The sequence below is a fragment of the Mytilus trossulus genome, chromosome 7 (genome assembly GCF_036588685.1).
Source record: "Mytilus trossulus isolate FHL-02 chromosome 7, PNRI_Mtr1.1.1.hap1, whole genome shotgun sequence".
Lineage (NCBI taxonomy): Eukaryota > Metazoa > Mollusca > Bivalvia > Mytilida > Mytilidae > Mytilus > Mytilus trossulus.
Genome location: NC_086379.1, coordinates 54,544,600 through 54,688,778, shown reverse-complemented (window position 1 = coordinate 54,688,778; position 144,179 = coordinate 54,544,600). Strand labels below are relative to the sequence as shown.

The 144,179-nt window shown below is 31.6% G+C and overlaps 1 protein-coding gene and 3 long non-coding RNA genes across 12 annotated transcripts; all 4 read right to left on the bottom strand.

Annotated features, from left to right (window-relative positions):
• Positions 1-25,920: 25,920 nt before the first annotated feature.
• Positions 25,921-31,490, bottom strand: LOC134725320 (uncharacterized). Its single transcript, XR_010108545.1, has 6 exons — positions 31,420-31,490; positions 30,524-30,588; positions 28,677-29,897; positions 27,895-27,964; positions 27,506-27,564; positions 25,921-26,397 (listed from the first exon to the last, which is right to left on the bottom strand). It is a non-coding gene; the product is annotated as an uncharacterized LOC134725320 (long non-coding RNA).
• Positions 31,491-32,403: 913 nt separating this feature from the next.
• On the bottom strand, positions 32,404-34,882 carry LOC134725321 (uncharacterized). The gene is made up of 3 exons (XR_010108546.1): positions 34,813-34,882; positions 34,446-34,507; positions 32,404-33,538 (listed from the first exon to the last, which is right to left on the bottom strand). It is a non-coding gene; the product is annotated as an uncharacterized LOC134725321 (long non-coding RNA).
• An 8,330-nt stretch (positions 34,883-43,212) lies between these two features.
• On the bottom strand, positions 43,213-51,280 carry LOC134725319 (uncharacterized). Of its 6 annotated transcripts, none has more exons than XR_010108541.1 (5): positions 51,113-51,280; positions 48,995-49,284; positions 48,652-48,767; positions 45,382-45,819; positions 43,213-44,899 (listed from the first exon to the last, which is right to left on the bottom strand). It is a non-coding gene; the product is annotated as an uncharacterized LOC134725319 (long non-coding RNA). The 6 variants fall into 6 exon arrangements; XR_010108544.1 differs by having other exon boundaries at positions 43,430-44,493; XR_010108543.1 differs by having other exon boundaries at positions 43,435-44,493; positions 45,382-45,402; positions 51,113-51,271.
• A 30,105-nt stretch (positions 51,281-81,385) lies between these two features.
• LOC134725317 (myosin heavy chain, non-muscle-like) lies at positions 81,386-139,600 on the bottom strand. Of its 4 annotated transcripts, XM_063589037.1 has the most exons (39): positions 139,024-139,600; positions 137,482-137,638; positions 133,290-133,317; positions 126,270-126,393; positions 124,435-124,470; positions 121,581-121,673; positions 120,831-120,894; positions 120,332-120,430; positions 119,780-119,923; positions 119,051-119,146; positions 118,350-118,468; positions 116,830-116,982; positions 113,796-113,966; positions 112,945-113,109; positions 112,411-112,525; positions 109,153-109,334; positions 108,550-108,741; positions 107,926-108,086; positions 107,436-107,544; positions 105,689-105,892; positions 105,216-105,364; positions 103,990-104,260; positions 103,273-103,421; positions 102,321-102,465; positions 101,647-101,859; positions 99,347-99,553; positions 98,694-98,798; positions 93,798-93,950; positions 92,685-92,852; positions 91,020-91,132; positions 90,392-90,572; positions 89,531-89,743; positions 89,011-89,390; positions 88,556-88,679; positions 87,207-87,415; positions 86,765-86,873; positions 86,144-86,313; positions 83,695-83,709; positions 81,386-82,587 (listed from the first exon to the last, which is right to left on the bottom strand). In XM_063589037.1, coding segments are annotated over exons 1-39 (5,841 nt in total). In that variant the 5' UTR covers positions 139,378-139,600; the 3' UTR covers positions 81,386-82,586. The 4 variants fall into 4 exon arrangements, with proteins under 4 accessions (XP_063445107.1, XP_063445105.1, XP_063445104.1 ...); XM_063589035.1 differs by lacking the exons at positions 83,695-83,709; positions 124,435-124,470 and adding an exon at positions 123,797-123,814; XM_063589034.1 differs by lacking the exon at positions 83,695-83,709 and having other exon boundaries at positions 139,024-139,599.
• Between the last annotated feature and the right edge of the window lie 4,579 nt (positions 139,601-144,179).

Sequence of the window (144,179 nt, the reverse complement as noted above, 5' to 3'; positions counted from 1 at the left end):
ATTTTTAACAGTAATTTCATTAAATATAATAAACAAAATGCTTTATAGATTTCCGTATAAAAAAATGAGTGTCTAAAAAGATATGTACCTTCTTTAATCAAATCAAACGAAACAGTTTTCTTATCACTGGATTGTGTCTTGCAAGTTTTCAAGTAAAAAGGTTATTATCAGAATGAAAGATTAGAGAAAAAGATGAAACAACAACCGTATAAGAATGTATATCTTTCAAAATTTTTCGTGCATGAATTAAAATATAATTGTTTTGAACAGTCATAAAAATAACTTTTATTGCCTTTTTCCTGTTATTATGGTTATGTCAACATTTATTGGGGGGAGTTGTTATAGAAACTTAACGTCAGTCATATATCACAAGTAAACCTTTGATAATTTGGTCACCTGAAATTACATAATCATTTACCTGTTAAAATCACACATTTTTGTTCCGGCAAGATTTAGAAACAGAACGAATAGCTACTATAGCCGTGGTTTTCTCTTCTTTCTCAGCGAGTACACATACATTTAGTATTTCCGACAATGTACATCTATTGTTTATATTCTACAATTTACAACTGGGGCTTTAAAGTTTATTTTTTAAATCCAAGTCTCTGATTCTTAACATTTTCAAAGAAATCTACATAGTTTAAACGCAGACAGCGGAAGTGGTCACGGCAGAAACAAAAATATTCTCATTACCGTTTGCTGATTTTTGCTCAATATGGACTTGGAGTAACAAGAGACTTTATTTGTACATGTAAGAAAAAACAAAACTCTATTTTTCAACTTGTTATTTTTACAATAATTGGCTGATTGTCGGAAAAAAGCAGGTGTTTCGTAGATGTTTTTGTTATTCACATTTTCCATCGATCTAGTTCAGCTACATGCTTGCAGTAAGGTATGATCATCGTAAATAAAAGCGCTCAAACAACTCTTATATGTAGGTGGCGTATTTATTAATATTAGAAAATGATTTTTTAATATTAAAAAATCAACCTGAATATTTAATATTAAATATTCATTTTTTAATATTAAAAAATAAGACCATTTATTAATATTAGAAAATGATTTTTTAATATTAAAAAATGATTTATAAATATTAAAAAATGAATATTTAATATTAATAAATAGGATCTATTTTTTAATATTAAATATTATTTTTTAATATTAATAAATCGAATATTTAATATTAAAAAATGATTTTTTAATATTAGAAAATAAAACCTATTTATTAATATTAAAAAATGACTATTTTTTAATATTAAAAAATATTTATTAATATTAAATATTCGATTTATTAATATTAAAAAATAATATTTAATATTAATAAATGATTTTTTAATATTAATAAATAGGGAATAAATTCCACAACGGCTTGCCATATCTGGCTCTTTAAGGTTTATTAAGGTATTTAAACTCGACTGACTTATGTATTTAATTATTATGTATTTAATTATTTTGAAAGTAAAATGAAAAGTATGTCTTATCAATAACCATGATGAAATAATTAATTTTCCATAATTGAATCGTGCATTATTTGTGTATTGGATTACTTGATTTTCATCTCTATTTTGTTTACTGACACATGACAAAATAGTTAAATTTAAATATTTTACAAAACCGTTGTCATTATCAAAAGATTAAAATCGACTGATTAAATGAATATGAGGGTTTTATTATTATCGGCGATGTCGAAATTAGCCGTCAGTAAAACCTAATACACAGTCAGTTAGCGTCAACACAGCTAACAAATGTGTTTATTAAGAATGTTTAAAGTATATGATGTATATTGTATCTTATCAGCCCTTCTGTATTTCACTGGGTTTTTTTTAATTTATTCAACAAATTTCGCTTGTCCAGGTGTCAATAACGGTGATGTCCATGCACACCATGAGTAGTTTGTTAATTGCGTGCCGTGTTCAGAATGTCACCCCACCTCTAAAAAAGAACGTTATAATAAAAACTATTTTTCATATAAAATCTTGCAAACGATTGTCGTCCAATTATAACACTCTTTACATTGTTCTTTGGTATATTTAGAATCCGTAATAAACCTTAATTATCTGGAAAATGAGATAATGAGTTATCTGACGGTATTTTTAAAATATAATCTGGCAAACGATTCTCGTCCAATCAGAACCATCGTTACATTGTTCTTTGGTATATTTAAAACTAAATTATCTGGAAAATGAGATAATGAATTATCTGAAATTCAGATAATCAATTATCTGGAGATAAATTAGGATTATCTGAAAATCTTTCAGATAAACCTAGCTTTTCTTAATATTTTCAAATAAACCGGGATTTTCTCCAGATAATAATTTTTCTGTATTATCTGAGATAAACTAGGATTTTTTCGAATTTGAATTAAGCTGAGATAATCTTAGTTTATCTGAGATAAACCGGGATTATCTCAGATAAACCTAATTTATCTGAGATAATCTAAGATTAATTAATAAAAGTGGTTCAGGCGTGATACGGTGCTTTTTGTCCGCAATTCGCTTTTTGTCCGCTTTTGCTTTTTGTCCGATTATTTTGCTTTTTGTCCGAAACTTTTGCTTTTTGTCCGTTGCTTTTTGTCCGTTTTGCCTTTTGTCCGATTATTTTGCTTTTTGTCTGAAACTTTTGCTTTTTGTCCGTTGCTTTTTGTCCGTTTTGCCTTTTGTCCGATTATTTTGCTTTTTGTCCGAAACTTTTGCTTTTTGTCCGTTGCTTTTTGTCCGTTTTGCTTATTGTCCGATAATTTTGCTTTATGTCCGATATAAAATGTGTATATTTTTGGCAGGTTTCATTTTGAACTTCAAAATACCATGTCCTTTTAGGAGTTAAATACAGACCATACTCACATTATAAATGATTTGTACATGAAATTTCATGTCTTTTACAATATATCGCATTATCTCTAAAATGGCTCGAAGCACTAATATCCTAGACCCGTAGGTGTTGGTCAACAGAGGCAAGGGGAATACTCTTGTATATTTCTAAGTCTAAAAAACAACTATTGAAAGCTGGCTAAACTAAGACATACTCCAGGTAGGCCATTATACCAGAAGGAGAGGTAGTCAAACCCTAAAAATGGCTTATAGCACTTATGTCCTGGATCTACACGAGTTTATCAGCAACGAATTAAAAGGGGCATGAGTTTCGCCGGTATATCACGAAGTAAAAATAAACCTCATTATTGCAAGCTCTTCAAACAAAGAGATTCTCCACGTTGGCCATTATTTGTTATTTTCGCGACGTCAAACTGTGACATATCGGGAAAAGATGCATTTTTCGACTGATTTTTATCATTCAAACTGATTTAATTTGAAAACGAGTTCATGGACCTTTATTTTTCAAAACGGCAATTTGTTTCATTTTGCATGGAGATTATGTGACCAAAATTTTATAAAACTGTAAATAGAGGATTTGTTTTAATTTTGATAAACATGCAGTAAAAAATGACGTTTTTTCCTCAGTTCATGAACATTTGATAAATATGAGTTATTTCTGAATAAAAACATGCTTTGTTTTTTATGATATTTATAAAATACAGAAATTACCGATTATTTAACAAAAAACAATTTGTGTTTATCTTTTATAACAAAAAAACAATTTGTGTTTATCTTTTATAACAAAAAACAATTTGTGTTTATCTTTTATAACAAAAAAGTTATGTCTTTCTTTCGAAAAAGAAATTACGGCCACAAATCTGAATTTTGAGCAAATATACAAAATTTCGACCTCATTTTACTCAAAAAGTAGCACATGAAGGTATATTTTTTTATTACATATTTGATTTTATCAGGTAAAAAATAGCCTATATGCGAATTTTCATGAACTTGTAAATACAGGATCAAAACTGTATCGTATGCCCTTAAATGGTCCATGGGCCGTGGCACTTATGTCCTCGATCCGTACGAGTTGGTCAAAAGAGGGTAAGGGGAATACTCTAGTATATCACACAGTCCACCGAAAATAGTGACGGCTGCCCAAACTAAGACATTTTTAGGTGCGCCCTTATACTAGATGTTAGAGTAGTCATTCTCTTAAAAATGGCTCATAGGCACTTATTCTATAGACCCGAACGAGTTTGTCAACAATGAGTTAAAAGGGGAATGAATTACCCCGGTATATAACGAAGTTGAAATAAACTGTTGCCCGCTGGCTAACCTAAGAAATTATCCTCGCGGGCCATAATATGAGAGGTAGAGGAAGGGATTGCCTCTATAAAATGACCATGAGCACGTATGACCTAGACCCGTACGAGTTAGTCAGCAAAGTGTAAGGTTGGTACACTAGTATATAATAAAGTCGAACTAAAGTATTGCTGGATGGCTAAGAGATTCTCCGCGTGGGCCATGATACCAGAGGTAGAGGTTGTCATTGCCTCTAAAATGGCCTAAATCACTTATTCCCTAGAGAAGTACGTGGTATCCTCAAAGGGTTTAAAAGGGAGTTGGAACCTCTGTTTACAAAGAAGTCGAAATAAATTATTGCCGACTTGCTTAAGTACGAGATTCTCCAAGTTGGCCATTAATCCTAGGTTAAATGTGTGCATTGCCTTTTAAATGGCTGATAAAACTAACGCCCTAGACCTGTACGAGTTTGTCAGCAAAAGGTTAAAGGGGGGATGCGATGCCTCTTTTTACAACGAAAATATAAATTAGGCCGACTGGCCTAACTAAGAGATTCTATACGCGGGGTATTATATCAGAGGATGAGGTAGGCATTACCTCTAACATAGCCATAACACGTATGTACCAGACCCGTGTAAGTTAATCATCAAAGGGTAAGGGGGGTACCTAAGTATATCATAAAGTCGAAATAAACTATTGCTGGCTGGCTAAACGAAGAGATTCTCCACATGGGCCATGATACCAGAGGTAGAAGTGGCCATAGCCTCAAAAATGGCCGCTTATGCCGTAGACCCGTACCAGTGCTTCAGCAAAGTGTTAAAAGGGGGAGGTGGTATCTATGTTTACAACGAAGTCGAAATGAATTATTGCCGGCTGGCCAAACAAAGAAATTCTCCACATAGGCCATTATAGCAAAGGTAGTGGTGGACATTGCATCTAAAATGGTCCATACTTCTTATTCCATTGATCTGTACGAGTTTGTCAGCAAAGGGTAAGGAGGGTACCCTGGTATATAACAAAGTCGAAATAAACTATTGCCGGATGGCCAAAAATAAAAGATGATCCACGTTTATCATGATACCAGAGGTAGAGGTGGGCCTTGCCTTTAAAATAGTTTATAGCACTTATGCCAGCAAAAGGAAAGGAGGGTATTCTAGTATATCGCAAAGCCGTTATGAAATATTGCCGGCTGTTCAAACTACGAGATTCACCACATGGGCCATGCTACCAGAGGTATAGGTGGTCATTGCCTTTAAAAAAGCCTATAGCACTAATATGGCATATACCCGTACGAGTTTGTCAGTAAAGAGCTAAAATGAGGAGGTGGTACCTCTGTTCACATTAAAGTCAAAATAACTGTAGCCGGTAGGCCAAACTCCGGGATTCTCTACGTGGATCATTATACCAGAGGTAGAGGTTTATTTCGACTTCGTTGTAAACAAAGGTAACACTTTTTATTTTTAACCCCTTGCAGGCAAAATCATACAGGTCTTTGGAATTAGTGTTATATGCCATTTTAAAGGCAATTACCATATCTATCTCTGGTAAAATGGCCTACGTGGAGAACTTCTTAGTTTGGCCAGCCGGCAATACTTATTTCGACTTTGTTGTAAACAGAGGTACCATCTCCCCCTTTTGATTCATTATTGTCAAACTCGTACGGGTCTAGGGCATAAGTGTTATAAGAAATTTGTATGGCAATGCCCTCCTCTATCTCTGGTAAAATGGCCTACGTGGAGAATCTTTTAGTTTGGCCAGCCGGCAATTATTAAAGTGTATTTCGACTTCGTTGCAAAAAGAGGTACCATCTTACCCTTTTAATTCATTGTTGTCAAACTCGTACGGGTCTTGGGCCTAAGTGATCTGTGCCTTTTTTAAGGCAATGTCTACTTCTACCTCTGGCATCATACCCCACGTGGAGAATCTCTTGGCCTGCCGGCAATTGTTTATTTCGACTTTTTTATATATCAAGGTACTTCCCTAACCCTTTGCTGACTTACTCGCTGGCTTATCCCTTATTGTAAGTAAGTAAGTTCAATAAATATAAGACTATATGCCAGGTCTTTCTGACAACCAATTACAAACAAATTGGGGTTTATCTAATGAGGCTTTTCCCAGGATGCAATTGCTCGTAGACTGTATACAGTTGACCAAATAATCCACATATTCCGCAAAAGGATCTTTTAATTAAAGGCCATGTCCATTTAGACATTAAGCAACAAAAGCCCAGAATGACCGATGCATTTGTCTTTAACATCTCCGATATTGATTCCGCGTGGCCTTCCAATTGACATGAGTGTCCATTGGTGTTCATTGTTAAACCTTTGGAGCTATATCAGTTTGTGTGGAAATTAAGAGCACGATGACCTTCCATTGGTGATAACAACATGGCCAACAACCATATCGTGTGTTACCAAAAGCCGTCAGCGATAGTCACACCGACAATTTGCTACCTTCGTGGACAAAAGCCTGGCTTTTCGCTGGATCCTAATTAACATCTAGTGTTGTCACTACCATTTGCTGTAGAGATTTAGTTGCACAACATAACAGAAACATTCTTTGTAAATACTCTATGTTGATATTTTGACATTTGGATGGTTCATATACCAATTGTAGCCGAAAAATGATAATGAATCATTTCTGTTTAATATCGATCTATTGTTGGAATTGTAAATTTTCATATTCAATTTTTGTTTGTTTAAAGATTACCATTTTAAATAAAGATTATAATTTTTTTAAAAGCAAGTGTTAGACTTGTGCTTTTATTGCCACTCAGTTCATATAACCTGTCATTTTAGTCGAGCCTGTAACTTTTGTTGCAGAAAACTCGACATATGAATAGTGATCCGGCGGCGGCGGCGGCGGCGTAAGTTAACTTCTGAAAAGCTTAATATTTTAGAAGGTGGAAGAATTGGATGCTTCATACTCTGTATATAGATGCCTCATTTCTGTCAGTCACATGTCCAATGTCCTTGACCTCATTTAATGGTTCAGTGATCACTTGAAAAAAAAGTTCAGAATTTTTGTAATGTTGAATTCTCTCTTATTATAAGTAATAGGATAACTATATTTGGTATGTGCGTACCTTGCAAGGTACTCATGCCCGTCAGACAGTTTTCACTTGACCTCGACTTCATTTCGTGGATCAGTGAACAAAGGTTAGAATAAGTTTTGGTGGTCAAATCCACATCTCAGATACTATAAGCAACAGGGCTAGTATATTCGGTGTATGGAAGGACTGTAAGGTGTACATGTCCAACTGGCAGGTGTCATCTGACCTTGACCTCATTTTCACGGTTCAGTGGTTATAGTTAATTTTTTTTGTCTTGGTCTGTTTTTCTCATACTTTATCCAATGAGTCTACAATATTTGTTGTATGGAATGATTGTAAGGTGTACATGTCTAGCGGGAAGATATCATCTGACCTTGACCTCATTTTCATGGTTCAGTGGTCAAAGTTCAGTTTTTGAGTTTTGGTCTTTATATCTAATATTATATGCCAAAGGTCACTATATTTGGTGCATGAAAATATCTTATGATTTATATGTAAGTCTCCCAGGTTTTATTTGACCATGACCTCAATTTCACGGTTCATTGCACAGTGTTAAGTTTTTGTGTTTTGGTCTGTTTTTCTTAAACTATAAGCAATAGGTCAAGTATATTTGTTATATCGAAGAATTGTTAGCCATTCATGTCTGCCTGGTATGGTTCGTCTTAGGGCTATCAAAATAATATTAATGATGAGTAAAGTAGGCGAGACATTTCAGTGTGTGCACTCTTGTTTAAATGTGCTTATTTATCCGAGTCCTGGACTGCATTCCAGTGGCTTTCATTCGTTTACTTTTGTGTAAATTTTATACAGATCAGTATTTTTTCAAATGTTTTACCAATATTTTAGCTGCATGTAACATCTTGAACACTCAGAACAGCAAAACAAAATTTAGATTTCAGAAATAAATAGCCTTTAGTCATCGACGAATAGCCGATGATTTCAAGAGTTGTTTCCGTTAAAGGATGATTCCTTTTTTTGTGTGCAATACTTGCTCTTTCGGAGGCTCGAGGGTAATTTCAGTAAAAAATTTATCATTTTTGTTTTCATTACAAATTTTATTTATTACACTATTAGTTATAACTTTATGAATTGGCTCAAAAATCAATCCAAAAAATCGAATGATTTTGGCCTCAGATTTATTTTTCAAATGTTTATATCACTGTAAAAGCTCCAAATTGTCTCCCTTTAGTGCAAAAATGGCATTTTGTTTTGGCATTAGAATTAAAATGTCTTTTTGAACTCATTGGTGACCTATAGATATTTTTCAAATATGCTTTACGTAAACTAAACAGTTGTAAAATTAAATCGATTTTAGTTCTTTTTTTATTTCGATATATATATCTCTCTATTTCTCCTATTAGTTCAACTTAAAAAAAGTACCTTAACAAAAATGGTTGCTTCTTTCGAGGGCAGATTGTGAGCTTAAGTGAACGATAACCCCATGTTTTTATTTGATTTTTCTATTTAGTATATGATAAAAGTTCATCTATAGAAAAACAAGCAAAATCCTACATGTATATTAAAAAAAATAATGGATTAATACCCTCCAGTCCCCTTAACGACAAAAATAATAAATAGAACATTACGTTTAAGTATCACCTACAGTATTTTACAACCTCCATTGGTGATACAATATATGTATTTCTGCTGTTGTTTTATATAAGTTATTGTCCTGAATAAACATCTTTATGCCTTTTTGCGTTTTTGCGTTTCAGTTTTTATTGTGAAATTTCTTCAATCAGCCAAGACAAACTTTAAATTTCGCCTTAACGATGTTTTCGCGAGAAATCCATGTATTATTATCGAATTACTACAAATTTAATCATTGTCTAGTGCCCTAAAATGAGATTTTCAGAGACGTTGGGTTTGAAATGGGATACCCTATTTAATTTAAACAATATTTGCAATCTTTTCAAAAAGATGCAGATGGGAATTTTCGTTCCTTATGAAAGTGTTTGCAAGGAGTTAAATTATAAACTCCGTATAGGATTATCAAAAAGCAACTATTAAGGACCCCCTTGGAATAAAGATCTTCCAAGACAACGTGTTCGAGAGTTTGAGTTTAATACATGATGGACGGAGCAGGATTATCTTACTCTTCCAGTTAACCATACATCATTACAGTTGCATTGGTTCTTGTTGCTCAGATTTTATATTTCAAGGATTTCGTCCGAGACCACAATTGTCGTCCCTTGATTTTCGTTATTAGTCCCTAGTGATAACAGTGGGTTACTTGCCAATAATTTTTATACCCCTTCCAAATTTATTTCTCCTTGTTTAATGCCTCAAATTGTAAGTAGGGGCGGGGGGGGGGGGGGTGAAATTACACTGTAAAAAAATTTGGGTCCAGAATTGTACAGGAAAGAAGTGATTTGGTCCAGCTGAAAAAGGTTAAAAATTAGCACTTCGGAAGCTGTCAAAAGATTTCAAGACACCCTAAACACAAAATTGTCCATATTTTGAGTTAGACGCGATGAAGTTTTCTATAATTTTGATATAATTTGTCCCAAAATTAGTACAACACACTGTAAAAGTTTCATTGAGAAAGCGCAGGTGGGATTTTTTCAATTTTCATTTATGTTCTAAAAGAAATGCACTACGAATTAATTGTGTTCTCTGACCATTTGTTATGTGGACTGTTGTGTATCTTGTTGTTTTTCATTCAGCTGCGGCTTTGTTGGTTTGTTTTAACCCTTTTTAGTGTGATTATCCTTTGCCTCTCTCTTATATATGATATCGCAATAATTATATATATGTAAGCGTTCATATACATTTATATGGATACAATATTGAATTAAAGTAGACATAATAATTAGATGAGTGAAAACTGAAAATGAAGTTATAATTGTACGTGTGAGGAGTTGGCATTCTTTTAAAAAAGAAGATGTGGTATTATTGCAAATGAGACAACTATCCACAAAAGACCAAAATGACACAGACATTAACAGCATTAGGTCACCGTACGGCCTTCAACAACGAGGAAAGCCCATACAGCATAGACAGCTATAAAAGGCCCCGATAAGACAATGTAAAACAATTCAAACGAGAAAACTAACGGCCTTATTTATGTCAAAACAATAAATGAAAAAACAAATATGTAACACATAAACAAACGACAACCACTGAATATACAGGCTCCTGACTTGGTACAGGCACATACATAAGTAATGTGGCGAGGTTAAAGTCTTTTACACTAGAAATATTTTAGATCTTGTTATATAGACTAATTCTTATTCATTCTGGTCGTAAGTTAGTCTGTCATCCTCAAACGTGTGAGCAATGGTGTACGTACACCAATTTGTAGAATACATGGGATATTCAAAGACTTAAACGAACGTTAAGTCTCAGAGGCATGACTTTTTATTAGTTGTTAGTGGCTTTGAAATAGCTGTCAGATAACTGCGAGTACTCTCAGATCTGTTCATTGTGTCTTTTTGTGTCGGGGATGTATAAGTACCCGGCCACGTCCACTTGTATTTTCTATCTGATGAGTTAAGCCTTTTTCAACTGATTTTTATAGTTCGTTCTTATGTTGTACTGTTATAGCACTGTCCCAGCTAGGTTAGGGGGAGGGTTGGGATCCCGCTAATATGTTTAACTCCGGCACATTATTTAAATCTGTGCCTGTCCCAAGTCAGGAGCTTGTAATTCAGTGGTTGTCGTTTGTTTATGTGTTACATATTTGTTTTTCGTTCATTTTTTTACTTAAATAAGGCCGTTAGTTTTCTCGTTTGAGTTGTTTTACATTGTCTTATCGGGACCTTTTATAGCTGACTATGCGGTATGGGCTTTGCTCATTGTTGAAGGTCGTACGGTGACCTATAGTTGTTAGTGTTTGTGTCATTTTGGTCTTTTGTGGATAGTTGTCTCATTGGCAATCATACCACATCTTCTTTTTTATATGCTCGAAACATTAGAATAGTTTAGAAATTTATCAAATCAAATAATCCTTTAGTGATGGTTGAAATTCTAAATTGATGTTTAACCGCGCTAAATATATTTTATGATAATCCTACGAATAAGTCAGGAACGGAGTTTCAAATTTGTAATTCAATAGTTGTTGTTTGTTTCTGTATTTGTTTGTCGTATAGTGTTTTGTAAATCAATGGTTTTCTCGTTTGAATAGTTTTATCATTATGTTAAATGGTATCGGCGTTTGCTACATGTGGAAGTGCACACATTTACGACATGTTATTGCTTAAACACACAGTTTCTTCTTCCCGCTAATAATATATAGTCACCATTTGCACTTATATGCGAATGGCCGATTGACAGTCGCTCCAAAATATTTTGAAACATTTCAGTTAAAAAAAAACTTTTTTAAGTCTGGTTTTTGGAACATTATCACAAAGTTTACGTAATACATGTGTAGCTTTTTATTTAGATAAACTGTATTAATCCATACATTTCGGAATTATTTAGCAACTATATCCAAATGACGAGGAAGTTCGAGGTTATTCAAGTAATAAGATTAAGGAAACTTTGGTTAACACAACAGCATTTTCAACAAAGTAGTTTATTTTTGTTTGACAAACTCGAAAAGAGGGGGAAAAGTAATAAAATGGTTACTTAAGCATTTACTTAATTTCTATCACAAAATAAATGCGTTTAATATTTTAGATACAGATACAATATAGTGCATTCGTAAATGTAAAACACTTTTTAATAGAAAATTTAAAAGAGATACAACAACAGTGTTTATTTTAAAATTGCTCAAGTCTGTAGGGCTTATTCCCGATTGTCCAACTGTTTTTGAAATTAAGAGCTCATATTGTCCCACATGAAAAGTTTTGACTGGTCCACATTATTTTATGAGGCGAAATGTTCTTATCCCTTGTTAGATTGTCTCTATGGTTTTGTTTCAGATATATAAGCCAAAATCTACATTTTATGCGATGTTCTATTTTTAGACATGGCGGCCATGTTAACTATTGGGCGGGGTCATCGGATACTTTTTTGAAACTAAATACCCCAAGGATGATTTTGGTCATGTTTGCTTTAATTTTGCCAGTAGTTTCAGAAAAGAAGATTTTTGAAAAAATTAATGACGACGACGAATAATGAGAAAATGAGAAAAGCTCACTTAGTCCTATGGTCCAGGTGAGCTAAAAAGCAAAACGGACAAAAAGCAACGGACAAAAAGCAAAAGTGTCGGACAAAAAGCAAAATTATCGGACAAAAAGCAAAACGGACAAAAAGCAACGGACAAAAAGCAAAATTATCGGACAAAAAGCAAAATTATCGGACAAAAAGCAAAACGGACAAAAAGCAACGGACAAAAAGCAAAATAATCGGACAAAAAGCAAAATAATCGGACAAAAAGCAAAAGCGGACAAAAAGCAAATTGCGGACAAAAAGCACCGTATCACAGGCGTGCCATAGATAAACTAGATTTTTTCGAATTTGAATTAAGCTGAGATAATCTTAGTTTATCTGAGATAAACCGGGATTATCTGAGAAAATCCGGGATTATCTGAAAATTCTGAGAAATTTGATTAACTGAAAAAAAGGAGCCAATAGAAAGTCACGACACATTGGAAGAAAATTTCATGGTCATAAGGGATAAGGTATAGAGACCATGGAGCATCTATACAGACAGAATAATGAAAGATAAGGCTCTTACGGGAAACGTTTTAGAACGTTTATTTTTTTCTAAATTTTATAAAAAATAACAAGTGATATATTCAGGATGTACATGTATTACAAGTATATCGATATTAATGAAGATCAGAGGGAAGTTGTCTTGAAAAGTTTCTTTTAAGAGAATTTGAATGTAATATCCGTTTTTATTTTTCCTTATGAAGATAGTGAAATGTGTTACATAAATCTGACATCCGCACAATACTCTAGTTCAGGGAAACAATGCGCATGTGCAAGATCGATCGTCATTTTGCGTTATCGACTAATTAGATACGAGATTTGATAAACTGGGGGCATTATCAGTTTATTGATTTATCAGATCGGCATCGTTATTACGTCAGATTAATGCAGACTTTATTTTCACATGCTACGGCAAACGAAAATGTATACAACATATGACAAACAAAAGGCAGCAGAGAACAGAAATTACAGATTATACAATAATATTATGACAATATATGTGATCTAATTTTCAAAGCGGTTGCATCTGAATAAATGCATAGTTTTACTGTCAGAGATTTATAATAAATTATCTAACTTGTGCCGATTTGGCCAAGAACAGTAGAATAATATAACATTCTATACGCACAGATCTATACGTTGGACATGATAAAACAAAATGATATTCGTCTTCCAAAACATTTTTATTGCAACATATACGAAATTCTATTTTCTCTTTGAGTATTCAAATAATGTGCCGCTAAGTAATTCTGTTAATATAGATACATTACAACGAAAATCTAAGTATCTTTCAAAACCAAGTAGTACTTTAAATTATATTGTTTATAAATACAAAAGTTGTTACATTCTTATAAAGCTGAAGAGTCCACTGAAATATTAAAACAGACTATTTTGACCGTTATGTTAATTAATCTTAATTACAAAATGAACGGTTTGATATATGTCACCTGACTTTGTTACCTTCACGCAAAATGGACAGATTCATGCTGTGATGTTCACTTAGCAGATCGTCTGTATATTCAAGAAGCTACGGGTGCTATTTCATTACCATATCTGAGGAACTGATCTTAGGTCATACAAATAACAGTCAATCAACACCTAGGCCATATGGTATCATAAAGTTTTACCTTAAACTATAAATCGCACCAGGCGACAGTTAGACACAATTAATATACCCTTAATATTCGTAATTATGTTCTTACAATAAGGTATCATTAAAATATATGTTCAAAATGCTAGCCCTGATTGCATGCGTGTATTTACATAATGCTTTTGTGCTTAATTCAAATGCATCGGATATTGACAATTTTTGAAAGGAGGGGGATCTGGGTCGTTCGGCATTTTATTTTGATATATTGTGAAGCATACATGTATACAGAATATCCAGTTAATTTCAATGAGATTTATATATAAAGATCTTGAACAGAACAAAAATCTTTATATTTTTTGTTGTATCTTAAGATAGTAAATTCATTTTTGTGTCAGAAAATCATGAGTCAAATTAGTAGGTAGAAAAATGATACTAAATGCGATTTTTTTGTTATACTACAACTACTATAGAAAAAATACCCCCCCCCCCCCCCCCCATACAAAAAGAAAATAATTATTGCCGTCTTGTCGAATGCAAGGAGGTCTTTAAGGTTTATGAGTGAAACAGCTGCCTACTTGGTTCTTTTGACATCCATCCTTCTTTTTGACAAGTTTCGCGAAAGCGATACTTATTGATGCTAGGTTCCGTCGTCGGCATTTACGCCGACTAATTCAGCATTTAGGTTCAGTCTGTGGTTAAAGTTTTGTTTTACATCAAAATCGTTGTCAACTATAATGGAATTTCAAGAAATTGGGACAGAAGCTTCTTTATGTCCAAAATACAGTATCCAGGGCAAATTTTTGCAAATATTTATTTTCATTTTTCCGCATTTTACTACTAGATGCATGGACTTCGTTTTTCCTGAACAGTTAATTTCATGTTTTGTCTGAGGTTAAAGATTTTCGCGCAGTCATCAATAACCGTTTTGTTTAATCGTCCAGTTGCAAGTTAAATGCATATCCATGCAGGTCAAGATCACGATAATGATATATGAATGTTGTAACTATTGTGTTCTACATTGCGCTGGACTTTAACTCGTTTGTTCAAAATGCAACAGTCAGAGTAAAGACATTGAATATATCTTATAAGTGGGTGCGGCTTTTTTGCTAAGATTTTAATTCCATATGACGATCTGTAGCTGTTTGATTTTATAGGAACTTATTTTGAACAAGGAACGTATATATACTGTACCAAGGTTTAACGTTCAGATTATTTATACAATATTGAAAACATAACATTTATGAAGCCATGATTTTTTATTTTTTATTGCGAATTCATCGCATAATATCATTCATTACGACTATTTTAAACAAAATGTTCCGAAATTTTTCAAAATATTATTTATTTTACTTTATTACACATAAACAAACAAAAAACAGATGACACTCAACGACTTCACAGGTAAACGGGAAAGCAGCAGGCGTCCTTATAAACGACTATTTAATAAAAACACCGAATATTGATGTGTACCATATATGACTTTGCCCCCAGTTCATCCAAATCTCGCATATTCTCGCATGAATTTTAATTAAACGCTTGACCCACTCAGAATTCTAGGTCGCGAACAAGCTTTCCCTGAACTAGTCTATTAACCAGGACAAATAACTTTAATGTTCAAAATAAGTTTAGCACAGTTGAAATACACTATTTAGAAGTCCTAAACGGCGTTTTGCATTTGCGCCGATCTGCATTTCATTTGCGCCGATTTTTTCTTTCATTTGCGCCGATTTTTTTTTTCATTTGCGCCGATTTTTTTACAGGTAAATTACAGGTGAAATGATATAAGAAGATATGGTATGAGTGCCAATGAGACAACTCTCCATCTCAGTAATGTTATTTTCGTTTATCATTAAAGACCTTTTCCGTTAGCCAGTTGTACATATGTTATGATACACTTTGTCAATCATAACATGTATATAACTGTTGTCTCCTGCTCAAAATCAAGAAGTAAAAACCTAGGATAAAAGCACTTTGTTTATACTAAAATGACGAATTAAAAAATCGGCGCAAATGAAATGCAGATCGGCGCAAATGCAAAACGCCGTTTAGGACTTCTAAAAACGGCGTTTTGCATTTGCGCCGATCTGCATTTCATTTGCGCCGATTTTTTCTTTCATTTGCGCCGATTTTTTTTTTCATTTGCGCCGATTTTTTTACAGGTAAATTACAGGTGAAATGATATAAGAAGATATGGTATGAGTGCCAATGAGACAACTCTCCATCTCAGTAATGTTATTTTCGTTTATCATTAAAGACCTTTTCCGTTAGCCAGTTGTACATATGTTATGATACACTTTGTCAATCATAACATGTATATAACTGTTGTCTCCTGCTCAAAATCAAGAAGTAAAAACCTAGGATAAAAGCACTTTGTTTATACTAAAATGACGAATTAAAATATATGTACAGCATTCAAATCCATAAAAACGGAGTACATTCAAATCATAAATCTGTTCTTTCCGAGTATGTATAGGCAACACATCTAATATATTCCTTTCTTATGACTTCGTCTCTTCTATATTTGGCGTAATTGTCGATAACGAAGGCCACCTTTTCTTTGTCTGGCATACGTACTGGTTGGGGCATTTCTAGAGATCGCATTTTCTCACAAGGAAGCTATTAAACCAAGAGTTCCAAATGGTGAAGTTGAATTCATCCCTTTGTTAATTTTATGGACGCCATCACGAATTGGTTGTCCGTTATGGAATGTGTACTTGTACGTTGTCTAAGAATGTATGACATTTGTCATCAGCAGGAGCGGAGCGTCAGACTATGTCAAACGTGAAGCAGTCATCGATTTCATTTTAGGGAAAGTAATGGTAACCCGAAACATTGGGATAGCAATTTACCAATTGCAATGTCACTTGATTTGTCTTTATACTCTCTGCTCAGCCAATGTAAAAGTATGAACTTACCTGTAACTTACCTGTAAATCCAATTAGGGAAAAATATAAAATCGGCGCAAATGAAAAAATGAAATCGGCGCAATTGAAAGAATGAAAAATTTCAAAATCGGCGCAAATGTCATACGCCCGTCCTAAAGAGTTTCCTATTAGAAAGTTATAATCTTAATTAAAAAAGATACCACGCTCCATTATCTTTCCGTAATTTTCTCTATTAAAACAGTGAAATATGGTATCATACATTTTATTGCTTAAATATACATTTTAGTACTTACATTTTGTGTTTAGTAAATTGAAATTTAAAATTTTAAGTGTTTTTTTGTCAATTAGATAATCTAATCATGATGATGGCAACTGCCCAATACCTGAAATATTTATTACCTTACAACTTCATTATATTGTTTATTGGTTTGTTATTTAACGACACGTGCGACTGCCCAGTGCAATGTTAACCATTAAACAAACGCTGTTGGGTGTTTGATCGGTTCATTTTTATTTATCCAACTTTTTAAAAACTATATGTAGTATAGGTAAAAAAAGTTTGATAGATGAGATCAAAGGTAATCAAGAACAAAGGTTTTTATTTTAAATTAGAGTTTGGGTTGAAAAATAAGAGTGAAATTATACCCGGATTAAATTTTCTGTAGTATTATTTAGCATAGCATGTTAAAATGTGCAACTGACATTTAATTTTCATCCTCGTTGAACTAGGTGGAATACTGCATCAGTGTAGTGATATACGTTGATCTGTCCTTGCTGTAGTCTATCCTTAAGTTGGGTCAGTCTGTTGTCTATGGGCGGAACCGTAGCTCATAGGTCCTTATGTTATTTTTGGACTATTTGCGGACAATAGATGGTTCGGCAGCTATTGTCTATGTAGGTTTAGGGGCGTTTCCATGATATTTGAAAGAGGGGGCGGGGAATGAAAAAAAAACGGCAATTATTTTTCTCTGCCGAACTTCCTCCATTAATTGTCTATGGTTTGTTAAAATGGTTGGATTGATCTTAAAAGCAGAAGACCAATAACGAGAAATTCCAAACATACGGTATAAGGCGTTACTAAACATTTCAATAGTCCTAGGCCAGGATTTTATGAATGAAAGACGTAATTATGGTTGTCCTGGTAGAGGGTCCATGAGGAAGCTCAAAAGCTCCTGGGTTTCAACAATTAGCATCAAATTATGAAGAAGCTATACTTATAAATATCTCTCTATTTTAGATAAGATTCTGGTTTCTTTGAACAATTATACATGATACAAGACAAACAAACACTGAAGTATAAAGTTCGTTCGTTTTAAATATTGTCGGATTTGATATGGAATACACGATTGAATATGGAAAATTGACTTTAATGTACAACAGTGCTAAATTAAAGCAATCGTGTCACTGTCTTGTTCCGATAGGTGGTACCAACTAATGGATATTGAAACAATATGATACTACCAAAGGCTATCAAAATTGGGAAGTAAAAATACTGCTTTTCTGTAAGTCGTCGAACCCCTGATTTGTGGGTTTCTTCTGTATAAAAGATGAAATATTTATTTATTATCTAAAATAAAATATACTATAAAACTTACTATCGCCTATTTTATATATTTTTTTAAATAGTATAAAAACATACAGGAACAAATTTACTGTCAAATTTTAGAAAGACACCTTACTATCACTAAACAAACAACCCAATAATTAACAAAAATAAAAAGTTGGCTAAATGAGAATACCTTATTTTAAAAGTTGGACAAATGAGAAGATATCGTTTGATCGCCACATTTTGCATAGAATTAGATCTAAATTTTTTGCAACTTGTATCTTTATTTTTGTTCTAAGAACACATTTCGCACTGAGTGCAATCAGGAGGTCCAGGACGGTTTTGAGACTTTCTGGAAAATTATTACTTAAAATATTTGTCTGACTGTTAAATAAAATACATGTAAATTCATGGAGTGTCAGTGAGTTTTAATTTTTTATACAAATGAGACCCCAACTTTGGTAGTCCAGATTGAACACATTGGACAATCGTATATATGCAATAAGAAACAGATGTATCCACAGGCACTTGTCTCAGAAAAAAAAAATTACCTATATACCTTAATATAATTAAGGTATATAGGTAATTTTTTTTCTGAGACAATATAATTAAGGTATATAGGTAAAAAAAAAATTCTGAGACAAGTGCCTGTGGATGTATCCACAAAATTATAATAACATTTTATGAACTTTCCTGCTTTAATAAATCATTTTTAATACACTTTTAATGTAATACTATTTATAAATCAGTGTTTAAAAGTCACCAATATATGCTAATAAAGATTAAAACTTCATATAACATTGTTATACTTAATCTTGTAAAAAAATCATTAATAAATACTGTTTAAACTAAGATTAAAATTGCATGTGTCATTGGGTCATTTCATGTGTTATTCAATCATTCGTGTTACGTATCTCTAGTACTTATCTATGGATAAGAGCTAACACTACCAAAAACAAATTCACTAGAATCATGGAAGTATGCTAGAATTAATCGAAAAATTCTAGAAAAAAACTACCTCTAGGCTTATACTTTCATCAACAACTTATGTAGCAGATGTAACAATCATCATCCTATAAACGGAATACTTCCAATAGAAGCCCAACTTCATATTAGACTATTGAACAACACCTTTTGCGCAAGAAATCGAGTGGCGCTATGTTAAAAAACCTGAAACTATAAGGCTAAAAATTTGAAGAAAAAAACGGAAAAAAGTGGGATTGGCCTATTTGATGGCTTCTAAGAAAAAATAATGAGGGGAGTCACCGGGTATAACTATATAGGTCTTGTAGAGGAGAAACAGGTGCATCTTTTGCGCAAGGTATCGAGTGACACTATGTTAAAAAAAAAATTGAAAAAGGGGGATTGTTTTCATAGCCTCTATAGAAAAATAATTAGGGGTGTCACGGGGTATAGCGTGGTGATAGATACAGTATACAGAGTGATTGTAGATATACAGAGCTGTGATTAAATTCTTAATTCGACGTCCAATTGTTTGATACTCAAATCCACGCCCAATGACAATGTTCCGTCATGTATTGCCAAAACGACGTCCGATTACCTTTATAGTATCTATAGTAGTCTTCTCTTACCGATGTCCAATATCAATGAATAATAGAATAACAAATTGCTGCACTTACACTTATACATGTAAATGCATATTGATAAATGGCATGCGAGTATACTTAAATCAGAACCCAACGACAAAGAAAACTAAACGAAATATATATATAGGGCAACACTCAGTCTTCAACAGTAGACGAAATAAAGAAGTATAAATGCCAACTGTTAGAGTATTATAATTTGGACTAGCTCTGTAAGAAGTTTGTCAACAATTTATTGTTTTACACCTGGAGTGAAAAATATACAAAATAAATTGGCATTATGTTTTTATGTTGTGCTGTTACACCACTGTCTCAGATTATAGGAAGATTAAGCGCTCACAAACATATTAAACCCAGTCATCCAAGTCTCAGTTTATAAAAGAAACCCACTATAGGTCAAAATACGGTCTTTAATACGGATCCGTGGCTCACACCGAACAACAAGCTGTAAAAGGTAAAGGACTATATAATTGCTTACATCCACCTTATTTGAATTCTGGTGTATAGTTGTCTGATTAGCAATCTCTACACGTTTCATTGTTTTAATATGTATAATTTCAAATGACAGGCGGGATCAGATACCGTGGGAGGTTATTGATGATAATGGCGAAGTTACTACGGACAAAGAACGTGTATTACAAAAGTGGAAAACGGACTATCAAACATTGTTCAACGATCAAACTGACAGCATGCTATATGATGAATGTCACCTAGACAGAATAAAGAAGGGGGAAATTTCATCAGACCCGGAACACGTTGATACATCTTGTTTAAACGAACCTATCACTCGTTGCGAAGTTGAGAAAGCGGTGAGCAGATTAAAATTAAGAAAGGCAGCTGGCATAGACAATATCCCAGCAGAAGTTCTAAAAAACAAAACCTGTATCGATATGTTACAAAATATTATAAATTTTTGTTTTGAAAACGGTGTTTCGCCACTTGAGTGGAAACAAGGAATTATAAATCCAATAGTGAAACCAAATAGTACAGACGTTCTGCTTCCTTTGTCATATCGTGGGATAACACTTTTGTCGGTGCCATGTAAAGTTTACTGTGACATTCTTAATTCTAGATTTGGAGATTGGATTGAAGATTCGGGTGTATTGGTTGATGAACAATGTGGATTTCGTAGAAAGCGAAGCTGCCTAGATCAAATATATAGTCTGTACTCTATCATCAATGACCGTAAATTGTCACGTCTGTCAACTTTTGCCTGCTTTATTGACCTGAAGAAGGCGTTCGACTATGTGAATCGGGACTGCTCAAGCATCCACATCATTTTGACCAAAAAAATAAAATAGCAGACTTCAACTCAGAAGTATCCAAATGTATCAAGGCTGAGGTTAATATCCAGTCATTTTCGAAGCAGTATGCCTGCATGGTCTTTCATTCAGGATAAATTAGAATATGTAAACAAGATAGTCCAATCGCAGAATAGTGTTTCAAGTTACTTTTTGTTCGTCAAAAAAATCTACGTGATCGGCTAATTAAGGTAAGCGGAGAGGATGATGAAACGCAGACCCTTGGACATGTTTCCTCTGAAATTGAACCTAGTGAAGTGATGTCTTCTCATCTGACTATAGCAACTAACAACTAAAACACCATATCCTGACTCCTGATATCGTTTTTGTGACATGGTAAACGACGTGATAAAAAAAATCAATTTGTAATATACCGTGAAATATTCCTAGGCTTATGAATTCCCGTTTCTATCTAGGTTCAAATACTGGTTTTATTTTCAATTAAAGAAAAGGTCCAATGTTCCCCGCCATGCACATCACAAATGTTCATGTCATGTTTTATCTATCAAAGGGCAAGGAACAAGGGAATAACTAAAAAAGCACTTGTTTTCTTTTTCTTTTCTCTTTTCAATATCTTCAGAGAAATTAAAGCTTACAGCAAATGAAATGGGATTTCCATTACCATTTATATTTCAAAGGGTCATAACTGGTTAAAAATATTTGAATATTACTTATTTTTGAAAGTGTCAAAGACATTGCTGATGATATGAGTTTCACTTAATCGGACAAAAATTGTACACATGAGAGTGCTAACACGACCGGTTGTTCGGAGGCCCGGTATTTTTATGTCTCCCGCAACGCGTTTAGCTAAATACTAGTAATCAAAAATCAAAAACCTACGGTTGTAGACGCAAATTCCTGGAAAGAAGAGTCACTTCAGTTCCTATATTCCGAAGTTCCTTAATTATACAAAAGTGCCGCTGTAATGGGGTCCGTTTTTGATATGTCAAATATAAAATTAGGTGGGAAACTTTTAAATGCAATATTCATGAATTAAATGAAGGTACTTTCGAGGAAACAATAAAATTCAGTTGAAAATATAAATATATGAAAAGGTGGGTATTTTGAATTTAAACAAAAATGTAACTAGTGTCGGATTCTGGGGGAGTACATGTGCTTAAATAAAAAATAATTTTCTGCATAAAAAGGTCCAAAATTTTTTAGCCTCGCTCCGCTCGGCGAAACATCCACATCATTTCAACCCTGGCTACGCCATTGTCAATGATGATTGTGGCCAAGTTTAGTTTAATTTAGCCCAGTAGTTTCAGGGGAGAAGATTTTTGTAAAAGCTATAAGCTTCTGTCAAAGTTTGGTACAAATCCAGGATAGTTTAAGAAAGTTATTAAAATTTCAAAAACTTTAACCACAGAGTGAATATTTGTGGGGGCGACGACGGAATGTAGGATTGCTATGTTTCACTATTTCGAAAAATGTTGAAGGCTAGCAAAATTAAGACCACTTGTAAGTAATATACAAAAAAACAGGAAATATTTTTTACAAAATTTCCATCTGAATATTAGCTTGATTGTAAACAAACTTCTGTTCATGTTTAGTACAGAGTTATTAAAATTTCAAAAACTGAGTGAATATTTGTAGAAGACTACAAAAGAAATGTAGGATGGCTTAGATAGTCTTGCTTTTGCCACTAAAGTTGCAGGCGCTATAAAAACATGAAAATAAGTTCATGGTCAGATGTACCTCATCAGACAAACATGTTTACCTTTATATAATCATTCTGTATACCAAATATAGTTGACCCTTTTTTTAATATCTCTTATAACTTTTACTTATAGTATCCAAGAAATAATCCTTATCACAAAATTTAAATATGAACAAATATCCATGAAAATAAGGTCAAGGTCAGAAGAACCTTGTTAGACAGACATGTGCACCATACAATCATTCCATCCATTAAAACATAAATAAACATGAAGAATTACCTTGTTTCAGAGAAACAAATACATAATCACAAAACTGAACATTAATCACTGAACCATGACTTGTTTAGGCTAGGCATTCCCTCAGGATGGTAATAATGAATTGCTGTTTAAAGTCCTGTGGCAATTAAATGCATATTCAGGACAGGTTCGTGAATATTAAGCCTACTTTGTGCAATCCACAAATAGAGCAGCAGCAAATGCCATTTTTTAAATCATTGGTTTTACCAACTTGAGACCAACGCAATAACACAAGACCACTGATGTAATCTTTGTATGAAGGACATGTATACCTTTTTTATAATTTTATAATATACCAAATATATAGTCAGCCATATTACACATTAGGTTGCAACCATTTGATTTTCTGGGGGGGGGGGGGGGGGGGGGGTGTGCTATGGGTTTTTTTTCCTGTGCAAACTTTTTTTTTCGCCTTTGGTGAAGAACAATATATTTTTTTAGCGACAAACCAAAAACATTTTTTTTCTTTCAATTTTAGCATAAAATAGTGGCAGCTGAGGGTGAAACCAAAATTTTTTTATTCTCATGGTCCAAAACAAATTATTTTTTCACCAAAACCTGGAAACAAACTTTTTTTTCAAAAAAAAACCCATAGACCCAGCCCCCCCCCCCGAAAATCAAATGGTTGCTGCCTAAAAAATGTCAAATTCATGTCATAACAAGAATGTGTTCAAAGTACCCAACATGGATGCCCCCACTCGCATTATCATTTTACATGTTCAATGGAACATGAAATTGGGTAAAAAGTCTTCTTTGGCATTAAAATTAGAAAGATCATACCATAGGGAATGTGTGTACTAAGTTTCAAGTTGATTGGACTTCAACTTCATCAAAAACTACCTCGACTAAAAACTTGAACCTGAAACTTGCACTTTCCTTTTCTATTTTAATTGGACCGTGAAATTGGGGTCAAAAGTCTAATTTGGCTGTAAAATTAGAAAGATCATATCATAAGGAACATACATACTAAATTTCATGTTGATTGCACTTCAGCTTAAAAAAAACCTACCTTGACCAAAAACTTTAACCTGAAGCGGGACAGACGGACGAACGGTACGACAAACGGACGAACAGACCAGAAAACATAATGCCCCTCTACTATCATAGATGGGGCATAAAAACACCCTGGTTATTGAACCTAAAATATAGGGTAAAATGTATAATGAAACACCATGAGGCATCTGCATACAGATATGGAGCTATCGAGCCTCTTCTACAGTTTGCATAATTATGATTTTACATAAATCCTTTTAGCATTATAGTCACCTATTAACAGCATTGGTAGCTATATGATGGTAATCAGCAAACACAATGATCAATTCTGTAAGGTAGTGCTTAAAGCAATGTTTATTTTGGGTCTTATTCAAACCAGCAAAGAAATTACACAAAAAATTCTTAAAAAATTTGAATGATGATGATCGACACCTAATGGAAATATAAATCATCTGCATGTGTGTCATACCGTGGACCACAGAAATTTCTTCCCCCTTTACTTATCCAAATTCAAATGAAATGAGGCTGGTTTTTCAAATATATTTTATTTACCAATTATAATTATTATGATATATCACAATGATACAAAATATCCAAATGAAACCAAACACAATCTGCTTTTGTTAGGTGTGTATGAATATCAAAAAACAAATTGATTCTAGGGATATGATTTTGGACACGTCTGTAAATTATCTCTACAATAAAAAGGAGGAAAAGGATCTGCATCATGGGTTTTGTATCATTAGCATAATATTACATTTATAAAAAATAAATGTTGACATTACTGAGGATTCTATTTATTTTCCGGGTTGTTTTTATAATATTGTTTTGAATACTAATTAGGGGGAGATAATCCTAATGTAATTTCCAATTAAATAAGCATTATGAATTAAATTAAATCATGTCTAATTTTTGATACATGTATTAAATTCTGTAAACAGAGTAATTATTCTTTGTTTAATAAAAAAAACCTTTTTATTGCTAACCAAACTTATAAAAGAATTCCATAAACAACAGAATCCTCAATTAGTGCCAACTTTTAAAAATGACATTAAAAAAACATTACAATTCTTAAACAAAGGAAATTAAAGCTGTTTATGCTACAATAAAAAATACATGAATCAAATTATTTTTTGAGAAAAAACTCAACTTATTTACTGGGTTATAAAAAAACAAAATAGCAGAGACGTGGATTAAGAGGATTTTTCAGAGGGCCCCCTTCAGTGGGAAAAATTTGGTTTAATATTTAGGGAATTACTAAAACATGACTGGAGCAGGGCCCCGCTGAAGCAGTCAGTGCCCCCCATATTCCTGGAAAATTTCTGGATCCACCACTGACTAAATATCTTGATCTATGCAAAAAATTATTAGATCACCAAGGATATGTTTAACAATTCATTTCATATTTTTAATCACATGCTGTTTTAAAATAAAAAGTAAAGTTTATTTACTCACACCAAATTTCTAAGCATATTAATCTTTATTAAATATCCCCCCCCCCCCCCCAAACCCCTTTCGGAGGAAAAATTTGGTTGATTGTACAGGAAATGACTGGTGTTGGGCCCCTTTATGTTAAGTTCTGGATTCGCAAATAGGTAAAGTGAGTAAGTGTATGATATGTTTGTTTATCCATCTACAACTTTAACCCACAATTATCAAGATTAAATGGGACTTTCTCTAAACTTTCAAATAATCTTCAGTATCTGCCAACACTGTGTTCTATTGTTTTCACTTCAAAAAGGTTGGGAAAACCCAAAATTTCATTATAATAAATTAAAAAACATACTGCCTTTAGTACAGAAAATCAGCTGAAAGTTTCAATGAAAATCTACCAAGCTGTGGATGAGAGCTGATGATGGACAAACAAACAAACAATACAAATCTTCTTTAACACCCCATTTCAAAGGCATATTTATGGGGATGTCTCCTCTCCCTGTTGCGGGAAAAATTTTGTTTAATCAATTGCGCTGGCCCCTCTAAGAAAGTCCTTTAGGACCCCGCAAAATTTAAGTTTTAATGATTCATCAATTAAAAAACAATAATTGAATGCAAATGGAATACAAATAATATAAATAAAAAAATATCCAATTTGAAACTCATACAGGAATAAAAACAATTTGTTTACAACTCATTCTGCCACAAGATTACTGTCTAAGGATTCTACTAAAAAAAGATAGTAACAGTTCAGCCACGGTTAGCAGGATATTGTCTGAAGATTGTACCACACAAGGCAGCCAAGGGGACACTTTCAACTGAAAAGAAATAAAGTCAAGTTTTAATTATTGTTTGATTTCGAATTAATTATTATTCTGGAATATAATAACATTTAATGTGGAATTTTTCAAATAAAAAAAGAACCTGATATCACTGAATGTGAAATATAAAAAATAGAAGATGTGGTATGATTGCCAATGAGACAACTCTCCACAAGAGACCAAATGATACAGAAATTTAAAACAACTATAGACTGTATGACCGTCGACAATGAGCAATGCCCATAAACCATTATCAAGTCAACTATAAAAGATTCCCAAAATGACATCTGTAAAACAATTCAATCAAGATAACTAATGGCCTCATTTATGTACAAAAAATGAACAAAAAACATCTATGTAACACATCAACATACAACCCCAGAAACAGGCTCCTGAAGAACAAAAATAAACTTTCCAAACTTTTCTGAGACTTAAGGTGGTACCTTACACTACAGGGAGATAACTCTGTAAAATCAGCTAAACGTTTTAATTACGTTGTGTTATTTAGGGAGGATTAAGCTTTTTAATGATCAAAAGTAGTGTTTGTAAAACTGCTATATAATCAGTGTAATTTATCTGATAAAATAGTTCGTTCAACGTTTTTGAAATTTTTATATTTTTGTCAAAGGGTCAAAAGTAATACTTTGTCAAAATTTTATGAAAATATAAACGAGCCAAATTAATTTTAGTGAAAGTGTTGGGTACCACCTTAACATCAATTTTCCATGAGTAATTATTTGAAATATTCAACATGATGAATGCAGAAGCTGCTGATAAATTCACTAAACAAAAAGTTAAAATAATTGAATACGGTATGTTATTTGTTGTTTAGTTGACACTTACTCCACACAAAATTTATGTTAAAAATGTAGGAATAAAATTCTTTTGAAAGTTGAAACGAATGTATGAACCACTGAATGTAAGGCAGTTATTATGCATCTTTTTATAAAAGCTATTTTTTTACTTGATATAAGGTTATATCCCCTTCATATTTCTTGTTCAGGAAAGGGACAAAAAATTAGTAAAAATGGATACATAGATATCTAGGGGCATAGATACATGTATAATTAAAATTTAAATTGTTTGTTGATTAATAAATTCTCACCTTAAACAGCTCTCTTTACTCCTCAAGCAAGTTACCCAAAGGAAACTTGTGATGCTAACCTGTAAAACAAAGTTCAAGGTCAGTTATTTGCAACTTTAAAAAATATATATATATCATAATAATTGATTAAAAGTTCTCGAATAACATACAAAATTCTGAGAGAAAATAATTGGTATTCAAAATCAAACTAATGGTTATGTTTTCTGCTCTTTGTATGTTTTTTTTATCTCTCCAACTCATTCTCGATTGCTATTTTCAATTCTATTAAGTTTGCAATACAAAAATAAACTTGTACTTTATCATATAGTATAGTATTTCAAACCTTTAAAAAAACAATTGATATCAATTACTATTAAATTATGAAAAAAACTAAAAGCTTGTATACCTACCATCATGTTAACAAAATCAGATATTCAAGTCTTACTCCCCACACCATGAAAACATTGTAATTTCAACAACCTGGAAAAAAATGTTTTTAAGATTAAATTGTACATAATATTTTTTTTAAAAGTGTAACAAAACTATGCCTTGTCACATTTCTTATGAATTTGTCTTATACTATCATTTTCTGTATGTTAACTTGATACCTAAGGTACAAAACAATTCAATTGAATACAAGTTGTTGTTCACATCCATTTGCATTTTTGTGCATCTGATGAGTTGAGCCTTTTTCAACTGATTTTTATAGTTCGTTCTTATGTTGTACTGTTATACCACTGTCCCAGGTTAGGGGGAGGGTTGGGATCCTGCTAACATGTTTAACCCCGCCACATTATTTATGTACATGCTTGTCCCAAGTCAGGAGCCTGTAATTCAGTGGTTGTCGTTTGTTTATGTGTTACATATTTGTTTTTCGTTCATTTTTTTTACATAAATAAGGCCGTTAGTTTTCTTGTTTTACATTGTCTTATCAGAACCTTTTATAGTTGACTATGCAGTATGGGCTTTGCTCATTGTTGAAGGCTGTACAGTGACCTATATTTGTTAATATCTGTCATTTTGGTCTATTGTGGATAGTTGTCTCAATGGCAATCATACCACATCTTTTTAATGTGTTATAAAATTGTTCAGCATTGATGAAGATGTCCTCAAAATCAAACCCATTATAAACAAATAATTTAAAATGCCTATAATAATATGATCATTAGTTTTGTGGAATATTTCAACTCACCACATATTTTTCATGGTAAGACCTCAGACTGGGTTGAAGATTTAATTGACCATCTTCCTTAAGAGCTGCTATCCTAACCTGGAAGGTGGTTTATGTCCTCATCTTATTGTCCATTTGCTTTCAGAAATAACATTATGTAAAAATAAATATCAGATGCACTTTTTAAGTCTTTTGAAATTTCACCTAATCAATTGTAGTTACCCACAATTTCTCCCACCCTCCAAATCTATTATCTATAGCTAGAGCTCTGCTTCCATTTTTTTTTTATTTACAGAACTCTAAATAAAAGTAATTTTAGCAAGTATACATCTGATATTTAAAGAAAATGTGTACAAAAGTGAATATTTTAATTAAAAAAGTTATATTCCATATAAACACACAGGAAATTTCAAGTATAATGAGTATAACAAAGGAATTACCTCCCTTTTGTCCTGAAAATTTCACACTGTTGAGACTCCACACCCTTTAAATATTTAACAATACAAAATTTGTATAATTAAAATAAAGAAATAATAATATGTAAAAACTACAACACATTTCAATAAAGGGATGCGCTTTAGCACATGATACGGCCGTTGCTCTTTTAAGTTTCACCAAAACTGCATAAAATCCCCCTTTTTTAAGTATAAAAATTCATTACTTAAGAAAACGTAAAATCTAAAATTAATAAAAAGGGAAAGGGAGCTTATGTCAATAGATATTAACAATTCACCAAAGTTTCATGGACATTGGTGAAAGCCTTTTTGAGTTATTGTCCAGGTGTGAAAAATCCCTCTTTTTTATGAATAAAGCCCCATAAATCCAAAACTTAAAATCTGGAATTTATAAAAATTGAAAGGGAGCAATAACAAAATGTATATAAAAATTCAGGAAACTAAAAAAAAACACTTTACATATTTTTTTTTAGATTCTCCATTCTAAACCAACTGGAGGCCTTTTGACTAGACAGACCATTATTAAGTTGACAAGTAAAATTTGTCTGTTCCATTTCATTTTCAAAGTAAAAATGAAAGAGATACAGGGGGTGGGGGAATAACGAAGAAGATCTAACAATTGTAAATACAAGCTTCCAATCTAATTGAAAATGGAGAATCTTTACACCTTTTTTTTTTTTTTTTTTTTTTTTTTTATAAAAAATTACATTTTTTGAAATATATACAAAAAAAATTTGAATAACATTCTTCAGTTTTATCACATAATCATTGCTGCAGCCACAGCTTCCTGAAATAGAAATAAACATTCTTAAACATATTTGTCAAAACAAGATCAAACGGATATACCGATTTATACAATTATTAGCAAAAAAGGATGATTAAAAATCAATGGTTGATGTGCATCATGTTTATTTTCCTTTATTAGTTGTATGAATTAATGCATTGGTTTTCTAGTTTGAAACTGTTTCACATTTTGTTATGTTCAGGCACGGCCTTTAAAACTGGTACTGTAAAACCAGAAATTATTGCATGCTATTCTTGTGATTTTTCAACAAATGGACAAATATGCAAGATAAATAATCCCAAGATTTCAGAAAAATCTGGCCTCAAAGTTTTGCATTAGAGATTAGATTTATAAATACAAGTTCCTATTGTGATATTCAACCAGTTGCATTATCTACATTCATATAGGTTTTGCTCATTGCTGAAGGTCCTACAGTGATTGTAATTTGCTTCTCTTATTGATAGTTGAGTAGTTGGCAATCTTATAACATCTCTTTATTCTTAAATACCCAATCCAGATTACCAGTATAATTAAAACTATTAATTTGGAAAATATTTCAAAATACATGTGTTCATAAAAAAATACATGGTGAATTTAAAAGTTCATTAATCAATATTTTAGTTTCTTACCATAAAATTCAGCTCCAATGGCCGTTTCCCAGCTTCAATCCTTGCAGACAAGCTGTGGTGCTAACCTGAAATATAAAATACAAAATTGTTTTAAAGGATAACTTCTGAAATACTGTATCTATGATATATAAAATGGGTTATATATGCGATAGGTTTTGAGAACATTGGTTAGACATCAATCCAACAACACAATTCAATCCTAAAAGGAGTAGGCTTAAAAGATTTTTTTTTTTTTTAATCAAGCCCAAATACTACAAATTTAACATATATATTGTTCTGGTATCATTATTGATACAAAATAAACACTTCATTTTGGCACCTGACACTATAAACTATTAAGTTATGACATCTTGATTATGCAATTCTGGTGTATTCGCAAAAGCGCCAATTAAGGTCCAATTTTTCACAATTCAGAACAGTTTTTAGCATATCCAGTAATAGTTTACGTCTTTTTATTTAAATACATGTATTACCCTTGGTTCCTATAAGTTACGAAACATTTTGGATCAAAGGTATTCTTTAAGCTTTTAGGTAAGAAAATTCACAAAATTATAGCATTTTGATAATATCTCCTAATATAGCTAATTATGGAGACTACAATGTATTATAAAGAAGCGATTTATTTTAAGTCACATCAAGTTTCTTGAAATATATCCATTTAAGATCCAAATTGGGGCCCCTTTGATATTCTATGATAAAAGTTGAAATTTAAAATCTATTATAAGGCCATACTTTGCCAAGAGACCACTGTCATATGATACTGATAAAATAAAGAGTATATACTGTTGACCAAACTCTTATAAACTTTTAACCCTAAAAAAGTCAGTATTCATTTTAAAATAATCTTATTTATAGATTATTTTTTTTTAAACAGGATTAACAATACTGGTACCTACCTACATATTAGCTGTATTTGACCACCAAGTCTTATTCCCACACCATGAAAACATGCCACAGAAAGTACCTAAAAAGAAATTAACACATTTATTAATTTTACAAACCAATTTCTATGTCAACCTAAAGATTGATTTACACATTTTTCTGATTTCTTACTTCAAGTACCAATAGTATAAAATCCACATATTTTGTAAAGATTGAAAAACAAACAAAAGTAGTCAAGGTTTATGATTTGAATTCTGCACTCAACTAATTTGAATAATGAAAATGAGTTGTCTCCCATTGAATGAACAAATCTTGCTGTTAATTGTGCTAGTCTCCCCTTGAAAGTTAATTCCTATCTTAGAATTTACTCCTGCAATTGTAATAGAAATTCTTGTTAATGTACAATCAAGGGGTACAATCAAAATTACGTGATGGATATACACACACCGGAAGTTACAGTCGAACTCGCCGCTTGAAAGGTTAGTAGTTGCATTTTCTTGTTTATATCAATTTAATTTTGATTAATAAGTTGGCACACCGAATGTCGGATAGTATGTAGTTTTAAAATACACAATTGTTTTTGCTAGAAAGCGTGCAGTTATTGAAAACACTTCGACACAGTTCCAAATTTTCAACGAATTTTTGTGTCGAAGTGTTAGCATTAACTGCACGATTTCCAGCAATGATAATTGTGTATTTCAAAACTAGATAGTATCCGACATTCCGTGCACTACCTTATTTATTAAATTTCATTGATATAAACAAGTAAATACGACTACTTATCTTTCAAGCGGTCTGCTCGACTGTTACTTCCGGTGTGTGTATATCCATCACATGATTTTGATTGTACCCCTTGACAATGGTATCCCAAAATATTAAACTGGTAAATAAATTATTGAAAGATGTTTTTCATGCAGAAAATAAGGATGAATATGTACATTTAACAAATATTTCTAGAAAATGTATAGAAATTGTTTGACTTCAATAAACTTGCCTTCTCAATTTCATGGTAAAGCCTCAGACTTGGTTGAAAATTTTATTGACCATCTTCCTTAGAGCTGCTCTCCTGGCTGCCAGAGTGGCTGTCATCATTATCTTAATTGCAATCTTTTCTTTTTTGGTCCATTGTTTATAGAAATAAATAAAAAAAATATCAGATGCACTCTCAATTAATCATGTATCTTGAAAATTTCACCAAATCAATTCTACCCATAGTGTCCCATAATTTCTCCCACCCTTAAATCTATTATCTGGAGCTCTGTTTACATTTTTTTTATTTACAAAACTCTGAATAATAGTCATTGTTAGCTAGTATACATTTGATATTAAACAAAAAACTTATACATATGAATATTTAAGTAAAATAATAAATTTAAAAGAATGAGGAGTTAAATAGGGGAATAATTTATTACCTCCCTTTGCCAAAAATTTCACCTGTTTAGACTCCACATCATTGCTATATCTAACAAAAATACAAGATGGTATAGCTATAATAAATAATAAATAATTTGATATAAATTATTTAAATAATTAACAAAAATATTAAGTACATCATTGTTCACCTAGGTGGTTCACTTCCATTACTCTGATTTTCTCAACCAATTGAAAAAATGGACACCAAGATATATAACAAATCTTGCTTATTGTGGCATTTAACACTAAAAATCTGAATTAATCTTTTCTCACCAAGATGTGTTTTTTTTCTATGCTTCTTGTGAAATAATCTTTTTTATAGCTAAAAACACTGCAAAAAATAACAAACTAATGAAGAAAAAAAGAGATACATCCAATAAATCAGAAAACCAAAATGTACATTTTAACAAAATAACATTATTTTTCTTTTTTTTTTTAGATTCTCCATTTTTAACCTTCTGGAAATGTTTGATAACACATTGACCATAATTAAGATATCAAGAGTAGGTCTAAAAGTAAAATCGGAAAATTATGAAGTATCAATTTAGCCAACAACTTCCAGCTTTGTTGAAAATGGAGAATCTTTACAATTTTTAAATTTTTTTTTTGGTAAAAAAATATGAACATTTTTTAAAACATACACAAAAATAGTCTGAATTACATTCTTTTTGGTTTCAGTTGTATTGCACAATAATTTCCTGCAGCCACAGTTGAAGTCACCTGAAAAAGAAATATACATTCTAACATCTTTCAGAACAATATTCAATGCAAAGGAATAAGTAACTAGTTAATAAATGCACTTATGATGCATAGAACAATAGAACATTGCTTTTACTTTGCTTTGAAGTGATTCTGTAGACTGAATTTACAAACAACCAGTCTTCAGTAGCAAACAAGGGATGACAAGTAGTTGGTTGTTGTTCGACGTATTTATAGATTATCGTTGAGATGACCAATGATAATCTGTTTATCGCTATTTTACCTATGACGACCTTGTCAATTTCAATGTCAATTTTGTTAGCAACGCCACGTGGTCTCCTTAGTTTCTAGCGATAATTTTTCCATCTCAAGCGAGAAGCATGATATGAAAATTATCACAAAAAAGATCAAAGGAAAAATGCACAAAATAGCGATAATTGTTATTATTTCATGGTTTCATTATAAATCAAGCTGTTGGTTTTCTTGTTTGAATTGTTTCACATTTTGCCATGTTTCTAACTTTTAAAGTTAACTGTAAGGTATATGTTTGGCTCATTGTTGAAGGCCATAGTGACCATTTGTTGCTTACATATCATTTGGTCTCTGGGAGATAGTTGTTTCAGTGGCAATCATACCACATGATGGTCCACATCCCATTCATTATACAATGTATATACGGGAACAATTTTAGAAAACTTAGATACATTTTTGTAGTAAGATTTTCTAAGTAACTGAATAATTTTTTTATTTCCTTTATTTATCTTGATACCTCCTTTTAGATTATATCACAGTTATAGTTCAAGAAAAATTAAAGTTTACTACGTCTCAAGATCTGCATAATTAAAATATAATACTTCTTTGCATAACATTCTAGGGTATTTACATGTTCTTGGCTAAATGACTCATTAATTTATGTATTGGTTCTTACCATATTAGTCAGCTCCAATGGCCATTCTCAGCCTCAATCCTTACAGACAAGCTGATGCTAATCTGAAATATAAAGTGTTAAGTCTTACCAGAATGGTTTCAAAAGATCACTGTTACCATATGAAATTATAAAGAAATAGGTTATATATGTGTAATAGAGGCTGAGAACATATATTAACTAGATAGCAATCCAACAAACTAAATAATGAGTTCGATATTCAAAATTACGTTATGTTTGTACTGATAAAGAAAAAAATGCGTAAACTAGAAACCAAACTCTTAGAAACTTTCAAGCCTGAACCACATAAAATTTAAAAAGAATATTTATAAAACATTTATTTTATTCGAAACTGTATACTGGCACCTACCTATATACTAGCTGTATTAGACCTCCAAGTCTTATTCCCACACCATGAAAAATTCTCACAAAAAAAACCTGAAATATATGAAAATTTACAATTTATATACTTTATATTTCAATTTCCCTGACATTTACCAAACATTATTCCAATTTCTTACTATAACATAAATAACTGTAAAATCAATATAAAAGATTAAAATCAAAAACAGTAAGTCTCAAGTTTATTGATTGAATTTTCAACTCCACAAAAATAATAATTTAAATATATTCCATTGTTTATAAAGGTAAATTATGAGTTATCTCCCATTGAATGGCAAAACTAACATTTTACATTAGCAACATCAACTCTATCATATGCCCTTAATATACAATTTTTATCAAATTACTGATTGTATAGAAAATGTTTGGCTTAATTAAACTTGCCTTCTTATTTTCTTGGTGAAGCCTCAGACTTGGTTGAAGATTTATGTAACCATCTTCCTTGGAGCGGCTGCCATGGCTACTTTTCATGCTTTTCAACATAATTCTTTGTGATAACCAGTTCACTGAATCCATTTTAATATTCCAATGTCCTTTCCGTTGTATATAATCCAATATACAATTGTCCAAAGAATGTTCCAAAGCATCTCACAATATTTTCTTTTTACATTCATGGCAGCATGGAAGTAATTCTCAATATAAAAAATAATTGTTTAAACTCATACATAAAACAGTAAAAATATCAGATGTGCTTTTATACATGTAACTTGAATTTTGAAAATTGACCAAATGTTTTTTTTTTAAATACCCACAATTTCTCTTTCCATTTTTATTTAGAACTATGTTTACATTTTTTTTATTTACATAGCTCAAATTATTGCTCTTATATTAGTTAGCAGACATCTGATATGTAAATACCTAAAAAAAGAGGTTATAAAAAAAGAACAGAATATTTATTGGCTAACACCTATAAATCACAAACATTTTTTTAATATTTTGGAGCATAGTTTAATAAAATTTCCCTTGTTTTAAGTTTCTCTTCACACACATCATAAGTATGAAAATAATTCTACAAAAATTGATCATAGCCTGAAGTAGCTCAGTTGTGCAAGTTCATATTTTCCATCAACAAAGGAGAATGGTCTTTACTGAAATTTAAATATATGGAAATATAAAAGGTCAAACATTTGTGATGACGATTAACCTTAATCAATTTGCATGCTCATCATGTGAGTTCTAAACAAAAATTGTTACATTCTTACAAAGGTTTAAATAAAAATCTCCTAATTCAAGAATAGAAAAAATTATAACTGCAGGAGTTGATTACACAAACGAGTACTGTCTGTAAATTTTAATAAAGTTTCACAAATTTCGGGAAAATGGGGGGAAATTTCTCAACCAGTTTCATACTAGGAATAACACAACTTCAACGTGAGTGCAATCTTCCTTTGAAGTTTCAATGGTAAAAGAAACGCTGATAATATAAAATACAAATATAATACAAAATAGTGGTATGTTGTAAGAAATCTTTACATTTAGGATAAAATTTAGGATGAAATATTGTAAACTCAAAAAATCCTGTTTCTTTAAATTAAAAAATAATTGTCCAAATTCAAATTCCATGTAATAAAATCATTAAACTAGAATAGTTGAAGGAAACAGTTTCAAAATTTACAATTCAAAAGTAACATTTTTGTTCCCAAATTAAGTTTGATACATGAACCATATTAATCGGTGATGTCAAAATTTGTTTTTCATAAGAATGCTTCCAAAAAGAGAAGAGAAATCACTGATATCTTGACATTAATAGAGATGGACTGACACAAGGTAAACTTTGGGAATGACTGGTTCCTTAAATGGAGGATAACAGTCAGAACTGGCTCCTGTCAATACACAAGACAGGAAACACCTCTTTTCTGCCATTTGGAAACAAATCCCATGTAATAACGTAAATAGTTTTTTCCATCTTCAAATGATAAAAAAGCAATTATTCTCCCCCAGGGGTGGTTCCAGCCATTTTTAAAGAGATGGGGCTCCCACCCAGGATAAAAGGCAGGGTTCAAACTAGGTTCTGTTCTCATTTAATTGCAACCAAAAAATTTGTACAGGTTCTGCAGATCCCAGTGTCTCGCTTACTTTTGCTGTTAATCCCAGGCTCAACAAAAATGAGGGGGGGGGGGGGGGGGGAATATCAATAAAAATATTCCTCTCAGACTATCATTTGATTGTAAGAAGCTTCTGTCCAAGTTTGGTAAAAATTCTTAAGGGTTCCGCGGAACCCAGTGTCTCGCCTACTTATGCTGTTAATTGCAGGCTCAACAAAAGAGGAATAAAATCAATAAAAATATTCCTCTTGATACTATCTTATGATTCTAAGAAGCTTCTGTCCAAGTTTGGTAAAAATACAGTATGTTTTGAAAACTTTAACTGCAGACTGTCTGTAACGTAAACTGGAAGAAAAACTAAGTCCATTTATAAGTAAAATACAGATAGACAGGTACAAAATTTTTTACAAAATTTTCTTATAGATACTAGCTTTTGATCATAAACAAGCTTCTGTCCAAGTTTGGAACAGGTCCAAAATAGTATAAGAAAGTTATTAAAATTTAAAAAACTTTAACCAAAGAGTAAATGCGTTGTTTTCTTGCAGAAAATCTAAGTCCATTTAAAAGTAAAATGCACAAAAAAATGGATTTATTTGTTAACAAAATTTACTTCTGGATACTATGTTATGATCATAAATAAGCTATTGTCTAAGTTTGGTACAAACCCAGGATAGTTTTAAGAAAGTTATTAAAATTTCAAAAACTTTAACCACAGAGTGAATGTTGTTTCCTGGCAGAAAAACTAAGTCCATTTTAAAGTAAAATATGGAAAAAATGGAATTTTATTTTTCCAAAATTTCCTTCTTGATACTATCTTATGATCATAAACAAGCTTCTGTATAAGTTTGGTCCAAATACAGTATAGTTTAAGAAAGTTATTAAAATTTCAAAAACTTTAACCACAGAGTGAATGTAATGTTTCCTGGCAGAAAAACTAAGTCCATTTATAAGTAAAATACGGAAAAAATGGAATTCTATTTTCACAAAATTTACTTCTGCACACTATGCTATGAACATAAACAAGCTTCTGTCCAAGTTTGGTAGAAATCCAGTTTAGTTTAAGAAAGTTATTAAAATTTCAAAAACTTTAACCACAGAGTGAATATTTGTTGACGCCGCCGACGACGCCGACGGAATGTAGGATCGCTATGTCTCGCTTTTTCGACTAAAGTCAAAGGCTCGACAAAAATCCAGAATAGTTAATGAATCTAATAATTGTTTTAAAAACTTTAACTTCAGAATATAAGGTTAACTAAGTCCATTAATAAGCAAAATACGGAAAAACAGGAAATAAGTTTTAACTATTTTTTGTCTAGATACTAGCTTTTGATCATAAACAAGCTTCTGTCTAAGTTTGTTACAAATCCAGAATATTTGAAGAAAGTTATTAAAATTTTAAAAACTTTAGTGAATGTATTGTATCCTGGCATTTATAAGTAGAATATGGAAAAATTAATTTGTTTCATTTACAAAATTTACTTCTGGGTACTATCTTATGATCATATACAAGCTTCGGTGGAAGTTTTAGAAATCCAGAATAGTTTTAGAAAGTTATAAAAATTTCAAAAAACTTAAACTAAAGAGTGAATTTTTGTGATCGCCAATGATGACGCTGCTGACAGAATGTAGGATGGCTAAGTCTCATGTTTTTTTCAATTAAAGTTGAAGGCTTGACAAAAAGTATTAATGGTTAAAAAAGAATGTTAAATAAAATTTGTTGAATAGTGTTTAATCAAATTTTGCAGAGGTACATGCTTCCAATTGGCTTCCCTCAGAGTTACATGCCTCTAATTGGGACCGCGCTGCCAGGGGTACTGCTTCTAATTAGCTTTAGCAGACAGAGGTATATATGTACTGCTTCAAATCAGCTTCGCAACAAGACAGAGGGTATGTGCTCCCAATTAGCTTCACTAAGAGGTACATGCTTCCAATTGGCTTCGCTCAGACAAACGTACTGCTTCCAGTGTCGAAATGGTACGGTATGCAAGTCTGTACTATATCCAGCCTAGTAAATGGTACATAATTGCAAGTCAAATGTCGTCCAAATATACAAAAACATATTTTATTTAACATTCTTGATCTAGTTTATTTTCGCATCTACCTTCACTCTCCTATTTATAATTTATCCTGATGGTGACATTGTGAAATGCAAATTATCATTACAGGATTCTGCAGTTCCCTATAGTTTCAATCCTGATGAAGGTGCCATAGGATCCAAAATATGGCTATCTTATCAGATTCACTTTAGCAATCCCTTAATTTTTTTTATTATCTTTTGATTAAAAGAAGCATGTCCTAGTTCTGTCAAAGTTTGGTAAAAATCCAGAATAGTTTATGAATTTAATAAATATTTTAAAAACTTTAACAGCAGACTGAATGTTATGTTAACTTGAAGAAAAACTAAGTCAGTTATAAGTGAAAAATACAGAAAAATGGAATTTTGTTTTTACAAAATTTACTTCTGGGTACATGTACTATCTTATCTTCATAAACAAGCTTTGGTCCAAGCTTGGTACAAATCCAGGAGAGTTTAACAAAGTTATCAAAGTTTTTAAAACTTTAACCACAGAGTGAATGTAATATTTCCCAGGAGAAAAACTAAGTCCAGTTACAAGTAAAATACAAAGAAATGGAATTTTATTTTTACAATATTTACTTCTGAATACTATCTTATGATCATTTACAAACTTCTGTCCAAGTTTGGTATAAATCCAGGATAGTTTAAGAAAGCTATTAAAATTTTAAAAACGTTAACCACAGAGTGAATATTTGTGGACAATGCCAATGACGGAATGTAGGATCGCTATGTGTCACTTTTTCAACTTAAGTCAAAGGCTCGACAAAAGGAGGATCCAACCTCTCCAGAACTCCCACCCTCTGAATCTACCACTGCCCCTAAAGTATGGTACATGATCTAATTTGAACCTGCTTAGTTATAAAAAAGAAGATGAGGTATGATTGCCAATGAGACAACTATCCACTATCCACTAAAGACCAAAATGACACAAACATTAACAATTATAATATGTTTAAAGTGAATATTGTATGCAATTTTTAAAAGAAATATAAGGGGAATTTCGAAAAGAAATGTCAAAATCTTGTCATGATGAGTAATTGTTAAATGCGACTAAAAAGTTAAAATTAAAAATAGTTGTTAATTATGTACTGATAATTATAAACCAAATAGTTATACCAAACATTTTTAAGAATTACACTGATTTTAGAAAAATATGATGCCGAATGGACAAATGTCATTTTTAGAAATTTCTTAATTAAATTAAATTTGAAACAAGTTATCTCCCTTGCTTAGAGGTAAAAGTTTTCAGCTGTGTAAAGACAAAGCAAAGAAACAAACAACTATTTCGCTTAAATACAACATTCGAGGCTAATTGATGAAACTTGATTACAAATATTTTTCAAGCAAAATGTGAATACTGTGGATTCCTTATTATTGACAGTTTTTTTATTATTATTATTCATGTGAATGACAAATTTGAGGTTTTCACAAAATTATTTTTTGGGGGATTTGTATGGAGAATTTGTAAAATGTCTGAATGAAAGCATATTATTGGGGGTTAGAGTTAAAAATGAACCCAAGAATGATATATTTGAAGCAAAATAATTAGATACTTCTGTTTAATACTAGGGATTTTTATCTAAATAACTCTGGGAAATGATGATAGTTTCAGATAAATAAGAATGAAGGTTTAAGGGGGGTATTTGAAATGATTTAAATACTTGTTCTTCCCACTTGGTCAAAGCATTAAGTGAATTTAATTTAAAAGGTAGATTATAATTTTGAAATGTTACTTTTACTTCACCATTATCTTGTTAGCAATCAGTGCTTTTAAGAAACAGATACCCTGAAATAATTTTGATGACGCTTAAGTATATAACATTTTGGGTAATTTTTCACAATAAGGTATTTGAATTCAATCTAAGATACAAATTTATTTTTAATATTTTGGTTTCCAATACATCATAATATGTCAAATATAATTTAGAATTTGATTAAAGACCTTTGTTTTTGACATTGTTTCGAAAATTATAAAACTTTTTTACAGATTTAAGCTCAAAATTATAATTTTTTTAATACTTAAATTACCAAACAAATATCAAATATTTTCATTTCAGAATTACATATAAAGATTCCCTCAAAAGCAGAACACCATATCCTGAACACTTGAAAACCATGACACCATTCAAAGAACCAATGAAAAAACAAAAGAAACAACCAGACCCTAGCAACTGCAAGCTACTCCAAAGAGAAACTATGTTAGTAATAGATAAGAAACGCAGCGCTCTGAGCTCAATGTATTTCTGAAATGGTCATTTGATATTTGCTTAGTCTTCAAAAAAAAAATCAAGATGAACATTAATGTTCAGCTCTGAAACTTTAAATGCAGATGACAAACTTTAATTTAGTATTGAAAACAGTAAAATATTTAGGGAAGTTGTTAAATTACAAAACTGAAATTTCAGTTTTATCATTTAAACGAGTGTATCACCAAAAACTGCATGAATTGTTTTGAAAATTTCAACCACCCGAAAGCACTAACAATGCAAACAAGACAATGTTTAAAAATGTTTTATAAATATCTGTTGATCATTTGATCCAAGGACCTTAAACTGTTTTACAACCTAATAAACCTCATCCTAAGTTATTTCAACTATCACCCTTTCTGCATTGATCAATTTGATAAAGAAATTAAATAAATGGGCGTTCCACTCTGGGTTAATCTCCAACCTCTTTTTTAGCTTCAAATGTTGTTGCATATATAAGTATGGAGATTTATCGCATTGGCACTCATACCACATCTTCCTATATATATCAATTTAACTATTGAAATTGATGGGCAAACCATTTTGCTGCATTTCAGAAGAAAATCTTGTTCAATGGTTAAATAGTGTTGTAATCAAATTAAATCAATCTTCTTCCACGGTTTTATCATTTAATATCCAGTTTTTAATGTATATTATAATTTGTATGCCTGAATCTTTTTTTGAGTTTTTTTCGGTCAAATTTCTAACTTGGTTGTTCACATGAAATGCTTAATAAAAATCTCTGTCATTTATGTATTCAAGCTGAATATGTTCTCAAAAAAAATACTTTTTGGTAATTTTTAAATATGAAATGAAAATTATTCCAGAATCCACCGACAAGAATCAAATAAGTACCACTTGTATTTATATCGGCATATTTATCTCAATATTTTTAAATTATGAGAAGGTGTCCATGGCTTTAATTAATCAAATTATTATTTGGCTACAGTTATAAATTATTGGATGAAAACTTTTACAACAAAAAAAAATTGCTCGACATAATCTTCCAGAATCGTTGATGGTGAATGTTTGGGATAATCATAAATATTTTTTTTTATTACAATATCAACTAATTTCAGAAATTCAAAATCTTATTCAATTAATCTGAACCAAACCATATTTTCCCCAATTACTAAATACTTTGCAGACATATCTTAATTTTCAAGCAGTTTTTTACCACTTCCCAAGGGTAAAATATACATGAATTTGATCTTGGCATAGTGTACCTGAATTTTACTTCACAAATTTAGAGCAAAATTGCATCATTTGTTGAAATACCATATCGTATTGATACCCTTATTTTATACAACTTGCCTCCCCTTCTAATTTAGTGAATTTTTATTTCGCTACTCAGTGGCAGAATCCAGAACTTTTCATGAGGGGGCCCCCTCTATTCATACTACAGTGATTCCTTATATAATCAACCAAAAGGAGTATGTTCGATAAGGTCCTAAAATGGCCCCCTTTTTAGCGTAAATTTCAAATTCAGATTAATCGACCAATATCACGATAAATTACAGCTAATCCATTGACTAGCTAGGATATACACCATTTTGTTGGAAATTTTATGTTTCTGCGTTTCATTATGACGTCACAAGTTGAACTCATATTGATTTTCACGAAAAAATCAATGAAAATGGGTAAATTTCCATAGATTATTGGACAGGAAATATAGAGCGCATACGTCGACAACAAAGATCTTTTAAAATAATGTTTGTGAAGACATTTCACACGTCTTATTTGAATCTTAAGCTTGTCAACGCCTGCGCTCTATGTTTCCTGGTCCTTCATTTGGTTGCAATCTGGCTTATTTTGACAAATTTCACCAAAATCCCTTATTTTGACCTTTTTGGGATGTAAAAATTAACGTGTTAGAAGTAAACTTTGACAAAAACAGTTCTGTGTAACTTCTTGTTACTATGAACTTTATAATTGGGGCCAAATATGGCTCTTACCGAACTTACTCCTTTACCCACAAAAGGGGGGGGGGGGGGGGGGGGGGGGGGGGCAAGGCTCCCTGGATCCACCTATGCTACTGTCATTCAAGATATCAGTGTTTTCATGTAAACCCAAATCATAATTTGTCATTTTACCTTATATTTTCTGTAAAAAACAATACATTATTATATTCTGGAACAGTTCAATTGTAAAAACTCTTAGAAGCATATCTTAATTTTCTAAAAAAAAAATATAGAAATTTTTTATTTGTAATCTTTTATTTAACACATTTATTAATTTGGTTATGCATGAAAAAGGTTTGAACATTTATTTTCATATTCGTTGATTAAAGTAAATTAACATTTCCAATAAAAAAAAAATTATTCAAGAAATTATTTACTAATTATTTTTGATAGTCCAATGGAATTTTCAAAAAATTTCAATATGTAAAACATTTTGAAGAAAGAGATGAAAAACACATAAAAATTTCATGTTGCATTTTGACAATTTTTGATAGAATAAATGCAGCACAGAATGAAAAAAAAACATTTTACTTACACAAGTAGTAGATAAGTTAACATATCAAATACTTGCTAACATTCTGTGGTGTCTGAGATCACCCTTTTTTTTGTTTTGGTTGGTGCTTGGTGTCAGATCATTCCTGGTCTTTGGTAAGGTTGTTGTGCCTGAAAGCATCCCTGATCTTTGGAAAGGTTGGTGCATGGTGTCTGAGATCATCCCTGGCTATTTAGTTTAGTTGGTTGCATGGTGCCTGAAAACCTCTTAGGTCTTTGGTTGGGTTGGTGCTTTTTGCCCTAGTTCATGTCTGTTCTTTGTTTTGGTTGGTGCTCAGTGCTGGAGATCATCCCTGGTCTTTGGTTGAATTGGTGCTTGAGAATCTCTCAGGTCTTTGAATGGGTTGTTGCTGTATAATATTTTATTGTCAGTGTAGACAATTTTCCGTCACTTTTTTTGGTTATGTGTTGTCTTTTTTCACCACATGGTTTGAGATTGTACCTCTTGTTGATCAAAATATCTGACTGTTTTGTTTGAATTTTGAGGATAGTAGTAAAAATACTATTAGAGATATGCTATTCCCAGATGTTCCAGGACATGGATACCTTCATGATTACACTGTGTGTGCTGCTTCCTTGAAAAAAGGTGAAAACAAGATGTCTCATGTTAAATTTTGTGAGGTAGGATATTTCTTGTGTTCCAGGGTGTTCTCAAATTACACCAGTTAATACTTCTGATTGATTTGTTCTGTGGTTTTACCTCATTGACAAAAATACACAGAGACAAAAATAATAAATACTGCATACCTATACATCTTCGTAAGAACTCTGAAATAGATATGAAGAAGAAAGATTAGTTATTTGCACTTCCATAAAAGAAATCTACATGCCACTCTTCTTCTGTCACAACATAGCCAAACTCTAGGGTGTATGACTGAGGTTGCATCTACAACAAAAACAAATTTGTAAATTATTAGTGTTTGAGAATGTTGGTGTCACTTCCATCAAATGAGTCCATGACTGAAACATCCTCTCGGCTGCATCTGCAAAAACAAATCTGTAGTGTCGTGGAGAACGTTGTTGTCACTTTCATCAAACGGGCCCTTTAACAAGCTCATGGTAGAGTGATCTTGTTACTATTGTATAGTGCTGCGGAAACTCTGCGCTACCCTCCCTGGCCTAGTACAACGGAGTCTATCCAACGTCTATGACTGTAACATCCCACTGCTGCAATCTGCGAAAAACAAAATAATAGAATTAATAATCTGTTGTTGAACTCTGAAATGAAATAAAAATACATATACAACATTACACATATAAGAAAAAAATAAATTAAACTTTATTTTATTTTCTTTGAGGTAAATTTCAAAAATCAAATACATATTTTTTTAATTTAACTTTGGTATCTTCCTTTTTTTTATGTAGCTCTTGTTGACCATTATACCAGACGGTTTTAACTATTAGAGGTATTGTATTTCTAGAAGTTCAAGGACATGCATACATTCTTGACTACACTGTGTGCTGCTTCAATGAAAAAAGGTGAAAATAAGATGTCGTGTTAAATTTTTATGAGGTAGGATATTTTTTGTGTTCCAGAGTGTTCTCTCTCAAATTACACTAGTCAAACTTATTACTTCTGATCGATGTACTGTTCTTTGGGTTTTAACTCATTGACAAAAATACACCAAAAGACAAAAAATAATAAATATTTTATACCTATGCATCTTTGTAAGAACTCTGAAATGGATATAAGAAGAAAGATTAGTAATTTGTCACTTCCATAAAAATGGACATACAGAAGTCTATATGCCACTCTTCTTCTGTCACAACATAGCCAAACTCTAGGGTGTATGACTGAGGTTGCATCTACAACAAAAACAAATTTGTAAATTATTAGTGTTTGAGAATGTTGGTGCCACTTCCATCAAATGAGTCCATGACTGAAACATCCTCTCAGCTGCATCTGCAAAAACAAATCTGTAGTGTCGTGGAGAACGTTGTTGTCACTTTCATCAAACGGGCCCTTTAACAAGCTCATGGTAGAGTGATCTTGCTACTATTGTATAGTTCTGCGGAAACTCTGCGCTACCCTCCCTGGCCTAGTACAACGGAGTCTATCCAACGTCTATGACTGTAACATCCCACTGCTGCAATCTGCAAAAATCAAAATTATAGAATTAATAATCTGTTGTTGAACTCTGAAATGAAATATAAATACATATACAACATTACACATATAAGAATAAAATCAATTAAACTTTATTTTCTTTCCTTTGAAGTAAATTTCAAAATTAAATATTTCTTTTTTAATTTAACTTTTACTTTATTTTCCCACAAAATTTAGCTTTGTAAATGTTGTAAAAATACACAAATTATTAGTCTGTTTCTTTTGTTACCTTTTCTGAAGTTGGACAAAGACTTCTTTTTAATGAGTTTTACGGTGCAAATTGCTGTGTTTGTTTTTTCTACATTGGCTCATAGAGGTATAAGTGTGGGTTGAGATCTCTCAAAACATGTTTAACCCACTGCATTTTTGCACCTGTCCCTTGTTAGAAGCCTCTGGACCTTGTTAGTCTCGTAGGTTTTTTAATTTCAGTTCATTTTAATATATGTTTGAGTTTAGTATGACATCCACTTTCACTGACCTAGTGAACATTTTTGTGTAGGGGTCAGCTGAAGCCTGCCAGATGCTGGATTTTCTTGCTGAGTTGAAGAGTCATTAGTTGATTCGGCTGTTTTTTGCTCTTTGGTTGGGTTGTTGTCTCAGACATAATTCTTTTGTATAAGATTTGTACTTTGCAAATAATTGCACTCAAGTGAGTAAAAAATTGAAGCAAAAACATTTGAGTTTTACCACTGAAATAATATTTTTTGTTGGCAAAACCGTTTTATTTTGACATTCTGTTTCTTTTTATTATCTGACCAAGCTGAGCAACCATCTACTACAATTGTGGTTTTGGAAAAAAATATGAAATCAGCAATGCTTTTCAGATCATTTTTACTAATTTAACTATAAAAATGACTGTTAATAATTACAAGTCATTTCTTCATTATTCCACTTTTATTAATATTTATAAAAAAAACAAAGTGCTGTTATTGTTTATCTAAATCATTGCAAATGCCTCTTTAAGTGATAAATTATCTAAATGTATTTTTTTTTTAAGCAGAAGGTGGCTAAAATACACAAGATAATGATAATTAAGTAATTTTTATAACAATTTGGAGCTCCTACCTAAGCTTAGGAATTTGATGGTTTCTTTAATGTTTTTTGAGTGAAAGTGACAAGCTCCAGGGGAGGATCCAGCCATTTTAAAAAGGGGGGTTCCCAACCCAGAGTAAAGGGGGAGGGGTGGGGGAGTCAAACTATATGCTCCCATTCAAATGCATTGATAGGCCCCAAAAAAGGGGGGTTCCCAACCCAGATTAAAGGGGGGGGGGGGGGGTCCAACTATATGCTCCCATTCAAATGCATTGATGGGCCAAAAAAAAGGGGGGTTCCAAATTCCAGACCCCCACCCCTGGATTCACCACTGAGCTCATTGTGTAAAAGGCATATTCTTTTGTGCAAACCATAAGCCTTGCTATCAACAATAAATTTGGTGAAAACTTTATCAAAAATGAAAGTCAAATCTTCTTATCACTAAAAAAAGGTTATATTGCCTTTTGTTCAAACTCATTTACACTCTGACGAAACTAAAAAAAAAATCAGTCAAAGTCAATCAAATGTTTAGCATTGACAATGCATATAACATTTCAATGGAACTAACGTACATAAGGTTCTTTGTGACTCAAGAGGTGAAAGCCCATAAAACTACTAACAATGACGAAATGCTTTCCATGTCTCCAACAAAGTTGTCACTAGTACCATTCAACTTCAATCAACATTGTGTTTGTCTTAGTCAAAGTCAAAGTGCAGTGCTAGTGAAATTGTCTCAACAGAGTAGAAATGAGTAAAAAATGTTTTTGAAGATACTTGAACATTTATAAAATTATATTTATTTCAAGATGTAGGACACACGTTTGGACATTTTAGTGTGCTGATTAGGGTCTCCATGCTGTGGTATTTTGTTAGAAGAATGGCATCCTACATCTTAGTCTTGGAATTTATTTTGAAAAATGAAGAAAAAAATCTTTTGTTGATTGTAAGCATGGCAAAAGGCAAAACAATTTCTGTATTTCTTTTATCTAGTTATCAATTATATGTGAGGGGGATTGGACCTATATTGGGACTCAAGAATCTGGTATTTTAAAGCACAGGATTTAGGGATTGACCCCTTCAGGATAAAGTTTTTTTTTTTTTAATTTCTTGATGTCAGGATCTAAATTTATTTAAATTTCGGGAGCTCAGGATTTTGTGTTTTTAAGCCCGGGATTTCTGGATCAGGACCCCTCTTTAAGTTTTCAGAATTATTCCATGTGGTCAGAGTTATCTCCCATTGATCAAACAACTCCATATTTACTTACATTGTTAAATTTTGAAAAATGACCAGAGCAACTGAATTAATTCTAAAGACCATTCAGGTAGTGGCCATTTTCCTCAATGATAAGAGTGACATTTTTCACTTGTTGGGGAGTCAAGATTTCCATTATTTTTTTAAACCATAAATTGGCTTATTTAAAATTTAAAACCCCTCAATTTGAAAAGTTTTCTGTATGAAATTTTGTCGTTTAATGGTTAGGCATTGCACAAAACAGGCTCAAGCTTTATTTAATAAAAAAATTTCACCCTGCAACATGCTCATGTGCTTAGGTCAGATATTTGTGTGTATGTAAGTTATTTGTCAGTCTGTTCATTTTATTCACAAATATTTTAGACTTTGGATGATTTACAAGTTCACGTATTGTATAAACATCAGACTATAGTTGAAACCTCTAGATGGTTTTGGTTATTTATTTTCCTTTGGTCACTGTCTTGTTGGTGTATACCCTTGATCCCCCATTTTCCATAATGATGCTTAATATTTAACCAACAATAAGAATACTCACCAAGTATAATTTAAGATGAGGTTCTTACCATACTCTTTGGTAACCCCAAATATACTTAATACATTGCTTACTCTTCAAGGTCATACGGTTCTTCTTTCTGCTCAGTTGTTTGGTCCCTACAAAATATCATTTTATTTTAATATATGAAAGGATTGAAACTCAAAACTGTATTGTTCATCCTTTTTTAATAAAATGTTTATTCAGTCACATGTTTTCCTTGGTACATCTCCTTTAATCAATGCCATATTTCACCTCATTTCTAATATATTTATTTCAAGAAAGATAAAATTAAACACCACTATTATCCTATAAAACAAACCTCAAAATGTTAACCAATACATACCTGAGTAATCATTTCCAATGCTGTACAGCTTCATCATAAACTGATTGATGAAATGCAGCTGGCTGATTTTCTAATCATTGTAATGTTGACTATAGTCTGATTCTCTAATCATTGTAATGTTGACTCTAGCTGATTTTCTAATCATTGTAATGTTCACTGTAGTCTGATTCTCTAATCATTGTTATGTTGACTATACAGTCTAGGTGTCTGTAAGTCTTCACATTTCTCTGGTTCAACAATTCATCAAAATAAGACTGTTGCATTTTGTGGATAATAGTCTTGTAAATTCTCTGAAAAACCAAATGTAATTAACTTTTATATAAAAAATGTATTCAGAAGGTATTGCCAACAAATTCAGTTGGTACACTGTCAGTCTCCTAGACATATACATGAATGTGTCCCCTATTCCTGTTGTTGTAGGTAGATACTATTTGGAAGCAATACCTGGTCAAGTTACATGGATCTTTCAACTTGAAATGCATGATGTATTTGCCACAGGGGATGCACCCACAATCAATCATGAATTTTACCATGGTTACAGAACTTATAGTTACAGTTCGATGATGTTTATACAAGAGTAAAAGCTTGAAAACATAACAACTCTAATAAGTCAATAAACTTAAAGAAATGGGGTAAAGTCATCATATTGTAATTTCACATGCAACATGAAAAATTAGTGAAATCATTCAATTCTCCAAAAGTAATTTTCTGGAACTTTTAAAATCTAAAATCCAACACAGATCACATTGAATCAATTAATTGCCTTAAAATTCTTTCAAACATATTTCATGTCCCCTAATATTCTAATGAAACAAGAATGTGTCCATAGTACAGGATGCCCCACTCACACTATAATTTTCCATGTTCAGTGGACCGTGTAATTGGGGTCAAAACTTTAATTTGAAATTGAAATTAATAAGATCATATCATAGGGAACATGTGTACTAAGTTTCAAGTAGATGTGACTTTAACTTCATCAAAAACTACCTTGACCAAAAACTTTAACCTGAACTTTGCACTTTCATTTTCTATGTTCAGTGGACCATGAAATTGGGATCAAAACTATAATTTGGCATTAAAATTAGAAAGATCTTATCATAGGGAACATGTGTACTAAGTTTCAAGTAGATGTGACTCAGTTTAACTTCATCAAAAACTACCTTGACCAAAAACTTTAACCTGAACTTTGCACTTTCATTTTCTATGTTCAGTGGACCATCGTAGGTAGGGCATAAAAATACCTAGGTCTTTGTCCAAGTAAAAATCAATTTAAACTGATTTGGCTTCTAATTCTAACCTATTGATCACACGACCATATATCGGTTCAAATTCTAACCTTTTGATCACATGACCATATAGGTGTTACACAACAATCTACTCATTTCACACTTTAGTAACTGAACTGGCTGTGCAGAAAAATATCTACTGACAAAGGACATACTGCAAATAAATTATGTAACTGAACTTTACTCAGATCAATAACAAAAACGTGAAAAAAGTGTTAAAACAATTGAGATTAAACCATGTACATAATATTTATTACCACCAAAACGGCTGTAAGTAAATCGAGGATCAAGGACAATATAATGGAGAATCAAGTCTTCTACTTTTTGAATTATGGCTTTATCATCTTTATAAAATACAAATAGACTGCATCTACTATAAACTTGAAAACTGTAAACTTGAAATATAATTCCATGTATCAGTAAAATACGAAAAAGTAAAATAAATATTTTCAAATCTTTGCTATCGATAGTTGAGCAAAAATATGCCATCTGCATTTTCAGTTGGTGCAACCTTTTCAAACATCACGATACTTGCTACAGCATCGACTCAGGCACTTGTTTTGTAGTAACCAGTGCATGCTCTAGTTTATTTATTTTTTTATTTATTCCGATGTCAATGAACACGATTGATTGTTGGTTACTTGGTGTCCAGTGGCAAATATTTCATGCATATTCAGGACGATCAATGAACACGAGCCAACTTATTAAATTTCATCAGATAGTCTTCTATATCATATCTTAATTTTTCGAAAAAGATTTCAAAAGTCGTATTTTGATCCATATTTTTAATAATGAAAATAATCTGGGAAAATACCAAGGGGTTAATATCTACCTTGAGTATGTGTGGTTTCACGAACAGTTCAAATCAAATCTTTTGCTTCTGTAAACTGCATGTGTCCATCTTGTTCGTTTGAAGACAAAGTGCTATTTGAAACACTTCGGCGGGAAGTTTTCCACTGGTCAACAATGAAGGGTCTAAAAACTCCAAACCAATGAAAACTCACAAAATAAGACACACCCTCGGTATTAAAACTGCTCACAAAATTTATTTGACAACAGCTAGCCTTTTTAACAATAAAATTTAGATCTCAAATCGAGCATAAAAAGGTGTGATAATACATTTGATATAAAAATGACTTGTAAAGATCTTTTTTATCCTAAAGACTCATGAAATTAAGAGACCGTGACATTTTATACATAAACAGTTACAAATAATAAATAAGAAACAACACGAACTCCATTAAAAAAGTTACAATTAAATATGTATCATAATCTAGTTGTTCTTTATCACTTAGATCACATTTTTTTTCCAGATCCATCAATAGAACAAACACTACCAGCTTCAATTGGCAACTTGTGACTTCCACATCTAAATTTATTAATAGTATACATCATTTCAGGTGGGGAAACAGAGAGATATTTCTCAAAACCAAATTCAGTCTTACAATTCTATAATTAATACACTTAGGTGAGTTAAATATTTGTGCTTTCCAATTTTCAATAAATTTTTCATGAAGAAACTGTTTAACTTGTCTTGACAGAATAACATTTCTTTCCATAGTTTGGTTATTCCTACAATGATTATAACCACATTCAAGTAAAATTTCGTTGATACATGGTAACCATTTAGAGTGATACACATCATCTTCGTCAAGTCTATATAACATATCATATCGTGCGTGATATTTTCTTTTTTTTACCATTTAAAATAAGTTGCAAAAAGACAACCATTCTGGCTTTAATACAAATAGGCATAGGTTCTCTACCTAGCTCTCCATAAACAATACAATTTTGAGTACATTTTTTAATCTTCAAAATATACTTGCAAAATTCTATTGCAAAGATTAAATAATTTCATTGTTTTCGTAACCCCACACTTGAGCACCATACAACAATAAAGGTGCAACCATTGCATCAAATATTTGTAACAACAATAAAGGTGCAACCATTGCATCAAATATTTGTAACAAAATATCAACTTGTAAACAAAGCCTTCTCGCTTTACACAATGCATAGAGCATGGCCTTCCTAGCCTGTTAGACTAGCCGAGCTTTATTTTTTGAAAGTGTACCTTTTCTTAAAAAAGACTGTTCCCAGATATTGAAAATCTTCTATAACAACTATTTATTCATTATTATATAAAAACTGAGTATTCTTACACTGCCTATTTTTGAAAGTAGAATAACATTGGTCTTAGTTACATTGACTTTAAGTTTCCAGGTCTCACAATATAAAAACATCACATTTAGACTTTAGTGCAGATTGCAATTCAGCTGCCAGATTCTGCAAAAATAACAGTATCATCAGCATATATACTAGTCAACAAAAGAAACGATACACGACTTTAGAATAAAATTTATCAAAGAGTATTAAAATTTTAACAAAATGAGTTACACTATTTCCAAAGGCTTTCATTTGCAATGTATGCAATTGTGATAATGAAAATCAAAACCTTTCGGAGAGTACCTTAATTCCATGTAAACGATCATAGGGTGCAAATTATTTTTGTGGAAAGTTTGACACAAAATCGTCACACAATTTTCTAAGTATCAAATAGAATTATCAAATTCGTTTAAAAAATATTCATAACGCTAATCAAGTTGATATGTTCATGTTGTAACTAATTATATATAATGGGTTGAATTGAAAAAAAATGGGTAAAAAATGTGTTTATGAAATCTCAAAAATGCAAAAATATAAATTGTTTTCGTCTCAAATCAATGTTTTAGATATGAAAACAACACACTGTAACTTTAGAACCTTTCGGATTAGTTTTAAGATTGTTAACGTTCTTTTTAATTTCACTTTACACATACAGTCAATGGTAAATCAATTGATAATGTTTACATTTTAACGATTTCTTGTTGGGCAGAACTTTGCTTTACAAATAAACAAAAAAACTGTACGATTTAAAAAAAAAAAGAATTAATGTCAAACATTGTCTTTATTGTCATTGAAAGGTCGACATCATTAGTTAGAACTTCTGTTTTTAAAATTGTTGTTTTATGTAAATTTTGTCAAAAAACTTGAATTTCGCAAAATGACGAAGCCCCAAAAAATCTTTTTTTTTAAACGGATTTATATTTTCATGGTCATTTAATATCACTACCTTCAATATTGGTCCTATAAACGAGAAACTTCATCTTTAATTTGAAAAAAAGTCTTGTATCGTTTATTGTGTTGACTAGTATAGTAACAAATACAATTTAACCTTCAATATCATCATTATCAAACAGCAAGTGAGAAATAGTACATACATCATTAAGACCATCATAGGCATCTGATAAGAACTATGTCAGATCATTAAGAAAAAATGAAAATATTAAACGAGAGAGGTTTTCTCCTGGTCTGACTCCTACATTTGGAGCAAAATATTCAGAGAAATTATTACCTTCTCTTATACATGATTTTGCATTTTCATACATATTCTGTACAGCAATAAGCATTTTACCATCAATATCATTTCGTAACTTGCCATAGTTAACTATGGCAAAAATTGTTACGAAATGGTATTGATGATAAAATGCTTATTGCTGTACAGAATCTACTAACCAAGTCCGTCCGTCCGTCAGTCCTGTTTCTTGTCATCGCAACTCCTCTCAAACCGCTCAACAGAATTTCACGAAACCTTTTCAGATAATAAGGACATACTATGTAGTTGTACATATCGACGGGAAATTGCGATTCAATTTTTTTTTCTAGGAGTTACGCCCCTTTGAACTTATTTACTTTAGTGAATTACTGCAACAGTTTGTCATCGCAACTCCTCTGAAACTACTCAACAGAATTTCATGAAACCTTTTCAGATAATAAGGACATACTATGTAGATGTGCATATCGACAAGACATTTTTATTCATTTTTTTTTCTAGGAGTTATGCCCCTTTGAACTTATTTGCTTCAATGTACTTCTGCAACAGTTTGTCATCTCAACTCCTCTGAAACCACACAACAGAATTTCATGAAATTTTGTAGATAATAAGGACATACTATGCATGTAGATGTGCATATTGACAGGAAATTATTATTCAACATTTTTTCTTATACAATTTTTTTCCTTACACTTATTTAATTTCTCCAATGACAATGTGGGGACGTGGGGTATGTGAGCGTGCTCACTAAGGTTCTTTTATTGATTTAGGGATATACGGCTGGCGGGCATGTGTGTTCAATTACATGAAAAGCCTTGGAAGAAATATTTTCAAATTTAGATAAGTTGTTTCCTGTGACTAAATGAAGGCCAATTGCAATTTTCATGATTTCAGATATCGTCTTGTTGAGTTAACATCCTTTTTAATATCCAAAAGTGGTACTTGTACTTCTAATGTGCTTCAGTTATTTCTCTATGAACAGAAATTGTTAATTATATACTGGTATAAAAAGTTTGATTACACTAAGTGTGTTTATACGACTGCAAAATATTTTTTGGGATCGTATAATGGTATGATGTCATCGTCTGCGTCGTCATAGGAAGACACATTTAGTTTCCGAACAATTATTTGAGTTTAAGTGAATGGATCTCTATGAATTTTTTAAGAAGGTTTATTACCACAAGAGGAAGGTTGGGATGATTTTGGGGATGATGGTCCCAACCGTTTTGGAATAAGGGGCCCAAAAAAAGCACTTTCTAGTTTCAGGATAATAACTTGTGTATAAGTATATGGTTGTCGCTTTGACGTATTCCCCATTTCCTTTCTCAATTTTATGATAACTCTGAAATTGTACCAAATTTTTTGATACTACAAGAAGAAGGTTGAGATTCATTTTGGGGGGTTATTGTGCCAACAGTTTAGGAAAAAAGGGACAAAAAAACATGCATTTTTGTAGTTTCCAGACAATAAGTTGTGTGTGAGTGTATGGATCTCTCTAAAATAGTAAAACAAGGTTCCATACTACAAAGGAAAGGCTGGGATTGCATTTGGGGGTAATTGCTCCAAGAAGGGATTCAAGAAGTAAGGGGGATTTTTTTTCCAATTATTGAAAAAAAAAGTTTCAAGAAGAAAAATTAAACCTTCAGTTGCACAATAGATTTGTAAGATCTTAAATCACATTTATTTTGTGTCAGAAATTTGATCACAATCCTAATTCAGACAGAATCAAGCTTGAATTTTGACCATATTTGCCCCAACTTTTCAGGTTTCAAACGCTGCGGTCGTATCAGGCTGCCCTTGGTGAAGCATTTCAGTAAATGGCTTATCACACTATTGGAGTGACAGATTTATTTCTAAATTTTCTGTTTCTGAAATGCTGGTGACTATAATCTATATAGGACTGTATAAATATAGTAAGAAATTAAGAGGGAAGAAAGATACCAGAGGGATAGTCAAATTCATAAATCAAAAATAAACTGACAACGCCACGGCTAAAAATGAAAAAGACAAACAATAGTACACATGACACAACATAGACAACTAAAGAATAAGTAACACGAACCCCACCAAAACTAGGGATGATCTCAGGTGCTCTGGAAGGGTAACTGTTATGTTTTAGACATTTTGAAGATAATTACAGATAAGTTTTATAGATTTATAAAAGACATTGTATTAATGATAAATTAAATTTTTGTGTTATTTTTTTCTTTTCTTTGGTTAATTGTTTGTAAATTTTTGTGGTAGGTTGGTTTGTTATTCTGTAAAAAAAAAAAACACTATTTTTTGGAATGCTATATATATTTTTTTTTTAAGTAAGCTCCTTAAAGAACTTATATTGTATATTAATAAACATACAATGTATATTCAGATTTCGAATTTTGGGAACAGTTGGGATCCAAAGGGTCCTAAATTAAACTTTGTTTGATTTCATCCAAAAATTGATTTCTTGGGTTTCTTTGATATGCTGATGATAACAACGTACTTAGATTTTGGATATTGGACCATAATAGGTAAATGTCCAATTTCAGTTCTTTGACCACATTCATTTTGTGTCACAAACCTATGCTGTGTCAAATATTCAATCACAACCCAAATTCAGAGTTGTTTAAATTTTAAACGTATTGTCAAGACTAGCTCAACTGTTCAGGGTTGCACCTCTGCAGAAAAATCCGGTTTGCTGTCACTCTGACAGCCTTGTCGTTGAAATTACATTACAGTCTTTAACAATATGCAAATCCCATATAAGGTATAAAAAGCTAACATTTTTATCTCAACTGGCTAACCTTGACCAAAATTTTTAACCAAACACTTTAACCTGAAGCTGGACAGACTGTCAGACCGACAGATGGACAAACAGACTATATCAATTAGTCAAATTATAATAAAAGCAATGACACATTAAACAGAAAATTGTTTAAATAGAACGTAGGAGTACAATGAAATTTTTGGATAATATCTCCGAAATTTAAGCATTCAGAGTATATCTGACATGGGTAAAAATGTTCATCAGGAATACATTTGTATATTTGTTCTTCAATTTCCAGATAAATCAGACAACAATTTAGAAAAAAAGTAATTTTAAGAATTTTTTGCAGTTTTTGGTTTTTATCTTTATATTAATATAGATGCAGATAAACTGCAAACAGCAAAAAAAATTGAGCAAAGTAAGATCCTTAAATAGGTCCACATGACTAAAACTGTCAATTGACCTGTTAAGGAGTTCTTTATAGTTATTTTTAACATTTTTTTTTGTAATCTTTCACAAAATCTTCTCTGAAACCACTGGATCAATTCTTATGTTGGACTGTTATACCACTGTCCCAGGTTAGGGGGGTCCCTATAACCCCGCCACATTATTTATGTATGTGCCTGTCCCAAGTCAGGAGCCTGTAATTCAGTGGTTGTCGTTTGCTTATGTGTTACATATTTGTTTTCTCGTTTGAATTGTTTTAAATTGTTGTAAATTGTCATATCGTGGCCTATAAAAGCTGACTATGCGGTGTGGGCTTTGCTCATTGTAGAAAGCAGTACGGTGGAGACTTAATGTTTGCACTCTGTCTGTCTGTCCATCTGTCAATTTTCCATACTTTTTTGTCAAGCCTGCGACTTTTGTCACAGAAAGCTCGACATAGGGATAGTGATCCGGCGGCAGCGTTAGCTCACTTCTTAAAAGCTTTATATTGTAGAAGGTGAAAGACCTGGATGCTTCATACTTTGTATATAGATGCTGTATGTTACGAAGTGTCCGTCAGTCACATGTCCAATGTCCTTGACCTCATTTTCATTGTTCAGTGACAACTTGAAAAAAAAGAAGATTTTTTGTAATGTTGAATTCTCTCTTATTATAGGTAATAGGATAACTATATTTGGTATGTGCGTACCTTGCAGGGTCGTCATGACCGTCAGACAGTTTTCTCTTGACATCGACCTCATTTCATGGATCAGTTTAAATTTTGGTGGTCAAGTCCATATCTAAGATACTATAAGCGATAGGTCTAGTATATTTGGTGAATGGAAGGACTGTAAGGTGTACATGTCCAACTGTCAGATGTCATCTGACCTTGACCTCATTTGCATGGTTCATTGGTTATAGTTAAGTTTTTGTGTTTTGGTTTGTTTTTCTTATACTGTATGCAATAGGTCTACTATATTTGTTGTATGGAAGAATTGTTAGCTGTACACATCTGCCTGGCATGGTTCATCTGAACCTGACCTCATTTTCATGCTGCATTGGTCAATGTTTAGTTTTCTTGGTTAATGTTAACTTTGTGTGACAGTTGTAATAAACCTTTATATATTTAGGACTACCAACATAATATCAATGATTAGTAAAGAAGGCGAGACATGTCAGCGTGTGCACTTTTGTTTCTTCATGCTTAAAGATATTGATTTGAAATTCGGTATAATTATAGTTTTATCATGACAAGTTAAAGATCAATTTCGAATTATGCTCCAGTCTAATGATTTTTAGGCAGTTAAGCTGCCTCATGCGAGCTCACTAGATTTGTGTTCTACCTAATACATGCTGAAATACGTGCCATTGTTGTTATCTAGCTGGATATTATGTTATTCATAACTAATTGGACAGTATTTTCATACTTTTAATTCTGGATTACAAAAAATATGACCAAAAAAACCTTAAATGATCGTCGAATCACCCAAAAGTTTTGAAGTTGCACATAGGAAGTACAGCACATTAGGAATCCTTATGTAGTTTATTATCCCCTGAGCTTTTGGCTAAGATGTCAAAAAACAACTGTATGGAATATTTAATCGCCGAAAATCTCTAAAGACAAGTTGTTTAGATTTCCCAAATGGCAATTTTAGAGTTCTGATTGTCCCACATGAAAAATTCTGAATGTCCCACATTATTTTATGCAGTAAAATGTTCTTAGATAAACAATGCAACTGTTGTTTGTTTTGCTAAATAAATAAGAATTAATTATTGCACATTTAATGTTAATCTTATAAAAGTATGAAAATTTTTTTTTAAACCTTGAATATACTCATATCTTTACTTGAAAACGAACCATTTAAACATTAAAGTTTCCATTAACAACATGTGAACATGAAAAACGTTTCAGCATCTCCTTTTCATTATGATATAAGCATTTACCGTAAATTATAACTTGTTAAATATAAAGACTTTATATAGAATCATATTCAAAACAGTGTGGTCCTGGTCATTGATTGACGACATAAATTATCCCATTGACTGGGACAGATTAGGTGAACGTTTGTCGGTAACAACCACTGCTCACTTTGTACTTGTTAAATACACTGAATCTGTGGGGTCACCAAAGGTTCTCAACACCTAAATAAAGCAATTCGAAAAACGAATCCGGAATAATACAATGTGTTGATTTATATCAATTATATAAATCAAAACATAAAGGTTATTCCTGAATAATTTTTCGAATTCTTTTATTATTAGAGGCGTTAAGAACCTTTGGTTGCCCACAGTTTAAATTCTATAATAAGTAAGAAGTGAGCAATGGTCGTTACAGACAAACGTTCACCTAATCTGTCCCAGTCAATGGGATAATTTAGATCGTCAATCAATGGCCAGGACCACACTGTTTTGAATATGATTCTATCTACAAAGCAAAATGTTTATTAGTAAATTATATCCAAACACGATGTATAGTCGCCATCTCCATCAACATATAAAGAAAGTTACGATTATCACTGATAAGTTACTATTATCATGTCCAAGTAACCACCATCGTATAATCCAGTTACGATTATCATACGTTACAAAATTATTGGAATAAAATATCGGTAGTTATTATTTCGGTAATCGTGAAGGCCGCATGATATTAATAACATGCACGCCCAACAATATGGTACATTCTTGAAAACAACGCGTGCACACGGAGAAATTAGAAGAAGTAAAATTTACTTGATTTTGGCTTCGCCAGTTTTTGATAGTGGTAACTGCAAATACCATGACCAGTCCTAACACTCGATATTCCATGCATTTCCTTTGTTTTTGTTTCTTTTGGCTAGGTGGAATTTATGAAAAATTCCTACCAAAAAGTTTTCTAGTAGGTTCCCCCACCCGCCAAATGAGTCTGCTCTTTTGAATATTTCTGCTAGGAATATATAACAGAGGGACGAAATATACCATAGGGACAGTCAAACTCATAAATCGAAAATAAACTGACAACGTCATGGCTAAAAATGAAAAAGACAGGTATAATCGTATAAGTAGACATACAATGGTACACATGACAACTATTTAAGAATAAGCAACACGAATCTTATATGTATGTGTCGTTCACACGGACATTTAATTCGAATTGAATTCGAATCGAATGCGGATCGAATTCGCTAATTGCGTTTACACACTCTTCTTTTTTAATTCGAAATAGACGAATTGATTCGAATTCGCGAATTCGATCCAATTCACATTAGAAATACGGGCGATATCTTTTTGCGCCAAAAAGTAACTCATTTGCGCCACAACTTAATTGCGCCAATACTTCTTTTGCGCCACCTAATTTTCAAAACTATAGGTATCATTTGCGCCAATGAAATACTCCCCTTATTGCGCCAATTTTATTTATTTTTATATAACAACTAAATGATTGACTAGGTACCATCAGCAAAAAATTCCTCTAACATTGTAGACAGAAAATAGTCTCGCATCCTGATGAAATTATCCCGCTTTGTGGATCGTTACACAATACAAAGACATCATCTTTGTTTGTAACAACACCAATATCTTCCAATATTCATTATTTCTAAAATTCTGCTTGATTCCTAGGTTAAGCCAGACGCAGTTTTCTTCTCTCTCTCTATACATAGACTGAGGCACACATTTTAAATCTTTTTTGTAAAAATTTTCTTCTTCAATTTTGAAGATCTCTGAATTTATTATTTTTGAAGGTCGCTCTGGAAACATATTGGTTGCTTTGTTTATGCTCGCAGATCTCAAAACTTGACGTTCTAATTTCTGGAGACTGATAATGAAATAATTATATTTCTTTTTACAAATGAAAATGTGGTATTGCATACTGCCAAAATCTGCAATGAAAAAAACGAAAACATATTTTATACTCGTGATAGTTGACTTGTATTTGTATTATAATTTTAAGAAAAAATATTTTATAGTCTCTTAAAACTCTTTATAGAGTGGCTCTTGTTGTTATCTTGTGTTTAAAAAAGCTGTATATTTTATATTTATCAAGTGGTGAGACTTTCATAAAGTATGTGTCTTGTCTTGTCTTGTATTGATATAGGTAAAACATGTACAGGTATGATATAGGTAAAAAAAAATAACAGGTAAATGTGGCGCAATTTCATTTCATTTATTGGCGCAATTAATACCATCAAAATAAAAGAGAGTGGCGCAATTAATACCTTTTCAAAACCGCAATTGGCGCAAATTGATTCTGCCCAGAAATACGCTTTTGTGAATAATAATAATAATAATAATAATAATAATAATAATAATAATAATAATAATAATAATAATAATAATAATAATAATAATAATAATAATAATAATAATAATAATAATAATAATAATAATAATAATAATAATAATAATAATAATAATAATAATAATAATAATAATAATAATAATAATAATAATAATAATAATAATAATAATAATAATAATAATAATAATAATAATAATACTGATTTGGATTAAACCAATTTTCAATAAGGCTCTCTACATACAATGTTAACAATATGAATAAAAAATAATTAATCTACTATGAGGGTTTGGATGGGGTTAAGTGATTAGAGAATAATGCCCTTAAAAAATGAAGATTAGAGAATAATGGGCAAAAAAAATAAAGATTAGAGAAATGCGTGGTCTAAAAATATAATGAATATTGAATGATTAATAAAAGAAAACGCTAAAAATTAACTGTTAACAGAATTTTCCCTTCTTAAAATTTAAAGAAAATTATCAAAATTATCATTGTAAAAATATGATAAAAGTGAAAACAAACTAGATAAACCTGTGTTGGTTTCGTGATAACAGACTATAGGATTCAGTCAATGTGAACTGGTTTCCGATACTTCTACTCGGACTTTCAATTCAGTAGCGGATCCAGAGGCACAGGCACTTGTCTCAGAATTTTTTTTACCTATATACCTTAATATAACACCTTGTGTTATATTAAGGTATGTAGGTAATTTTTCTCAGAAAAAAAAAATTACCTATATACCTTAATATAACACAAGGTGTTATATTAAGGTATATAGGTAAAAAAAAATTCTGAGTAAAAAAAAAATACCTATATACCTTAATATAACACCTTGTGTTATATTAAGGTATATATATATTAAGGTATATAGGTAATTTTTTTTTCTGAGACAAGTGCCTGTGTCCAGAGAGGGGCGTACAGGGCGTACGCCATTCACCAAACAGAAAGTAATGCTCTATAGACTATTACACTCTCATGAAAAAAAGTTCCACAGCAATAGTATCTAACTACGGAAACATGTTTAACCCCAAACGCCCCAGCCTATTTTAAAATGATATAGCTGAATAATGATCCCCAGTCAGTATCTATCTATAATACTAAAATTACGAGGTCCAATGTGTCAGCCGTCATCACGTAAAAACGATGAATCAAAGAATTCAACCTTATATAATTAATATAATATTCATAGTCTTAGGAAGACACAGATTATCGGAAAAAAACGTTTACTCAGCGTTGTCTCATGTAACAAACTCGAAACATAAAACTCGAACAATTCGCGAAATGTCCACGCAACTCTTCAAAATTTTGCATGAAAATTCTATGACGTGATATATTTCAGTACTGGTTAACATGGCTGTCTCACTTTAAGATTTGCATACTTATTTTCCAAAAAATATGATGCACGGAAATGTCCCATCGGAAAGTTAATTTGAAAACTTGAAACATTTCAGTTCAAAAATAAAATTTTGACAGATAATTCATTAAATTGTAAGCACTATTGTTTTGTACTAAGTGTCAGCTCACAAAGTTTGAATTAAAAAATAAATTGAGCTACATATTCAATTCAAAACAATAGATTTGCAATGTCTTGCGGAAATGTCCGAGTTAAACTTTCATGCCTTCACAAATCTTTTACGGCCAAAAAATAGAGATTTGATTTCGTGAAGATTATTTTTCGGCTTTGATAACTATACCAATAAAAAGTACTTTTGAATTTGTCTTGCAAGTTTGTCCGTTATCATAATTTGACGTCGCCACAAGCGTAATATGCTAGGGACGGCATGAACTGCATTCGCGTGTTCCTTCCTCCACTAAATATAAATGTCCTGCTTTCAACAAAACGAAATGATACACACATTAAAAAAAATGCACATCTATAAGACGATCAAAAAGTAAGAAAACGTCAGTATCATAACTATAACTATAAGCTATTGTATGTCACTGCTTGAAAAAAATCATACTCGGGATGAATATATAATTCAGCAACATTCCTCCAAAAAACACGTAATTACTAGCAGTAAAATTGAATATCCTATGCTAATTATAAAATCATATTGGATTGGATTCTCACGGCATTTATACTTGTTTGTTATACTTTGCATTTACCCAAAAAGGAAAGCAGGAAGAATTAGATAGTGTGGTTTCCAATTTAATGTCATTTTTCTGTTACACTAAATGGTAGCAATATCTGACGTTGCGTCGGTATCAATTTTCTTGCACCAGATGCGCATTTCGACAATACATGTCTCTTCAGTGATGCTCGAGGCCAAAATATTTGAAATCCAAAGCTTATATAACAGATGAAGAGCTATAATTCAAAAGGTCCAAAAAGTATAGCCAAATCCGTGAAAGGAATCAGAGCAACCTGCCTGCTGGGTGTGGCCTTTATGTCTTCATTTGTCGGCCGGCATTCATAAATTCGTTGTCATTTCAGACTCATTCTTAGCCTTTGATTGATTTGGAACCCTTTTCTTCACTTAATGTTGTTGGGTGAAACATATCAATCAAACATTTGGATAAAAATTGTTTTTTTTTCTTTTTTAACTCATGTCGGTCGTATTTCAAATTCAATCGAATAGCCCGGCGTATATCTTGTTAACAACAAGAACTCTGTGAGGTTATTCTTACTTAACTTACAACAAACGCGTGAGAATTTTATATGCCTATGTTTTACTGACAAATCACACATTAAATGTATCAGTACATACATGTAGCTCTTGGATCCAAACTATCATTTAATGATAGAAACTAATAAGGAGATACAGCATCTTAAATGTCCTACCCTTACACCTTACCAGCTACTATAAAATATGAATGCCCCACGCCAGGAACCGTTTAAAAAGTGCATATTTCACTTATTTTATGTTTTTAGTCCTAAAAAGGGGCCAACAAAAAATTATGGTGATTTTTATAATGACGGGTAGACTGCTATTTAAAAGTACGGTCAAATGCTTCAATGTTATTTATAAAATTGAAATTAAGATTTTTATTAATATTTTGTATATAGGTATCCCTCAATAATGTATAGCATGGACAGATAGAGAAGAATTGGTATTCATCCTCAATTGCTTGTCTGTCACAGGATAAGCAAATGCGTTTACTTCTTTCAATCTTTCAATTGCTAGGGAATGGGCACTTAGTCTAAATTTACTGAGAACTGATCGGTCAGTTTTGAATTTACATATATCAATATATGGGGGCCTTTTTCTAATTCTATTAGTATGACAAAAGAAATTTAAATTTTCACATTTATTGATAGAACAATTCATAATTTGATAAGCCTGGTCATAGATTCTTTGTTGGATACTATTTATGTGATATTTTAAATAAAAGGTATCAAAAGTGAGATGACCAAAACCTAATTTATTTATCCAGTCTTTTACAATGTTAACACATTCACTTGTTTTTCTATGTTATTATATATTTTAAATACTTTAAATTTGCGGAAACGTAGTATTGGGACTTAAAACAATTAGCGGAAATGCAATACGCCCTATTTAGCATAGCATGTTAAACTGTGCAACTGAAATTTGATTTTCATCCTCGTTTAAGTAGGGGGAATACTGCATCAGTGTAGACTAGTGATATACGTTGATGGTGATAGGTGTAGACTAGTGATATACGTTGATGGTGATAGGTGTACAGAGTGGTGATAGATATACACAGTGGTGATAGATATACAGAGTGATGATAGATATACAGAGTGGTGATAGATATTCAGAGAGGTGATAGATATTCAGAGGGGTAATAGATATACACAGTGGTGATAGACATACAGAGTGGGGATAGATATACAGAGTGGTGATAGATGTACAGAGTGGTGATAGATATTCAGATTGGTGATAGATACACAGAGTGGTGATAGATATTCAGAGGGTCGATAGATATACAGAGTGGTGATAGGTGTACAGAGAGGTGATAGATGTACAGAATGGTGATATATATTCAGATAGGTGATAGATATATAGAGTGGTGATAGATATACAGAGTGGTGATATGTGTACAGAGTGGGGATATATATACAGAGTGATGATAGATGTACAGAATGGTGATATGTGTACAGAGTGGTGATATATATTCAGAGTGGTGATATATATATATACAGAGTGGTGATAGATATTTAGATGGGTCATAGATATTCAGAGGGGGTGATAGATATACACAGTGGTGATAGACATACATAGTGGTGATAGATATACAGAGTGATGATAGATATTCAGAGTGGTGTTGGATATTCAGAGGGGTGATAGATATTCAGAGGGTCGATAGATACACAGAGTGGTGAAAGGTGTAAAGAGAGGTGATAGATATACAGAGTGGTGATAGATATTTAGATGGGTGATAGATAAACACAGTGGTGATAGACATACATAGTGGTGATAGATATACAGAGTGATGATAGATATTCAGAGTGGTGTTGGATATTCAGAGGGGTGATAGATATTCAGAGAGTAAATAGATATACAGAGTGGTGAAAGGTGTAAAGAGTGATGATAAATGTACAGAGTGGTGATATATATATACAGAGTGGTGATAGATATTCGGAGGGCTGATAGATATTCAGAGTGGTGATAGATATACAGAGTGGTGATAGATTTACAGAGTGGGTATATATATAATCAGATTGGTGATAGATGTACAGAGTGGTGTTAGATATTCAGAGGGGTAATAGATGTACAGAGTGGTGATAGATTTACAGGTTGGTTGATAATAGACAAAGTTGTGATAGCTTTTCAGATCAGAGGTAGATATACAGAGTGTTGGTATTCAGAGGGGTCATAGATATTCAGAGGGATGATAGATATACACATTGGTGATAGACATACAGAGTGGTGATAGGTGTACAGAGTGGTGATAAATATACAGGGTGGTTGATAATTAACAAAGTTGTGATTGATATTCAGATCAGAGGTAGATATACAGAGTGTTGGTATTCAGAGGGGTGATAGATATTCAGAGGGTCGATAGATATACAGAGTAGTGATATGTCTACAGAGTGGTGATAGATATACAAAGTGATGATAGATATACAGAGTGGTGATATATATACAGAGTTGTGATAGATATTCAGAGGAGTGATAGATATTCAGAGGGGTGATAGTTTTTCAGAGGGTTGATAGATATTCAGAGGGGGGATAGATATACACAGTCGTAATAGTCATACAGAGTGGTGATAGATATATAGAGTGGTGATATATGTACAGAGTGGTGATAGATATTCAGATTGGTGATAGATATACAGAGTGGTGATAGATATACAAATAAGTGTTAGATATTCAGAGGGCTGATATATACTCAGGGTGTCGATAGATATACAAAGTGGTGATAGATGTACAGAGTGGTAGTAGATATATACAGAGTGGTGATATATATATATACAGAGTGGTAATAGATATACAGAGTACTGTAAGATATACAGAGGGGTGATAGATATATACATTGGTGATACACATATAGAGTGGTGATAGATATACAGAGTGGTGATAGATTTACAGATTGGTGATAGATATACAGAGTGGTGTTAGATATTCAGAGGGTTAATAGATGTACAGAGTGTTGATAGATTTAAAGGGTGGTTGATAATAGACAAAGTTGTAATAGCTATTCAGATCAGAGGTAGATTTACAGAGTGTTGGTATTCAGAGGGGTGATAGATATTCAGAGGGGTGATGAATATACACAGTGGTGATATGTGTACAGAGTGGTGATAGATATACAGGGTGGTTGATAATAGACAAAGTTGTGATTAATATTCAGATCAGAGGTAGATATACAGAGTGGTGGTTTTCCGAGGGGTGATATATATATTTAGAGGGTCGATAGATATACACAGTGGACTGGTGATGGATGTACATAGTGGTGATAGATATTCAGATTGGTGATAGATATACAAAGTGGTGATAGATATAACGAGTGGTGTTAAATATTCAGAGATGTGATAGATATACAGAGTGGTGATATATATTCAGAGTGGTTTTAGATATTCAGATTGGTGATAGATATACAGAGTGGTGATAGATTTACAGGGTGGTTGATAATAGACAAAGTTGTAATAGCTATTCAGATCAGAGGTAGATATACAGAGTGTTGGTATTCAGAGGGGTGATAGATATACACAGTGGTGATATGTGTACAGAGTGGTTATAGATATACAGGGTGGTTGATAATAGACAAAGTTGTGATTAATATTCAGATCAGAGGTAGATAAACAGAGTGGTGGTTTTCCGAGGGGTGATATATATTTAGAGGGTCGATAGATATACAGAGTGGTGATATGTGTACAGAGCGGTGATAGATATACAAAGTGATGATAGATGCACAGAGTGGTAATATATACACAGTGGTGATATGTGTACATAGTGGTGATAGATATACAGGGTGGTTGATAATAGACAAAGTTGTGATTAATATTCAGATCAGAAGTAGATATACAGAGTGGTGGTTTTCCGAGGGGTGATAGATATTCAGAGGGGTGATAGTTATTCAGAGGGGTGATAGATATTCAGAGGTGTGATAGATATACACAGTGGACTGGTGATGGATGTACATAGTGGTGATAGATATTCAGATTGGTGATAGATATACAAAGTGGTGATTGATATAACGAGTGGTGTTAAATATTCAGAGATGTGATAGATATACAGAGTGGTGATAGATATTCAGAGTGGTAATAGATATTCAGATTGGTGATAGATATACAGAGTGGTGATAGATTTACAGGGTGGTTGATAATAGACAAAGTTGTAATAGCTATTCAGATCAGAGGTAGATATACAGAGTGTTGGTATTCAGAGGGGTGATAGATATACACAGTGGTGATATGTGTACAGAGTGGTTATAGATATACAGGGTGGTTGATAATAGACAAAGTTGTGATTGATATTCAGATCACAGGTAGATATACAGAGTGGTGATATTCAGAGGGGTGATAGATATTCAGAGGTTCGAAAGATATACAGAGTGGTAATATGTGTACAGAGTGGTGATAGATATACAGATTAGTGATAGATATACAGAGTGGTAATAGATATGCAGATAAGTGTTAGATATACAGATAAGTGTTAGATATACAGATAAGTGTTAGATATTCAGAGGGGTGATAGATACTCAAGAGTGTCGATATATATAAAGAGTGGTGATAGATGTACAGAGTGGTAGTAGATATATACAGAGTGGTGATATATATACAGAGTGGTAATAGATATACAGAGTGGTGTAAGTTATTCAGAAAGATGATAGATATACACAGTCGTTATAGCTATACAGAGTGGTGATATATATACAGAGTGGTGTTATATGTACAGAGTGGTGATAGATATTCATATTAGTGATAGATATACAAAGTGGTGATAGATATACAAATAAGTGTTAGATATTCAGAGGGGTGATATATACTCAGAGTGTCGATAGATATACAGAGTGGTGATAGATGTACAGAGTGGTAGTGGATATATACAGAGTGGTGATATATATACAGAGTGGTAATAGATATACAGAGTGGTGTAAGTTATTCAGAAAGATAATAGATTTACACAGTCGTTATAGCTATACAGAGTGGTGATAGATATACAGAGTGGTGATATATGTACAGAGTGGTGATAGATATTCAGATTATTGATAGATATACAAAGTGGTGATAGATATACAAAGTGGTGATAGATATACAAATAAGTGTTAGATATTCAGAGGGGTGATAGATACTCAGAGTGTCGATAGATATACAGAGTGGTGATAGATGTACAGAGTGGTAGTAGATATATACAGAGTGGTGATATATATATACAGATTCGTAATAGATATACAGAGTGGTGTAAGATATTCAGAGGGGTGATAGATATACAAATTGGTGATACACATATATAGTGGTGATAGATATACAGAGTGGTAATAGATATTCAGATTGGTGATAGATATACAGAGTGGTGTTAGATATTCAGAGGGGTAATAGATGAACAGAGTGGTGATAGATTTACTGGGTGGTTGATAATAGACAAAGTTGTAATAGCTATTCAGATCAGAGGTAGATATACAGAGTGTTGGTATTCAGAGGAGTGATAGATATACACAGTGGTGATATGTGTACAGAGTGGTTATAGATATACAGGGTGGTTGATAATAGACAAATTTATGATTGATATTCAGATCAGAGCTAGATATACAGAGTGGTAATATTCAGAGGGGTGATAGATATTCAGAGGTTCGAAAGATATACAGAGTGGTGATATGTGTACAGAGTTGTGATAGATATACAGATTGGTGATAGATATACAGAGTGGTAATAGATATACAGATAAGTGTTAGATATTCAGAGGGGTGATAGATACTCAAGAGTGTCGATATATATAAAGAGTGGTGATAGATGTACAGAGTGGTATTATATATATACAGAGTGGTGATATATATACAGAGTGGTAATAGATATACAGAGTGGTGTAAGTTATTCAGAAAGATGATAGATATACACAGTCTGTATAGCTATACAGAGTGGTGATATATATACAGAGTGGTGATATATATACAGAGTGGTGATATATATACAGAGTGGTGATATATGTACAGAGTGGTGATAGATATTCAGATTAGTGATAGATATACAAAGTGGTGATAGATATACAAATAAGTGTTCGATATTCAGAGGGGTGATATATACTCAGAGTGTCGATAGATATACAGAGTGGTGATAGATGTACAGAGTGGTAGTAGATATATACAGAGTGGTGATATATATACAGATTCGTAATAGATATACAGAGTGGTGTAAGATATTCAGAGGGGTGATAGATATACAAATTGGTGATACACATATAGAGTGGTGATAGATATACAGAGTGGTAATAGATATTCAGATTGGTGATAGATATACAGAGTGGTGTTAGATATTCAGAGGGGTGATAGATATACAAATTGGTGATACACATATAGAGTGGTGATAGATATACAGAGTGGTAATAGATATTCAGATTGGTAATAGATGTACAGAGTGGTGATAGATTTACAGGGTGGTTGATAATAGACAAAGTTATAATAGCTATTCAGATCAGAGGTAGATATACAGAGTGTTGGTATTCAGAGGGGTGATAGATATACACAGTGGTGATAGATATACAGAGTGTTGATGGATGTACATAGTGGTGATAGATATTCAGATTGGTGATAGATATACAAAGTGGTGATAGATATACAAAGTGGTGTTAAATATTCAGAGTGGTGATAGATATACAGTGGTGATAGATATTCGAGAGGTGATAGATATACAGGGTGGTTGATAATAGACAAAGTTAGATAGATATTTAGATCAGAGGTAGATAAACAGAGTGTTGGTAGATATACAGAGTGGTGATAGATATACAGAGTGGTGATATACCTTCAGAGTGTTGATAGATATACAGAGTGGTGATAGATATACAAAGTGGTGATAGATGTACAGAGTGGTATTATATATACAGATATGTGATAGATTTACAGAATTGTTATAGATATACAGAGTGATGATATATATATATACAAAGTGGTGACAGATATAGAGAATGCTGATGGATATACAGAGTTGTGTCAGCTATTCACTGTGGTGATAGATATTCAGAGGGTCGATAGATATACAGATTGGTGATAGGTGTACATAGTGGTGATATATATTCAGAGGGGTGATAGTTATTCATATGGTTGATAGATATTCAGAGGGATGATAGATATACACAGTGGTAATAGACATACAGAGTGGTGATAGATATACAGAGTGGTGATATATGTACAGATTGGTGATAGATATTCAGATTGGTGATAGATATACAGAGTGGTGATAGATATACATTTAAGTGTAAGTTATTCAGAGGGGTGATGGATACTCAAAGTGTCGATAGATATACAGAGTGGTAGTAAATATACAGAGTGGTGATATTTATACAGAGTGGTAATAGATATACAGAGTGGTGTAAGATATTCAGAGGAGTGACAGATATTCAGAGGGTCGTTAGATATACAGAGAGGTGATATGTGTACAGAGTGGTGATAGTTATACAGAGTGAAGATAGATGTACAGAGGGATTGATAGATATACAGAGTGGTGATAAACATACAGAGTGGTGATAGATATACAGAGATGTGATATATGTACAGAGTGGTTGTAGATATACAGAGTGATGATATATATACAGAGTTGTGACAGATATAGAGAATACTGGTGGATATACAGAGTGGTGTTAGATATTCACTTTGGTGATAGATACAGAGTGGTGATAAAACTGTTATAGGTCTAAAATTGCTAGGATCATGTTTGTTACCTTTATTCTTAAATAAAGTTATTATATTTCCAGAAAGCCAATTTTCAGGGATAGTTCCACTGTCAAATATAATATTAAAAAGTTTCACAAACACCTGTGACATAACACTAAAAGAGTGTTTTAAATATTCATTTACAATCATATCATCACCAGAGGATTTATTATTTTTTTTAACTTTCTCAAAGATTTTTCAATTTCCTCTTCTGTAATAGATGAATTTAATATAACATTTAAATCTTTTACATTGTTCTGATTTTCTAAAACAATCTCTTCATCTTCAGAATTTCCTATATTTAAATTCTTAAAATAATCAAACAAAATATAAATATGTACACATGGATTGTTTCCCCTTTTACCACCGTTCAAAATCTTCCAGTATTCTTTCGGGTTAATCGATTTTAAGTTTTCTATCTTGTGTCTAATTTGCTTTCTATGTTTACGAATGCTCTTATCCATTACTCGCTTATAACTCTTTTTTTAGTTTCAGTCAGAAGTGATAATTTAATTTAGAATAAAAGATAAGAGAAAAATATAAAACAGAAACCTTAGGAATGTTAATCTTTCAAAATATCTTTTTCGTGCATGAGTTATTTTTTGTTTTGTTTTGAGCAGTCTTAAAAGAAACTTTTATTACTTTTTTCCTGTTATGTCAACATTTATTGGGGGAGGTTGTATATTTATTTCCCATTTGTAACATAAATTTGATTTTTTCCTTTGATGTTTTTATGAAATAATTTGCTTAAAAAGTGTGGTGAGGGAAAACCATGGTATATTATATGCAAATTTATGTTGTAACATACTTTGCTAATTAAATATGCAACTCAACTAGATTTCAAAGGAAAAAAGGCGGAGCTTCAGCCATGGTATAACATATTCATGTTCATGTTATTCCATGGCTGAAGCTCCACCTTTTTCTTTAAAATGTATCCGCCTCTAAAATATTTAGGAAACTGTAAAACGTACTAAAAAGTCAAGATCTTCATTTTATAAGAAAAGGCAATAAATTATGTGTACCACATTTTCAACTATATAGGATTGTTACGAATTCCCTTAATTTTGGAAACAATCACTAAGTGTTTCTTCTTTCAGTTTTGAAAAATATGAAATGTAAAATTATCATTTCCTTTGCAAAAATTCAATTAAATTTTGATTTATAAAGGGTGTTACATTGAAAACAAAAAAAAAACATTCCTACCGTCATCAGAATGATTATTTAATCCTCTTTTCTTTCTGCAAATTCAGGGGTTTTATTACATGAAATACACAGACGATCATACACGAAGTGCAAAGTGACTTGCGCGAGCTTCCATTTCATTGGATAAAACTGTAACGTGATCAATTTTCAATATTAGTTGAAGGTCTTGAAGCTGTCAATCAATTTATTTATATTACAAATTTTATATACCATGTGTCTTACTCATTAACACTAGAACACACCCGCGAAATCGCGGGCATTCAGAGCGTATTTGAAAGGATGTAAAGTGTCGTAGGAAGAATTTTTTAAAAGATTTAATGACTTGAGAATTTCAGGAAAAGAATAAAAAGTACTAAAAGGTACTTGGGGACAGGAAAATGTTTTGTAACCCTCCTCCTTTATTTCCAAAATTCCCATTTTTTGTTTTCTATTAATTTCATTATGAACATACATTTAGTGTACATGTATTATGAACATTCCAGTCAGAAGCCTGTAATTCAGTGGTTCAGTGATATTTGTTTTTCGTTCATTTTTTGTACATAAATAAGGCTGTTAGTTTTCTCAATTGAATTGTTTTACATTGTCATTTCGGGACCTTTTATACCAGACTATGCAGTATCGGCTTTTGCTTATTGTTGAAGGCCGTAAAGTGACCTTTAAATGTTAATTTCGGTGTCAGTTTGGTCTCTTGTGGAGAGCTGTCTAATTGGCATTCATACCACATCTTCTTTTTTTGTAAAACATTTAGTGACTTGATAATTTCAGAAAAGGTATCAAAAGTCATAGGTAATTTGGGACAGGATAATGGTTTTCCTAGCCCGGCTCCTCCTTTTTCCACAAAAAAATCCTTTTTTTGTTTGCTTTAATGACACATGAATAATTTTAGCGCTTATCTGTATATAATGAACTGTCATTACAGGGGGTCGGGACTGGGCGGATTTAGGGGGCCCGCCCCCCTCTTTCTTGAAAATAATTGGTTGCTTATATAGGGAATCACTGAAGCATGACCGGAGCGGGCCCCTCTTATGCAGTCAACGGCCCCCTGCGTATGAAAATTTCTGGATCCGCCACTGCAGAGGGGCCCTGATCCCAATATCCCGGGCTTAAAAACATGAAATCCTGAGGTTCTGAATTTATTATACAAATTAAACATCTCGACATCCCGAAATTCGAAAAAAGAAATCCCGGATCCCGAAATGGTCAATCCTGAAATTTCTATCTTAAAAACACCCGTTCCAGACGTCCCGAAAGTGTATTTTCTTTTTACAGTCACTTCTTGGTTTAATAATTGATCCACAGCGGTCATTGATTGATTATTCAGACCCTCTCTATTAAATAAAACCTGTGACTGCCGTGGATAGAAAACTTGAAAATTATATCAGACAGAAAAATACACTTTATTCGTAGTATATGTATTTATTTCAAAGTAAAAAAGAAAAACGCAAACCGGGGTTCTAATTTGACTTAAAATTCATCTAATGACGGATATAAGACAGAAAATACACTGTATTCGTAGTATTAATGTATGTTCAAAGTATACAGAAAAACGCAAACCGGAAAGCTAATCTGACTTAAAATTTTGCCCAATGACGGAAACATATCCGGACGTCTTTTTTCTCGTTTTTCACCCAAAATAACTCAATCCGAATAACCATATGAATGGATGACAAATGCGATTATGCACTGTACCCATAGGACACAGAGGCATGATGATTAATTTATTGTGGAAAGAAGAGAAGCGACACCCAAAATGAGGTCTTCTCGTTTAATAGTATAGATATTTAAACAAACTCAATCTTCGGATTCGTTTGTTTAAATATGTTAACTCGTAAAAACCATGGTATATATAGTACATAACAGGCATAGGTTTGACAATCATGCATGTCACCCGTAATTACATTTACATGTAAAAATTTCCCTATTTGGATCCAGATTTAAAAACAGAATGAAGAGGGTTTCTCCTGTTTCTTAGCGAGTAAGCACACATTTAGTATTTCCGACAATGTACATGTATTGTTTATATCCTACAATTTAAATCTGGCTTTAAGGTTTAAACTCTGATTTGTGTATTTAATTATCTTGAAAGCAAAATGAAAAGTATGTCATATCAATAACCATGATGAAATAATTGTTTTTCCATTATTGAATCGTGCATTATTTGTGTATTGGATTACTTGATTTTCATCTCTATTTGTTTACTGACACATGACGAAATAGTTAAATTTAATTATTTTACAAAACCGTTGTCATTATCAAAAGATTAAAATCGACTGATTAAATGAATATGAGAGTTCAATTATTATCGGCGATGTCGCCCCCGGAAATTAGCCGTCAGTAATAAACAGTCAGTTAGCGTCAAAACAGCTAACAAATGTGTTTATTAAGTATGTTTAAAGTATATGATGTATATTGTATCTAATCAGCCCTTCTGTATTTCACAGGTTTTTTTTTAATTTATTCAACAAATTTCGCTTGTCCGGGTGTCAATAACGATGATGTCCACACCGTAAGTAGTTTGTTAATTGCGTGCCGTGTGCAGAACGTCGCCCCTCTTCTAAAAAAGGACGGTATAAAAACTATTTTTCATATAAAATCTTGCAAACGATTGTAGTCCAATTATAACACTCGTTACATTGTTCTTTGGTATATTTAGAATCCGTAATAAACCTTAATTATCTGGAAAATGAGATAATGAATTATCTGACGGTATTTTTAAAAAATAATCTGGCAAACGATTGTCGTCCAATCAGAACACTCGTTACATTATTCTTTGGTATTTTTAAAACTGAATTATCTGGAAAATGAGATAATGAATTATCTGAAATTCAGATAATCAATTATCTGGAGATAAATTAGGATTATCTGAAAATCGTTCAGATAAACCTAGCTTTTCTTAATATTTTCAAATAAACCGGGATTTTCTCCAGATAATGAATTTTCTGTATTATCTGAGATAAACTAGGATTTTTTCGAATTTGAATTAAGCTGAGATAATCTAAGTTTATCTGAGATAAACCGGGATTATCTCAGATAAACCTAATTTATCTGAGATAATCTAAGATTAATTAATAAAAGTGGTTCAGGCGTGCCATATATATGCTATAACGGTGTTCCTCTGGGATCTATACTTGATCCTTAATTGTCTAATGTATACATTAACGACATCTTCCTTTTGTTAAACACTATGAATTATACATGTTATTAAAGACATACAACCAGTCCGATAGTAACGCACTTTCTTAAATCTGGCACTTCTATGGAATTCGGATTTAAAACTTGGAAGAATTTATAGTAACTTCTAATTTTAAAATTCTCTCAAACAAAATATAATCAAACCAAGAAATATTCTAAACAACTACAAAAGTTGAAATAAACCACATTAACAAAATAGTCTCGGCTTTAATGTACTTTTTATATAAAACTGCTAAAGTTGTTTATTTCTGTGTCATTTTGTCTCTTGTGGAGAGTTATCTCGTTGGCAATAATACCACATCTCCTTTTTTATATTCAACATAAACGGAATCAGTTTCAGTAGGTTGATGAGGTCAAACTTGTTGGTGTAACCATGCATAGACTTCGGACTGGATTCCAATACACTCATCTCAAACATTGATTCGTCCAGATCTTATATTAAGGTCTGCTCTATGCTTTTCCTCTATGTTTCGGTGCATTGAGCCACAGCCGTGACTTTTTCTGACCGCTTTCTGACCATGATATTGACTGAAAAGGAAAATAAATCATTTTCCAGCTTTAAAACAAAATATTTTGAGTAATTTTTTAATGTTTATGAAATTGAAAACACATATCTTATAATACTAAAAAAACAGCAACATGAAGTTATTAGGTTTGTAATGTGTTATCATAAGAGTGCAGATGCGTTTGAATTAAAAAGTATCAGATAAAGACCGATTTATATGCAAATTATTCTTTTATTAATCAGAAGCCTCTACAGTTTGAGACACAAAATCTGACACCCCGGGCGACACTTTACATTTGGATGAAAAACTATTCTTTAAATCAATTAATTTTAAGTAGGAAGCTGATATTTAGTTAAATTCCATGATAGGATTTCAATTCTATATAAATGATACAGTGGGAAGTGATCTTAAGAAGTGTTTTATCCAGAAATTTGCATAGGAAGCCTCAAAATCTACAACACGGAAAACTAGGGAGAGGTGTTTAAGAAAACAAAGCACTGAAAACGACTGCTTCTGTTTGCAGGAAATAGATTATGTTTCAGTTCCTTCCATGCAATACATTATATGGTACTAAGATTTCTAAAAAAAGAAATTTTGATACTTGAACTTACTTTGCTAGATTTTCTTCGCTTCGAAATTGCCACCCCGTGTCAAACATAGACGACATCCGAATGTGGCGTTCTACATGGTGAGTAAGAAATTGTTCATTAGATTTAAAAACAATTTGTCTGCAGTGAAAGAGGGTCTTCTGAAATACTGTGAAACTATACTTGCGTAGGGGTGTTATCCATGTTTGGATTATAAAAAAACTCTAAAGACTTCTGAACAATTTGAAATCTCGAGTTTGCTTTAAAATTGTAGCTGTAATGATATCCTATTTCAAGTTACAGCAGATTCCAAGGAGTATGTAGCTAAAGGTAATATCTTTGGTTAGCTTGCTTGCGTGAAGTCATTGTTAGGTAAGGTACACAACTCTCCTATCGAAGTAGCATAGTCCTAACCAAAGCTATGCTGTAAAGGATTGGTTTGATGGATTGTTTTAATTGTATTTTAAAATATAAAAAAGACTATGTGGTATGATTGCCAATGATACAACTATCCACAAAAGACCAAAATGACAAAGACATTTGCTAAAGCATTGTTATAACAAATGGCATGTGGAAACAATATAAAAAAGGCGGTGTTAAACTTGTATATGTTCCGGACCATATGAGTATCTGGACCATACGCGTATGGTCATGACCATATGCGTATACTCATATGGTCCGACCATACGCGTATGGTCCGACCGTACGCGTATGGTCGGACCATATGAGTATATACTTGTTTGGTTATAAACGGGCCGGACCATATGAGTATTTGGACCATACAGGTATTTTTTTCAATAATATGCATTAGAAAACTTTATAAAAAAAACAATGATTACTACATGCAATTGTATTATTTACAATTCAGAAAACATTAAATATCGATGCTAAAGTTAGTTTCCATGGCTAAGTTGTATTCCGTTGACGTCATTCATTTTATTTTAAACAAAACACGTATAAGTATAAAAATTCTGAATATTGCACTTCTAATGCTTATTATATTAAGTTTCAAAAGTGAGCAATTATTAGACTCTTTATCCTGTCGACTTTTACGTCAGGTTATAGGTTAACAGTTGACTTCTTGTGTAACAGTTCATTAAAATATTTTGGAAGTTATCTTCCCAGGTCGACATTTTGCCATTCACTCGTAATATTAACATAATTTATTATTCGGTAATGACAAGAATATGTGTTTACTATAGTTTTGACTAGTGATGAATTTTACTGTGTGAAACTGCTTATTTAATTATGTTAATCTTGTTATAAATGTACCTGTTAATTACCCCGACCATACGCGTACGGTCCGACCATACGCGTATGGTCGGACCATATGAGTATATACCCATATGGTCATGACCATACGCGTATGGTCCAAATACTCATATGGTCCGAAACATATACATTATATTTTTTGATTGGACATTACTAGTATGAAATACCGGTAATCAAATTTACCTATACAGGTTTAGTTCCGCCTATTTACATTGTTTGCAGCTGTCATCCAATCTTACTGAATTACCATGCTTGAGCAAACTTTAATGCAAACAAAACGAAGCAAGCAAACCAACCTTTGGTTTGCTAGCAGTAGGATAACAGCTGTAATTCTATCAAAACTTTTGAATTTTCAAACCTGTATACCACCTTGTCCGTGTGAAATTGAAAAAAAATGTCCAAAAGAAATATTCCACAATGCTTCTCAATATAAAGATGGTATAGTTAACACTTTGTGATACCATACGTCTTGTTTTGTTAATAGTGAAAAAAAAAGGTAAGACATGCTACACGGAGGAACAAGTGATCAGTACGTTAGAGTTTCTTATTGACAACATTTGTTGAATTTAGAGGTAGACTTTTTCAACAAATTGTCATCATTCCTATGGGGACGAAATGTGCGCCTCTCTTTGTCGACCTATTCTTATTTGAATATGAGTTCGAGTTCCTTCAAGGAAAACTAAAGAAACCAGATCATTTAATTTTAAATTTAGATCTATATTGACGATGTTCTTCCCATGAACAATCCAAACTTTTCTGATTGGGTTCTCCAGAACTGAAAACGAAAGATACAGACACGACTTCCTCTGCCTCATTTTATACTTATATCTCGTATTTGACATAAGCGGTCACCTCAGTTCAGAATCTTTGACAAACGAGACGATTTTAATTTGGAATAATTCAATAGACCAATTTTCCTTGCTTATGGAAAATATATTTTCCCACTCATTCAGTAGAGTTTGCAGCTGCTACTCAGACTTTATAAAAGTCACTTAACCAGTGTTACTTCAAAGAACATCTAGTCTTTTGTCTACCCGTTGCTGTCAATATAATGGATTTTTATGTGACTGACATATAAGTGAGAGGTTACGATGGCTATAAAACCAATGGTGGTTCATAAGTGTTTCTCATTTTTATGCCCCACCTACGATAGTAGGGGCATTATGTTTTCTGGTCTGTGCGTTCGTTCGTCCGTCTGTTCGTTCGTCCGTCCGTTCGTTCGTCCGTCCGTTCGTTCGTTCGTTCGTTCGTCCGTCCGTCCGTTCGTTCGTTCGTCCGTCTGTCCCGCTTCAGGTTAAAGTTTTTGGTCGAGGTAGTTTTTGATGAAGTGGAAGTCCAATCGACTTGAAACTTAGTATACATGTTCCCTATGATATGACCTTTTAAATTTTAATGCCAAATTAGAGGGTTTACCCCAATTTCACGGTCCACTGAACATAGAAAATGATAGTGCGAGTGGGGCATTCGTGTACTAGGGACACATTCTGGTTTACATATAAAATAAGTTAGATCGCTGGGTTTCCTGTTTGAATTGTTTAATTTTGGGGCCTTTTACAGCTTGCTGTTTGGTGTGAGCCAAGGCTCATGGTCGAAGGACGTACTGTGACCTATAATTGTTACCTTTTTTTCCCCCATATATTGTGATTTATTTATGGAGATTTGTCTCATTGATACTCATACATTATTTTCTTAATTATATTCTCTAGATTTGGCTTCTGGGAAAAAGTATTAACTTGAAATAGTTTAAAATCTCGTACATTGTTTTTCTGTTAAAATATTTCATTGTACATTATGCCTTAATAACAAAAAGAAATTTTAAATGTTTGGTTTGCTTTTTCTGTCATCATGATCTTATTCAATTCTTTTGGCTAGGTGTTTTATCTTATTTACATATATCTTATTCACATATATTTATAAAATTTTGTTAACATATATTTTATTCTATTTATTTCCAAACATGTGTTGTATTTTACTGGTATGCTTTGGGTGCTGTGCTTTTTCAAAATTGCTTCCTGGTTTATGTTTTTTTTTACAATGCACAGAAAACTGTTCATAATTAGTTTGTTGGATGTCATGGGTTGGATACAAGCTTATGTCTATTCTAGCTTTTTGATATGATTCATTGAACAACTTAATTATATATGTCCTTTGATTTTTAAATTTCACAAGGTTTCAGTAATCTGATTTTGAACTTATGAGTGAAACAAGTAGAAAACATAGCTATAAAGTATTGACCCTCAGTCTACTGAATAAACAAAGTAATTGACCTTCAATATACAGTACTCTTGCTATGTTAAATTTTTAATGGTGTCATTAGCAATGTTTCTCCAATAATAAAAGGAAACTTGGACACAAAATATGAATACAAACATTTTTTTAAAAGTTTATGGTTAGACAAAAGAAATACTTGTTATAAGTAAAAAACCATACCAAATATTACACATATGTACTTTCACTGTATTATATTCTGTCGATACCTGTATCTTAGCATTGCACACAAAGTCATGTTTTTCTCTGAATGTTAATGACATCTTTACATTAAATTCATTGGATGTTAGATGTATAATCATTATAATGATTGATATTTAGTCTTAGATACACTATTTCTTTGCTAGTTGTTTTTTGGCTTTGAAACAGCTATAAGAAGTTGAGAGTTCTCTCAGGTCTGTCTTTTTGTTGTTGGGATGAATTAGAACTTATCCACATCCACTGAGTTTTAGTTACATGTATTTCTATTTGGTTCCATCTGATAAGCGCAGCCTTTTCAACAGATTTTTATAGTTTATTCTTATGCGGTACTGTTACACAACTGTCCCTGGTTTGAGAGAGGGTAGAGTGCTCACAAACATGTTCAACCATACAACATTCATTGAGTGCCTGTCCTAAGTCAGGAGCCTGTAGTTCAGTGCTTGTCATTTGTTCACATCCGTCATATTTGTTTTGTTGAAATCGTTTTTTTTTTAATAAGTTAGGTCATTACTTTTCTCAATTGAATTGCTTCATATTTTACATTGTGGGGGCCTTTTATAGACACCCATACTGTATGGGTTTTCTCATTGTTGAAGGGTACATGGTGACCTAGTTGTTTAATTTCTGTATCATTTGGTCTCTTGTGGAGAGTTGTCTCATTGACAATCATGCCATATCTTTATATTTTTATATTGTTAATATGACTTCAACATGGTTAAAGGCCCACATTGCCTTTTCCTACTTTCTTAATGATGACAAATACCAACCAGTAAAATCAAACACAATTAGTTGGTTACATTTATTTATTCAAGATGTCCATCCAAATAGCAGAGCTATCACCATGAATATTATTTTAGCTAGCAATAAGCAATGTTTTATTAAATATCTAAATAATCAATGTATATCAATTTATACAAAAAAAAAAGATGACAAAAAAAATATTCAAAATATTGTTCCCTATATTCCATTGCATATCACTGACCGATCACTAACAATTTATAAAAATAAGATTATATTGTGGACAAATAAAACTCTGCTGGAATGCATGTATGAAAATGGTTCTAGGTTAGGAAACTAATGTACATGAAACATTCTTCATTTTACCTTTTGTCCCCTAAATTAACAATTAGGAAGAACATTTAACTAGCAAAATTATTGCCTAATAGTAAAAAATGAAATTCCAGCATTTCAAAATGTCAACAAATGGTTTTTGATATGAAATAAATACTGTTAAGAATGTCAAGAATGTTACTTTTCAATCACATAAGAAGGCCCCATATGCAGCCCATGGTGAGCCTTCATGTGTCTCTAGAGGTACTAGACAAATGGTCCATATAAAGATGAAACTTTTCTAATATATATACAACTCAATAGCAACTATTTAATAGTTATATAGCACTTGATAGAATATTGCATTTTGCAGACATGAATCAACTTTTTTTCTTTAAATTTCCAATTTTTTTTTCACAGTTTAAGATCTTCAGAGGATGGTTATCATGACAATAATATATTCAATTATCATATATAATTATATGTCCAAATCGTAAAATATGATTCATAATATACATAAATATCGTTATAAGCAATAATATCCATAGCACTGCCATACAAAAATGCTTTTTTAAAATTTTGTTATTATCTGCTTTGCAACTTGAACATACTTGGCACACTTTCTATAGAAAACCTAACGAAGGCTTACAGATCTCTTTTGTATAAAAATACATCATTCACATAAATTTAACAAAACAAAGGTCACATCAGACCATACAAAAAAGGAAAACAAAAACAAAAATTTGTTTTTATCGGCAAAGCTGTGAGAGCTATAGTAACATTTAAATAATATAAACAACTAAATAATTAAGTATAATAGTTATTATGGTTATGCTTCTGCATTTTCTTTAGTGTCATCAGCATCATCGTCATCATCAAGATCACCAGCTCTAAGGGAAGACAGGACAGTTGAACGAGATCCAGCTCTTGAAGCACTTGGTCTAAAAATAATAATAATAAACATTAAAATACGGGTTAAAATGTAAATAAGGAGAAAAATGTGTCCAAAGTCATGCTCCACCCATGCTGTAAGTAATTTGTGACAAATCCTACATTATTTTAGTGTTTCAAACATGCAAAAAATGTTTTACAGATGTCACTTAACCCCCAAGACATATTTATGGAGTAGAGACTAAAAAGGTGATTCAACTTCACCTCCTAACATATCAATAACGGCCAAATATTCCCAAATACAGATATATGACCATGTGTGACAAAGAATTTCCAAACAAATAATGCATTGAATATATAAAATAATCTTTTAAATTCCAATTGACACTTTTTCTATGATACAAAAAGTCAACAGTAAATTATTTTTATACAAAACATCAATATCACCATTTTTAAGTTTATACCTTTTCGGTACTGAACTAAAAGTCTATTAATAGATCAATGCATTTTATATTTACTAGATACTTTATATTACTATGATCAATATACATATACAATACACAAAGTTTAGGCACAGCAAGAAAATTAAACACACATGACATTCATACAACATAGAAAGACGACACAAGAAGATGAAGTTTATTTTAATGAAGCTTTTTTTCACTTCTGGTTTCATGAAAGTTATAAGTTATGTGCACGTTAATTTTCTAGCCAAAAAGATACTATTATCCAATCATGGATGCTCAAGCTTGGTGATGCTATATGCAAAATTAATTTGTATAAAGATCTGCCAACAAAACTGCTAGGCATAATACCAACTAAAACTGCTACCATATGCAGAGCGAATTTTTTGGCAAAGGAAATATACATCGCATTATCAATGAATTATTGAAAAAAGGATTTTTATTTTATTAATTTATTGATGTTCAAGCAAATACACTTCAAATATGCTATTTTAAGTAAATGTCTTGTAAAGTGTTAAAACATTTGTCATATCAAATATAAAATTGAGGTATAAACAGAATTTTGAAGAAAAAAACATAATATTAAATAAGCTTTTTTGAGGAAAAAAAAAATCCATGCACAAATGATTAACATTTTACCAAACAAATTTGCAGAAACGGGCATGTGGATAATGCAACATGCAAAGAACTTACCATTTCGCATTAACACTAAGAATAATATCAAATCTTTATAAATGTGACCATGGATCACTTTAGGTTTTTACAGCGAACCCAATAAGAGCATTTCCATGTTTTCAAATCAAGTTCCATCAGGAGCTTTATAAACTTAGAAGAAGTGGTCAAATATACTTCAATGCAGAAATTTCAATTTTGTTTTTTACTATCTTGTCAAAGAAACTATTTCCAAAGGGCTACCTTGGAATCAGGATTACTTTATTCCTACTTTGGGAACTACCTAGATAATTTTGATTACTTGTTCAATTTCTATTTAATAAATTCTTTCCAAGTTGAAAAATGTAATGAAACATAGCACAAAGGTTTATAAAAGTATTGGACATATTGTTGTGTCCTGTTAAAATGTCAAGATAGCATACATTTTTTTAAGTTCATTATAATCTAAATGAACCAAAACTGTTTAAAAATGATTAGCTTACAAAATTTCAACACATCTACTTTATTATTTTATTGATTACCAATGATTCAAGCTAAATTTTCTTCTTAAATTCATGCTTATTAATAAATACTTTCATTTAGACTATATTCTCTATTGAAAGCTCAATTATTAAAATTTTCATATGACCAACAACCCACTCCTCCCATCTGCTGCTTTCATTTCAAAATAATCAAAAATAAAAATAATTCTGAATTTAGGAGTTAATGTATCATAGATACACTTTGTGTACCACTTCTACATGGCTTAAACCATCGAAAAAGTTTTAGTAAATAATATTGAAACTTTGGAATTTCGATCACGGTCCAATCAATATTGAATTCATTTAGGATTGTAAAGATACTAAACTCCTAGATGAAATGGAGCATGAAGACAAGGAAAGTGTTCATTGGATCCACTGTTTTATATATTCTTAGACAAAGTTTATTTTGAACAATAAACTTCATGGCAGCAGTTATAAATTTATCAAAGGTTTATTTCAAACAAAGGGCTGCATATAAGTGATGTGTGGCAATGTTTATCCACTGTTGATGTGATGTTAGAGAGACAACAATCAAATAAATTAAATCACAACAAGTGTACTCTTACATTTTGTTGATTCCATTTCAAATATTCAATATGAAATGAAAACTCATTCTCATTTACATCTGAAATTTGAACTGTTGAATTGAATTTTAATGATATCTTTTAATTTATGGATCAATTGAACTTTACTGAAGTCTAGTAATTAATGGGTCATCACAAAGTTTTTGTAAGTCACACATAAACATATATCTGAAGCCACAACTAAACACCATTTATAGATGAATATATGTTAGAACTTTGTAATGTTATTTCTATATTAACATTCCACTGTTATCTACTACAACAATGTAATATTGGTTATTACATTGTCATAATCCTTTAACAGTATTATAACACATTAACTTATAAAACTGTGGTGTAAGGGTCAAGTGATCACAGCTTAAACTTATTCTAAAAAGTTAATTTTCAAATATTGTGTAATGCAAGAATTTGAATAAGTCAAACTTATATCTCAGAACTTCTACAGAAATAACATTACATAAATTTGATAGAAATTCAACACGTTTTTAAATCCCAAATTCTACGTATAAATGTTTTAGAAACTTGTTATAAAATTTGTCACACAAATTATAAACAATATATACACTGTTATTTACATGTATCTCAAAGAGTGAATGTAGCGATCAGACCTGAAGAAATAGAATTTATCTATTAAATTATGAAATTATCCCAACATCTTCAAACCAACCCATAAATAAAACAAAATAGTACTATCTGACATTTTTTACATGGAGATAAAAGACTAGGTAAACTCATTTCAAATGAAATACTTGCTGAAGCAGCATAAAAAAGAGTTAAAGGTTCTAGCTATAAAATTGTTTGAAAAATAAATTACACAGAATGGCCTCTCTCTATTGAGAATTCTACTGAGAATTGACCTAGTTTCACAATGTAGAAAATGCAATTATTATTTGTAGGTGTTCAGATTTTTTATTTGATTGAGGCAACAGGATACCCAACTTCAACTTGAAGCAGGCAATGTAGGAAATAACCATTGCAACCCTAGGAATTGACACTATTCTTGAAACAAACACCATAAAAATTGGTATCCACACACATAAATAGTCATACAAGATCACATTTGAACACAGTGCTTTTCAAAATATAAGTGTAAATATTCAAAACAGTTAAATAACATGCAACTATGTGTTAATTTATACTGCTGTGTAACCCTCATGCAAATGTTGGAAACAATAACTTTAAATCAATCTGAGCTTACCCCAAACATTTTACTTTGACAGACCTTAATGATTTTTTTCATTTTAAATCATATTTACTCTTGTTTATCATGTTAACAGACTCCATATCTTTACCATTTCCAAACACGATTTCTTAAGCAAAATTTGATGATAAACTGAGATATCGACAGATTCTATTTGTTCTCACCTGTATTTCTTTAATTGATTAATTTCTCTAGAGGCTGTTTCATTTTGTTCCATTTGTTCATCTAATTCTCTCTGTATCTTTCTCTTTTGTGCATTCAACCGTGTAATTTCTTCTTCAGCTTCATCAACTTGACGCTTCAGAGCTTTAACACGGTTCATCATTTTATCAGCCTAAATATCATAAAATTCATAGTTATTGCTAGAACATAAAGACTCTAAAATTCAGTTTAAACAAGAAGATAAGGATTTTTTGTGAAGTACAATAAAAACTGAAAATTCAATTCCATATTTAGACTAAAAAAGCTATGCAGTTAAAATTCTTTTTTTTTTTTAATACAGCTATCAGAAAAATTGTTAATAACAGCTTTTTAGGCTTTGCCAAGATACTTTATGTAAAATCATGTAATTCCTGTCCATGTATTATTGCCAATCTGTTCTGTGTTTGTTAAACAGAACAATTCTTTCAGAATATCTTTAAAATTCATCCTTTAATATGTAATACAAAATTGATTGTGTTTATCAAATCATTCAATGAAAGTACACTATAGGGCCTCGATTACTTTATACTGTACACGTTTTGGTTCCCATTTATCAAGGATATGATTAAACTAATGCAGCATACCTGTTCTTTGTTTTGATCAGCATGACGTCTCTCTTCCTCAGCCTGTACTGTCATTTCTTTAAATTTCCTTTCTAATCTACGGTTAACCTTTTGCATAGCATTTCTTTCTCTACAATAAAATATATTTAATACTATGAAGAGACTGATTAAACTATGCATGGTTTAAATAATCAATACCTGAAATTACCCGAAAATCCATGTAAGGGTGTCGCTATCAGCTTTAATTTTTCGCCATATTGGTAACATTTGTATTAGGTTTCTCTCTTTTTTCATCCCATAGCAATAATCTCAAGTCAAAAATATATAACAAGTGAAGTGGCTAACTAATGATACCCCCGTTAAAATTATAGTGTAAACAGAAAGTTGTTGAGTGATGAATCTGAAAACGCATCACACAATATAGCACACAAACGAAAATTCAAACTTCCTGTTGTAAACTTACTTGGATTCTATATCTAATTGTTCTTCTAGACTACTAATCTTTCCTTCTAGTGAGGCAATAGTAGCTTTAGTTCTAGTACGTAATGTGTTTTCTAATTCATTTAATTTCTCCTTCATTTCCTTATTTTGTCTTTCCAATGAAGTCCTTTGGTTGTCTAATTTCTGTGTAACTGTCTTCTCGGAGTTCAAGTCAGCTGTCAGCTGATCTACCTATAGTCAGGAAAAGAAATGAAATCAATGAGGGCAGTTTTCATAACTATTTTCCATTTAAAGTGGTATCAATTGTATTTATTAAATATATATCCTTTGTAAAATTTAGATCAAATCTATAGAATTTTAAGTGGGTGCTCATTTTCCCCACATCTATTCATGTTGGGTGCTCATTTTCCCCACATCTATTCATGTTTTCTACAGTTTCTGTTCAGGTCTAAATGTTTTTGAAGTATACTGACATTTCTATATGAAGATAACTTCAAATGCAAATTATTCTTAAGCTTGAAAACGTGTTTGTTTGAATATAATCATCTGAAGAGTTAGATTAAAGGGTGTTTGAAATATCCAGATTTTTAGTCAATGGGGGACACGTATTCGCCGCTTTTACACATCTATTTAAAATCAAATAACTGCAGCTTTTATCAACATTCATCAAATCAATGGCATTATAGATGAATAGCAGACATTTCAAAGGTGTTAAGAACTGAAATTTAGGGTCATTCAGTCAAAGAATTACTTAGAAATACTTCTTTGAATTCGTGTTTTTTCTTCAGAAAATTGGCCGAAAAAGCGTTCTCCGCTTTTACACATCTATTTAAAATCAAATAACTGCAGCTTTTATCAACATTCATCAAATCAATGGCATTATAGATGAATAGCAGAAATTTCAAAGGTGTTAAGAACTGAAATTTAGGGTCATTCAGTCAAAGAATTACTTAGAAATACTTCTTTGAATTCGTGTTTTTTCTTCAGAAAATTGGCCGAAAAAGCGTTCTCCGTTTTTCGGTCCTTTCAGTAGGTGCTGCAATTTTGTCTCAGTTTTAAAAATAATCATATTTGTTATATAATATCATTTACCGGTATATTTCTTCCATTTCAGCCATCCTTTGAAGTTTTTACACCTCAAAATCATAAAAGTCGAAATTGTGTCCCCAGCGAATATGGGCGCCCCACTCTACACCTGAAAATGCATGTTTCAGCCCTATAACCCATGGAAATTTGGAAAATAACCAGCAAAGGGCAGTTGTGTATAAGATGAATGCAAACAAAATGGATCATGAAAATGTACTTTTCAACTTAATCTTATAAACCTTTTGCAAATCCTATTCTTAAACATAAAATCAGCTGAAACTTTACCTGTAACTGACTTCTTCTAGCTTTGTCTACCAAGCTTTCACTATTGGTTTGTTCATCTTCTAACTCATCTTCCAACTGTGCAATACGAGCTTCAAACTTCCTCTTCTCATCCAGGAATGCAGATCTAAAATACAATTATTTCAAAAATTACTTCAACTTTTCTGGATAGGGTAGCGTAAACTGCTACTATATGCAAATATTAGTATAGCAAAGATGTCTAAAATACATTAAAACAGAACTTATACCCTGACATAGCTATTTCTACTTGCTCAACAACTCTACAACATTATGCTTCATTTAACAAATGCTCCACGCATGGGTTAAGAAATAAGTACAGAGTGCTGATCTTATTGATTATCTGAAGATTCTTTTAGAAAGTCTAGTATGTTTTTTTCCGTCAGTACAAAAAACTAACTCTAAAATTAAAATGTCAGCTATTGCTACTAATAACTAACCTTCCGGCAGCACTGCTACCAATCTCATCTTGAAGCTCATCTCTTTCAGCCTCAGCATTTCTTCTCTGTCTCTCAGAAGCTGCCAAATCTTCTTGTAATTTCAGTACATCAGCTTCATAATTCTTCAGTTTCCTTTCAATATCCTTCATGGAGGCTTGCATTTCATCCCGACCCTGGCGAGCGTCATCAAGTTCTCTTTGATTGTCCTTCATCTGAGCCTGTACACGTTTGAGCTGTTTGACAGCATCTTCCTTTACACGGACAGCTAACTCTGCTTGTTGTTGAAGATCCTTAATGTCATTTTCTAATTTCTTTCTGCTATTAACAGCATTAGCTCTCTGTTTACGTTCATCTTCTAATTCAGCCTCCATTTCTCTCAACTGAAAATGATTAGAACAAATTACAGAATGTTTAGCCTTCTAAATGTGCTGTGTTTTTGTTATGAATGTCACTGGGACTATTAGGCTTAAATTTAATGAATGATTTTTTTTTAAACTTGCTTATTAAAAAAGGTAACTACCTGTCTCAAAAGAGATTTCTTTTGTTCTTCAACAGTTTCTTCTTTACCAAGTAAGTCCCTGTCAAATTGAGCCCGCATGGCCTGCATGTTGACTTCCAAACGTAACTTGGCATCTTCTGTTGTTTGCAGATCATCTTCCAGCTCCTCTATCTTCTGTTTCTGCTCTTCTAACATCGCATCCATTGCTCTCTTTGCTTTTTCAAGGTCATGAACCTATAATCATGATTGACATTTAAATATGCACCTAACATTTTTGAAACTATCCAAATATAATAAAATGCTTCACTAAGCACAGCCTGATATGACCACAGAGGGTTATCCTGAACAGTTGGGGCAAACACAATATTCAAGATTGATACTGTCTGAATTTGGATTGTGATCAAATTTCTAGCATTATATAGGTTTCTGACACAAAAAAAATGCAGTAAAAAAACTTACACAACTATTGGGCAATACTTTGGGAACATAAAAATTTCATAGAGATACATTCACTGAAACTAATGTTATTGTCTGGAAACCAAATGCGTCTTTGGATGATAGCGACTACATCATATGTTCAGGTTGTATAAAAATTAACATTGATATCTGACAAAATTTTCCTGTCAACGAGTTTTGACCAATCTACCCATGTTGGTACAAGAAAGCAATGTCTCTATAAGCTGAAGAAAACAACTTTAAAGCATGTTTTTGCTTAAATTTCCTTGCCTTCATTTTAAAGCACTTAAAAAAAAGTTTAGCAGATAAGCAAACATATTGACATTTAAAGCTTTATTGATTCACCAAAGAATGAGACCAATTACAGACTTCTGTGTACTGTAAATTTAGTGTAAATCTTAGTATGTAAAAATAGTTAAATCTTACACTCTTTCCAACATCATCCTTAGAGGACATTAGGTCGTCAAGCTCTCTCTGTTGTGATGTAGTCAAAGATTTCTGTTTGTCAAACAATTCCCTTAGTTCATCTAATTCTCTAGTCAAGTTCAGGATCTTTGTCTCTTTTTCTCTGCTATCTCTGTCAGCCAAATCTCTCTCTTGTGCTAATCTGATAAAATAAAAAGATTATTCTTTATTCATGAGATCTTTCTTTTTTAAACATTATATTTAACCTAAAACTTGAAGTTTCGGTAAAAGTGATCACAGAATTTGTGAATTAACCATTTATTCAAGTATCCAAGAAATAAAATAAGCTAGTTTCTTATATAGCAATAAATTAATTCCAATATAAATGAATCCACGGTAGATAAATTCAAACTGTATCGCAGAAAAAAGTGGAGCAATTGGTAATGTTAAAGGGCAAAGCTTTCTGGATAATTTCTTTTGCAAGCCCAAACCAAATGCAATTCATCTTCATGTAATTAACTACCATTCAAAATTAAAGCTACTTCCAGTTAAAGCCAAAAAAAATCATTATAATTCCTTTGGGCATTCTAACACATTTCACAGGTCAGTCTAGCTCTATGTATTTAAAATTCATAATTCAAAGACTCACTTCTCAGATACTGCCTTTTCTTCTGCTAATGACTGGTCAAACTTCCTCTGTTTTCTTTCGCTCTGTGTAAATGCTGACCTTTGACTCTCTAATTCTACATTAGCATCCTCTACCTGTAAATTGGAGTTGAAGTATTATCTTTAAAAAAGACTTGGTACACTAAAAAAAGTTTACAGCATTTACACTTTCACTGAATTTGAAGAAACTTGATACATTAACTGTAAAGTTGAATAAGCAAACAAAAATCAATAAAAACTTATTTTATGTAGTTGCAAACTAGAGGCTCTAAAGAGCCTGTGTCGCTCACCTTGGTCTATGTGCATATTAAACAAAGGACACAAATGGATTCATGACAAAATTGTATTTTGGTGATGGTGATGTGTTTGAAGTTCTTACTTTACTGAACGTTCTTGCTTCTTACAATTATATCTATAATGAACCTTGCCCATTAGTAACAGAGAAAAATATTTGGTAAAAATTTACATAAATTTACCGAATTAATGAAAATTGTTAAAAATTGACTATAAAGGGCAATAACTCCTTAAGGGGTCAATTGACCATTTAGGTCATATTGACTAATTTGTAGATCTTACTTTGCTGAACATTATTGCTGTTTACAGTTTATCTCTATCTATAATAGTATTCAAGATAATAACCAAAAACGGCAAAATTTCTTTAAAAATTAACAATTGGAGGGCAGCAAGCCAACAACCGATTGTCCAATTCATCTGAAAATTTCAGGGCAGATAGATATTGACCTGATAAACATTTTTATCCCATGTCAAATTTCCTCAAAATGCTTTGGTTTTTGAGTTATAAGCCAAAAACTGCATTTTACCCCTATGTTCTATTTTTAGCCGTGGCGGCCATCTTGGTTGGTTGACCGGGTCACGCCACACATTTTTTTAACTAGATACCCCAAAGATGATTGTGGCCAAGTTTGGATTAATTTGGCTCAGTAGTTTCAGAGGAGAAGATTTTTGTAAAAGATTACTTAGATTTATGAAAAATGGTTAAAAATTTACTATAAAGGGCAATAACTCCTAAAGGGGTCAACTGACCATTTCGGTCATGTTGACTTATTTGTAAATCTAACTTTGCTGAACATTATTACTGTTTACAGTTTATCTCTATCTATAATAATATTCAAGATAATAACCAAAAACAGCAAAATTTCCTCAAAATTACCAATTCAGGGGCAGCAACCCAACAACAGGTTAACAGATTCATCTGAAAATTTCAGGGCAGATAGATCTTGACCTGATAAACATTTTTACCCCATGTCAGATTTCCTCTAAATGCTTTGGTTTTTGAGTTATAAGCCAAAAACTGCATTTTACCCCTATGTTCTATTTTTAGCCGTGGCGGCCATCTTGGTTGGATGACCGGGTCACGCCACACATTTTTTAAACTAGATACCCCAATGATGATTGTGGCCAAGTTTGGTTTGATTTGGCCCAGTAGTTTCAGAGGAGAAGATTTTTGTAAAAGCTAACGCCGGACGACGACGGACGACGGACGACGGACGCCGGACGCCAAGTGATGAGAAAAGCTCACTTGGCCCTTTGGGCCAGGTGAGCTAATAACAACAGAAATAAACAACCAAGAGGAAATGAATGCCAATTAACTAAGTAAATCAGTTGTTTTTCATTAACACTATATTACCTCTTGCTGTAGTTTCTTCTTGGATTTTTCCAATCTGTCGTTAATTGCTTTAGCTTCTTCTAATTTGGCATTCATTGCCTCCATTTCTCTGTCTGTCTTTTTCTTGTATTCTTCCAAGGCTTCTTGTACTTTGGTTTCATCTTCAGCCTTTTTCTTATATTCTGTTACCTAGTGAACATTTTAATTAAGTTAATATTTTAAACAGATAAAATATTCATATATTTCAATAGAAAATATTAAGACATGTCCGCTTTCATTGTAAAAGATAAAATTCATCCATTGATAACTGTAGAAATTTTAATACCTTTAACAAACTGTAAAAAGTTTTGAATAAGTAAGTTCATGACATTCTGCATAGATGGAAGGTAAAAACATCAACCATTACATGCTGATAGTATTCTTTTTTTTTATTAAGAAAATTTGATAGCAATTCTGCAGTTACTTAAGGAGGCTCGAGGGTATAAGATTTTCAGAAAAATATCAAACATTTATTTTTCATAAAAATTTCATTAATTGCCTTTAGTAGTTGTTACTTAACCATATGGTTAAAAAAATATTCCAAAAAATCAATTCGTTTTGGCCCCAGGTGACTTTTAAAATGTATATATCATTGAAAAAGCTCCAAATTATCTCCCTTTGGTGCAAAAATGCCATTTTTTTGCTTTAAAATTGAAATATCTTTTTTAACTCATCGGTGACCTATATTTTTTAATATAATTTCCATATAAGCTGTACTTAAACTAAATTATTTTAAAATTTGAGCGATTTCTGTAATAAATTTCATTTTTTATTTTGATATTACCTTTCATTTCTCCTATCACTTCAACAGAAAATCCCCACCTTTACAAAAATGTATGCTTCTTCCGAAGGCAGATTGTGAGCGCAATCGAACGGTGACCCCACTTTTTTATTTCATTTTTCTATTAACTATAAGATAAAGTTCATTTACAGAAAAATATAGAGAAATCCTATATAAATGATTTAGACCCGCGAACCCCCTTAACAAGAGACTTTATCTTTTTCTTCTTAAATTTAGATATGCTTGTGCATTGCATTCTGTCATATTTTCATATTTTTTGACTTAATGTACTGTAATAGATTCCTCACACTAACCTTTACTTGCATATCAGATAATTGTTTTTGGAATGCTGCTTTTTGATCTTCTTCTTCCTCTAATTGGTCCTTCATTGCTTGGTTGTCATCCTCGGCTTGTCGTAACCGGGACTGAACTGCCAGTTTACCTTTGGTCTCCTCTTGCAATTGTTCCTGAAATTATATAAATTTTTGTTAAACCTTGAAAACTTAGAAAATTCAAATGAATAGACAAAATAGTGAGAATATATCCTGACTTATCAAAGGAGTAGGTCCGGTAAGACCCCTTTTTGGCCCCAAAATAAAGCAGTTTTACAAAATTGTTAAATTATAGATTTTTAGTTATTTATTGGACAGAAGAATGCTTCTGCTTCATAAATATGGGCTGTTTTTGACAATACAATGCACATATATTGGGTTGTGGCACCATTAAGTCATGCTAAATTACTGAAATCTTCAAAATTCTAGCATCTTAGTTAAATTTTAGACAGTTTCTGTGTAAAACGAAAGTGGCCGCATTCGTGTTCATCCTTAATATTGAAATGTGAGTTGTATTTTATGATAATACAAAACATATCTAAAGGTTGTGGATGAACACGGATGCGGCCACTTTCATTTTTGACAACCAGATGCTCCGCAGGGCGTAGCTTTATACGACCGCAGAGGTTGAACCCTGAACGGTTGGGGCAAGTAAGGACACAACATTCAAGCTGGATTCCGCTCTAAATTTGGATTGTGATTAAATAGTTGACACAGCATAGGTTTCTGACACAGAATGAATGTATTCAAATGAACTTAAAATTTTTGTTTTCTCTTTAATAGAGCAATTCACTATGCTGTTGAATATTAATCCTCTCAAAAAAATGTTTGAAGAAATTTTCTTTTTATTTATGAAATTTCAAATGAGAAAAATTTAACCCAATTTTTTATTTACATCCCCCTTTCCCTTATTCCAAAACTAATTTCAATTAAAATATTCTAATGGAGTTTGCAACAATTACTACTCATTTACATACATGATGTAAAAAAAACTGCTTGTTATCACTGAATGGTAAAGATTATTTAAATTTATCAGTTGGTAGTAAAAAGTGAATATGGTTACAAGAGCGCAATTATTCGTAATGCATTTTCCATAGGATACCACTAGTGTTCCGTATTTTTTTTCTCGAAGACTACACAAACTAGGGAAAAACGGGTGGCAGTTCCTGTTACTAGAAATGCCAGTGTTGCATTACAACCAACAAAAAATATAGGGTCATGCGGCTCAAATTGACCTAAAATGCAGTTGAAAAAAATCGTCTACTTTTTTCGCTTACTGAAAAAGGCATATTTTTAATGGCTCCGACATGCAGAAATTGAAGATATTTTCTATACTTCGTAAAATGTGAATATGATTTTCGGCAATTTTTAAACCTAATTGGATAAGCTTTCGATTAAATGTAATTCCAATCCTGTATCAACCAATCAGAAGCCGTATAGGATTCTATTCTGAGTACCATCTTGGGGTAAAAAACTTGCCGGTAAAATGTAAACAAATAATTGCGCTCTTGTAACCTATAGAGTAGTGAAAAAAATTTCCGAAAATTAAGCGCCCGCGCCAAAAGTCGCGCTCGCGTCTATCTAGATGATATCACATTTTCAAAACATTATCTGATCACTCTCTGAATTTGGAGAATTAGTTTTTGCCCGCCGATCAGGCCTAAAATTGGAACTGATTTTTTCACCAAATACAGTACTGGTCAAAGAGACATGAAGATAATGTTAATTTATTGGCTTAATTTTTCGAAGGTCATCCAACACTGACCATATTGTCGACAAAACCGTTCTGATATGGAAAAGCTACATCGAATTTGGAAGAATGGCTATATATGAAACAATTTCTCGAAAAAACACGTTTTTGAAACAGACTATAGTTTTCCCAAATGTTGAAAATATTATGATATTTCTACTTTAACCAGAGAAACTATTCTTAGACTACGATATTCAATGCCAAGATTATTTTTTCTACTTTGCAATTTAACTAAATCGTTGGTATTTGCTTAGGGACCCTTTTGGCCAATTTTCACGAAATTAGCTTTTTGCTAGAAAAGCAACTGAGACACTGTCATTAAGGTTAAAAACCAAAATTTACCTTCAAATTCAAGATTTATACATGCTTTTTCCGATAAAAACAGTAGATATCACAAAAACGTTGCATACTCTTCATACCTTGTCGACATTCGAGCCCACCCTAGATTTAGATATAGAAATAAATACAAATAGGAAACAGACTATAGAATGAATTCACGTCGATGAAAAGTCCATTTGACCCCGTTTCTCACTGTTTCACATTTTTCCCGAGCAAAATGACAATTTTTGATATTTTTCAAAGCCTTATTAAAAAAAAATGTCATTTCTCTATAGGTTACAAGAGCGCAATTATTCGTAATGCATTTTCCATAGGATACCACTAGTGTTCCGTATTTTTTTTCTCGAAGACTACACAAACTAGGGAAAAACGGGTGGCAGTTCCTGTTACTAGAAATGCCAGTGTTGCATTACAACCAACAAAAAATATAGGGTCATGCGGCTCAAATTGACCTAAAATGCAGTTGAAAAAAATCGTCTACTTTTTTCGCTTACTGAAAAAGGCATATTTTTAATGGCTCCGACATGCAGAAATTGAAGATATTTTCTATACTTCGTAAAATGTGAATATGATTTTCGGCAATTTTTAAACCTAATTGGATAAGCTTTCGATTAAATGTAATTCCAATCCTGTATCAACCAATCAGAAGCCGTATAGGATTCTATTCTGAGTACCATCTTGGGGTAAAAAACTTGCCGGTAAAATGTAAACAAATAATTGCGCTCTTGTAACCATATACATTGTATATTGTATATAACAAAGATTAAAGTTGATTCTGGACAAAGAAAGATAACTCCAATTAAAAAAAATTCTTGCAGATATTTCTTGCTTACTATACTGGACAAAGAAAGATAACTCTTAATTAAAAAAAAATTTGCTATTTCACTATATTGTGAAATTAGATATTTCTTGCCATTGCACAATACTGTGCAATTGAAAAGACTTGCTATTGCACAATACTTAATATAATAATTTTAGATCCTGATTTGGACCAACTTGAAAACTGGGCCCATAATCAAAAATCTAAGTACATGTTTAGATTCAGCATATCAAAGAGGCCCAAGAATTTAATTTTTGTTAAAATCAAACTTAGTTTAATTTTGGACCCTTTGCACTTTAATTTAGACCAATTTTAAAACTGGACCAAAAATTAAGAATCTACATACACAGTTAGATTTGGCATATCAAAGAACCCCAATTATTCAATTTTTGATGAAATCAAATAATGTTTAATTTTGGACCCCGATTTGGTCCAACTTGAAAACTGGGCCAATAATCAAAAATCTAAGTACATTTTTAGATTCAGCATATCAAAGAACCCCAAGGTTTCAATTTTTGTTAAAATCAAACTAAGTTTAATTTTGGACCCTTTGGACCTTAATGTAGACCAATTTGAAAACGGGACCAAAAATTAAGAATCTACATACACAGTTAGATTCGGCATATTAAAGAACCCCAATTATTCAATTTTGATGAAATCAAACAAAGTTTAATTTTGGACCCTTTGGGCCCCTTTTTCCTTAACTGTTGGGACCAAAACTTCCAAAATCAATACCAACCTTCCTTTTATAGTCATTAATCTTGTGTTTAAATTTCATAGATTTTTATTTACTTATACTAACGCTATGGTGCGAAAACCAAGAAAAAAGCTTATTGGGTCCCTTTTTGGCCCCTAATTCCTAAACTGTTGGGACCGAAACTCCCAAAATCAATACCAACCTTCCTTTTGTGGTTAAAACATTGTGTTTAAATTTCATTGATTTCTATTTACTTTAACTAAAGTTATTGTGCGAAAACCAAGAATAATGCTTATTTGGGCCCTTTTTTGGCCCCTAATTCCTAAACAATTGAAAATAAAACTCCCAAAATCAATCCCAACCTTTATTTTGTGGTTATAAACCTTGTGTCAAAATTTCATAGATTTCTATTAACTTAAACTAAAGTTATAGTGCGAAAACCAAGAAAATGCTTATTTGGGCCCTTTTTGGCCCCTAATTCCTAAAATGTTGGGACCAAAACTCCCAAAATCAATACCAGCCTTCCTTTTATGGTCATAAACCTTGTGTTAAAATTTCATAGATTTCTATTCACTTTTACTAAAGTTAGAGTGCGAAAACTAAAAGTATTCGGACGACGACGACGACGACGCCAACGTGATAGCAATATACGACGAAAATTTTTTCAAAATTTGCGGTCGTATAAAAACTATCTATAAAGTGACATTTTTCGGCATATTATGTAGATTTTTTATATTTGAGCTTGAATCGGATGGTTTTAATGACTTTAACAGTTAAAATCTTTCACATAAACTAATTGAATCAAGTGAATTAGACACTTAAGTGTTTAAAAAGTGGTCAAAATCTTTCGTCAGATGAACCTGAAATTTTAGGCCAAAATCGGTCTTTACCGGACCTTCTCCTTTAAAAGTTATTATTGATTTTATAACTTTTGCAACATCCATATCCTGTTGAAAAGGTATGAGAAAAAAGGGACATAGATTTAGGACATCTATAATGCAACATAGAATAGGACACTGATTTGAAACTAACAAATATATGTATATTAAAATCAGAAAGATTTTTGGGGTTCTGAAGAATATTTTTGAGAGTTCTCCTGCATTTCTGTATTAACAATTTCAAACCAGGATCCACATCACTCCTTTACAATATATTAAGAGCACTGTTTTCTCATTATTTTTGCATTTTAAACATTAAGAGATAATCTCTTAAGGCAGGACTAGTGTATACTGCTTCTACCTGTTTCAACAACTTCTTTTAAAGATGACTTACGTTAGCTTCAGCCAGCTGAGCTTCTAGAGAGGAGTTCTTGGCACCGACTTGTAACAATTTTGCATCAGTTTGCTCTAATTGTGCAGTAACTTGGTCTAACTCATTCTGTAAAGTAATATAATTATAATAATTTATACAGGCAAAATATTTACTTTTATATGCAACTTTTACTTTCTGCATTGAAGATGTTGTTTTGAAAAATAATGAAGCAATGGTACTTTACTAATAGTATTTCATAAGTTTAAGTGTACATGGAGTGGTTTGATTATACATTGTACATAGTGATTTTATTTTTACCTATCCCACATGACTAAGAATTTAAATTGCTTAAAAATTAATACATTTTTATTAGAATACATAAGACTACAAAACAAAAAAAAATCACAATTGTCAAGGGCAGAAATGTGGTGTAAAATATAATGAATATCTCCTAAAATAATTGAATCAACAATAATCGATATAAAGCATATGCATTTATAAAATTTTATGTACATAAACTTAAATTGTAGTATATATATTGCAATTTGCTTCTCGACTGATGATTATATTTTGATTCTAATCATTGGTGATGATGAGGTTGGACGATCAATGCATATAGTTGGAACACACACCCCTTTTTTTTCCTGGATCCACCCCTGAGTAACTTAACTTACCTGGAGTTTTGATGCCCTATCAGTTGAATCACCTTTCACTCTCTCCAATTCGGTTAATTTGACTGTCAACTCCTGAGCCTGCTGTTCTACTTGTCGACGTTTACGTTCTGATTCTTGTTTAGCCATTTGAACAGCCTTTAAATCATTTGCTAAATCTGCATTTTCATGTTCTAATGTCTGTTTCATTTTTTCTAGTGAAGATTTACCCTAAAAAAAAACAAGTGCAAGTTGTGATAATTTATTTCACTAGTTATGTTTTTATTTTTTTTCCATAATTTTCATTATCATTTTAGTAAACTAGAGGCTCCAAAGAGCCTGTGTCGCTCACCTTGGTCTATGTGAATATTAAACAAAGGAAGCAGATGGATTCATGACAAAATTGTGTTTTGGTGATGGTGATGTGTTTGTAAATCTTACTTTACTAGTCTTGCTGCTTACATTTATCTCTATCTATAATGAACTTGGCCCAGTAGTTTCAGTGGAAAATGTTAATAAAAATTTACAAATTTTATGAAAATTGTTAAAAATTGACTATAAAGGACAATAACTCCTTAGGGGGTCAATTGACAATTTCGGTCATGTTGACTTATTTGTAAATCTTACTTTGCTGAACATAATTGCTGTTTACAGTTTATCTCTATCTATAATAAAATTTAAGATAATAACCAAAAACAGCAAAATTTCCTTAAAATTACCGATTCAGGGGCAGCAACCCAACAATGGGTTGTCAGATTCATCTGAAAATTATAGGGCAGATAGATCTTGATCTGATTAATAATTTTACCCCGTGTTGGATTTGCTCTAAATGCTTTGGTTTTTGAGTTATAAGCCAAAAACTGCATTTTACCCCTATGTTCTATTTTTAGCTGTGGCGGCCATCTTGATTTGAAAGTCGGGTCACCGTACACATTTTTAAAACTAGATACCCCAAAGATGATTATTGCCAAGTCTGGATTAATTTGGCCCAGTAGTTTCAGAGGGGAAGATTTTTGTAAAAGATAACTAAGATTTACGAAAAATGGTTAAAAATTGACTATAAAGGGCAATAACTCCTAAACGGGTCAACTGACCATTTCGGTCATGTTGACTTATTTGTAAATCCTACTTTACTAAACATTATTGCTGTTTACAGTCTATCTCTATCTATAATAATATTCAAGATAATAACCAAAAACTGCAAAATTTCCACAAAATTACCAATTCAGGGGCAGCAACCCAACAACGGGTTGACCGGATCATCTGAAAATTTCAGGGCAGATAGATCTTGACCTGATAAACATTTTTACCCAATGTCAGATTTCCTCTAAATGCTTTGGTTTTTGAGTTATAAGCCAAAAACTGCATTTTACCCCTATGTTCTATTTTTAGCTGTGGCGGCCATCTTGGTTGGTTGACCAGGTCACGCCACACATTTTTTAAACAAGTTACCCCAATGATGATTGTGGCCAAGTTTGGTTCAATTTGGCCCAGTAGTTTCAGAGGAGAAGATTTTTGTAAAAGATAACTAAGATTTACGAAAAATGGTTAAAAATTGACTATAAAGGGCAATAACTCCTAAACGGGTCAATTGACCATTTCAGTCATGTTGACTTATTTGTAAATCCTACTTTACTTAACATAATGGCTGTTTACAGTTTATCTCTATCTATAATAATATTCAAGATAATAACCAAAAACTGCAAAATTTCCACAAAATTACCAATTCAGGGGCAGCAACCCAACATCGGGTTGACCGATTCATCTGAAAATTTCAGGGCAGATAGATCTTGACCTGATAAACATTTTTACCCCATGTCAGATTTCCTCTAAATGCTTTGGTTTTTGAGTTATAAGCCCAAAACTGCATTTTACCCCTATGTTCTATTTTTAGCCGTGGCGGCCATCTTGGTTGGTTGACCGGGTCACGCCACACATTTTTTAAACTAGATACCCCAATGATGATTGTGGCCAAGTTTGGTTCAATTTGGCCCAGTAGTTTCAGAGGAGAAGATTTTTGTAAAAGTTAACAACGACGACGGACGCCGGACGCAAAGTGATGGGAAAAGCTCACTTGGCCCTTCGGGCCAGGTGAGCTAAAAAATAAAGGTTAAGTTCTTAATTATTTTTCTTTTTTAACTAGATGAATTCAAAATAATAGTTAACACTAGTTTTCTATTGAATCCAATTTACTATTTATGCTCTAAAAAAAAATTCTATTTTGTCTTACCAAACATTTACCCTCGACTATATCTGATAAAAATTAATACCTATAAGCTGTATTGCTTTTGGAATAAAGAATATATTCAAGAAACATCACTTACCTTTTTAACATTTTCTAATTCTTCATTTAATGTTTCGTTTTGTTGGTTATGTTTTGATCTGGCTTCATACAAATTGCCTTCATATTTCTTTTGTGAATCTTCTAAGGCCTTTTTTAAGTCTCTAAGTTCATCTTCACGTTTATTTCTGAGTTCTTGTACAGCAGCTGTCGCATCTAATGATTCTTCAAATTCTGTTTTCAAAGCCTCTAATTCCTAAAAATTAGACACAACCCATCTTATTTCCTTTATAACTAAATATAATAACTGAAGATAACTTGCATAGAATAGCAAACTTTTTATCATATACATAGAATAACAAACATTTTATCATATACATAGAATAACAAACATTTTATCATATACATAGAATAACAAACATTTTATCATATACATAGTTATATTTTCCAATCTCAATAATATATTTTGTTCTTTTTGTGTTTTTTCAAAAAAAAAATCATTTTTGTTTCAATCAAAAAATTAATTTTCATTCCTTTGTCTTCACTTAAATCTTGTTTCATATAATTTCATGTTCGTGTCTTCTAAAGTTAACTACATGGTATATGCTCACATCATTATGAAGGCCATACTATTATCTAAAATTGATTTTATCTTCGTTATTTGAATGTTGAGAATTATTGTCTCATTAGCACAACTCTTTACTTTTATATGTTTACCTCACTTATATCCCTTTTTTGTTTTTCTGCCCTGTTCCGACTCTCCCGCTCGGCCTCCAAGTCTTCCTGTAGTTCTTGGATTTGGTTTTGTACCTCTCTCATTTGTTTCATTGAGGAAGCTTTACTGACACTTTCTTCTTCAGCACTAAAAAATAAAGACAATTACTTTTAGTATAAAGGCATTTCTAGCTTATAATTAATCCTTTTATAGGTGGAAAATAAAAATAACCTGTTATTTGTTAAAATAAAGATACCATGGATTTTGATTCCTTAGAATTGTTTTTATTTCTATATACACCTTTGTACAACTCATTTTATCAAAAATATTGAATTTCATCATCTTAATTGTGCAAACTTTTGCTAGTTTTTTAACCATGTTAATGTACTCATCTCATGTAAGAAAATGGTGGTTTCTTATCCTATTTATATTCTTTTACGTTAACATTTTGAATTTGGTAGGTAATCAGAAAATCATTAGGTATACTGCCCTTTACAAAGTTGTCAGACAGATAATTTCTTATGAGAAATATAACATAATCCAAGTGTTCATGTCCTATGCTTTCCTTACCAAATCTACTTGTAACACTTGATATATACTGCAAACCAACTAAATTTCGAGAGCAATTTATTTTTGCAACTTTCGCCTAAGAAAAATATCACAAAATTTATAAACATGAATTTTTCCTTATTTAATTACATCAAGTATATGTGAAAATCGCGAAATTTAATTGCCCAGAATCAGACTAGAAAGGGACAAACACAAAATAAAGTATCCATGAAAATAAGTTGGTTTACAGTATTCATCACAACTTTTATAGCTGACTTGTATTGGCTTTGCTCATTGTTGAAGGCCGTACAGTGACCTATAGTTGTTAATGTTTGTGTCATTTTGGTCTATTGTTGATAGTTGTCTCATTGGCAATCATACCACATCTTCTATTTTATATTTTACCTCTGAAGAGCATGTTGAACCTCTTCTTCTCTCTTAGATAATTGGTATTGTAGATCTTCAACTTGTTGCCTCTTTTCATTTAATTGTTCTCTAAGATCATTTAGTTCAGACTCTAATCGTCTCTTTATTTTTTCTAATTCTTGCCTAGCCTGTAGGAAATAATAGAAATGTTAAATAAAGTAAATATAAAAAAATTATAAATTCTGTGATACTGAGCTTTAGTAGATAATTTAAATTATTTAATGTTAAAATTATCTACTTCCATCATCTGAAATTTTGGCGTGCACAAGCTGTTATTTTTTAAACTATTCTTTTATATATTGATTATTTGTCACAAATTACAGGTTTGTCTTACTTGCAGTTTATACAGTTTGATTATAACAAAACCAACATAAAATATCAAGTTTGGATGCAATCACTTCAGAAGTTACAATCTGAGGGAGTGTCTGTTACTGTATACAAGTTACTTTCGTGGGGTGTTAATTTTTCGCGGATTGAAAAATATCGCCAAAATAAATTCGACCAATTTAAAAGTGTACATGCAAGGTATTGATGAGAGTTTTAAATCCGCCAAATATTTTGAATACCTTATTCCAAGGAAAATCGTGAAATTTTACAACCCCCAAAATTACCTGCAATACGGTCTTTAAACAAAATGAATATTACATACAAACTGAAACAGCTTTCACTAAAATGGATATAAAATAAGAAGTATACCTGTTGTTCTTTCCTAAGTTTTTCTTCTAATTCTTTAATTATTTGTTCATATTTATTTTTCAATTTTGTCATTTGTTTTGATTTTTCCTCTTCCTCCACTAGTTGTGTTTGTATTTCACTGACTCTCTCCTCCAAGAATCGTCTTTCTTTTGACAGTTTTTGGTTACCATCATCCTGAATAGCCAGGTCTTCTTCTAATTTCTTGATTTTAGAATCAGCTGACACTTTCTCTAATTGAAGTTTTTGTCTAGCTTGTTCCTCTTCTTCTAACCTGAATAAGAAATCAACATAAATTGTAAGTCATATTGACATTAAAATATATTACTTGAAAGAAACTCAAAATGCATAAGGCCGAAAAAAATATATATGTCTGTTTCCTGTTTCCCGACCGACCATAACTCAAACCCCCTACCCTAGATCTTTTTATTCAATTCCAGGAAAAAATGGTTTCCGGTCCGATCCAGATCCGTGTCTTACTATGTCTGAACAATCAAAATGGCTGCTCCCAGCACAAATGTGCTACAACTAAGGTTTAAAAAATGTCAGCACTGCGAGGATTATTCAATTCAAGCTTCTTTAAAGAGATTAAATCATTTTGGGATACAAAACCCTAACCAAACATGACAATTAACCGACTGCAAATCCGACAGGGATTGCAAAAATTAAAAAAAAAAAAAATCCCGACCTAACGACCTTGATTTATTTGCCTTGGCAGCAGGTAACAGACATATTTTTTTTTGGCCTAAGGACTATCCTAAACATTTTCAAAAAACATGCTCTGCAGTTATATTTTGGCTCAAACAATGAATAATCACTCTTGACGACATGTTTAATTTTATTTGTTAAAATGTAGCTCTTGATTTGTGTCTAATGAACAATTTACTTTACTAGTTTTGAAATAAAAATTATGGATGCTTTGGACTCACATTGGATGCAGGTTTTAAGTTGTTTTTTCTTGGTGACCTTTTCAAACAATCAGGGAATTCCAAACAAGGTTGTGATTTGTGATGGTTTAAATGTCTTTTTATTTTCTTCTGGAACCAAATTATTATTTAGTTTTGAAAATACTGCTTTTCCATTCTATCCATGTGAAACAAAGGTCAATTTGTAGGTTTTAATTTGCTTGTTTGTCAATTTACCTTGTAACAGTTTCCCTCTATCCCTACTAGATATCAATATTTTACAGTTATATCAAACAAATCATTATTTGTTAACTAAAAACCTACTGTTCTTCTAAGTCAGCAACAGTTTGCATAAACTTTTTCCGTTCATCAATCAGTTGGTTACATTTTTCTTCCTCCTCCTCTATTCGAAGTTCAAGGTCATGTAAAATATCCTCTAACTCTTGTTTCTTAGCTGACATTCTTGATCGAGACTATATCAAAGAGAAAACTTTGTTTAACACCATCAAATGATTTAATCTTCCTTTTTTTTTACGTACACACTCATTGTTCCACTTTTTTTTAATATCACAGACAGTAAAAATCTAAAGAATCTAGAGAATTGAGGTATATAATGATATAAATATATTTTTGTGATTTTACTTTATCAAATTAGGATTCACCAAGTTTATATTTAATTTTAGCCACATATATGCAGCTATTTCCATAATGACATGACTATTCCAATATTTTATAAAGAAAACTTGCTGTCACTTGCAATAATGAAAACAATTTATTCTGATATATCCCTTATTTACCTCTTCTGCCTCTGCACACATTTCTGTCTCAGCCTGTAGTTGTTCTGCCAAGATAGATTTCTCCTCTATAATTTGAGCATATTTCCGCTCTAATTCCTGAACTTCTGCTTTCGACCTATCGAACGCTTCAACAACTTTTCTCAATTCTTCCTCTTTCACTGTTAATTTCTCCTCCTGACCTGTTACAGGCAACAATGGTTTCACCTATAATGTGAAAATAAAAGACATGATTAAAAATTTGTAAGGGTTCCGCGGAACCCAGTGTCTCTCCTACTTTTGCTGTAAATCGCAGGCTCAACAAAACTGAGGAAAAAAGTCAATAAAAATATTCCTCTTGTTACTATCTTATGATTGTGAGAAGCTAATCTGTCCAATTTTGGTAAAAATCTATGATAGTTTAATGAATATAATAAATGTTTTGAAAACTTTAACTGCAGACTGTATGTAAGGTAAACTGGAAGAAAACTAAAGTCCATTTAAAAGAAAAATACAGAAAAAATGGAGTTCTGTTTTTACAAAATTTACTTCTGGATACTATCTAATGATCATAAATAAGCTTCTGTCAAAGATTGGTACAAACCCAGGATAGTTTAAGAAAGTTATTAAAATTCTAAAAACTTTAACCACAGAGTGAATGTAATGTTACCCAGCAGAAAAACTAAGTCCATTTATAAGTAAAATACGGAAAAATGAATTCATTTTTTTACAAAATTTACTTCTGGATACTATCTTATGATCATAAACAAGCATCTGTCAAAGTTTGATACAAACCCAGGATAGTTTAAGGAAGTTATTAAAATTCTAAAAACTTTAACTATTAAAATTCTAAAAACTTTAACCACAGAGTGAATGTTATGTTTCCCTGTAGAAAAAACTAAGTCCATTTATAAGTAAAATACGGAAAAATGCATTTATTTTTTTACAAAATTTACTTCTGGATACTATCTTATGATCATAAACAAACTTCTGTCAAAGATTGGTACAAACCCAGGATAGTTTGAGAAAGTTATTAAAATTTCAAAAACTTTAACCACAGAGTGAATGTTATGTTTCCCCGTAGAAAAAACTAAGTCCATTTATAAGTAAAATACGGAAAAATGAATTTATTTTTTTACAAAATTTACTTCTGGATACTATCTTATGATCATAAACAAACTTCTGTCAAAGTTTGGTACAAACCCAGGATAGTTTGAGAAAGTTATTAAAATTTCAAAAACTTTAACCACAGAGTGAATGTTATGTTTCCCCGCAGAAAAACTAAGTCCATTTATAAGTAAAATACGGAAAAAATGGAATTTTATTTTTACAAAATTTACTTCTGGATACTATCTAATGATCATAAAGAAGCTTTTGTCCAAGTTTGGTAGAAATACAGTATAGTTTAAGAAAGTTATTAAAATTTAAAAAACTTTAACCACAGAGTGAATATTTGTGGACGCCGCCGACGACGACGCCGACGGAATGTAGGATCGCTTAGTCTCGCTTTTTCGACTAAAGTCGAAGGCTCGACAACAATCAATAAACAAGAGTCAGTATCACATTTCATGATTTGGACATCATCATAATGATACATTAGTATTAAGTTTAACTAATACTTAATGGTTTGGGAAAGTATGCTTTTAGGTATACTTAAAATGAGTCTTTTCTCAACATCTTACAATTCTTTAATTTTTTGTTTGTTGCTGATGCAATAAATGGCATCAGAACAAAACCTGATTTCTGCTGTGAATGTAAACTTTTTAATTACCTTTGTAAAAAGTCTCCACCATGCCCAGTTTCTGAGCTTGAGATAAGCTGCACAATTTCTCTGGATAACTCTTATTGCACTAAGTTGTTGTAATCGTTTCTGGTAGTTTCTGTAATAATAAAAATCTCCTTAATTACTTAGTAAAATTAAAATTTCAACATTATTTGTTGGAAAAGTTCATGATGTAGTTAGAAACTGTAAGATCAACATGTATAAGAGTAGACAATTTCATATGTATGTTAGATCAACTATTCATAATACAATTTTCTGGCCAAGGAATATACCGTTTATTGTTTTGTCTCCCTTTGGTTCAATCCTTTTTTTGTGTTCTTGAAAGCTTTTTTTTCTGATTTTACAGTATTTTGAATAAATCAATCTCTAAAGCTTATCATATTTAAACAGAAAATAATAAACAAAATTATTCTAAAAAGGAATGCCTTTTATCCTTCTATTAACCAAATTTAAACCTTAACAGTTAATAGTGCCTTACCTTCTAGCTATTAAACCTCTACACAATGACTGGAACTGAATAATAACATCTGTTAATTTGAGATCTCTTTCCTCCTCAAGATGAGCCAATACACCAGCTCTGAAGAAAATCTTACTCTGTCCTACTCTGTACAGGTTAGGGTCTAATTCTAGTGCCTGGATCTGAAATATTCATATTAAACTTAACATCTTGTTTTCTAGAATTTCATCAAAAAAGTTCCAAGTTGACGGTATACTTCCTTAAACCCAATATATGACAAAAGAACTTCCAGATTTATACCCTAAAGTAAGAAATCTAACACAATAGTGTTTGCTTTCAGCCATAATTTGTTCTTTACTACAATTTCCCAGTACATATAACATTTACCATATATATCAAGAGTGAAACTTCCAGAATATGCATGCACAAAATTGGTCTTCTAATCAAATATTGAATTAACGTTGGCTCAAACTTCTGGTAGGTGGGTATCTTTTTTTCTTTTTTTTTTATAAACACATGATATTTTGAATTCTAGTTCACAATTAGGCAGTAAATTATTCAAGACATTTCTGATATTCAGAATTTTTCAATCATTTCAATCACATAAACAAATTGAAGTTGATATCAATATAGTTAACAACCTACCATTCTTTCTACAGCTTTCTTTCCATCCATGAATCCCTTTGGAATGGTATTTGGACATAATATTTCATATCTTTGACGGAATTCTTGGAACAAAATTCTATTGGGAAATCCCTGCCTACAGATTCTAATACCTTCTAATACACCATTACATCTTAACTGTTCTAATACTAAAGGTGAATCTATTTTACCAGCCTACAAAATAAATAACACGAGATTTTACTTTTCATATCCATTTGAGAGAACATTTTAAGGTTTAAACATTCAAATCAACATCTTTAATGAAAGACCTTCAATGAGCATTTTCTCGTATATCCTATTCTTCACATCCATGACATCAAGAATTACTATTTTGGATCTTGAAGGAAAGTTGAACATGTGTAAATTAAAAGCAAATATCTAAAAATTATCATGCTTCACATGTTGGACACAATTATTGGTGCCCTGTGACTCAACAATTTTTTATAGATAACAACTTATTTGAAACTTTGGAAAAATTATAGTTGGACCTATTGAGAAATCAGTCTATATTACAATAAAAAGATGTGAAGTACTCTTTTAATGATCAAAAAGGTTTATGCTGTGCAATGTTTTGATCATTAATACCTTCTTTTCATGATTTGGAATGATACATCTGACGAAATTAGGATTTGTGTTGCGTAGAGTAGCCATCAGTTTGGCCAATTGCTCTTTATATAATTGTCCAACAGTTCGGAACATTCCCTTTCTGGTTCTAGAACCAAACATTGTATCTCCTCCTGCTGTAGCTCCCATACCAACAATCTCAGCTGTAACACAAAATTAAATCTATTAATATCTTATAACAAACAACCTCAGCTGTAACACCAAATCAAATCTATTAATATCTAATATTATCGCTATTTTGCGTATTTTTCCTTTGATCTTTTCAAATCATGCTATTAGCTTGAGATAGAAATAATTGTCAGAAACTAAGTGCATTCATGCCTTTATCAATGTTAATGTCAACAACGTAATAGGCAAAATAGTGATAAAGTTATCAATGGTTTTTCAAACTCGTTGATATTTCATAGTGAAATCTCATCTTAGGGCTGTCACCCTTCGAAGAGATCGAAGCTAAAAAACAACCTCTTGCTTGAAAAACATTGATAATCAATTATAACCAACTATCTCAGCTGTAGCACCATATTATTACTATCTTATAAATATATAACAATGTCAGATTAAAAGTCAAATTCAATCAATTAATATATTATTAACAACAATCTTAGTTGTAAAACTAAATAAAATCTATTAATATCTTATTACATACAAACTCAGTTAAAACACCAAATAAAATCTATTAATACATTGTATCTTATTAATGACAATCTCAGCTGAAACACTTGACTATTTCTATAAATATCTACTGTAAATTCACAAATTGCGAGTTTTTAATTAATGGAAATAATGCGACTGGGTGTTTATGGTAATAATATCATTCTGATATCTGATATATGTTTCTGTATGCAGTTCTTTTTATGAAATCACAATAATTGAAACTACATGTTTGTTCACTATTCAAAAACCGCAGTGATAAATGCACACAATAATTTCTGAATTTACAGTATCATTACGGACAAACTTGGCTGTAAAACCAATTTAATTCTATAATAAATATTTAAAATTACAAGCAAGCACAACTGTAAACTTAGTTCTATAAATATCTTTTTACCAAATTTTTCAGTTGTAACATCAAATAAATTCTATTAATATCTTATTACCAACAATCTCAATGTTACACCACAACATTACTATTAATATATAACATTACCAACAAACTCAGCTGTAAAACCAAATTCATTCTATAAATATTTGATTTCCATATATTTTAGCTAAATCACCAGACTTATTCTACTAACATTCTATATTTTGATCAACAATTAGAAAGATACATCAGTTTGAACTATATTTGTACAGTAAGATTGTCAAAGGAATTAAACCATGATGCCACAACAGAAATCTAGATCAGAGTGAAGATATGTTTGTACCGTCGTTCAGATACACAGTTAATATAGAAATAAGAAGATGTTTTATGAATGCCAAGGAGACAACTCTCTACTAGAGACCAAATGACATAGGATTTGTCAACAATACACAAAACCTAACTTAATAGCATAATACCAAATCGGATAATTTTTTATTCCTTTAATGTAAAAATCTCGTCATTTGCATAGCCTGATATGTTGCTTTTCTGTTAATTGCATAGAAAAAAATTACAATCTACTGATGCTTTGTTAAAAGTTTGATTTTTTTTTAATGGAAACAACAATTAAATAAGTACAATCGTAAAACCATCAATTTTGCCTATATTCTTCTTTATTCAGACTATAAAATTCACTTTTGTATTAAATGAATGAATCTTTATTGCAAAATAATTAACATCCTAAGAACAAAATTAACAACAATTATCATATGACTAAACAATTTCTCTTTTCATTTGCAAAAAAGCATACAGTTTTCTCTGATAAAACATTATATTCATTGAAAAAGATTGTGAGAAGTTAACATAAGATTAGGAACAGCTAACGTGTACCCAAAGGCTAAATATGGATATTCCAAGGCAAAGTTAATGATGTAGGGTTGTGTAATCAAGCAAGTTCTTGTTTTTTCTTTTCTGTTTCATATCTTTTTCCATGTATGTTATTTTTCTCTCTTTGTTTTTTAAATGTTTTTTTTTTAGTAAACTTTATTGAAAATTTTAACTTATGAAAATTAAAGTAAGCAAATGCAAAACTAGTTGATATATAAAGTATAAAAAAAGAGCAGTTAAAAAGGATCTTGTGCAAATACTAGATAACTAAAGAAGGAAAAAAGTTATATAATAAAACAATTGTTGATTTTTGATATGGGTTGAAACAATGATTTATCAACCCCATAGATATGACCTTCACTCTCGGCTGTTGGCCTCTGTGAATATCATATATCCGGCATTGATAAATCATTGTACCAACCTTGTCAATTGTCAATAATTGTATAATATTACATAACATAAAACATGGATTGACAGCAGGATAAAATAGTAAAATACTATGAAAAATGTGAAGTTATGAAACTATGAGATCTAATATTCCATGCAGACTTTATATGATAACATAATTTAATGTGCTAGACTTACTATCAGCTTGAATTAAATACAAAAAATGATTATTAAATAAGCCAAAAACAATGATACTTTGGTAAAAAAATGTGTTCACACAAATCTATAAGCTGGACAAACTAGAACAAAATGATCTTCATCTTCAATAACACACATTTAACAGAATCTACTTCAACATTTTCTTTCAGAATATTATTTAAATTACCAAGTTCAACATTTAACTTTGATGGTCCAATAGGTACAGACAAACACGATTCAATATTGTTCAAGTAAAATATTTTTCAAATCTTTGGTTTAATTTCAATCTACTTTACACATTGTGCCATGAAGACCTTTTTTTAATCTACTTAGATTTCATGCATGATTTTTTTTTTTTTTTTTTTTTACATCAGATAACTTTGTGATAATGCATATTAAAAATAGGATATGACAAAAACAAACAATTATCAGCCTTGGTAGATGATAGTTATGCGGTATCCAGCAATTAAGAGTTATGTTGTATCTGTAATACATCTTTCCAGTATCAATTTTCCTTAGTTATGGTAAACTTTATTCAACTGATTTATATGTTACGGTAAACATTTGCATGACTACCAGGTCATGTAAACTCATTTCTAGACTTTATATTTCTGCAAATTATAAGCCAAAACATCATGGCTGTTTAATTATGTGTTTTGGGATATCCTATATTTGATAAGCTTGTGATAATCGCTTGCCCATTTTTTAATCATATTAGTCAAACTTACCATCTTTCCAGATAGCACTAACAAAAGAATCTGAGGAATTCTGGAGAAGGGAGACCACATTTTCATTTAGAGGGTCCATGTTCTTCATCAACCACTGTTGGGCACTGTAATCCACCTGTAAAACAAAATAATAATAGACAAAAATAAAATGATTTTAAATGTGTAAAATTGGTAAATATTAAAAACAGGTCTAAATTCATATTCACTATTTTGTTATGAGCATTTGAAATTGGAGGTTCAAAGAGGTACCTTATTTATTTTTTGCCAGAAATCATTAATATACTGTAAATTCAGAAATTATTCAAGGTTTTTGAAATTTCGAAAAAAAGCGTCATAGTTGTAAACACAATAATTTAAACTCGCATTTTGAAGTATTTAATCTGAATTAAACAGGATTTTTCTCAAAATCATAAAAATTAAAATCACATCTAAGTTGTAAAGGACAAAATTGCAATAATAAATGCACGCAATAATTTTTGAATTTACAGTACTACTTTCCAAAATGTAAATTACAGATTAAACATTAATCCATACCTGTCCAGCATAATGGATAAGACTGAAGTCAGCATCTGCCCTGAAGTCTGGTTTCCTGAACTTAGGGTGTTGGGAATGTTGGGAAACTACTTTCTCAATGAAAGATTTATCTGTAGCTTTAGGGAACCAGCACTCTTCATCTAATAAGGCAAGAACACCCATTGGCTGTAGAAAAGAAAATTCATTTAGCAAATTAGTTTACTATAGTCATTAAAATATTCAATCACATAAAAAAAATCTGAGTAAGAAGCCCTGGAATTGATAACTTATAATATACAATCTTAATATCATTATAATAGATATATCCTTAAATGTGTGATACTTGATCGGCAAAAGAAATCTCCAACACTTTTCGATTAAATACAAACTTAAATAAGGCTGTTAGTTATCACGTCTAAATTGTTTTACATTGTCATTACAGGTCTTTTTTAGCTGACTATTGTTGAAGGCCGTATAGTGACCTATAGTTGTTAAATTCGGTGTCATTTTGGCCTTGTGTTGTCTCATTGGCAATCATACCACATCTTCTTTTTTTGTATTCTTAGAATTTGGATAGTTGTTTATGTCTGTGTGTATTTAAGTTATTGACAACCTCATAATCGACATCTCTTTCCATGTTTTTATGTCACGACTTGAAATCATTTTTAGATGAAATCAAGGTGCATATCAAAATTCAAGTTTAAATATCCTATTGATTTCCCTTTTGTATGTTGCAATCAATCAACTGCATTGACAAGTGAAAACTGAAAATAACACTGAATATCTCTAATAAGATTTTGCATCTAATATAACACCAACCTTCTCTATATCTCATAAATCAATAGAAAGTTGTAAATTTAAATAACACCAACCTTTTCTAATAAATCAATGGTAGGTTGTAAATCTAAACCAAAATCAATAAATTTCCATTCAATTCCTTCTCTTTGGTATTCCTCTTGTTCCAAGATGAACATGGTATGGTTAAACAGCTGTTGAAGCTTTTCATTGGTGTAATTAATGCACAACTGTTCAAAGGAGTTCATCTGGAAGATAAAAGGGAGAATTATAGAAAAAAGCCAACTTTTAGAATCATTATTAAAACTTATCAATTTTAGTATGTATCCATTGAACTAACATAAGTTATATACACTCAATAGTAAAACTTAATTCATTGAGGAATATATTAGTGACATTCAAAAGATGACTTTTGTTTAAAATTTTGGTGAATATTCACCAAATACTGTAGCATTTAACTCTAATCTTAAATTTACTTGTTTAAAACGCAGTGATTTCTGTGCCATATTGCAAACATACATTTTTTTAACTATAAAGAATACTATATACATTATTTTGTTTTCAGAAACACACTAAAAACTTTCTTTGAGTTCTGAACATAACATGCCTTTCCATGCAATTCAACACTTAACAAATGTACACATTCAAAATTACAAATATGGGAAAAAATATATAAAATATTTAAAAAATTCTAACAGTTTAATTTTACTGTTATTTGTTGTGTCAAAAAGGACATTAGATTCTACATAAAAAAATGTTAGTTTGTCATTCAAAGTAAAAATAAAATCTATTATTCTAATAAAACAAAGAAAAAAAAGCTATATTTATTTTAAAGTCAACTGACAACACTTTATAAAATCTTAACCATAAAAATCCATTTAGCATTGCAGCCATAAAACACATTGATAAAATTATTAACTAAGACAATCACAAAAAACATCACAAGTAAAATTAGAACAATTAGCGAATCTTAGGTCCTACAGATGTTTATGGTTTACAAGTATGTTATAATGATGTAATTCATTGCCAGAACTTCCTTCGTCAGCCTGTATTAAACAAACAGACCAAAGACTCAATTTTCTTATTTTGACTCACGCAAAAATGGCAAATAATAATAAAATGGACATTTTGGACTTTAGTTAACTATTTAAGGTTTAAAGCAAATTGAAATATCTTCTTGGAGGAAAATATTCCTTGTACATTATGGGCCCATAATAATTCCAAGTATGTCATAACTTCCACTACACACAGCTATGTCTTGCTCTTTTGAAAGTTGTCTCTCATTTAATAATAGTGTCATTAAACCTTTTTATCCTTATCACTTATATTTTAATTTGTTTTGAGCAATTTTTTAAGATAATAGTCAACTGAGGACAGTCATTCTGGGTATACTTAAATTATTAAGACACATAAAGCAGAGACCAATACACTATCTCAATAATACACACACACGCAACTACATGTTCAGTCTACATCAGTGATTATTGTGAAATTATAATTTAAATGGCCCTCATCTCATCTGACTGGTTTACCAAAATTTCCCCCAAATAAAAAATATACAGTGCAATGCATATACAATTGTGTATTAATATGGGTAATTTTTCTATAAATTATAAAGGAACTTCAGTTTTTCTTTGTTTATGGGGTCAAGCCAGTTTAATTTAGTCTGAAAGTGGACAGTCACACCACATTTTCCTATATCTATGAAGCATTTTCCATTTTTATAAAATGTGGTGTGCTGCGTTTTCTCTCTTGTGTTTATAAGACCGTACTGGACAAAAATAACTGTTACATAAATTTGCTTTTGGAAGAGGTTTGATACATTTTCTTAAATATTACCTTGTTCAAGATTCACTATTTTCCTGCCATAAACCTCTGTATTAACTTTTTTTTTAAGTGGATACAGTGCACACTTATTTCACCTAAAAAGCTTATGGTCATTGAACAGATTTATAGCTATCAAATTAACCAGTAACAATTCTACTCCAGAATGCTTGAGGTCAAAAACCTAATACAAACAATAAAGAGCTGATATAACTGACTTTTTAAATGTACAACAAGAACATTAGGAACCAAGTCTAACAGCAGGTTTATAGCAGGTCCATCTTCAAAACAAAACTCGACATTATAACACACATGCTTCAGAAACAAATCATAACAAATTTACCGGAGCATTGGTTACCTTGCCATCTGCCCGCTGTGGGTAAACAGACAACAGATATGTCAGTTTACATGTCTAATATACATATATATACACATGTGTTATTTTGTCACAGTCAACCTTTCTTCAATTTTTTTTTAATTTCTCTATGGATGGAATTACAACCTGCCTGAATTTTAATTGATAGAACCATAAAAAAGATAATGTAATTATGTAACAAATTATCTATTGTTGACTGTGACCTTTCAAAAGCATACATTGTTTTAAAAGATATATTTTTGTACAATTGTTTTTTAATTCTACTGATAAATATGACTAACAGCAACATAACATTAAAACATTAATAACAATCTCATTTCTAACTAATTATATAATAAAAATCATAAAATAAATAATAAAACACAATTTATCCGTAGACCTATTTTGACTTTAAATCTCACACTAACTAACCTATGCTGGTCTCCATCTGGTCTCACATCTTATTACAAATATATCTGCTTTTGAGCTTTAGAACTTATCAATAAAAATTATATACAACTAAAAGAAATACAAGTATGCCAACAGTATTTTAAAATCTGTTCCTTTCTATGAAGTTGTTGATCCTTCTCCCATATATAAAATATGGAATTTTCTTTCGTCAATGTTTTTCTTTAAAAATAACACCAATATTACTTCCTGCAAGGTAATTCTTTGGATATTCACCATAACGTGACGTTCAAAAACTTGCTGATTTAGAATTTTAACTTTGAATTTTACAAATAAGGTTTTGATCATAAATTTTGCTTTATTACTCAAAAGCCTCGACCTTGAATATTAACAAAAACAATATGCTTATGAACAGCAGCAATAGGTACATGTATAACGTAAATAAAATATAGTCCTTCACTTAATTATATGTTTGAATGCTGAATACACATTAAAATGAGCCTAGAGATAGAACATAAACCCACCTTAAAGATTTCAAATCCTGCTATATCCAGGATACCAATGAAGGAAGCTCCCTGTCTCTTTGTTCTATCTAATGATCTGTTAATTCTGGTTACCAACCATCTAAACATTCTTTCATAACAGGCTTTGGCAATAGCCTCTGTTGCAAATTCAACCTGGCAAAATGCAAAAATGAACATGATTATGGCTGGAAATTAAGGATAATGAAGAAAACGTGTTCTCTTTTGTTGTTCTCAATGTAATGAACAAGATTATTTTCTTTCAAGAGTCTAAAATAAGGTAAACTATTGTAATCTTATTTATTTCTTGGATAATTTCTTTTATGTAAAATCCTCTTGTAGCAGACTTAAAAAATTATAATTTCTCTTACCGTGTTGATGTATTCATATTAAAAAAGAAACAAGTTTGACAAATTCCTGATGATGTATATTTCAGTTATTTTTGTACTCAAAATGTCACACAATTAAAATGGTCACAAAAATAACTTATTAAATTGATATACCATTTCTTCATCCATTTCTGTCATTTCCATTAAGATCTAAGACACAGTTTACAATAAAACATTACCTAGCTTCTAAATTTTCAGGGATTAATTCATTACTAGCCAATTTTAAACAAGTGAAACTGTGAGCTACTGCTCACTGATGATACCCCCGCTGCAAGTGGATAATATTAATAGTGTAAAAATATGCAAGTGTTCGGTAAACAGGAAGTTGTCGAGTAATGAATCTGAAAACGCATCACACGGTATAGCTGACTTATATAAATCCTGAAACCAAATTTCAGAAATCCTTGTATTGTAGTTCCTGAGAAAAATGTGACGAAAATTTTCAACTTGGATATCATGTGTAAAATTATACAAGTGTTCGGTAAACAGGAAGTTGTCGAGTGATGAATCTGAAAACGCATCACACAGTATAGCTGACTTATATTAACCCTGAAACCAAATTTCAGAAATCCTTGTATTGTAGTTCCTGAGAAAAATGTGACGAAAATTTTCAACTTGGCTATCATGTGTAAATTAAATCATACAAGTGTTCGATAAACAGGAAGTTGTCGAGTGATGAATCTGAAAACGCATCACACGGTATAGCTGACTTACATAAATCCTCAAACCAAATTTCAGAAATCCTTGTATTGTAGTTCCTGAGAAAAATGTGACGAAAATTTTCAACTTGGCTATCATGTGTAAATTAAATCATACAAGTGTTTGGTAAACAGGAAGTAGATGAATGATGAATCTGAAAACACATCACACAGTATGGCTGACATATATAAATGTTGATACCAAATTACAGAAAGGGTCGATGTGTAGTTCTTGAGAAAAATGAGACGAAAGTTTCATGGGACGGACTGACTGAGGGACTGACGGACGGACTGACAGACAGAAGTAAAACAGTATACCCCCCTTTTTTAAAGCAGGGGTATAAAAAAAATCTTGCAGTACAGGAAGACATTTTTTTTTTATTGAAATGAACTGACTTCTCTTGGATTCAAACAACAGTATTTTCCTTTATCTTACCTGTTCTTTGGTTTGGGCCTTAGTAACTTGGTCTCTACCCACTTTAATCTTAGGTTTAAGGAATGCCTGGACCATAGTTGTAACTGAGAGTCCAAGTAAGTGGCATGATTTCTGGGCAACTGAAAAATTCAAGAAAGCAATTAAATACAAATATATCAGTATAGACAAGTTTGTTTTTCTCCTAATCATTAAGAAATAATAAAATAATTCTTATTTGAAACATCATTTACAGTCACACCTGTCTCAACTGTCACCCGCCTTTATAACGACCAAAATCCTTTTCTATATTATTCCAACTCTTTTCAGTGATAAACTAATTTTTGCAGAATATTATCATTTCAACTTTTATCAACCAATATAATCATGAAGAAAAATGTTTGTGTTCCATACATGTTTGCCTGTAAATTTTTGTAGTCATTATTTAAATAATACATTTGTAAGTCGTGGCATATTTTTTTTAAATTTCAGCTCATTTATATGTTTCATCCATTAGTGTGATGTAAAATTTTGCTAAACTGGTACATTTTAGTTCCGGGGCTAGTTGAAACTTGCCTCAGAGTGTGGGATATTCTCATTGTTGAAGGCCTTGGACTGTTTTCTGGTTGGGTTGTTGTCTCTTAAACATATTACCCATTTCCATTCTCAATTTAATCATAGGTCCTTTTATTTAGTTAACACATATTTTTTGTACTATAACTAACCTGTATCATCAGGCATTGTAGCTTGATCACTGCTTCTCTCTTGTTTGAATGTCATGTTACCGAACATAAGTACTGCCGAAATTACTCTCAGAATGGCTGAAAATATAAGTACATAATCATTGTCTTATTTAAAACATTAAAATTTTATAGTATAATATGTATTTGATCTATTTAGATATGTTTCATGAAAAAAAACCATTGCTAATAAACCACTTTGAAATTCCCCCTTCCCCTTTTTCCGCTTTGCTTATAATGCATTGTATAATCTGCGGAACAGTTTAAACACATCAGATTATCATTCACATTTAGATATTTTGTAATTATAACCGAAAAGTTTTTCTATTGACTTATGGTCATCTTGAGAAATAAAAGCAGGTTTGAAAATATGGCATTACTCTTAATGTTATGTTCAGTAAACATTGGCAAGTGACCACATTATCACAGAATTTAAAATTTATGAGAGAGGTCTCATTATTTCATTATGATACAACAAACCAAAAATGTCCTTATTACTCTTGTAGAAATTTTCAAAAACTAGCAGATCCATCAAATAGATTTTCTAGAGAAGAATCAAATATAATGAGCTCATTTGTTAACATTTTCAAAACTTAACAAATGGGTTTTCAAAATCAGCCCAGAATACAAGAAAATAGTATGTTCAGGTACAACATCCCCCTCATCTGTTATGTCTGGATACATTTTCTTACTAGAGTAGCACTACAAAATTACCTGCTTGATCTTCTGGTGAGATTCCCATGATTGTCATGGCTTCAATTGTTGATCTGAACTCTGCTGTATCATCCACACCTTGTACAGGTACTCTACCCATTGTCATAAAACGGTAGTTCTTAAAGTCATCTAACAAGAATTCCTCTGCAAAAACAAAATATTTTAAATTTAGAAATTATTTTGTGTTTATTTATTAATGTTATTGTTGATCAAGTTAGTCTTCTGACAGTAAATTTCTATTTTAGTTGTTGAAAATAAATGTTAGAAAATAGGACTTCTTTAAGATGTCTTAACAAAATGTCATGTGTGTATATCAAATAAATAACCCTACTTTTCTCTCTAAAAGTCATTATTCAGAGTTAAGAGAGTGAAAGTCAAATGAATATCTAATTTTGCTTGTTTGCAAGCTGCTAAACATAAAGTGAGATTATTATTCAGTTCACCATATTAATCAACAAAAAATTTGAAATCTATTTTAAGGATGGAAGTCTGATATGGGAAAACTGTAAACTTTTGATATAACTATATAAATATATGTTGAGTGTGACTTACTTCTTTGTTGTGGTGTAGCACCAGTAAGGAACTGGTAGAAGATATGGAAGGATCTCTCATCAGGAGCCTGTCTTACTGCTCTTGATTTCTCTAACAGATCTGTATGTTTGGTTAAGGAATAAAAACTTAACCACTATTTTCATACTGTTTCTATTTTACAAAGACTCTAATCATTCTCTTTTCTATTGCTCTCTTTGTTTAATCAACTAAATAGTTGCCTAACCGTCTTGTTTTGGCACTAGAACAGTTGACTAATGGTAATTTAATGCTTACATATGAACAAAACACAGAATTACAAACGTATTTAGAAAAGATTCTTGATATAAACTGGTAGATTAAAACCATTTACATCTAGTACTAAGTACTCCTGTTCATATGAAAAAGAATATTCATCTTTATTTCAAAGGGAAATGAGAGGAAATACTCCTATTTAAAGCTTTCTATTTTGCAGCTTAGCCCTGCAGTACTACAGTTTTTCATTATTTAAGGTCAAGGATACATGTCTCTATGTTAGCTCCCGATATGTAACCTGATAAGTCAAAGTTGATTCGGATAAATTTACCCTGAAATATAAAACATTCAAATTAGAACTATAAATAAACAATGACCAAAATACAGTTCTTAAGGTAGCAATACTTTACTGACATATAATATCGATAGAGAAAATATTTTAGATTTTTTTGTATATGTTCTTTATTATGAATATTCAAGCAAAGATCTCTTTACAGGAAGTATCACAATTGTGTTGAAGTCATTTACATATTCAAACTATAAACACATATCTCATATGAAAACTGGCACATGATCAATATTGTGTAACTTGACATAAAATAGAATTAAAACATTTTTTTTTCTTTGATGATTTATTTAAAGCTGTGATTTTCATCTCATTGTGTTGTTTTTCTGCTGATCAGGATAGAAAGGGGGATAATTGAGTACTGAAAGTAACTCCATCACATTCTACAGACCAGGACAGTAGATAATAATGTTGTAGTTTTTTGTCTTTAAGGTTTTAAGTGTTGAGGAATATGCCGTTAACAGTCTGTTAAATTTAAAAAAAAAAGTGTTTATTGATGGTGATTTAACATTATACTTTTCATATTATTTGTCTATTGTTGAATACCATATGTTGACCGCAATAGATATGCTGTATTTGGTTTAGTGTTGTTAGACTCCTGTCTCTTTTACCCTATTTTAAATACTTTTCCAACAACCAGCATGAAGAGAAAGCAACGTTTTCTTTACTTACAAATCTAGATGAGTTGTCATTCTTAATGGTTTTGGCATTTCCAAATGCTTCTAAGATAGGGTTAGCTTGTAACAACTGGTTTTCTAATTCTCCCTAAAATTTAAAAACAAAAAATAAATGCATATTCTTACTAAAATTCACAGATATATGACTTCAGTATTAATAGTATTTTTTGTTGTTAGATTGCAGTCTGATTTTATCAATAATGAGCAAATGAAAAAATTCTTCAGAACATCTTGGCACCCGTGGAAGGCAATTCATTCTTAAAGTAATCACCAACAATCATTTGTAATATCATTTGTTCATTTTCATTCTCTGTAGGTAATACTTCATTATTATGGCTTTCTCCCTCAGAGCCCTGTAGAGTTCAATTGATAATTTCTTAAACAAATCACCTATTCAACAACAAATACCAAAGATTTGATTTTCTTTAAGAAACAATTAAACACATGTGAATGCAGGTGTTAGAATAACAGATGCCAGATCTATATATTCATTCACTTTTTCTTCAAACAAATAGAAATTTCCCTCATTTCTCATGCATGGTTATCTCAAGAAGAACATCAGTTTTTGGGGTTTTTTTTAATGTCATTTTCTCAAGAAAATCTGATTTCAATTTTTTTTAAAGTGTTGCTACATTTCCTTTTTTTGTTGTATTTTAAACGCCCTGTTTACATAATTTATTATAATTTGAGTATTTATGTTGGTAAAAGTTTCATATTGCAAAACCTATTTGGCAAATTATTGAAGACCATTCTACAAGTATAGTTTATATCTCTTTAGAAAATGGCAGACATGAATGAATTACCAAATCAATTCCATGTAATAATGATTAACCATATACATGTGTGTGTGGTTTTGATTGTTTGATCACTGTCAGATGAAAGTTTTGTGGTCTTGTTAAAGATGACACACCTAATAAATTTAAATTTATAAGCTGATGCAATTTTAAAACATCATGCAAATTGATTTGCAGTTTACAATAAACTTCTTACACAGTGAAGGATTTACATTATATGTAAATATTCTAACAAACAACATTTTCACTTATAAAATTTCACACAATAAGCAAATACATAAATAATCCATCAACACAAATTGAAAATTTTAGGGTTTACTTTAGAGAAAGGTAGACAGATTTAATATGTCTCCCCTTATGTAATAACAATTGATAAATAAAACTTATCTGAACCTTTACTTGATAATGTCGATTGGAAGCTTTATGGGATATCAAATTTAAAGTGCCAGTGGTAGACACTTGCCCTTTCTTTTCAATTTATTTTGATCCTTTTCTTCATTACAAACTGATAATTTCCAAGGAATATTTAATTGGTCATAGTTCTTTAAGTTTGTGGAATAAGTGCAAAATAAAATATTTTATCTTTCTTCAAATATTAAAATTCTGAACCACTGTGATTTGTGAATTTAGTGCAAATACTCTGAATAACTCTGATTTTTTTAAGAGTAATGGGACCAATTCAAATTTTACACCAATGGACTTTCCAATACAAATTTTTTTAATGACATTTGAAATATATATTAAATTTGTAACACTAAAAAAACAAATGTTACACAAGCACACCAACTTTAGAGCACTTTCAAAACAACAGGAGGCATTGAAATTTACAGATATCAAATATAAATGTTTAAGGACTGAACATTAAAGGCATATTCATTGTATATGTATATGTACACTGAGCACTAAAGATAAATGCCTCTATTCCCATAGAACTGGGATTCACTATTGAACATTCCACCCGCTCAAATAATTATCTTTCATCATGAATTAAATAAGAGTTGCACAATAATATAACCATTGGATTGATAGGTTTGAAACACCTAGATAAAATAAATAGCAAGGATTTGTTTTTTTATAGAGACCCCCCCCCCCCCCCTCCCGAAAAAAAGCCATGTATCTAATAATCTATGAAAGTTTTCAGAACTCCATTCCCTAGTTTACAGGAATTTTAAGGAGAGGCATGGATAAAATACTTTCATTTGTAGAATTTGCAATAAAGCAGGAAAAAATCTTGTCAACAGACAAATTATTCCATTCCTATTGCCAAAAATAGTTTCCCCATTATTTTAAAGACCTAAACAACTGGTGGATTTTAGCAACTAACTATTGTTGGAGTTTTTATTAAAATAATTTTAGTGTTCAATGCCTCTTGATTATTTCAAACAAGATTTGCCTCCCTTTGATAAAAAGTACTTACAAGGTTTACATCCTTGTGCTGTCACAAGACAGAAAAGAAACAAGAAATATTATTCATGCTTTACAAAATCAATAATTTACTCATGCTTTATATATTGATATTTTCGTTAACGAGAAATATAATACTATGAAGTAATTATAAGCTAATGATCAGAATTTTTATATAAATTTGTGATTACATTACATAATAGATTTTACAAGGAAAAAAAGAATTGTAAGATAGTCTTATAAATATTTGAAGTTCTCATAATAAAGATAAAAAAAGTTTTCAAATTCAATAAATACATCTAAAGTATATTTGTCTTTTTACTTATTATTATAGGTTTATGCTGTAGAGTACTAGCCAATTTTTTTTAAAACCAATTTCCGTTTTTATTTCTACTTCTATCACACAATGAGAGAAGAAATAAGAAGCAAAGCCACACATGCTTTCTGTACTGCTGTACCATGCTACTTTTGAGATATTCAGTCATGTTCATATGCCAGGGATGAAAGTAGGATATGGTCAGAAAAATTGTATATCACTGTTTAAATGAAAAGGAGCTTGCAAAATATTTTCTTCAGATATCAGTGTTTATATATTGGGTTCAAGATTTTTCAGTACATTTATGTAGATCGTGCAGACGTCTTTTAACTCACCTGTACGAATGCATTACTAGTACCAGTAGTCCCTGACTATTTACCAACAAAAAGTTAATGTTATCTTTGTTAAAAACAAACAATGCCATTTTGTATGTAAGTAGGATTGTACAGAAATGGTAAGAAAAGTTTAAAGTTCATAGAAATTCTGATTGCTATTTTTTTCTTCTTCATTCATCACAACAGACCAGATTTAAATCATTAGCAAGTGTGATGAACTGGTGAAGATGTGATTGGAAAATCCAATATAAATATTTCCCTATATTAATTAAATATATATATATTTTTGAAACTTTTCCCTATAGCATATTCCTTCTCTAGTGAACTGTAAACATTTTAATACTGGTGTATGAGTCAGACCTAACATTAAACTTCTTTCTTCTACATCAATCAGGCACCTATCCTCTGGCACTTCCAAACTAAATGCATATCATTGATAATTTCATATTACATAATTTCATTAACTTGGAATTTTAACCAACTTGTTGGATTACAGCTCGAGTAGACAAAATGAATGGCTGGGATGTGACCTTGAAACTTACATTTTGTATATTTCAATCTTGAATTTAAACTCATCAAAAGCATATCTGACACCTCGTATCTCAATATTTCTCACCCGGTAAAAAGCTTGTATAGTATTTTACATACACAAACAGCCATTCTTAAAAAGCTGTGATGCGTGCATTTTTTCTTGAGTACAAATATGTATGAGTAATTTTATATCCTTGGGTTTTAAAACATTAGTTTTTCGACAACTGCACATGTTATTAACACAACGTGCAATTGATAAACACTGAACTATTTATGACACATGCACCTATATGGAGACGTAAATCTGGACATTTTAGTTAACAACATACATTTTTATTTGTGGATGTCTAATTTTGCAGGGTTACATGAAATGAATAAAATATATTTGAGATTTGATTTCCTTTTTTCTCTAATTCAGAAAAGACCAAAAAATTCCGACAGCTGAGAAATACCCTGCAGAATCAGTTACTTCCCTTGTCTGAAACATTTCTAAGGGTTAAAACATAAAATGTCTACTATCACCTACCAAGTGATGGTGATCAGACCCACTTGAACTACCCTTTAAATAAATAGCACAATTTCATTGTAAGGAATTTCAAACCTCTGCAAAAGGATAAATGATTTACAAGACTCTTTTTAGAATTTTTCTCAATTGGAACAAAACGCTTAATACCAACTTTTTCTGATTTAAAGTTCAACACGACAATTATGAAAACCAAATTCAATATTCAAGGTCAATTTTGCAAGACATATTCATTACTCAAGGACCTTTAAGAGATACATATTTAAAACTTGCTAAATAGCAGAAAAGCTGTATTCCCACTACTTTTCCATTCAATATAAAGGCCTGAATACAAATTAGCATAGATCTACAATTTCTACAATAAGAATATATTTATCACAGCAATTTGTTTCTAATATCCCATAACCAATGTGCTTAATATACAACTGGCAATCATGTGCAAACTAAAACTTCTCAACTAACTGCTCCTTTTGTGTGAATACATAGGCAACAACATGTAACAGCAAGTTGCTTTAAACAATACACCATTGAATCTTGTAGGATCTGCATTCATTATATTTATCAAAATAGTTATCTTGACAGAAAAGCAGACAGTGAAAATGAATCTTTGTCTTTAACGAGCTTTAAAACTTTGCATTCGAAAAGAATCAGATTTATTGCTTCCCCTTTGTTTCTTTGTAAATAGTTTTCAGTTTGTGGTTAATGCAATTAAATCAAATCAAATCCACTCCAAACAAACTAACGCCGACTTGCTACAACCATCAACCAAGCTAATACTTACGGGTATATGTAAATTAGATACTGATGAACGTTGTTGTGAAGTAGTTCTGTTAGATGCAGCTACATAGGCTAAGTATTGGATAACTTTCTTAGTGTTCTCGGTTTTACCTGCTCCAGATTCTCCTCTGTAAAATAAAGGAATATAAATGTATAAAGATATAAGATGTGGTATGAGAACCAATGAGACAACTCTATACAACTCTATGCATGTTCAAAGATTGTCTGTAGAAAATTATAAGATTTTGCTCGTATTCCTATCTAATTGTAATTCGAACCAGCATATTTTATTTCTTCACAACTTCAAATACTGATTCATATGAAAGGGAAAAGAAGCAACCTAATGTAAACCAGATATATAAAATATAAAGTAAAATCTTCTTAACCAGGCAAACATATAAACTTTAGAATGCTAGTTAAAAATGTTTGAACCAGAGTTAACTGTATTACGTAACTTTAACAAGTTATGCTGTTCACAGATGTTAATTATGCGTACAAAAATGTAATTATTTTCTTTCATTCGGCAAGCATTTTTCAATGACAACAAAGACATAATGGTGGAATTTACAGCTTTTAAAATATATGTTTACCAGGTACAAAATACATTAAAACCTAACAGTTGTTTTATATACAGGTAGTGTCATTTGTCAGCGATTTGTTTTTATACATATATAGTATGTCAGGGCATTCAAATCTACCGACCGATAGAGATCAGCTGTTCCAATCTCATATTTCTTCAGTTTGTGGTCTGGTCATTATTTCATGTAAATGTCAAAGTTTGTAGAAACAAATGAAAAATGGCTCCCTAATTGATTTTTTACCAATTAAGCACAAATTGAGATTAAATGACCAAATTTGGATCATAAATAAATAATCAATTGGTCCTGGGATTCTGATTAGAATTAGAGAAACACATGTCTACAGATGAAGTTTGTACTTGAAAATTGCAAAATAAAAACTCTTGCACTAAGGAGCAGATTATGCTTAATCAACAGAACTATATGAACAATCATGAAAGGTGATCCAATGTGTTAACATAAAGTTATAAATTCTGATAAAAACCAGGTCTGTCTTATAGAATATTTCAATTCTAAATGGGCAGACATGTAAATATGCAATGCACAATCTGACCTAACTTATTTAACAGACAAATTTCAGCCCACTCAGGGAATTTAAACTGTACAGTACAATTTAAATATCAATATCCTTCATGAATACACAAAAGTTATAATCTATTGGGGTCCAATGACCTGCACATTTTTTATGTCTATTACATAGGTTAATAAATGAGAAAATATGAGAACATAATCAATCTTTTTAAAACCTGTAGTGTATACACAGGTGTAGTTAATATAATTATAATACACTATCTTTAGGTATAAATAATATTTTGACAAAAACTATTTTTCTATAATAAAACAGCCATTAAATATTTAATATGTCAAGATTCATGGGCTATTAATGAATGCATGGTATATAATATATTTTGTATTTTTTTGACATTTTAATTATATCTGTTGCATGGAATTAAATACTCCAGAACAAGGTTTCTCTGATAGAATAAAATTAAATGCAAAGTCATTTATCAATTGCAGGAAGTTATAAGGGATGGGAATTTGGGAATGGTTTAAATTAATTTTTCTTTGAATTGTGGTTCGCATTTGCTCTATTTTTATTTCTTTTCAAATATCAGAGTACAAAATCTGCAAGGTAATCAAAGGCATCCCACAAAGACCCATAAACCATACCCGTAGCCAGGGTGGTTTGGATGACCCCCCCCCCCCTTTGAAAACAAATAAGCACTGTTAAAGTCAATGTTCTGTTTGAATTGTGACAGTTAAAATTGAGTTTGTGAGTCCAACGAACCCCCCTTGGAAATTCCTTGCTATGGGCCTGTTAACATAAAGCACAAATTCAAAGATATGAGTATAAAAGGGAGCTTAAATGAGGGTGGAACAGAGGGTTCATAGGAAAGACTGTTCAAAATAAAAGAACATTTCACTTTCATCAATTTGATGTTATGTTAAAAGAACCTTGAAAATCTTAAGTTTTTAAAGTTATTTGACTATAACTACTGAGAAGTCACTTAGAGGTTAAGTGCACTCACATCCTCTGGAATACTGTACTAGCTTATTTAGTCAATACGTAATCTAATTCTGTCAGAACTTTTTTTAAAAGGGAATTTGTTTTATACAATCGATAAACCAATCAATCCAATATATTTATATGAATGTAACTTAAATTACCATCCTAAAGTCACAAGAGTTCAAAGGGTATTAACAAGTTTATATTTATGTCTCTCTTCTTAACAAAGATGATAATTAGTATTTTAATGAAGGACCTAATTACATATGATCTTTACATATAACAAGTAACTTTAACACTTCTAATGACAGACTACAATCTGTTGTATGCTATAAACATGAGTCAACATCCCATCTAACCAATGAATTAAATCATATCCTGAATCATTATTCTGTCTAAACGGAATCTTATCTAATTTTCTACATAACTTATACAAAAACTGGGTTAAAAACAATTCAAATATTGGACTAGGCGATGCAGTATAATGTTAGGGGGAAAATCTACTTTACTTTGTCAAATACATGTAATTTTAGCACAAGACTACAAATTTAAATATAAATTGGTAAATAAATACACCTGTACTATAAGCACGGTTAGCCAACATATTGCTCTTTACAAGGGATAGCTAAGCTTAAGTCACTAAGAATTTGAAGTAGGTTTAAAGTCGAGTACTTTTAAAACAATATTCCATTAACCTCATAGGGCACCTGTTACACACAATACAAACGAGTCATACAATATATGATAACGATCTTTATGAACAATTGAATCATTACGACCTAAATTTGTACACAGATCAGAAAAAAGATAATGTTTTTTTCTGAAAAAGCCAATATTTGCATTTTTTATCCACATTCACAGTGAAAAGGTCATCTTGTGGGTCATTGTTAAACCATTAACATACATTTTTAGCTGTAAACAATGTTGTTTGTGACATTTAAAGTACAGGGAAAGTCCTATATCATCAGTTGACTAAACACTTGGATGTCACAAATATCATAAAATTCTCCTAACAATATGAAATATGAAAAGATAAAGATAAGGGGCTCTCAAACAGATATAAAATCATCCCTCCATCAATACCAGATGAAAGTGATCAATTTCCAGTCAATCATCAGTAAAATGACTTTGATGTAGGTGCTAATCTATTATTCTAATGAAGACATGGAACCAATTCTCTGATTAAATGCACATTCAGCTCTTTTCATTTCCATACCTTATGTGATATTAAGTTTAGATTGATAACCGTCCTCATTGTCAGAAACTGACAACTTTCATTGATCAAATTCTAAATTTACAAGGCTATTTAGATAGATGTGGAATTGAACATAGATATTTGATGCAGATTTATGCAGGATGTAGTAGACGTGCCTTACTGCAGGTGTAACACACCTGAATATGAGCACCACTTCATTTGGCTGTTTATTGAGTTGTAAGCAGAGAATAAGGATTTGAAAACATACAATATTTCCGTTTGAAAATTAAAACATGATACCAATGAACAAACTGATTATAGATTATCAAACATGTAATCCACAGGTTTAAAATATAATTAAGGAAATGTATGATTTTCTTCATCCTGTTTTTATGTCCGCTTACTTGTATAAGGCCTACAAGCTTCTAATCTTTATATTATGAAAAATTTAAATATATTTCTTTATATTTTGCTATTTATCTGTTTTTGCTAATTTCCTTTTCATGGACATGATGGAGAAAAAAAACCAACAAAACAAAAGGTAGAAACCTCAACTCTCAAAGAGAGACCGAAAAAATCATGGCGTCATACACTGAATGGGAATATGTCCATGGGACACAGAAGATGCCCCTTTTGCATATCATATAAAGTTATAAAGGGACAAAGCTGTTGAACGGTAAAAGTGACGCTACACAAATTTCCACTTGATTAGATGTTCATTTTTGATTTGTTTATGTACATTTCTCTTCTAATATTTTTATAATTCAATGACTATCTTTTCCTTAAGATACATGCCTTGGGCTTAAAGAGTTGGCCAAAAGAATTATGACAGTCTTAGTATCTTCATAATTTTCACCTGTCTGTAGTCTGAATAGACAGAGATATCAATGGCTAGTTTCAAAAAGCACCTAATGGTCAACAAAAATTTTAATTCTTATTTCTCCAGACAATATTTTTCTAAATTTATCTTCACAAAACTTTAAATTAGCCTTTCATTCAATATTTAAAATGGCAATTAATTATTCAAAAGGACTATCATCCCACTACATTTTGTGTTGTCACTGTCAAGTTCATGTGTAATCAATTTTTACCTCAGTTTAACCCTTTTTTCAATAACACAAATGACAGCGTCATGAATGTACTTATCTAAAGGTAAACATCCCATTAGATAAAATCTAGACATAAAAAAAATAAGTGCAACATGAAATTGTAATAATTTATGACCCAAAGTGATATGTCACTGTTATAAGAACCATAAAACACTGAGGTGGTTGATAAAAGTTTCGTCAACATTTCAACCCAACCGCAGATGTGCTACCTGCCTATCGGTAGTTATTTTTCCATATAAGGCAAGGCTTACTAATGAGTCATTACGTTACTATCAGTTAAAGGTAAAAGACACACAGCTGACCCATTTGTGGTTATTATATCATTAGATCAAGAATATTTAAATATTTGTTATATTGTGTGACGTATTTCTGGAATGTCAACCACTATATATGCTTTGTATGTAATGCTTGAATAATTCTGAGAGCATGTTTTACTATTTTATGGGATAAGCAAAATATTTTCAAGTCTGGGCTATGAATATGGATAACTTTATTTTAAATAAAATCTTAAGTTAGATTTTTAAATGACTCCTTTATCATTTTATCATTTTATACCCTTTTATTGTGTGCCACATGCAAATTTAATGATGAGCAAAGTTTTTAATATATTTATTTCAACGGACCATGAAAAAAAATATTTTAAAAGTTTGTTTACAGATTTATATTTATGTTTTCCAATAACATTTATTTTATATGTTAATGATAATAATATGACTTTCAAGTCAACCAGAAAACAGTGTATTCCCAATGTGACCTTCACAATTAAATACCCTTTGCCATATGGCTAGAAAACTTGTCTATCGTTTCAATTATCTTAATCCATTTTTCTGCAAACTTTCGATATTCTAGGCCTCAGTAATTTCCCTTGAATTCATTCAATTAAAATGTTTTATTTCCCCCCATAGTGAGTATTTTGATAGTGTTCAAAACAAAATTCAAGTAGATTGATTTGAAACTACATCAAACACATATTTAAATTTGGTCCATGGCAGTGCTTCAATGTAACCATTGTATGTGTAAATTAGACCTATCATAGATATAATATGCTGGTGTGGTTCATATACATTCCTTTGCAATCTAACAATCAAAAGTTTATCTTGGTGGAAGATTTAATTTAAAAGCTCAGCAAAATATCTAGGATGTCCAGGTCTGAAATGTGAGATCAGATGACCATAAACAAATAGCCGATTAAGACTTTAAATTTAAGTGGTCATTATTTTAAAATGGGTCAAACAAATCATGTATGTTGACAATTAAGATCTTCTTCCTTGGGGCTTTACTATGACATATATAAACAAGAATAATAATAGGGTATTTAGAGTGTATATAATTAGATATGTAATTTTAACATGCTCATGTTATTCGATACACAATGATCAAAACTGAAAATGTCAAGTGTTTTATAAATCTAACATTATAAAGCTTTTTTTATTTTGTCTTTACTTTATTTTGATCACAATTGTCTTGTATGTATTTGAAAGTTTATAAACACTTTCTCTTTTTTATCTAACAAGGATAAGACAATGTTCTTACAAAAAAGGTTTGAAACTATGAAAACATGGATAACTTTGCTAATGCCAACCTGTTTTGATTACATTATGTGGCATTTTCTCCCCAATTCTACAAAATATTTAGTGAAAAATAGAATACAGCGGATGTTTTTTAAAGTTAAAATTTCAAAGTTTGTTATGTACATGTATAGCCTGAAGGGGTGGTTACTAATTTAAAGGAACTGGAATGATTCTCCAATGCCATGTCCAAAATGTGAAGTTTCTGTATTTTCAGTAAAAACAAGTCATCATTAATCACTCTTATACCTGGCTACATGTATAGGTTGAATAACCGTCATGACGGAGACTACTTCAGCCCAAAGCTACATCATACCAAGTCAACAAATATAATATTTTTATATCAGTCATAAATTTCTATATAGGAGCTTTTCTTTTCTAAAAACTTCTTGTAAAATGACATTGACAACATTTCGTTTATAAAGATCATAAATAACTTAGTGTTTATGGAGGATGAATATCATTGTCATAAGACAAATCTTCTGTCAAATAAGTCCAAGAGAAACACATTCCAAAATATAAAAGTCCTATCACCACCTTTATCTGAACAAAATTTCATTGAAAAAAATTTTGTCAAAAAAGTCAAGTTTCCAAGTGATTAGAACTACCAGTAAAACCTAAAGTTGTTACACAACAATCTGAATGTTATAAAACAAAAGATAAATATGTTATCTCTCCACTTCGGTTTTCACTTACAAAAATCCAGTCTAAATGTGACCCCTTACTTGCATTTCTAAACCTACTGGCCAGTGGTGACAACTGACAGATGAATATAGTTTTTATTCAGATTCATCTTTGAAGTATTCTTGAAGGATACAGGAACATACTATCTTTTTTTTAAGAACATACTTAAGTTTTGCTTGTCTATTGCCTATGTTTGGAATGTATGACTGGGACTGGTTAAAAAACGGATGTTTTAAAACATTATACATGTATATTTTAAGAATTAATCTTGAGAAAGACCATCAAGATTTTCAAGCATTTTAAATCCTGACAGATATATCATTTTAGAAACTTTGAGATATTTGATATTACTCAAGATTAGAAATTTATTATTTCATACATACGTGCAAAGAATGGATTGATCTTCTCTATCTGAAAAGAAATAAACAAAATATTCAGTAATTTACAAAAGTAACTGCTTAGACGAGGTAAACTAGACCCTGCTTATAACTTTATACTCTCGTTACTATGGGTTATGTTTGGCGATCTACAAATGTACCTCTAAAAACTGCATTATGTAAACGAACAGTATTCTAACTCTAAGATAAACAATCTGTGTAGGGAAAGTAAACTCAGTTCATGGTGTTTTTTATATAAACCGGCATCTGTAGAAATATGCAAAAATATGCATACATGTTTATGGGTTATATTTGGTTGTCTAGGAATGAACACTTTTATCTGTAGAAATATGCATATGTCTATGTATACAGTACTAGTCTGTAATACAAAACAATACTTTGAAATAAAATGAGTGTGACAGCAGAAAACCCTCGCAAATAACAAGTCTCAGTAACAACTTTTGGGATGGAGTTTACATTTTATATATAAATAATAAGCATGGCCATTTAAATCAATTTTTTGTATCAAGTCTGAAATAAAAATATCTCATTCAGCAAAGTGTTCTAGGGTTACAAAATCCATGTTTAAACAACTTAAAAGGTGAAAGTATGGTCTATACATGAACAAACAGGAAATATTTTTCTCTAAGCTGGGAAGACAACTTCCCCTCAGGCTAAATAGTTTCACTGACAAATAGTTTATACTTGAAGAAGTTGATTAAATAACTATTTAGTGTTTTTAAGTGTACAGGAACTTTATCTTCTTAAATCAGGCTTCCTGGATATGGCTTCTAATAAAACAATAATCTTATGATGTTACATGTTAAGGGACTGCATACAGAATCTTAATTCAAGAAAGACATATGCATTTTACGTATTTTTTGCCTTTACCTTCTTTTAGGTTGTTGAAAAGAATATCTGAAGTGTTTGGTTAATGTTTATTCAGTGAAAAAAGAAGATAAAATTATTTAAATACAGGTGAAACTGACCATTTTTAAATATCACAACTACAAATGTACACTTGTTAAAAAAACAGTTTTTAAATATCCGAGACACGTACTACATGTTAAAGTACATTTAAGCCAAGCCTTGAAGATGTACCTGTAAACTTTCATTAGGATTAGTGTATTGATTGCTCTACACACAGGAGAGGAACCTGTTTTATTATACTTTTGATTATAGTATTGATTGCTCTACACACCAAGAGGAACCTGTTTTATTATACTTTTGATTATAGTATTGATTGATCTAACCGTCTCATCCTCTTACCTAAACTTTATCACATTCCTCAAGAGATAACAAATTCATACCTGATAAGTGAACAAACAATTACTCTTGTTTATATATATCAAACAGACGTTTACCTCAACATCTGATATACGAACCACAACTTTACCTCAACATCTAACATAGGAACCAGAACTTTTACAAATAAAGGCTTGAACTGCACCTGCACCTACATGTAGGCTTTCAACAATTACATTTCACATGTACATGCATCACATTCACATGGGACAAAAGATCAACACAGCCTGACAACTAATTGGACAAAGTTATTTCCCAAAGATAAAATATTTACAGGGTCATACATTTATTTAAAGATATCCAACAATTAGTAGTTGATTTTAACAAATCTCGAAAATCCAACCTCAACTTTGTAGGACTCTGGACACTTGATCTCTTGACCCAGTATTTTAAGTAGTAACATTACTATCCTTACTAGGCTGAACTGCTTATATGTACATGTATCAGAAGTGAATATAAGAAGATGTGGTATTATTGCCAATGAGACAACTATCCACAAAAGTCCAAAATGACATCAACATTAACAACTATAGGTAACCGTACCGCCTTCAACCATGAGCAAAGCCCATACTGCATAGTCAGCTATAAAAGGCCCAGATAAGACAATATAAAACAATTCCAATGAGAAAAGTGAATGAGAATGAGTAGGTTAGTATCTGAAGAAAAACCTTAACATGGATCAGCATTTAAATTGTAATAATAAATTCCAAAAGGGAAGATATGCAATGTTGTTGCACAACTCATGTTAAGAAAAAATAAGGTTGCAATATACATTTGTCTTTCATGCATATTTCCTTTTAAACAGAAATTCCACTACATACATGTATACTTTATATATAAAATCCAGTCCCGATTGACTCCTGCATCATCATAACAAATTTATGATTTTACAAAAAATTTTAAGTCTAGTAAAAGTTTACTTCAAGTTACTCTCGAGATTTGTTATCAGTCCTATACCAGATGGCAAAAATATATAAATTCTGCAGTCTAAAAATAATTTAAAAAAACCTTATCAAAAGAATTCAAAGAAAATTTATCAGAACAACATCTATGGAAGAGACATATACAGGTCATTGTTCTTGAAAATATTAGTGTAGTCAATGATCAAAGAAATGGCCAATCTAATGGACATGATGGACAATGCTTCAAAAAAAATTAAAGAGATAAAAAGTCCAAAACTTTAGAAAGGGGCAACTACATCTACACTGTAATTGGTTACTAAATGTAAAATGCTACCTTTTAAAATATATTACAGGAAAAATGTATGTTTTCCACTGAGAAGAAAATGTGCATGTTCATGTATAAAGCAAAATCAAAGACTTAACAATATCTTGTACAAGAGGACTTTTAGTTGCAAAATGTGTGTATGGAAACGTTAAAGCATTCACTGCATGAAAATACATCAATGTGCATTTATTTCTTGTAAAATGTATTTTTAGCTGTTTTAAACCTTCATGTCATTTTGGAATGCTTTTATTTTTTCTTTAAATCTGATAAAGTTGCCAGATAAATCAACAGAGGAACATCCATCTGTTAATATTTAAAACAAGAATGTCAGATTAAAATGTCAGGTCAGAAATAAACATTTACTGATAATAAACTAGTCATTAAATAAGTTCTTAAATTTCTTACATAAGTTCAACGTAAACATTTACATATAACAGAGATTCAAACATTATTGAAATTAAACAAGTAATCAAGCTAACCATTTGACCATAATGATCTTTACTATAAAAATCTATTAGTAAATGCTTATATTAAAAACAAATAACAATGACCTTGCTAAACAGATACAAGGTAAACAGGTTAATACTTTATTACCTAGAAATTGTAAATCTGAATCATTTTGTAAACAACCTGTATGAAAATTGGAAATTTCAGTTTCAACATGTTTGTCGTGGGTATACATGTACATTGTGTACATATCTCCTTACTTATTATTTTTTATATCTGTGCATGTATGTGTATACATTTATAGGATGCATTTAATCAGAAACTGAAACATCATATTAAATCTGCCTTGACTACTTTAATATGCATGTAAAGGATATAACACATATTAATTAAATTTAAAGAGATGTGCCTCTTATGTTGGATGTTCTAAAAGGTAGATCTTTATACACCTAATATGGAGAAGATACATTGGAAACAACTCAATTGTTTTCAGTAAAATTGGTCATATACTCAATAGCCTAATTTATGTGGATATAGTGATGTCAATGCAAGCACCCAAAAAAATCTCATAAAAACTAAACAAAGGACAAATGTTGGAAATATAGTCCAAGTTTCAACTTCACAGAAATCCAGCTTACAGTTTAGGAAAATAAACATACATACCATGAACACATACAAGATGACTATAGTATCCTACCCCATTTTGTAGATATAATGGCAAAGTCTACTTTTTCCAAAAGTTTAATGCCATAAAGTATATCAGTATATGTATACATTTGTACTAGCTATGTACATGTAAGTTTTAATGAAATCTTAAAACTTGTTTAAAGTAGAAGTTTGGGATATGAAGCCAGAACAAATTGATAGTCAAAGTGACACAAAGATAATTATAGATTGTCTGAAAATAACATTTGTAATATGGCCTGCGAGGCTCATATCAGGATGATTTTACTGGTAGAAAATCATTTTAACTGTCCTGAGGCGTTGCTTTTATTTCATTACTAGACCTGTGAAAGACACTGTAGTTATTTAAAGTAATGTTATTACAAAATCTGTTTAACACTGCTTTAAAAACTGTTATCTACATTGTGTAAGTGCAAACATTTGGCCTAAGATTAACAAGGACAGTCAGCCTATAGATTCAAATGTAAACCCAACATAAGACTGGCACATAAAAGCGTCTTACTGATTTAAGACATATACAGTATTAACAATTTACCTTGCAACATGCTTCTATATGCAGTGTCTGTGATGGCAAACACATGAGGGGGGACTTCATGGCGTTTCTTTCCTTTGTAAAGTTCTATTACTTTATCTGTGTAAATTGGTAGTCTCTTGTATGGATTTACAACAACACAAAATAAACCTGAGTATGTCTGAAAAGAAAGTATCAATTATAATTCATTATAAAACATCTACTTGTGTCATATTACGGTACCTACATTGTATGATAAATGCAACAAGAATAAGTTCATAAAACATTATACAATTGCATGCAATTCAATTTATAGTGAAACCAAATCATACATGTATATATATGTAAGAGCACCACTTAAGAAATCAATTCTTTGATGCTTTACTTCAGAACTGTAGTCATATTGTGGTTAAAATAAAAGTGAGTACGGTGACCGTACCTGCACTTGCTTATGACAATTCTTAGTGAATAAACAGAGCAACAAAATCATACTATAAACTGGCTTTTACCAAAAAAATTTCTAGGGCAAGCAAAAGTTAATTTGTGTGTATTTCTTTTAACATAAGCTAACAATAAACACCAACTAATAGTTTCAGGACTTTTCTATACATGAAATTGACCTTGGATTTAAAATGACAATTGTCACATTAACAACCACTTCTGTTACGTTTGTTTGCTGGCAACATTGTTGACTTCTACAATTATTATACTACATGTACATGTATCTTCTTATATCCAAGTATCGAAATTTCTACTGAATCATATTGAGACAGAGTGACTGCCCTTTTGTCACCAAGTTGGAGGTCTACATTTGTATGTGCCTGTATTTCTTCTTTATACATCAGCCAAAATCAACTTGTTATTCAGACTTGTAGACTTTGAATCTAAAGGCAAGAAGCTGAATTTTAAGAAAATTTTATTTAGATTAATATTATACTGGCCTTTGGAGATGATTATTACAGCAGTTTTACCAGTCTAGGCTGGTGGGCCGGTGGTTAAGGGTAGACTGAATCTTGACTGTGAAAACTGTTTAAATATGGAAAAATAAAGGGTGGGAGGTAGGTGAAGCTTACATAAATGAAGAGATAAATGAAAAATGAACAAATTGATACCCAATTTAATTAATTCCAAGGCCGTTAGTTGGTATCAGAAGCAACGAATCTATTTTTGATGGGCAAATATCCACTATTTGATATGGGACTAGCTCTGACATCCCACAGCCCCAGCTTGTCTGGCAAAATAGCAGTTAGACGTCATATTTATCTCGGACTACCATCAGTGTAGGAAAAGATCTTACCCTTTATTTGGAATTGGAGACACTTGAAAGACATCATTCAGACATTCAAATTCAAAGAGAACGACAGTGTTCCCTGTGTTCTCCAATCATAGCAAAGAAATAGCGATAACTTAGTAAAAAGAGAATATGCAGAGAAAAAAAGTTTTTTTCTTACTGTAGTTATTGTCGAACTGTCTTATGATACATTTTTGGTACATAGTTATTAGTATTTCAACTAACAGCTTATAAAGATACCCAAAGCCAACTGATTTATTAGATCCATTACTTACATAAATCAAACCAGAGTAGTATCGGTCTTTCAGGTTAAACAATACTGATGCCTCATTTAGACAGGTTAATTCTGCCATATCCTCAACTTTGTTAAATTTAGGAGGATTCATTTTCTGACAATCATCCCTGTGAACCCGAACTCTTTTTCCGGATTCTTCCAACTCCACTTCCATTTCTTCTCCATGTTCGCCTTTTACACATGCAGCACAGAATCCATGCTGTTCATGAGGCACCCATATCAATTTTTTGGAAGCCCATTCTGCCTGTATCATAGGATCATTGATAGTATTCCTATCAACAGCCAAATACTGGAGCTCTTGTGCACTCACGCTTCCGTAAGGGTCGTCCGCCATTTTCAATGTTGTCGGCCTTTTATTTCTGAAAGAAACTACCCAAAGTAATGCAAACTTTAATGTCTCTTGAAGCTGATTAAATGTCTTTTATCCTTAATATTAAAATAACTGATATAATCCTTTTTCATGTACCAAAAACTACACTTATAAGACACATTCAAATCTGTTTTTGGGCCGCCGCCCGCCTTGGTTGAAAGAGCGAGAAAACTTGTATCAGAGAGAATAATCACGTGACTCTTAGGTGCAACAGGGAAAGTTCATGTGCTAAAAATAAACGTTTCCTGTGAATAATAAATGTTTTCAAATCTTCTTTTATCACAAAAAAAAACTATTTTGAACAAGCAAATATTCTTTTACACAACCTAACTTATAATGAAAAATAAATTAGTGACACGCCCCTTCTACTTTAAAATTCCAAAGACATCAAATTATATGATCAATGACATTCTTTCGGTCGCAAAATATCATGGTCTAACCCGGAAATTGTGATTACGCACGGCAATGTCATTATGATATCATAGAAAAAGGTGTAGTGGAACTGATCAATATATTGTGGAAGTTGAGTCCTCGTTCTTGGCTGTCTCAGTTTAATAAATAACAAATGTTTGTGGGATAAAACTGGGACTCATGATTATAGACCTACTGTAAACTGAAGTATAAGTATAAACAGAGACATACCAAAAAATTGTATTATATGTCTCTGCTACAATAGAACCAAGTATAAACGTGATCAAAACTTAATGAACTGAGTTTTGTATCTTCAAGTTTAATAAAACAATCGTGACATATAGCTTTATATATAAGATCTTAATTATAATAGTCAGAGTCAGCTGGTTTTGATGTCCTTATCTTAATTGCTGGGTTGGCTTTTAACGAATATTTTTTCCGCCTCACAGAAATTCCTTTGGAAACTTTGTTAAAGAAGATCACTGTAGAACAATTCCAAACATTGTTTCCTCTTGGAACAAAAGTAAGGAGCAATTACTGTATATTTACCACAATGTCAAATCTGTACTTTTATACGGATCAGAAACCCGGAGAGAAACAGATGCATCTATCAAATCAGTCCAAACTTTTGTCAATAAAAGTTTGTCAATAAAAGTTTGAGAAACATCCTCAACATCAGATGGTCAAACAAAATATGACCAATAATGAGTTGTGGAGAAAAACCAAACAACAGCCAGCAACCCAGCCTCAGACAATACGAACAAGAAAGTGGAAGTAGATCGCGGGGAATAACCTCAGAAAAAAAGACAAAAACATCACCTAGGCAGTAAGCCCTAGAGTGGAACCACAAGGACATCCAAAAAAGTGGTAGGCCAAAAAAACACCTGGCGTAGAGGACTAACAAACGAGCTGAGTAAAATTGTGAAGACCTGGAAACAAACAAAACGAACAGCCATGGACAGGAAGAAATGTAGAGAAACTGTAGTCGCCCTATGTCCCTCTTGGGACGAAGTGGATAAAGTCAAGTCAAGTAAGTCAATTACTGTAAAATTTGTTCCAGTGGGAATAATGTTACAGAATATTTCTTCCATATGACTTTATACAGTGAAACAACGTCTATTGCATGACGGGTTGATCATAATTTCTGTAATCATTATCAACATTACAGTTTTGCCTTTGAAGTTTCAAAGTAGAACACAATTAAGTTACCGGCTTGGAGATGAAATATCATTTCAAAAGCTCAGAACTTATCTCAAATAATGTTCTGGCATTTCAAATGATAACCAGAACCAAATAATTAAAAACAACACCATGAACTTTTGGGAGAAGTAAAAAAAAAAATACCACGAGAAACAGAAAAAAATAGTCTAGACTACAAAACATTGCAAAGAAACTGTAAATGGATCAACACGAACCATAAACAGACGGTGGCCTGTTCACAGTGGTAGGCAGTTCCTGCTTTTCGATTACTAGGCAACACCGATACTGCTTTCCAGCTGTAGGGCCGGAACTCGTAGTGTTGCTCAGTCATATAACAAGAAACACCGTGTTACAAGTCACAGTAAGTGATGCCATAACAGAGAAATGGAGGATGAAATTAAGTCTGCTAAAATGGACATTTTTTCAATGGTTGTCTGTGTTAGGCATTTCATACCTTTCGTACTCGAGCTTGAAAATTGTAGGCGTTGAACTGTCATGCAGTATTTTTCTATTCACCAGACATTATTTTAATATGCCAAGAATTCCCCTTCACCCTGAAATATGAACGCTTTAAGTATGTATACAAGTATTGCACAAAATAAAAGTTTTCTGTCTGAAAAACTGTGCGATAGTGTATTTATGATGGTATAAAAAAACACGAAACAAAAAACTATCCTTACAATCAAAACCGAAGTCAAAGAAGGATAACTCTAATGAAACTCTAGTAGACGTTCTGTGAATTACGAACACGAATTGAATGGCACATTTTGTTTGTAAACGATACAGGAAATAAAGCATTTAGTTCTAAAATAACGAATTAGTAGAAGATTGTATACATTCACTTCATGAGCAGTACACGGATATGTCCTGAACATGCATGAAATAATTGCCACTGGACGTTAAGCAACAAACAATCAATGCAAGAAAACACGTTAGTCGTGTACAATGGCGTACGCAAGTTATACATAAAAGTAAAAGACATTTTAGTATATCTTCAGATCAGAAATTATAGAATAGATAGTAATCTCCAAAACACCCGCTAGATACAGCTAATGATTGAACAACACCACTATAATAATGCCGACCTTGAGCAAAAAGTGGTCAAAGTCAAGTCGACAAGATTTGAAAGGCAATTCCTAAAATTGGTTGGTTTATAAACAATATTATAAACTTATATTGCGTTCATTCAAATCATCATATTTTTTGGCGACTTTTGTCGCAAAAGTGAAATATGATCGGCGGCTGCATCCACAAATATCAGTCACTTTGTGGTTAGAGTTTTTGAAATTTTAATAACTTTCTTAAACTATCCTATACCAAAATTGAACAAACGCTTGTTTATGGTCATAAGATAGTACCAAGAATTAAATTTTGTAAAAAAAAAAGTTATCTATTTTGGGGGACAGCTGAAACACGCTTCTGAATGTGAGATTTTCTCACTGTATCGGTGGCCTTCGCCGGGCTGTTTTCTTGCTCTTAGTTTGGTCCGTTGTCTTTTTGGCACATCTCTCTATTTTCATTTCCATTTTCTTATATTGATTTAAACCTCCTGAATTTTTACCAAACTTTGACAATAGCTTCTTACATTCAAAAATAATATCTAGAGGAAAAAAATGATATTTTTTCTCCATTTATGTGGAGCCTGCTACTTACAGCAAAACAAAATAAGACAAACACTGGTTTCCACGGAACCCTTACAAATTCTATAAAATGTAATTGGGGTGAACGTTAAAAAACCAAGTGTACACAGGAAAGCCAATCTAAAGCAAACACATAAAGGATATTTGATTAGCAAAAAAAAAGAGATCTATATACGAAGTTGTGGGTGAACGACAGCGCAGATCGCTCATTTGCCTTTTCAATGACATGAAAATGTTAACAAAAATTTCTAAAATCTGTTTTTTTTTTAAACTCCCGGTTCGATAAAGCTCAAACGTTCATAAAATCTGTAGCTTGCGTGTATTGTTTCGTGAATAATAACTATAGCAAAGAAATTGTTTAATTCTTTAAATTCTCAAACCCAACTTTTGCCATTTTTAATTTACATGTTTTTCTCGTAAGCTACCGTAAAATCCAAAGTTGCATACAAAATTAAGGTAACAAAAGTAAAGTCTGTGTACAAAAATGAATTTTGTCATGACAAAAGTAACTTTTGTCCACTGAAAGATAATGTTGTATAGCAAAATTTAAATTTGTCGTATGCTACAAATTTTGTTAAACGAAACTCATTTTTGTGGAACAGAACTCACTTTTGTCTGTACACAATTGAATTTCGAGTACACTGAAACCACAAGAGTCCCATTCGGCTCCCCATATGGATAGGGCCTTTCAAATAAAATTGTTCAGTGTCAATTATTAATATAGTACAGCATATGTGTAATATCAGTATTGTTTTTCATTACCATCCTGTTTCAAGCTAGTGTCTCATAAACTGTTTCTTCAGAGTAAAGCGTCACCAAAAGTAATGTCATAAAATTATCATCTTTCAGCTATACGTCCCCGACTTCTCATTGCCGAGTAAACAGATCCAAGCTTTTCAAAAAAACGTTTGGCAAAGAGAAAGTTCAAGTAACTCACATTTCGGGTCTTGTGACATACTTATTCATACATCAATTAGAACTGAAGTTTCATTAAAAAGATGTCATCAAAATGTTGCTGTGATAGATAGCAGGGTTTGTAGCAGCCCTTGTTTTCGGGCGTCATTAAGGGCAAGACAAAAGCTTTTTCAATAACTCACACTAAAAACTTAACATGACTGTTGGACATTGAAATTGATGTCATAGCAATGTTACTTTACACTATTTATCAAATAGTCAAGGCCAAGGTCGCATGAGATATTTCAGACAGATATGGCATCACAAGAAGTCCACATTTAATAGTGTTGACCTATGATGTATTTTCTGACAAACCCGGGATATTGGAGATCAGCTATGTCTACAAAGGTAGCTTTCAAGATCTCATTTTAAATCATTTTCATATAATAGTAATGGTTTTGTTAGATGCATTTCCTAGATGAGAATTCGATTATTAAAGAGAGATTAGTTAGCAAAACAGCATATGGACCATCATAGAGTAAAATCGTCTCTGTAAAATCTTGAACTTGTCAAAAACTTGAAAGACCGGTTTTTATCGAGACTACAAGTCGACTATTGTGG

Bases quoted from the DNA above. Each gene is read 5' to 3' on its own strand.
- LOC134725317 (XM_063589034.1), bottom strand. From the start codon at position 139,377: ATGGCGGACGACCCTTACGGAAGCGTGAGTGCACAAGAGCTCCAGTAT. The intron at 102,466-103,272 runs GTAAAATATAAA...TTTATTTTTTAG, and splicing joins GTTCAACATGCTCTTCAGAG to TGCTGAAGAAGAAAGTGTCA. The intron at 92,853-93,797 runs GTTAGTGTGAGG...AATGTTCACTAG, and splicing joins TATCTGATATGCAAGTAAAG to GTAACAGAATATAAGAAAAA.